Source organism: Bufo bufo, chromosome 5 (assembly GCF_905171765.1).
Source record: "Bufo bufo chromosome 5, aBufBuf1.1, whole genome shotgun sequence".
In the NCBI taxonomy this organism is placed as follows: Eukaryota; Metazoa; Chordata; class Amphibia; order Anura; family Bufonidae; genus Bufo; species Bufo bufo.
Genome location: NC_053393.1, coordinates 11,906,820 through 12,036,600, shown reverse-complemented (window position 1 = coordinate 12,036,600; position 129,781 = coordinate 11,906,820). Strand labels below are relative to the sequence as shown.

Genomic DNA, 129,781 nt, shown 5'->3' with positions numbered 1-129,781 from the left:
TTGGTCTGTACTGTATATACTACAGAGGACAGTATATATATATATATATATATATATATATATATATACACACAGTTGCAATAAAAAGTTTGTGAACCCTTTGGAATGATATGGATTTCTGCACAAATTGGTCATAAAATGTGATCTGATCTTCATCTAAATCACAACAATAGACAATCACAGTCTGCTTAAACTAATAACACACAAAGAGTTAAATGTTACCATGTTTTTATTGAACACACCATGTAAACATTCACAGTGCAGGTGGAAAAAGTATGTGAACCCCTAGACTAATGACATCTCCAAGAGCTAATTGGAGTGAGGTGTCAGCCAACTGGAGTCCAGTCAATGAGATGAGATTGGAGGTGTTGGTTACAGATGCCCTGCCCTATAAAAAACACACACCAGTTCTGGGTTTGCTTTTCACAAGAAGCATTGCCTGATGTGAATGATGCCTCGCACAAAAGAACTCTCAGAAGACCTACGATTAAGAATTGTTGACTTGCATAAAGCTGGAAAGGGTTATAAAAGTATCTCCAAAAGCCTTGCTGTTCATCAGTCCACGGTAAGACAAATCGTCTATAAATGGAGAAAGTTCAGCACTGCTGCTACTCTCCCTAGGAGTGGCCGTCCTGTAAAGATGACTGCAAGAGCACAGCGCAGACTGCTCAATGAGGTGAAGAAGAATCCTAGAGTGTCAGCTAAAGACTTACAGAAGTCCCTGGCATATGCTAACATCCCTGTTAGCGAATCTACGATATGTAAAACACTAAACAAGAATGGATTTCATGGGAGGATACCACAGAGGAAGCCACTGCTGTCCAAAAAAAAACATTGCTGCACGTTTACAGTTTGCACAAGAGCACCTGGGTGTTCCACAGCAGTATTGGCAAAATATTCTGTGGACAGATGAAACCAAAGTGGAGTTGTTTGGAAGAAACACACAACACTATGTGTGGAGAAAAAGAGGCACAGCACACCAACATCAAAACCTCATCCCAACTGTGAGGTATGGTGGTGGGGGCATCATGGTTTGGGGCTGCTTTGCTGCGTCAGGGCCTGGACGGATTGCTATCATCGAAGGAAAAATGAATTCCCAAGTTTATCAAGACATTTTGCAGGAGAACTTAAGACCATCTGTCCACCAGCTGAAGCTCAACAGAAGATGGGTGTTGCAACAGGACAACGATCCAAAGCATAGAAGTAAATCAACAACAGAATGGCCTAAACAGAAGAAAATCCGCCTTCTGGAGTGGCCCAGTCAGAGTCCTGACCTCAACCCGATGGAGATGCTGTGGCATGACCTCAAGAAAGCCATTCACACCAGACATCCCAAGAATATTGCTGAACTGAAAAAGTTCTGTAAAGAGGAATGGTGAAGAATTACTCCTGACCGTTGTGCACGTCTGATCTGCAACTACAGGAAACGTCTGGTGGAAGTTATTGCTGCCAAAGGAGGTTCAACCAGTTATTAAATCCAAGGGTTCACATACTTTTTCCACCTGCATTGTGAATGTTTACATGGTGTGTTCAATAGAAACATGGTAACATTTAATTCTTTGTGTGTTATTAGTTTAAGCAGACTGTGATTGTCTATTGTTGTGACTTAGATGAAGATCAGATCACATTTTATGACCAATTTGTACAGAAATCCAGATCATTCCAAAGGGTTCACATACTTTTTCTTGCAACTGTATATATATATATATATATACACACACACACATACACTACAGAGGACAGTATACTGTATATATATACACTAAAGAGGACAGTATACTGTATATATACACTACAGAGGACAGTATACTGTATATATATATATATTATAGAGGACAGTATACTGTATATACACTACAGAGGACAGTATACTGTATATATATATATATATTACAGAGGACAGTATACTGTATATGTACTACAGAGGACAGTATACAGCTACAAATGGATCTGGATAGATTGGAGGCTTGGGCAGAGAAGTGGCAGATGAGGTTTAACACTGATAAATGTAAGATTATGTACATGGGAAGGAATAATGCAAGTGTCACGAGTAATGTGGAGGGGATAACATCAAATGACACACAGAAGGAATAGACCAGAGTCTCATATACCGGAAACTAGGCCCTGAAGACCCTGGAAGGCCCTAGGAATGGTGGCATGGAATGAGACTACTGGTTCCTTCTCAGATGAAGGAACCAGCGTCTCCCTGAGGCCTAGACAACAACACACACAAGCGAACAACAAAATGCAAGACAAGATGCACTTAGCTTAAAGTAGAATGAAGAAGCAGGAGATCCAAAGGAACAACACACCAGCTCAACCAACTCCAGCAGGAAATATCAACCGCATGGTAAGCAGTGTGAGTCAGAACTAAATAGGGCCTCAGTAATGACTACAAGCTGCACCTGACAAGAGGTGTGGTCATTACCAAACACAACACTGAAAGGAGAAAACAGAGAGACTGCCAGATATCCTGACGTGCCGCCAGTCTCTCCGATCTTCTCACCTCTGTCATGGTTGGGACAGTGACAGTACCCCCCCCCCCTCTCTACGGGTGACCTCCGGACACCTAGGGCCGACTTTATCAGGATGCGCCCTGTGAAAGGCCTTCACAAGGCGACTGGCATTAACGTTGGTCGCAGGAACCAACATTCTTTCCTCTGGACCGTAACATTCCAGTGCACGAGATACTGAAGAGATCAGCTGAGAAATCGTGAGTTTACTATCCTGGCAATCTGAAATTCAAGATTACCGTCCACCAAGACCGGAGCCGGAGGTAAGGAAGACTGTTCAGCAGGTTCGACATATCTTTTCAGTAATGATTTGTGAAAAACATTATGAATTTTTAAAGCCTGCGGAAGTTCAAGACGAAAAGCAACCGGATTAATAATGGCAGTGATCTTATATGGCCCAATAAACCTTGGCCCCAACTTCCAAGAAGGTACCTTCAACTTAATGTTTCTTGTGTACAGCCACACAGAATCACCCACTCTCAGGTCCAGACCACTCATACGTCTCTTGTCAGCCATACGTTTAAACTTTTTGCCTATTTTTTTAAAATTGTTTAGTATTTTCTGCCAAATAGATGACAACGAAGACAACGGTATACCAGAAGTCTCAGTACCAGAAAATGTGCCAAACTGCGGATGGAAGCCATATGCTTCGAAAAACGTCGACTTATCAGTGGACTCCTGTCTACGGTTATTTATGGCAAACTTAGCCAACGACAAAAATGAAGACCACTACTCCTGATTCTGCGAGACAAAACATCTCAAATAAGTCTCCAGATTCTTGCATTACAAGCCTTTTCAGCTGTGAAGGAATGTTTTGTTTCTGCTCCGATACTGGTGCAACCTGATGTGTCACAGCCATTCAATGTGGAAGTTGATGCATCCGAGGTAGGGGTTGGAGCCGTCTTGTCGCAGGGTTCTTCTCCTAGTAAATGGCGCCCATGTGCTTTTTTCTCTAACAAAGCTCTCTACTGCTGAAAGAAATTATGATGTGGGTAATAGAGAGTTGCTGTCCATTAAGTTGGCTTTTGAGGAATGGTGTCATTGGTTGTAAGGAGAGATTCATCCCATTACGGTAATTACTGATCACAAAAATCTGGCCTATCTAGAGTCGGCTAAACGTCTAAACCCAAGGCAGGCCAGATGGTCGTTGTTTTTTACCAGATTTAATTTTGTTGTCACCTATCGTCCTGGGGTTAAGAACGTCAAAGCGGATAGTTTGTTACGTAGCTTTCCTGGGGGGCGGTGTGGGGGGGGGGGGGGAGTATGATTTGGAGGATCCTGGCCCAATATTAGCTGATAGGGTGGTTGTATTCGCCCTTTATCCTGTAGTAGTCTGTCCGTTCAACTGAGGATGAAAGGCCAAAGAGAAGGACAATTGTACCCCACAGGCGAGTACAGAACGCCTTCCAGAATCTGGAAACAAACTACACGGTATTCCCTCTGATGTGGTGTCTGATAGGGAGATCAGACACCACATCAGAGGGAATACCATGTAGTTTCACGATGTTATCGACAAACACTTGTGAGAAAGGTTTAGCATTAGGTAGACCTGATAATGCTATAAAGTGCGACATCTTGCTGAAGCGATCAACAACCACCAAAATCACAGTTTTCCCTGAGAAATTTGGCAAATCTGTGATAAAGTCCATGGACAAATGAGTCCATGGTCAGGATGGGATAGACAAGGAAAGTAAAGATCCTGAAGGCAGAGTATGTGTCACCTTGGCACGCGCACAAGTCTCACAAGCTGACACATAGCCCTCAACACATTTATGCAATCCTGGCCAGCAGAATCTCCGGGAAATTAGATCAACCATGGATCTGCTCCCAGGGTGTCCCGTAAGAACAGTACTGTGATGTTCTTGAAACACCTTGTGTCTGGAGGACAAGAATCAGGTGCATTTCCCTGGGCTTCCAACACCTCTGCCTCAAGTTCAGGATAAAGGGCGAATACAACCACCCTATCAGCTAATATTGGGCCAGGATCCTCCAAATCATACCCCCCCCCCCCACTCCCCCAAGGAAAGCTACGTGACAAACCATCCGCTTTGATGTTCTTAACCCCAGGACGATAGGTGACAACAAAATTAAATCTGGTAAAAAACAACGACCATCTGGCCTGCCTTGGGTTCAGACGTTTAGCCGACTCTAGATAGGCCAGATTTTTGTGATCAGTAATTACCGTAATGGGATGAATCTCTCCTTACAACCAATGACACCATTCCTCAAAAGCCAACTTAATGGACAGCAACTCTCTATTACCCACATCATAATTTCTTTCAGCAGTAGAGGGTTTTTTTTAGAGAAAAAAGCACATGGGCGCCATTTGCTAGGAGAAGAACCCCTACCTCGGATGCGTCAACTTCCACAATGAATGGCTGTGACACATCCAGTTGCACCAGTATCGGAGCAGAAGCAAAACATTCCTTCACAGCTGAAAAGACTTGTAATGCCTCATCAGACCAGACTGAGACATCTGCACCTTTCTTAGTCATATCTGTTAATGGTTTAACAACAGTCGAGTAATTCAAGATAAATTTACGGTAGTAGTTGGTGAACCCTAAAAATCGCATGAGCGCTTTCAGATTTTCAGGTCGATCCCTGTCCAACACAGCACTGACTTTTTCCGGATCCATACGAAAACCCGAAGATGAGAGTAGGTAACCCAGGAATTGCACTTCCGGAACCGCAAATACACACTTCTCCATCTTAGCATACAGTTTATTCTCTCTTAGGATCTGTAACACTTGTCTCACGTGATCCTGATGCTTCTTCATGTCGGGATAATAAATTAAAATATCATCCAGATAAACCACCACAAACCTGCCCACCAGATGATGAAAGATTCCACACACACACTACCAAGAGTGAGAAGAGGACTAAACACATTAGTTTTCTCTCTTTTTCACCTTGACGTTTAATAAAAGGACATACGTTAACAAAATGTCCCCCTTTACCACAGAAAATATTTGGCGAAATCTCTGCAGCTCTGGGACTAGCCGGTTTGACGCACATCCCTTGCCTGGCGCATGTGCTGAATTTGGTGGTGCAGAAGTTCATTCGCAACTACCCCGACATGTCTGAGCTGCTGCATAAAGTGCGGGCCGTCTGTGCGCGCTTCCGGCGTTCACACCCTGCCGCTGCTCGCCTGTCTGCGCTACAGCGTAACTTCGGCCTTCCCGCTCACCGCCTCATATGCGACGTGCCCACCAGGTGGAACTCCACCTTGCATATGCTGGACAGACTGTGCGAGCAGCAGCAGGCCATAGTGGAGTTTCAGCTGCAGCACGCACGGGTCAGTCGCACTGCGGATCAGACCCACTTCACCACCAATGACTGGGCCTCCATGCGAGACCTGTGTGCCCTGTTTCGAGTACTCCACCAACATGGCCAGTGGCGATGACGCCGTTATCAGCGTTACAATACCACTTCTATGTCTCCTTGAGAAAACACTTAGGGCGATGATGGAAGAGGATGTGGCCCAGGACGAGGAGGAAGAGGGGTCATCTCTAACACTTTCAGGCCAGTCTTTTAGAAGTGACTCAGAAAGAGGATTTTTGCAACAGCAGACGCCAGGTACAAACTTGGCCAGCCAGGGCCCACTACTGGAGTACGAGGAGGAGAGAGATGAAGCATGTTCACAGCGGGGTGGCATACAACACAGCTCGGGCCCATCACTGGTGCGTGGCTGGGGGGAAACGCAGGACGATGACGATACTCCTCTCACAGAGGACAGCTTGTCCTTACCTCTGGGCAGCCTGGCACACATGAGCGACTACATGCTGCAGTGCCTGCGCAACGACAGCAGAGTTGCCCACATTTTAACGTGTGCGGACTACTGGGTGGCCACCCTGCTGGATCCACGGTACAAAGACAATGTTCCATCCTTAATTCCCTCACTGGAGCGTGATCGGAAGATGCGCGCTGGTAGACACGCTCCTGAGAGCATTCCCGACTGACGCCGGGGACAAGTGGAAGCCCAAGGCGAAGGCAGAGGAAGAGGTTGCCAACGCAGCTGTGTCAGCGCCAGCACCTCAGAAGGCAGGATTAGCATGGCAGAGATGTGGAAAAGATGTCACCTCGCCGCAACAACCGGCCCCAACTGCTGATATGGAACGTGTTAGCAGGAGGCAGCATTTGAACAACATGGTGGGACAGTACCTGTGTACACGACTACACGTACTGACTGATGGTTCTGCCCTATTCAACTTCTGGGTCTCCAAATTGTCCACATGGCCAGAGCTTGCCCTGTATGCCTTGGAGGTGCTGGCCTGCCCTGCAGCCAGTGTACTCTCTGAACGTGTATTCGGCACGGCAGGAAACGTCATTACAGACAAACGCAGCCGCCTGTCCACAGCCAACGTGGACAAGCTCACGGTCATTAAAATGATCCAGGCCTGGATCCCACAAGACTTGTCTGTACCTTGTGCAGAATAGACATTTATACCACCATCAAACATACATTCTTGTACTCAAGTCAAGTGCAATGATCCTTTGTTTTCTTTTTTATTTTATTTGTCCCAATATTTTGGGGGCTACCTACCCCAATAATAAAAAAAATAAATAACATTGCTGCCTCCACCTACAACACCACATTTACCGCCTCCTCAACCTCCGACTCCATATCCACCTCCTTCTCTGAGTTGCAGGTTAATAATTTGTAATTTTTTTGTTATTTTATTTCATTTTAAGTCATTTCCCTATCCACATTTGTTTGCAGAGCAGTTGCCATGCTCTTAAGCACATTTTACATCCCTCTAGCCGTTTCAAGGACTATTTTAGAGCCATTTTAATTTAAAAAAGTGCCAATTTTAGTGCCCTAAATAGAAAAAAATCTTATTTTCAATTGTCGGGTGACATTTTACCATTTTTGCCGTGAATGAACCCCTGCTGTGCCTGGGTGACAGGGGCCTAAATCTCTCAAAATCCTCTGTTCTATTGCTGGGTGACATGAACCCCCTTTTGCCGTGAATGAACCCCTGATCTGCATTGCTGACAGGGAACTAAATTTAGTGAAAACATCTGTTACTGATCGGAAGATGCGCGACTACAAGCGCACACTGATGATAGCATTCCCACCTGACAGCGGGGGCACAGTGGAAGCACAAGGCGAAGGCAGAGGAGGAGGAAGAGGTCGCCAACGCAGCTGGGGCACCGCCAGCACCTGAAAAGGCAGGGTTAGCATGGCCCAAATGTGGAAAAGCTTTGTCAGCCTTGGAGGTGCTGACCTGCCCTGCAGCCAGTGTATAGTGTGAACGTGTGTTTAGCAGAGAGCATTATCACAGGCCGCAGCCAATGTGGACAAGCTTACGTTTATTATAATGAACCAGGCCTGGATCCCACAGGACTTGTCCGTACCTTGTGCAGAATAGACATTTATACCAGCCTCAACCATCCATTCTTGTACTCAAGTGCACTTATTCTTTGTTTTATTTTGTTATATGTCCCAATATTTTGGGGGATACCGCAATTTAAAAATAAAAAATAACACAAATCAGTGTTGGCCTACTATTCCTCCTTCACCGCCGCTTCTACCTACACCGCCACGTCAACCTACACCGCCACATCCACCGCCTCCTCAACCTCCTACTCCTAGATCCAGATTGTTATTTTAAAATTTTCTGTATTTTATGTTATTTTAAGTCATTTCCCTATCCACATTTGTTTGCAGAACAGTTGTCATGCTCTTAAGCACATTTTGATGCCTTTTGCAGCCCTCTAGCCCCTCCAGAGCCATTTTAGTGCCCAAAAGTTCGGGTCTCCATTGACTTCAATGGGGTTCAGGTTCGTGGTCAAGTTCGGGTCCCGAACCCGAACTTTTTTTTCAAGTTCGGCCGAACCCGAACATCCAGGTGTCCGCTCAACTCTAGTCATCAGTACTCTGTGTACAATACTGTATGTATGGAGCATTCATCAGTATTGTGTGTATGGAACATTCATCAGTACTGTGTGTACAATACTGTATATATATATGGAGCAGTCAGTACTGTATGTACAATACTATATGTATGGAGCAGTCATCAGTATTGTGTGTACAATACTGTATGTGTGGAGCAGTCATCAGCACTGTATGTATGGAGCAGTCATCAGTACTGTGTGTACAATACCGTATGTGTGGAGCAGTCATCAGTACTGTGTGTACAATACCGTATGTGTGGAGCAGTCATCAGTACTGTGCGTACAATACCGTATGTGTGGAGCAGTCATCAGTACTGTGTGTACAATACTGAATGTGTGGAGCAGTCATCAGTACTGTGTGTACAATACCGTATGTATGGAGCAGTCATCAGTACTGTTTGTACAATACTGTATGTATGGAGCAGTCATCAGTACTGTATGTGACCAAACGCCCGTCCGTGGGATCGGTTTCATTACTGATCCCTGTTTACACAAGGCAATGTGCTGCAGACACTGGATGAGTTTAAAGGGGGTGTCCCACGAAAATTATTCTGCGGTTTACAAACCAGCTCCTGGGTCTGAATACTTGCATGTAATTTTAAAATTTAGTATACTCACTGATTATTTAATTAAATCTGTATAGCGCCACCCGCTGTTTGCTCTTTTCCTTCTCTGTCCACCTCACTGAGGTGGACGCACAAGCTCAGTTCCATTCTTCAATTGCCTACTGAGCTGTTATAGCAGAAGAGCTGCAGCACGAAGGACTTACCTTCTGAACGGTGTTAAAAAAAAAAAAAAAAAAGAGTTGCAGCAGAAAGGACACCCTCCCTGAGCTGCAGTAAAAAGGACACTCCATCTCAGTTATTATAGGGCAAGAGCTGCAGCAGAAAGGAAATGTCCCCTGAGAAAGGACTCGCCCCCTAAGCGGTCAGCTTGATATAAATTTAGCAGAGTTACTAATGGCGAGCTGTCTGGATCCATGTGAGGTACGGGGCTGGTTCTAGCGTTGGCATAACCCCTTTAATGCCCGCATAAACTAAAGTTCATGTGAATATTTGGCAAATTATTGGCCAGTGTAAAAGGACCTTGAAGGGAAGCTGCAGCTTTTTAACACAGTTTGTCTCCCCTTCTAACTCTAGACCTGCTCCCCGCTGCTCGGTTCTGACTCCTTCAGTCCACAGCTCACTGCGCTGTGTAATCTGCTGGCTCCTGCATCCCTGCTGCAGCCAGTCATTAGCTGGAGCGCCCCGACATGTGACCCATATCCATGCCGGAATCTTACAAGCAGGGACTAGATAGAGGACACATTTGTGTATTTTGGTCACTATATATCTGGAAGATCAGCACATCCTCCAGGTTGTCTTAGTTGTGGCTTACAAATCTTGAAGCAAACGACACAAGTGTGAATGAGGCCAAATTGGCCGTGCAAGGTGTTCGAGCCCCTGAAGGAAATGGCAGATGTGGGGATTACTTTTAACAAATGATCGCAACTTTTACTTATTGTTTTTTGATTAATTCCAAATCTTGATCTCTTCACGTCTTAAAGAATCAGAAGTTTCTACGAGGCGCCCTTACATCACCACGAAGGTCATGAACGTAGGAATACAGTAATAAGACGCCAGGTACATGTGACAAGGCTTTTCCTCCACGGATCCCGGTCACCGCGGACCTCAGGTAAATATTATTAGGTCGGCAGGCAGATCCAACCCACAAATAAACTCTAATAACTGATGTGAAGAATATGAGGAAAAATCGTTTTGTTTTTAAAGCATTTCCCACATTAGAACAAGTTTATGTCTCTTCTCTGTGTGAATTCTCCGATGAGATTCAAAAAGTGATTGCCTCGTAAAACATTTTCCACATACACAACGTCAAAATGTCTTCTCCCCCGCATGACGTCGCTCGTGTTTAACAAGACTTGATCTATTCGTAAAGCATTTCCCGCACACTGAACATGAATACGGCTTCTCCCCTGTGTGAATTCTCTCGTGTTTGGCAAGGTCTGATTTATTAGTGCAGCGCTTCCCACACACTGAACACGATAACAGCTTCTCCCCCGTGTGAATTCTCAAGTGTTTAACAAGACTTGATTTACCCGTAAAGCACTTCCCGCAGAGTGAACATGAAAATGGCTTCTCTCCTGTGTGAGTTCTCTCATGTATAACCAGATTAGATTTACCCGTAAAGAATTTCCCACACACTGAACACGATAACAGCTTCTCCCCTGTGTGAATTCTCTCGTGTATGACGAGACTCGATTTATCTGTAAAGCACTTCCCGCAAAGTGAACATGAAAATGGCTTCTCTCCCGTGTGAGTTCTTTTGTGTATAACAAGATGTGATTTCTGGTTAAAACATTTCCCGCACTCTGAACATGCAAATGGCTTCACTCCTGTGTGAGTTCTCGCATGTGTCACAAGGTGTGCTTTCTGGTAAAAACACTTCCCACACTCTGAACATGAAAATGGCTTTTCTCCCGTGTGAATTCTCTGATGCTTCACAAGATTGGATTTTTTTGTGAAACACTTCCCGCACTGAGGACATGAAAATTGCTTCTCTCCCGTGTGACTTCCTTCGTGCGTTACAAGATTTGATTTATCTGTGAAACACTTCCCACATTCTGAACACGGAGGTGGCTTCTCCCCTGTGTGAATTCTCTGATGTTTAACAAGAACCGTTTCCCAATTAAAACACTTCCCACATCGAAAACAAGAATTCTGGTTCTCTCCCGTGTGGCTTCTCTCATGGTGATCGAGGCCTGATTTCTCAGTAAAGCATTTCCCACATTCAGAACAGGAGTATGGCTTCTCCCCTGTGTGAATTCTTGTGTGTGTACCATGATCGGAGCTTGTCTGAAACCTTTCATCTCCTTCCTGACCAATTTGCATGGAAAGAGTCTGTGATGGGTCGGGAGAAGGTTCCTCATGATTATGGGGAGTATATAAGGGATCGGAATGGTGGAGTGCTGGACGTACATTAAAGGGAGTGAGATTTTCTTCTGAAAGGTGTTCCATGATATCTTCTTCTTTACAATTCGGAGACAACAGGAAGTTTTCTGTTAGGATTAAAATGAATTTTGTGATTATTATTCCAACCCACAAAGTAAAAAAAAAAACATATAAAGGAACTTAGGTCGGCACGACGATCTTCACCATGACACACGGTGTACGACTGGAAATTGTGATATGCTACATTGCAGCATAGTGAAAGTGAACAGAGTCTTAAGTGCGACACTACAGTCACAAGAAATCCAACCGAAGAAGATAAATCATCCACGGCCCTCACCAAAAATCTTCACGGCAGCCTTTACTGGAAAGTGCTTATGTGCAGAAAGACGCAGGGATACAAACTCAGTGTTAAGTCCGCGGCCGTGTCCACGATGCATTCTCAAGGCCTGAAGTAGTGTCGCAACTCCATTCACCTCCACTATACTTCGAGGCACATGATGGGGGTTGCAACCAAGATCGCCCTGTAGGCCCAGCCTTAAAGGGAGTCTGTCATCAAAGTTTCACCTTTTTAACCCTTCCTATAGCTTTCTAGCAGCCTTACAGTTAATAAAAACGTTACCTTCATGAGCAATCCTGGACTTATAAAACCGGCAAAAAACAACTTCGGAGCCTATGCAAATGAGGTCTCGCAAGTGCCCAGGGGCGGCGTTACCGTCGTAGGTGCCCAGCTAGCTCAGCCTTATTGTCGCTTCCCCCCCCGCCCATTCTTTCCCTCTGACCGCCCATCTACTTACTTCTTGTTTCGCCGAGATCCCGCGCCTGCGCACTCAGTCCATCGGCCGGCGCATGCGCACTGCGATGCCCATTCCTTGTATGGCATCACAGTAATTAATGCGCATGAGCCGGCGCATGCGCATTAATTACTGTGATGCCGTACAAGGAATGGGCATCGCAGTGCGCATGCGCCGGCCGACGGACTGAGTGCGCAGGCGTGGGATCTCGGCGATACAAGTAGTAAGTAGATGGGCGGTCAGAGGGATAGGATTGGCGGGCAGAGGGAAAGAATGGGCGGTGGGAAGCGACGATAAGGCTGAGCTAGCTGGGCACCTACGAGGGTAACGCCGCCCCTGGGCACTTGCGAGACCTCATTTGCATATGCTACTAAGTTGTTTTTTGCCGGTTTTATAAGTCCAGGATTGCTCATAAAGGTAAAGTTTTTATTAACTGTAAGGCTGCTAGAAAGCTATGGGAAGGGTTAAAAAGGTGAAACTTTGACGACAGACTCCCTTTAAGCTTTAATCAGACAAGCAGTTTTTTTGAACCGAAGCCAGACTGGATCCAACGTGAGAATGCGGAAGTGTGGATTCTGGCCCGTGATCTGCCTCCCACGGTTATCAATAGGAAACCTGTGCAGAAGTTTATACACGTTATGGAAAAAAAAAAAGTGCTGTTTCACTTCTTGGTGTGAAAACCACATAAATTTTTGGTTTTACGTGGATTCACGAGAAATAGGATGTAATGTAACGCAAGGACCTACATTTCTCCTTCCAGCTGCATCCACTTATGGCTTTTGTTTAAAAACTGCATAAAAACTTGCACCTGTGATTCCAGCCTAAGGGTCCATTCACACGTCCGCAATTCCGTTCCGCATTTTGCGGAACGGAATTGCGGACCCATTCATTTCTATGGGGCAGCACGATGTGCTGCGCGGATCCGCAATTCCGATCCCGAAAATTATAGAACATGTCCTATTCTTGTCCGCAATTGCGGACAAGAAAAGGCATTTTCTATCAAGTGCCGGCGATGTGCGGACCGCAAAATGCGGACCGCACATCGCCGATGTCCGTGTTTTGCGGATCCACGGATCCGCAAAACACACACGGACGTGTGAATGCAGCCTTAAAGGGGTTCTCCAGGCTTTTACTATTGATGGCCTATCCTCATGTTTCGTGTGCATACTTCAATTTGTGTCATGCTGGTTTCATCTTCTATACCGCACCCCTCATCTCAGCTGAAGACGTTGCCTCATATTTCAAAGATACTTCAAACAAGCCCCACCACCCCCTACACAGCTGCCCAGTGGTCTTTCTAAATAACCCAGTTTACCACTGTCACAGAAGAAAAGCTCTGACTCACTTGCAATCTGGCTTTAGACCCAACCACTGCACTAAAATTGCCCTAACCTCCTAGACCCGTCCCCTGCCTTCTACATTACTCTGTGCTCCTCCATCTAGACCCGTCCCCTGCCTTCTACATTACTCTGTGCTCCTCCATCTAGACCCGTCCTCTTCCTTCTACATGACTCTGTGCTCCTCCTCCTAGACCCGTCCTCTTCCTTCTACATTACTCTGTGCTCCTCCTCCTAGACCCATCCCCTGCCTTCTACATGACTCTGTGCTCCTCCATGTAGACCCGTCCTCCACCTTCTACATTACTCTGTGCTCCTCCTCCTAGACCCGTCCTCTTCCTTCTACATGACTCTGTGCTCCTCCTCCTAGACCCGTCCTCCAACTTCTACATTACTCTGTGCTCCTCCTAGACCTGTCCCCTGCCTTCTACATGACTCTGTGCTCCTCCTCCTAGACCTGTCCTCTGCCTTCTACATTACTCTGTGCTCCTCCTCCTAGACCTGTCCTCTGCCTTCTACATTACTCTGTGCTCCTCCTCCTAGACCCGTCCTCCACCTTCTACATGACTCTGTGCTCCTCCTCCTAGACCTGTTCTTTGCCTTCTACATGACTCTGTGCTCCTCCATCTAGACCCGTCCCCTGCCTTCTACATTACTCTGTGCTCCTCCTCCTAGACCCGTCCTCCACCTTCTACATTACTCTGTGCTCCTCCTCCTAGACCCGTCCTCCACCTTCTACATGACTCTGTGCTCCTCCTCCTAGACCTGTCCTCTGCCTTCTACATTACTCTGTGCTCCTCCTCCTAGACCCGTCCTCCACCTTCTACATGACTCTGTGCTCCTCCTCCTAGACCCGTCCTCCACCTTCTACATGACTCTGTGCTCCTCCTCCTAGACCTGTTCTTTGCCTTCTACATGACTCTGAACTCCTCCTCCTAGACCTGTTCTTTGCCTTCTACATTACTCTGCCCCCCTACCTGTCCATTACAGTTAATAGCACAATGCTTTCTCCAGTCCCGCAAGCCCGCTGCCTGGGGTAACATTGGATTCTGCCCTGTCCTTTAAGCAACACATCCAAACCCTCACCTCCACCTGCCGATTTCAAATCAAAAACATCTTTTGTATTCGCTCCTTCCTCACCCAACTAAATGCTACAACATGTCCTTGTCATCTCCTGCCTGGACTACTACAACATCCTCCTCTGTGGCCTCCCATCTAGCACTCTCGCTCCCCTCCAATCTATTCTCATCTCCGCTGCACGGTTAATCCACCTCTCCCCTGTTTCTCCTCTGCCTATCTCTTCCCTGGCTCCCCATTGCCCAGCGAATTCAGTTTAAAATATTTACGACATAGAAGGCCGTCCACAACCTGTCCCCTCCTTATATCTGTGACCTGCTTTCTCGTGATCTCAGATCCTCACAGGACCTCCTCCTCAGTTCTCCTCTCATCTCTATGTGTAACCCCCTCTTGATGAACATGGAATTATTAATAGTAATAGTAATAATACAGGATTCAATGAGATTTCTAAGCTTTGGGGATCTCTGAATGATGTAGTCATTTACATTTTAGGTGTTTGGCACAGTGATTAGAAGATGGAGAACCCTGGACCCGGATCATGTGACTGGCTTTAGCCCGCTCCATTGGTTGCTTTTGATTGTAAAGTTCCTATTTTCCTGTTTTCTTTTTGTGTTAAACGCATCAGCAAAAGGACATCATGGAGCTTTAATCAATTTTCAGTAAAAGTTATGTTTTAAGTGGTGCTGGACCCAACAAATCTTCTTTAACCTGAGGTCTGAGCTGCCTCAAACTCTGCCACGGGACCTTGTATCACTGCTGGCTTTGGGGGAGATGTATCGTTTTGCTTTAAGATGGGACCTCACCTTAAAGGTGTCATCCCACGAAAATGATTTATCACCTGAACATCGAATAGGTGATGAATATCAGCTCATCGGGATCTGACCATTGACTGGGCCCCCAGCGATCCTGACACCATGGGGTCCCCTCGGTGAATAGAACAGTATTGTACATGTTGATCCACCGCTCCATCCACTTCTAGGGGACTGACACTGCTGCCTCATGTAGTGGGGACTCGGGACCCCTCATTCCAGTGATAACCTCCTTTAGAAGCCTCTGAATTCGCTCTGTGAGTCTATTGTTCCATACCTGTGGTCACATCTGCCGCCATGCTGCTCATACACGGGGAATCGCCCATCGCCCTCTCGTCTTCATCCTCCACTTTAATATTAGTCAGATCGCCCCCCTGTAAAAATTCAGTACAGATACGGCAGGCCAGGAGGAATCTAAGAGATCCACATAAGAGACCCCCACAATCTATGACACCTCTATGACCGCAGGACCCCCCTATATAGATGTGTATAGGGCTCAGCTCCATCTACCTGATGGTTCCCTGGGACCTTCTCCTCTGGACAGCCCTGGGAATACAGAGGACGGGGACATCTCTCGGGGGGATTCCTTTCTATCTGTCCACCTGTTGGAAACACATAGATTGTTAGGTGTGATGATCAGATGATGGGAGTAGTATCTGAGTGACCCTCAGAACAGGCCTTCAAGTTTCCTCCTTACACTGCTGATTGGCCATTAAATCCGTCTCCCCCTCTTCATCTATAACCACAACCTTAATATCCAGGAGATCTTCCTCCTAAACAGACAAGAAACCTGTAAAATGATCTTTGGTTTAATTCACTTAGGGTCAGATGTTGGAGTCACCTACCTGATGATTCTCTGGACAATGCTGGGAGGACAGAGGACGGGGACATCTCTCTGGTGGAGGTTTCCTACTGGATACATCTGTGGAGACACAAGCCCTGGTGACTACGTGACCTCATGCCTAGAGACCAGATGCTTCTCTCACTTCTAGGTTTAGTCAATGTTCTGCTCATACAGTAACCCCATAGAGAAACCTGCAGTAATGTCCATGAACGCTGCTTTCCCTCCTTTCTCAGGAGAAATCCATGGTTGGTGAGCAGGTGGAGAAGACTCAAACATTTACAGTTTTTCTGTAAGGTCCTGAAAACACCATGAGGGAGATGGCCTCCAGGAACCCTCATCATCAACAGCTTGGGGAAGACCCTTTTCTGTTCCTCCATGACTGGGCGCTGGTGCACAAAGCAAGCTCCATAATGGTGTGATTCGGGGGTGTCTGGTCTGGAAGAGAATGACCGTCCACACACAGCCCCGACCGGAAGCCCATCCAACACCAGAATGGAGACCGCGAGCCCGGCCCTCTCCTCCATCAGTACCTGACCTCACAAATGTTCTTTTGGATAAAAGGGGCAAACATTTCCACACTCTGCAAGATCTTGTTGAAAGCCTTCCCAGAAGATCAAGGGGGGGGGGGGGGGGGGGGGGGGGGGCAACTTCCTATTACTATCTATGGGTGTAGAATGGGAGGTGGGAGGTCATGAAAGCTCCTGGAGGTGGAATGTGGAGGGGTCAGAACTTCTCCATATGGTGTAACTTGCAGCAAGAGTTGCTTTTTCAGCATTTTTACTAAAATGAGAAATTCATCTATAAATAAAGACTGATGGCGGAACGTAACGTTCAGCTCCTCCTGTAACAAGCACGGCCTCGCATACAGTACCTACATCAAAGCATTCAAAAACTGTTACTCAAGGGGTTAAGCAGCTCAAGGCAGGAGCCAACACTGACCCCAGACAAGTAGTGTGGCTGCGGAGCCTTCACAGCCAGAAGTCTCACGTTCCCCGGACAGGGACGATGATCCGGTGATGCCACCTTCTCCTCCAGTCACATACAGAGAGTTTTATCTTTTCTGCTTGTGGAGTGACTAGAGAATCAGAGACATGAAGGGCAGGGGGAATGCTGGAGCGTCACCGTGCTGGACTCCCACCACCAGGATCTGCTCACATCGAGCCTGGACCGGTTTCCCATCGTACATACGTCAAGCCGACATTTACCACATAAAAAAAATGTGGGGGGTTCAGCCAGCATAACCCTGTATGCAGGTGCACATCGCTATGGCGAAATATAGATACAAACGCAAAAACACAAATGCAATCGCACTCTGCAACCAGCATTCTGCCCTGACTCCATGCTGGATGAGGCATTGGTGTACATTTTGGCCAAAGCGTAATAAGCCACTCACCACGTCAAGGTCGCCTACATGAGTGGTCCCTAACACTAGTTCCTACCTGTTATGGGCATGTTGGTACTTGCATCCCTGGATCCGATGAAAGCTGTCACGGCACCGGACGGGGTTAAAAGCAGAGTGTGCTTGGCTTGCATGCTGACCTGCATTCCCTGGACTTTGTGTGGCTGTCATGGCCCATAAACAGGTAGGAACTAGTGTTAGGGACCACTCCATAGAGGCGACCTTGACGTGGTGAGTGGCTTATTACGCTTTGGCCAAAATGTACACCAATGCCTCATCCAGCATAGAGGCAGGGCAGAGTGCTGGATGTAGTGTGCTATTGCATTTGTGTTTGTGTTTTTGCATTTACCACATAAAGTCACGGAGCGGCGCACACTGGCCGTACGATCCCGTAACATACGCTGTACAGGATACGTTTTTGTAGGAAGCCTCTGTATGGAATAGCGTCGCTCATCACACAGAAAACTCCATTGGGATCTATCGGCCCTAGGGGAAATGTAGGGCTGTAACGTGGTGTGGAGCACCGACATTATAAACCATCGCTCGTGGTAATAAGGGCGGAGAAGTGGTCGGGAAAAACTGCCCCCCTGCCGCTGCCCGCGCCACCTTCCTGTCCCATAGGAGAGGCCCGGGTAGTGACTGGCTGAGAGATGGGAGCAGAGACCACTGGGGACACAAAACAGGAACGGCAGGGGACCAGAGAGGTGACGGCTCTTTTATTTTTTAACCCACTCTGAGCCAGATGTCACCTGTTTTTCCCGGCTGTAAAACCCTGTTATAGAAATGTCCTCTTACCTGGTGATGTCAGAGGCCGGGGCGCCTCCATCATGGCCTCCTTGTACAGGTCCTTGTGTCCTTCTACATACTCCCACTCCTCCATGGAGAAATAGACAGTGACGTCCTGACACCTTATAGGAACCTGACAACACAATGACACCGTCATCACCCAGACCCCTCCAGTGCTGTTACTGGAGAATTTCCCAGCATTCCCAGCAGTGTCACCTCTCCAGTCAGCAGCTCCATCATCTTCCGGATCAGTTCTAGGATCTTCTGCTCGTGAGGCTCAGTGATGGGGGTCCTGCTCCGCCCTCCTGACTCCTGGAGGATTGGAGTCACACCGTCTGCTGAGGACTTCTTTACTATAGTGTAGTCCTGTGGAGGGAGGACATATCATCATAGAGACACGGAAAAAACGGACGAACGTTCATCCATTTCAGACTGATCCAGGGGAAGGCCAAAGACCCTCAGCAGGTAGAAGCCAATGTACCACATCTTATGGAAACAAAACCTGCCCCGACTCCAAATCTGGAAATCAGAATAACTCCCTGGATCAACTACCCCTGTAATATTATTACACTCCAGACAAGTGAATTCCTGATCACAACCTCCTCTGGCAGAGAGTAAAACAGTCTCCCATAATATGTTATCCATGCTGTGCCTCCTCCGGGATGGCGGAGCCCAGACGAAGGCTCGCCGAAACGCTCGTTGGGGTTGGCATATATTCTGCCTTGATGATTGATTATATTGATATAATTGCATTGGCACTTTACCTTTTCCTACCATCATGTGGAGCAGTATGACCCAGTGTGCCCTCCGCTGGAGAGGTCGCCTCGTCCCTGCACTTGTTTTATAATGTAATGTTCTTTGAATCACGTTCAATAAATTGGCATTGTATTTTCATGCGGTTCGGTAGCTTTCTAGTTATAGTCGATCTATGCCATAGGCATGCATTTAGGTAGACATAATTATGGGTTTTGTTGCGGTGTTAGGCCAAGCTTTATTGGTATAGTCAATGCTCTTACTGTAAAGAACCCATAGTCTCACTGCTCTTACAGTAAAGAACCCATAGTCTCACTGCTCTTACAGTATAGAGTCCATAGTCTCACTGCTCTTACAGTATAGAGTCCACAGTCTCACTGCTCTTATAGTATAGAGTCCATAGTCTCACTGCTCTTACAGTAAAGAGTCCATAGTCTCACTGCTCTTACAGTAAAGAGTCCATAGTCTCACTGCTCTTACAGTAAAGAGTCCATAGTCTCACTGCTCTTACAGTACAGAGTCCATAGTCTCACTGCTCTTACAGTAAAGAGTCCATAGTCTCACTGCTCTTACAGTAAAGAGTCCATAGTCTCACTGCTCTTACAGTATAGAGTCCATAGTCTCACTGCTCTTACAGTAAAGAGTCCATAGTCTCACTGCTCTTACAGTACAGAGTCCATAGTCTCACTGCTCTTACAGTACAGAGTCCATAGTCTCACTGCTCTTACAGTAAAGAGTCCATAGTCTCACTGCTCTTACAGTATAGAGTCCATAGTCTCACTGCTCTTACAGTAAAGAGTCCATAGTCTCACTGCTCTTACAGTAAAGAGTCCATAGTCTCACTGCTCTTACAGTAAAGAGTCCTATAGTCTCACTGCTCTTACAGTATAGAGTCCACAGACTCACTGCTCTTACAGTAAAGAGTCCATAGTCTCACTGCTCTTACAGTAAAGAGTCCATAGTCTCACTGCTCTTACAGTAAAGAGTCCTATAGTCTCACTGCTCTTACAGTATAGAGTCCACAGACTCACTGCTCTTACAGTATAGAGTCCATAGTCTCACTGCTCTTACAGTAAAGAGTCCATAGTCTCACTGCTCTTACAGTAAAGAGTCCTATAGTCTCACTGCTCTTACAGTAAAGAGTCCATAGTCTCACTGCTCTTACAGTAAAGAGTCCATAGTCTCACTTCTCTAACAGTAAAGAGTCCATAGTCTCACTGCTCTTACAGTATAGAGTCCATAGTCTCACTGCTCTTACAGTAAAGAGTCCATAGTCTCACTGCTCTTACAGTAAAGAGTCCATAGTCTCACTGCTCTTACAGTAAAGAGTCCATAGTCTCACTGCTCTTACAGTATAGTCCATAGTCTCACTGCTCTTACAGTAAAGAGTCCATAGTCTCACTGCTCTTACAGTAAAGAGTCCATAGTCTCACTGCTCTTACAGTAAAGAGTCCATAGTCTCACTGCTCTTACAGTAAAGAGTCCATAGTCTCACTGCTCTTACTGTAAAGAGCCCATAGTCTCACTGCTCTTACAGTATAGAGTCCATAGTCTCACTGCTCTTACAGTATAGAGTCCATAGTCTCACTGCTCTTACAGTAAATAGTCCATAGTCTCACTGCTCTTACAGTAAAGAGTCCATAGTCTCACTGCTCTTACAGTAAAGAGTCCATAGTCTCACTGCTCTTACAGTAAAGAGTCCATAGTCTCACTGCTCTTACAGTAAAGAGTCCATAGTCTCACCGCTCTTACAGTAAAGAGTCCATAGTCTCACTGCTCTTACAGTAAAGAGTCCATAGTCTCACTGCTCTTACAGTAAAGAGTCCATAGTCTCACCGCTCTTACAGTAAAGAATCCATAGTCTCACTGCTCTTACAGTACAGAGTCCATAGTCTCACTGCTCTTACAGTAAAGAATCCATAGTCTCACTGCTCTTACAGTATAGAGTCCATAGTCTCACTGCTCTTACAGTAAAGAGTCCATAGTCTCACTGCTCTTACAGTAAAGAGTCCATAGTCTCACCGCTCTTACAGTAAAGAATCCATAGTGTCACTGCTCTTACAGTAAAGAGTCTGCTTCTATTTTTTTTCTCAGATTTTTCTCTCTCCTGGAGTAGGATGGAATTAAATGTATATTTTCATTGTCTTTATCTCTTTGATTATTTATATTGTGAATATAGTAATAAAGATTTATAAATAAATAAAAAAGAATGAGCCTCTTCTATGTTGATGTAGAAACCTCCTCCTTATGACACGGTGTCATCTAGATGTCAGACCAGTGGTAGAAATCCTCCGTCCAGGCCACACTCCGGCCCTCTGCTCCGGGTACAACGTGCCTACTTACCTTCTCATGGCACCTACTACATGACTATTGGTCACTGGTCACATGACACATCACTCACCATACTGAGGGCTGATCTTCAGGTTCTCCATCACTTGGAAGGTCTGGAGGCCGTTCTCCAGGACCCTGGACTCTTCCTATGATGGATTCTCCTCCCCGATGTCTGACTTGTTACAGAATACAATAAAGAGGAGAGAAATCTAGAAAAGTTTACCTCTCCGCTCAGCAGGGAGATGATCTCCAAGGTGAGGTCTAATATTCTTCTGCTGATCCCCTTCCTGTCCATCCTTGGTGGTCATTCAGGAGAAGAGGAGAGAACTGGAGGAGCTGGAGGCTTCTAGTACTGCAGGCGCCTTTAGGAGAAGAGGAGAGGAAATCATCCAGGGGACAAGACCAGGTGTCACCTCCAGAACCGCACTTTGAGCCTGGAGGGGCCCCGCTTCTCAGAGCCCCCACCACATGGATTCTAGGGGCCCCAACATGGAGATTTATGGCACATGCTCAGGAGATATAAATGTCTATAGATCCAGGTGTAGGACCTGCAACTCCAAGGAGAACCGGGGTCTCCCTACCCGTATCCAGCAGGAGAATGAGGCGGCCGTGCAGGTTCAGGAGCTCCAGGTAGGTGGACACCTCATTCTCCATCTGGACGCTCTGGGGGCCCCGCCAGGGAGGTTGGAGGTCTCTGGGTTTCCCCATTCCTGTACGTTCCAGAGCACATATACATACAAAGAGGTTCTGCGGCAGCTGAGGTTTTCATTATATTTAAAGGGAACCTGTCATATACTCCCTGAAAAGTACAGCGCGGGGATGGTGCAGGCGGCCTGGCGATTGTGCCCCTGACTGCAGCGGACGCCGGAAGAAGAAGAGAGCGACCAGCGAGACTGGAGACCAGCGGGGCGGCCAGGTGCAGAAACGGAAGGAAGGCGGCGGATGTGGTGCTGAAGTTAGTGGATATTAGTATCGGGGGAGGGGACAGCGGTCATACGGACGACAACATTACGGCAGCTTCCGAATAAATCTGGTGCAACTGCAATGACCGGTCAGGAAATCTAATGGGCGCCATGTTCAGGCTTTCCTTCTAATAACCCGACCACAGCCGCGCCATTTCTATAAACTTGGTGAATTTTGGAATCCAGCGTCGCTCCTGTTTCATGGCGGATGAGATTTCTCTGCAGATTTCCCCTCAGGCCTCTTGCACACGACCGTATGGAATTTTCTGTATTTTGTGGTCCGCAAAAACGGATTCGCAAAAAATACAGATGACGTCCGTGTGCATTCAGTTTTTTGCGGCTGGCCGCTGATAGAACAGTCCTGTCCCTGTCCGTTATGCGGACAATAATAGGACATGTTCTATCTTTGAACGGAAAAACGGAAATACGGAAACGTAAGGCATACGGAGTACTTAAAAAAAAATAATTGGCGGATCGATTGAAATGAATAGTTCCGTATACGGAACGCAAAAAACGAAACGTAAACGGAAGAAAAAAACGTTCCACAGTAAATCCACCCATTACAGGTCTGAACCATTCATGGATTTCTGTGTCTCTTAGGCCTCCTGCACACGAATGCCGCAACGCACGAACACCGACCGTGGGGCAGCTGCAGCGGATCGCAGACCCATTCACTTCATGTTCTATCTTTTTGCGAAACGGAAGTACGGGACGAAACCCCACGGAAGCAGTCCATAGTGCTTCCGTAGTGTTCCGTTCCGCATCTCCGGATTTGCGGACCCACTGAAGTGAATGTAAAAACACCAAGTTGGAGCTCACCTCACCATACACCACCGAGGAGCACGGACACAGAACCGGAACCAAGGATGAGAAGTAGTGAAAAAAGTAGATTGTCCAGCTTCACCTCGCAGTGCGTGTTTTATTAGGAAACGTGCTTAATAACCAAACATCAGGCTCATAGGATCAACATATATTACAGATCCTTCCTCATGACACAGAGAATAAGACTGACAAATCTTATATACAGAGTAAAAGCAGTGATTCAGCTGTGGATTATTGATTGGCAATTGGACTGCTTTCACCCCACCCACAGCATATACCACTGAGACACAGGAACAGAACTGCATGAGAAGAAGAGAGAGGGAAAAAAAAATAAAAAACTTTTAATCTTCTCCCCTCTCTTCCTCCCAGGCAAGAACCGCCCCTAAAGGACAAGAGAAGAAGATACATCTAGTAATGCAATATTAAATCTTGTCTTTGATTAAGGCCCAAAGGCATACAGGACTGAAATCTAAAAATCCAATAGGCTTCTCTATTGAGAAGAGCTTTCCTATGGTCTCCGCCCCGTTTAGGAAAATTAACTCGTTCAATGCCCTGAACTTTCATGCCAGCAATATTGCCCTGGTGGCAGGAGGCAAAATGCTGGCTGACTGCTGACACATTTTTCACAAAAGCATGAGATATATCTGAGATATGTCTGCATATCCGAACTTTGAGGGCATTGGACGTGCATCCCACATATTGCAATTGACATGTAGAACAAGACACACAATACGCCACATGTGTGGTATTACAGTTGATGTATTGTTGTATCTTATCTCAAATGACTGCTGGGCTGCGACAGAGGCCACATTCCGTCCTGATTGTACGACACTGCGACACGTACAAATGCGGTGCCCGCATTTGAACATCCCTTTGGACCTAAGCCAACATTGTTGTGGTACCGTACCATCTGAAAACCGACTCGGACTGAGTTTTTGAGAAAGTGTTGGCGCCTTGCGGGCAACACATTTTATTCCCTTGTCCACAATCGGTTTCCAGGCGGCATCTGTGCGCAAAACTGTCAGATTCTTTCTGACAATCTTGCAGACATCCAGATATTCAAGACTATAGTTAGTTATAAAGAATGGCGTTGCAGTCCGGCCTCCTTGTTTAGAACCTTTGTATTTTTTATATTTAGGAAAAACCAGGTCTCGCCTGGGTAATGCAAGAGCTGTTTTTTAGCTGTGTCTATTAAAGACTGGCCGTGACCTCTGATCTGCAGCCGAGCAGTCAACTTTTCTGCCTCTCTGAGGAAGGTGGAATCATCTGAGCAGTTCCTCCTTAGGCCTATTGCACACGGACGTTTTTTTTTTCCCGTTTACTGGCCGTTTTTTGCGTTCCGTATACGGTCCGTATACGGAACCATTCATTTTAATGGGTCCGCAAAAAAAACGGAATGTACTCCGTATGCATTCCGTTTCCGTATTTCCGTTTTTCCGTTCCGTTTTAACATAGAACATGTCCTATTATTGCCCGCAAATCACAGTCCGTGGCTCCATTCAAGTCAATGGGTCCGCAAAAAAACGGAACACATACGGAAATGCATCCGTATGTCTTCCGTTTCCGTTCCGTTTTTTGCTGAACCATCTATTGAAAATGTTATGCCCAGCCCAATTTTATCTATGTAATTACTGTATACTGTATATGCCATACGGAAAAACGGAACGGAAAAACGGAACAGAAACGGAAACACAACGGAAACAAAAAACGGAACAACGGATCCGTGAAAAACGGATCGCAAAACACTGAAAAAGCCATACGGTCGTGTGCAATAGGCCTTAATCTGATAAATTCACCCCTAGGGATGTTTTTAACCACGTGTTTCGGATGACAGGACAGGGCTAGTAAAGTGGTATTGCCAGCTCTCTCTTTTCTATAAGTACAAGTGGTTATCTCAGATTTTTCCACATCACCATGGAGAGTAAGATCCAAAAATGAAATAGTGAAAATCAACCGTAAAGCTCAGATTCATTTGATTATCATTGAGATGTCTCTCAAACAGTGGTATGGCCGTCACATCCGAGGACCAGATGAACAGCAGGTCATCTATGTAACGGCCATACCACTGCAGGGAGGAAGACCACGGGTTATCACAGGAAAACAAAAAACGAGACTCCCACCAAGACATGTAGATGTTCGCCAGTGAGGGCGAAAATTTTGCGCCCATCGAAACTCCAGTACATTGTAAGTATAGCTTCTGGTCGAACATAAACACATTGGGCCAGATTTATCATTCCTCTGACAGCTCACTCCACTTTAACATATGGCTAAAGTCAGTTTTAGCCAAGTCAGATTTATGATCGGCCCTTTAAGACTATAATAAATGTGGTTTGACGGTAGCAGTTTATCCGTCAGTAAGCAGCTTTACAAAAGTCGCACATCTTGATGAAAAAGTCGCACGTTTTTATGAAAAAGTCGCATGTTCTATTAAAAAGTCTCATAAGATAAGCATGGTCCTCGCTGGAGTGAAATTGGGACTTTTTTGCGACTTTTTTGCGACTTTTTAAAAAAGTCGCAATAGTAAATTTGTCTTGCCAATCATTTGCATAAGGCAAAACGCCCATTTTCTCAAAACTGGAGTGCTTAGCGCTTGCCTTCAAAAAGTCGCAAAAAAGTCGCAAAATTTTGATTTGCGCATTTTTTTGCGACTTTTTGACTCCATAAAAGTGACTTAGCCTAATGATATATCTGGCCCATTGTGTTTGAGCAAGAACCGAATCACATCACAAATATAAGCAATGAATTCCAGGCTATAATCTGAGTATACATTTAAAAACCATTTGGTTGCAGCAATAGCCTGATCGTGCGGGATGACTGTATAAAGGGATGTGACATCGGCTGTTACCCAAACAAAATCTGGGTTCCATTTGAAGTCATAAAAGGATTGTAACACTGACCTAGTGTCCAGCAAGAAACCAGGCAAGGTTTGCACTAATGGTTGTAGCAGACTGTCTACCCATTCTGACATTTTTTCGGAGTATGAGCCTATGCCTGCAACAATTGGTCGCATCGAAGGAGGAAACGATGGCTCATGTATTTTCGGGAGTGAGTGAAATATCGGAGTGATAGGAAAAGGAAGATAAATATAGTCTGCTTGTCTCTGATTAATGAACCCTCCACTCACTCCAACACTTAACAACTCCAGAAGTTCCTCCTGAAAGCGGGGGGTGGGGTCACTGGATAGCTCAGTGTATGTGTCCGGAACCCCCAACATAAGGAGATTCTGGGACCTATACACGGAGCGATCCAAGACCACCACCGCACCCCCTTTATCTGCCTGTCTAATAGAAATATCTGGCATAGACTCCAATTTAGATAGAGCTAGTCCTCAACAGTTAAATTATTTCTGTGCCTGCCTTGTTGCTGACATTATCCTTTAACCGGAACAAATCGCGCTCCACCAACTCTTGGAAATTATCCAATGCAGGTGAGCGCGACTGAATCGGATAAAAGTCAGGATTATGTGTCAAAAAATCATCAGAACAATTAACAAGAGTATCAGTATCATTGCACCTTGAGCGACATTCTTGAAGTTGGGATGTGACACTGAGTTCCTGAAAACTGAACATGGTGTGGAGTGAAGTATTGTTTCCCCGTGAGGGACCTTCGGGTAATAAACCCCCCCTGGATGAGAGCTGATTATTCACAGTTACAGTGTCATCACATTCCAAATTCAAAAAATGTTTTTTGACTGTCAAATCTCTGGCAAATTTATTTACGTCAAGAATGGTTTTATAAATGTCAAAATGAACTGTGGGAGAAAATGACAGACCCCTGGAAAGTAAGTCCAATTGCTGCGGAGACAAAATTTTAGCAGAGATATTCACAACTTGCAAAGTTTCTACATCTTTTTGTGTCGCGACGGATACCGCATACTTTTTCAGGTGTTTGCGGCCAGCTCGCCGTTTTTTGTAGGTCTTGCTGTCGAATCATTCTGGGCGATCGATGTGAACCGAGCTGTGGCTGAATTATCACTTGTGGCACCCTCAGGTGCGGAATCAGACGAATCTGGTTCCGTTGAACTGAAGCCCACTTTCGGCGCTTTGAATTTTCTATTGCGCTGTGATTTCCTCATGATTGAACGCTGGCAATACCACTTTATTAGCCCTGTCCTGTCATCCGAAACACGTGGTCAAAAACATCCCTAGGGGTGAATTTATCAGATTAAGGAGGAACTACTCAGATGATTCCACCTTCCTCAGAGAGGCAGAAAAGTTGACTGCTCGGCTGCAGATCAGAGGTCACGGCTAAAAAACAGCTCTTGCATTACCCAGGCGAGACCTGGTTTTTCCTAAATATAAAAAATACAAAGGTTCTAAACAAGGAGGCCGGACTGCAACGCCATTCTTTATAACTAACTATAGTCTTGAGTATCTGGATGTCTGCAAGATTGTCAGAAAGAATCTGACAGTTTTGCGCACAGATGCCGCCTGGAAACCGATTGTGGACAAGGGAATAAAATGTGTTGCCCGCAAGGCGCCAACACTTTCTCAAAAACTCAGTCCGAGTCGGTTTTCAGATGGTACGGTACCACAACAATGTTGGCTTAGGTCCAAAGGGATGTTCAAATGCGGGCACCGCATTTGTACGTGTTGCAGTGTCGTACAAACAGGACGGAATGTGGCCTCTGTCGCAGCCCAGCAGTCATTTGAGATACAACAATACATCAACTATAATACCACACACGTGGCGTATTGTGTGTCTTGTTCTACATGTCAATTGCAATATGTGGGATGCACGTCCAATGCCCTCAAAGTTCGGATATGCAGACATATCTCAGATATATCTCATGCTTTTGTAAAAAATGTGTCAGCAGTCAGCCAGCATTTTGCCTCCTGCCACCAGGGCAATATTGCTGGCATGAAAGTTCAGGGCATTGAACGAGTTAATTTTCCTAAACGGGGCGGAGACCATAGGAAAGCTCTTCTCAATAGAGAAGCCTATTGGATTTTTAGATTTCAGTCCTGTATGCCTTTGGGCCTCAATCAAAGACAAGATTTAATATTGCATTATTAGATGTATCTTCTTCTCTTGTCCTTTAGGGGCGGTTCTTGCGTGGGAGGAAGAGAGGGGAGAAGATTAAAAGTTTTTTATTTTTTTTTCCCCCTCTCTTCTTCTCATGCAGTTCTGTTCCTGTGTCTCAGTGGTATATGCTGTGGGTGGGGTGAAAGCAGTCCAATTGCCAATCAATAATCCACAGCTGAATCACTGCTTTTACTCTGTATATAAGATTTGTCAGTCTTATTCTCTGTGTCATGAGGAAGGATCTGTAATATATGTTGATCCTATGAGCCTGATGTTTGGTTATTAAGCACGTTTCCTAATAAAACACGCACTGCGAGGTGAAGCTGGACAATCTACTTTTTTCACTGAAGTGAATGGGTCCGCATCCGTGACATAACGGCACCCGTGTATCGCAGGTCCGCAATACGGCAACGGGCAGCACACGTTCGTGGGCAGGAGGCCTTAGGTCTCTTGCACACAAACGTATTTTTGTTCCGTATCCGTTCCATTTTTTTTTTTGCAACCCGTATATGGAACCATTCATTTCAATGGGTCCGCAAAAAAAAACGGAAGTTACTCCGTGTGCATTCAGTTTCCGTTCCGCAAAAAATAGAACATGTCCTATTAGGCTTCATTCACAAGTCCGCAATTCTGTTCCGCATTTTGCGGAACGGAATTGCGGACCCATTCATTTCTATGGGGCCGCACGATGTGCAGCCCGGATCCAGAAATGCGGACCCGCACTTGCGGACAAGATTAGGCATTTTCTATTAAGTGCCGGCGATGTGCGGTCCACAAAATGCTGGTGTCCGTGGATGTGTGAATGGACCCTTATGGTCCACATTACGGACAAGGATAGTTCTGTTCTATTAGGGGCCGGCTGTTCCGCACACGGACGTCATCCGTACTTTTTGCGGATCCATTTTTTGCGGACCACATAATACATACGGTCGTGTTCATGAGGCCTGGGGGACGACGACCTGCAGTTTTGCCATCATGTCATCAACTGTGCAAAAAATGTGACAGAACTGCACAACACGCCTCCTGTAACCTCACCTCAAGCCGGGATTCACACCTGGCGGTTTGCTGCAGGTTCTGGAGATGTCCAGCAGTGACTGCCACACATACCGCACCTGAACCGCAGCGGATACATCTGAATGGTTAAAGGACCTGCGAGGATGTCACAGTCATGTGATCAGTACATGCGGGGGCGGAGCTTAGCAGTGGCGCGTGTGATAGGTTGTGGCCTAAGAACCTGGGCTGATCTAACGATCATGTGATCAGTCACATGAGGGGGCGGAGTCTCGTGAGCAGGCGCAGTGCGAGGTTTGTATGGAGAAGTGAAGGTGTCAGTGTGGGAGCCGCTGGGGGTCGTAGTTCTCCCTTCTGTAATGTCCTGTGATATCACATAATAACAGCCTGGACTTGATGGGAGTAGTAGTTCTATACCCCCTCTCTGAATATCCTATAACAACAGGCTGCACATGCTGGGACTGGGAGTTGTAGTTCTCCTATACGCCTCCCTGTAATGTCCTCTGCTATCACAAAATAAAAGGCTGCAGATGCTGGGAGTTGTAGTTCTCCTATACCCCTCCACTGTGTCCTGCCCATCAGTGCTTCTAACCACCACTGCTCCATTACCATCACTGCACCATTGCCTCCTCAGCCCTGCTGCACCATTGCCTCCTCAGCCCTGCTGCACCACTGCCTCCTCAGCTCTGCTGCACCACTGCCTCCTCAGCCCTGCTGCACCACTGCCTCCTGAGCTCTGCTGCACCACTGCCTCCTCAGCTCTGCTGCACCACTGCCTCCTCAGCTCTGCTGCACCACTGCCTCCTCAGCTCTGCTGCACCACTGCCTCCTCAGCTCTGCTGCACCACTGCCTCCTCAGCTCTGCTGCACCACTGCCTCCTCAGCTCTGCTGCACCACTGCCTCCTCAGCCCTGCTGCACCACTGCCTCCTCAGCTCTGCTGCACCACTGCCTCCTTAGCTCTGCTGCACCACTGCCTCCTCAGCCCTGCTGCACCATTGCCTCCTCAGCCCTGCTGCACCACAGCCTCCTCAGCCCTGCTGCACCACTGCCTCCTCAGCCCTGCTGCACCACTGCCTCCTCAGCCCTGCTGCACCATTGCCTCCTCAGCCCTGCTGCACCACAGCCTCCTCAGCTCTGCTGCACCACTGCCTCCTCAGCTCTGCTGCACCATAGCCTCCTCAGCTCTGCTGCACCATAGCCTCCTCAGCTCTGCTGCACCACTGCCTCCTCAGCTCTGCTGCACCACTGCCTCCTCAGCTCTGCTGCACCACTGCCTCCTCAGCTCTGCTGCACCACTGCCTCCTCAGCTCTGCTGCACCATTGCCTCCTCAGCCCTGCTGCACCATTGCCTCCTCAGCCCTGCTGCACCACTGCCTCCTCAGCCCTGCTGCACCACTGCCTCCTCAGCCCTGCTGCACCACTGCCTCCTCAGCCCTGCTGCACCACTGCCTCCTCAGCCCTGCTGCACCATTGCCTCCTCAGCCCTGCTGCACCATTGCCTCCTCAGCCCTGCTGCACCACAGCCTCCTCAGCTCTGCTGCACCACTGCCTCCTCAGCTCTGCTGCACCATAGCCTCCTCAGCTCTGCTGCACCATAGCCTCCTCAGCTCTGCTGCACCACTGCCTCCTCCGCTCTTCTGCACCACTGCCTCCTCGCAAAAAAAAAAAAAAATCGCAGCATAAGGATTTTAAGGAGACAAAAAATCTATATATGAGTTTAGTGGAGTGACAGAAGCCCTTTAAACACATCTTGAGACAGAACGTAGTATTATAGCCAAGCCAGTATCTCATCTGCAGACAGCTGTTTTTAGGGTGAAATAGCGCTAAGTTGCATACCTCCTTCCCCATGAGGTCTTTGCATTACCTCTGAAGCCTCATTCACATGTCAGGGCTCGGTCAGCGATTTCCATCAGTGATTGGAGCCAAAACCAGGACTGGAGCCTCCACAGACGTAATGTGTAAGGGAAAGATCTGCTCCTGTTCTGTGTTTAGAGCCGCATCTGGTTTTGGCTCGAAATCACTGACGTGTGAATGAGGCGCAAGACTCCTCATGTCTACTAGGCGCCCTCCACAAGATGCTGAAGGCCTCTGACCCAGCAGTGATGAGGGGCAATCAGATGAGGTGCTGGCTTAGCTATAATCCTACATTATGTCTCAAGGCCTGCGTGTACTTCCAACAGGTGGCGCTATAGGCACAGTTTTCTCTTTTAGAAAGCTGCAGAGTACGCCAGCAAAACGAATTGTATGTGAAACCAGCCGCCGGCAGATGACTCCGCGGTGTAGACGATGCTGGAGAGAAGCTGGTCTAATGGTGGGCGCTCCGATAGGTGACATTGTCCTGGTGCTCAGCCCGAGGGGAATGATTGACATACAATAGGTGAAATCACAAAGCACATTAGACTCCACAATGCCGCAGACAATAGCTAGCGGAAGACACGCTGTTATTACATGCACTGATGTCCTCCGTGGCATGGAGCAGAGCGATCGCTATGCCATCACTCATCCCTTGCAGGGCAGCGCTATGCCCGCGGCACCAGTATCATCAATTGCCTGATGAACGAGACCACGGCCAACGCGTCACTCCTCTCCCAGGACCTCGTAAAAATAAATGAATGCATGACAAATCAAAATGTGCAGTAGTAACAAAAGAATATGAAACCCATGTAGGATGATAGCGGTAATATCGGGATAGATATAATCATGGAAGAATAAGCAAAAATCACTGAAAAAAAGATAAAAAACTAAGATAAAAACATCCTGCACGATATGATAAATATGCGGATGTGCATTCCTATATAAAGCACTAAGACAATAGACGCCAACATTATATATGGACGAAGCGCTCACTCTGATATAATAAAACCAGAGACTCACAGACAATATATTTTGATTAAAACACATCTGTGCCCACCTCCCCATCTGTGCCCACCTACCCCATCTGTGCCCACCTCCCCATCTGTGCCCACCTCCCCATCTGTGCCCACCTACCCCATCTGTGCCCACCTACCCCATCTGTGCCCACCTCCCCATCTGTGCCCACCTCCCCATCTGTGCCCACCTACCCATGCCGGTCACCGAAGGCTCATGCACACGTCCCTGATAGAACAGTCCTATCCTTGTCTGTAATGCGGACAATATTAGGACATGTTCTATTTTTTTGCGGAACAGAAACACGGACATATGGAAACAGATTTTTTTTTTGTGTAGACCCATTGAAATGAATGGTTCCGCATGCGGTCCGCAAAAAAATGAAACGGACACAGAAAGAAAATAAGTTTGTGTGCATGAGCCCTAAGAGGTAAAAATTAGAACAGCAACATAGAGGGTGCGCAGGCGTAACCAAGCCGAGTGCACAGGACTGAAGATGATGAGCAGACTGGTAGTAGTACTAGAGCAGCATGTCACGTGGCATAGCGGTACAAATAGCGATCACAGGTCGGCACGTTATCACCTAAACATGTAGTACATCAATGTCAGCAAATCCAAATGCCATGATCAGGGGTTAGAGGGTGAGCGACACTTATATGCATAATGGAAACGCAGATTGTACGATGGAATTGGCCACCACGGGGTTTACACAGTTGCAAGAAAAAGTATGTGAACCCTTTGGAATGATATGGATTTCTGCACAAATTGGTCATAAAATGTGATCTGATCTTCATCTAAGTCACAACAATAGACAATCACAGTCTGCTTAAACTAATAACACACAAAGAGTTAAATGTTACCATGTTTTTATTGAACACACCATGTAAACATTCACAGTGCAGGTGGAGAAAGTATGTGAACCCCTAGACTAATGACATCTCCAAGAGCTAATTGGAGTGAGGTGTCAGCCAACTGGAGTCCAATCAATGAGATGAGATTGGAGGTGCTGGTTACAGGTGCCCTGCCCTATAAAAAACACACACCAGTTCTGGGTTTGCTTTTCACAAGAAGCATTGCCTGATGTGAATGATGCCTCGCACAAAAGAGCTCTCAGAAGACCTACGATTAAGAATTGTTGACTTGCATAAAGCTGGAAAGGGTTATAAAAGTATCTCCAAAAGCCTTGCTGTTCATCAGTCTACGGTAAGACAAATTGTCTATAAATGGAGAAAGTTCAGCACTGCTGCTACTCTCCCTAGGAGTGGCCGTCCTGTAAAGATGACTGCAAGAGCACAGCGCAGACTGCTCAATGAGGGGAAGAAGAATCCTAGAGAGTCAGCTAAAGACTTACAGAAGTCCCTGGCGTATGCTAACATCCCTGTTAGCGAATCTACGATACGTAAAACACTAAACAAGAATGGATTTCATGGGAGGATACCACAGAGGAAGCCACTGCTGTCCAAAAAACCATTGCTGCACGTTTACAGTTTGCACAAGAGCACCTGGATGTTCCACAGCAGTACTGGCAAAATATTCTGTGGACAGATGAAACCAAAGTTGAGTTGTTTGGAAGAAACACACAACACTATGGGCCAGATTTATCATTAGCTCAAGTCAGAATAATGGAGTGAAAAAGTCCCAAAAAAAGTCCCAAATGCTAAAACTGCGCACAAATTTGCGACTTTTTTCTGCTCTGCACTATGCTCGCCAGTTTTCTGAAAGTGGGCGTGTTTTCTTAGGTAAATTAATCTCTAGACAGATTTACTATTGGGACTATTTAAAAAGTCGCAAAAAAGTCCCAAAAAAGTCGCAATTTCACTCCAGTGAGGACCATGCTTATCTTATGAGACTTTTTAATAGAACATGCGACTTTTTCATTAAAACGTGCGACTTTTTCGTAAAGATGTGCGACTTTTGTAAAGCTGCTTACTGACGGATAAACCGCTACCGTCAAACCACATTTATTACAGTCTTAAAGGGCCGATCATAAATCTGACTTGGCTAAAACTGACTTTAGCCATATGTTAAAGTGGAGTGAGCTGTCAGAGTAATGATAAATCTGGCCCTATGTGTGGAGAAAAAGAGGCACAGCACACCAACATCAAAACCTCATCCCAACTGTGAAGTATGGTGGTGGGGGCATCATGGTTTGGGGCTGCTTTGCTGCGTCAGGGCCTGGACGGATTGCTATCATCGAAGGAAAAATGAATTCCCAAGTTTATCAAGACATTTTGCAGGAGAACTTAAGGCCATCTGTCCACCAGCTGAAGATCAACAGAAGATGGGTGTTGCAACAGGACAACGACCCAAAGCATAGAAGTAAATCAACAACAGAATGGCCTAAACAGAAGAAAATCCGCCTTCTGGAGTGGCCCAGTCAGAGTCCTGACCTCAACCCGATGGAGATGCTGTGGCATGACCTCAAGAAAGCGATTCACACCAGACATCCCAAGAATATTGCTGAACTGAAACAGTTCTGTAAAGAGGAATGGTGAAGAATTACTCCTGACCGTTGTGCACGTCTGATCTGCAACTACAGGAAACGTTTGGTTGAAGTTATTGCTGCCAAAGGAGGTTCAACCAGTTATTAAATCCAAGGGTTTTACATACTTTTCCCACCTGCACTGTGAATGTTTACATGGTGAGTTCAATAAAAACATGGTAACATTTAACTCTTTGTGTGTTATTAGTTTAAGCCGACTGTGATTGTCTATTGTTGTAACTTAGATGAAGATCAGATCACATTTTATGACCAATTTGTGCAGAAATCCATATCATTCCAAAGGGTTCACATACTTTTTCTTGCAACTGTATATGTTGTATCTGAAGCTGTAGAGAAAGGTGAGTACATAGTCACATACATACACACTGGTTATACAGGTGCCCAGAACCTCATGATTAAATTGGCAGCCAAGATGTTAAACGGATGTACAGTTCGCTCCGTCTACAGCTTTAGATCATACTACGTAGTGACAGCAGCGAGTAAAGACAGACAGACCGGAGGGGAAGTATGTAAGGACTGCTGCGCCGCTGGATGAAAAGTGTTCATTAAGACTTTGAATGCCGTGGTGATTTCAGCGAAGGCCCAGGAGACTCTGGCAACTGTGCCCCGCGCAGCAGCACGCTTCATGTCACAGGCATGTAAGGTCCACCTCACTGCAGGAGGGGCAGAGAGAAGGCAACAGCCTGACGGGAGAAAGGAAGGGGGGATCTGCTGCATACTGACACAGAGAGGACCTCCATATCTGACATTCTGCGGCAGGCTATGTGTATAACCATGTGCTGCCCATTACATCTATAGGCGTGCACTACAACATCCAGCATATCTCAAGCCATTAGAGAGCAACATAGGACGGCTGAAACATTGCTGCGCATGCGCCAGAGCCGTCCTGGACAGCTCAATAAGAAATTATTTATTGAAAACAGCCTTGGTCCTAAGAAGTTAAAAGCTCGTCCTCGTGGAGATAAGGTAGCAAAGCTTCCAATGTTGGAGAATGGAACCCACTTTTGAGGTCCGCACCATCAGACTCTTCCTCATTCCCCCTGCAACTGGCTGCCGTCTGTCATCCCCCACCAGTTCCTGGATCACTTTGCTGCCCCCATTTCTCACTTCTGAATCACCAGCTCTTATTATGGGTGCTTTAACATCCCCGATCTGATCTCCCCATCGGCCTCTCTATAACCTCCTCTCTCTCTCTTAACTCATCTTACTTAGCCACAGTATCAGCGAGGGAAGACTTGATGTATCGCAGAGGAATGTCGAGGCCGGGTCCAGGCAGACTTATGACGACTTGTCGGTGAGCATTGAGGTAGTGATGGGCGGTTCCTCCTGGTCCGCCCGCTGCTCGAGTTTAGGGCCTGAAGCTGCGGTGGTATAGTCCATCCTGGTGGAACTGGTACCGGCGGGATGTTCAGAAAGCGGAAAGCTTCAGGAAGATCCTCTGGAGTATGGATAGTCATAGAGAGTCCCCCTTGCTTGCATAAGATAATGTGGAAGGGATGGCCCCAACTGTATGAGGCCCCTGCTTCTTTTGCGGCTTCTAACAGAGGACGGACGAGCCTGCGCATATAGAGGGTCAGACGTGATACGTCCGGTAGTATGGTAACCAGTGGATCTTCATGGAGGATCTCGCTTTTCTCCCAAGCTCCGCAGAGTATGTCTTCTTTCACCTTGTAAAAATGTACTCTGCAGATTACATCACATGCTCTAGGTGGGTCGCGGTTCTTCGGGCCTGCCACCCTGTGTACTCTAATTCAATCGCGGTATCCAGTGGACTAATATTTTGTTAAAAATGGTTACCACTGTGTCATATAATAGGTCGCCAGGGACTGATTCCGGTATATTTTAAGATTATTGAGGCGTCCCCTATTTTCGACATCCTCTAGGTTGAGTGAAAAGTCCTTCATTTGAGTAGTATGAGTAGTATGAGTGTCCGTGATGGCAGAAAGCGAAGACATCACAGAAGCGGAGGTGGAGTATTGTTGTTCAAGAAAGGAAACTCTGTCAGAGACTGTATGTGTGCCCTGGCTGAGGAGTGGCGATTCAGACACCGCTATAGCGTTTGATGGTACCTGTGGTGCGGTTTGCCCTGCGGTTCATCTATTGGTCATCATCCCGCTGGGGTGACATTGAGGCCTGAGCCTGCTTGCTGCCTCCATGTGTGCCCTGGTGTTTTCCATCAACGTGCGAGGAAGGAGCTGGTTGTGCGGGAGGTCGTCTCCATCTCCTGTATGGAAGCGCCGTGGCGCGCGTGCCGGAGTAAAGGGTGCTGCTGAGGCCACCATTTTAAAGGCCTCTGGAAGCGCCGGCTCTGATGATCCGGAGCACAGATATCGGCCTATGGATTGCTCAGGAGGGACCACCGACTGACTCCTTGACCTCCTCCCCTTTGTCATGGCCCTGCAGGAGAGGTAAGAAAGGGTTTCCCAGCGCTTTAGGTGAAGGTGAACCTGGAGCCCTGTGTGCGGGCGTCTTCACTCAGCCATGCCCCTCCTCTCCCTTTCTATAACCTCCTCTCTCGGCCTCTCAGTCTCTTTCTATAACCTCCTCTCTTGGCCTCTCAGTCTCTTTCTATAACCTCCTCTCTTGGCCTCTCACAGCTGACCTCCTCTGCCATGCTCACAGATAATGGCAGTATGCTTGTCTTCTTCTGCACAGTCTCTGACTTTGCCAACTCATTCTTCCCGTTTTCTGACCACAATCTTCTTTCCTTTATTACAAGGCGACCCATGAAAAAGTAGTCGCCTCCAGTGACAGTATAAACGACCAGGGGGATTGTTTTTTTTAAAATTCCACACAAGTCACAAAAGATGCTGACAGTGGTCCCCGTTCAGGTCTCTGCACCTTTGGGCAGATCGGATTCTGTCGCTGATACGGCTTGTGATGCTGCCGATGCCTCCGCCCGGTGCCAGTCAATTCACTATACATACAGTTAAAGCTCCTCACCCTCACAGCTCTGCACCTCCATAATCTCCACCCTCCTCTCCGTCTACCACCCTACTCGGGCTCTCCTTTCGGTTAGTGACCTAAGATTAACATCCTCCATAATTTGTACTTCACACTTCCGTCTTCAAGACTTTTCTCGAGCTGCACCTACTCTCTGGAATGCTCTTCCCGGACAATCAGGGTAATTCCCAACTGCCTTAGCTTCAAATTTGCCTTAAAAACACATCTTTTCAGGCTCATCCTGTTCGGTAAACTTACTCTTCCTCTAGTAACAACCCCCCCAATCTGAACTAATCATCTTCAGACAGTGATCTCCACACCCAATGCACTCGCTCAGCTTAGATTGTAAGCTCTTGTGAGCTGGGCCCTCACTCCTTGTGCTTCAGTTGTTTATTACCTTATAATTTTGTGACGTCTTTTGATTGTACATGAATCATCAGAATTGCTGAAGGGGTTATCCAATATCTAAAATATCCCCCCCACCTGCTTACCAACACCCGCGCCGCTCCGGATCCCTGCACGGCCAATGCAGCATCCCTGTCTTTCGAATCAAAACATCCGGCGACGGGTGGGGTTGCCACGTGAACCAGGGGGGCTCGTCCCTGTCTGCTATTGGCTTCTCCCCCCACGGCGGCCGTGCAGAGATCCGGAGCGTCACGGGTGCAGGCAAGAATAATCCGTACAAGGGACCCGGGCATTGGGGGGGATATTTTAGATATCGGTGGCACTATATAAAGATTATTATTAATGGAAGAAGATATCCTAGAAAATCCCATAAAAGCAAAATCCTCGTTGGGAGATGCTCCTCATATTAATTTTCTTCATTGTGACGTTCTCAGGTATACAAGACACAGAACTGGTCAGGAACACCAGAGCGCGACACAGAACTGGTCAGGAACAACAGAGCGCAGCATCTAAAAGAACTGGTCAGGAACACCGGAGTGTGGCATCTAACAGGACACAGAACTGGCCAGGAACAACTAAGCGTGGCATCTAAAGGGACACAGAACTGGTCAGGAACAACTAAGCGCGGCATCTAACAGGTCACAGAACTGGTCAAGGACACCGGAGCACAGCATCTAACAGGACACAGAACTGGTCAGGAACAACTAAGCGCGGCATCTAACAGGACACAGAACTGGTCAGGGACACCGGAGCACAGCATCTAACAGGACCAAGGGATCAGATGTACAGGAATAGCCAAACGTTATTTTCGGTTCGGTGGGTTTTGTGTAAGACATTTACTTGCAATGTATGATTTTTGGATTTTTTTTCTGTTGATTTGGTTTTGGACCCAACATTCACACCTCAGATATTTAGAGAAAATCAGAAGCTGTGAAGATATTGACCAGTGTCAGGATATATATATACTGTACATGTTCAGGTGGTTTCTGCTTTATTGTTTTGCTCACATTTTGTGTTTTTTTTTCTCTGAAATCTTAAAGGTTTTTTTCCGGGATTTTGATACTGGTGACCTTTCCTCATAATAGGTCATCAATATCAGATCGGTGGGGGTGCTGGGTGTCCAACCCCCACCGATCAGCTGGTTGACGAGTAGGTCACGCTCCAGGAGAACGCTGCCTTCCCCTCACAGTTTACCTGCTGGTCGTTGATATCGCTGCAGTGATCGGTGTAATTATGGCGTCCTATACACTTCTATGGGCGGCTCTTTCCTATACACTTTAAGTGAACAGGACGCCATACTTGTAATTACACCGATCACCGCTGTGATGTCGACAGCGAGCAGGTAAACTGTGAAGGGAAGGCAGCGTTCGCCTGGAGTGTGACATACTCTTCAACCAGCTGATCGGTGGTGGTGCCGGGTGTCCAACCCCCACCCATCTGATATTGATGACCTATCCCAGTGCTGGCGAACATATGGCACGGGTGAAAAGGTGGCATAAAGAGCCCTCTCTGTGGGCACCCGCACCCTGGAAAATGTAGGGAGGTTATTAGAGCTAAATGATAAAGTACATGGAGGATATACGATACTGGACTGTAGTATTCAGGGTAAATTGGCATTTTGCAATAAATACTGTCTTTTTTGCTTTATAAGTCGCACCTAGGTTTATTGAGTAGGAAAATAAGAAAAAAAATATTTTGAACCAAAAGGTGCGCTTTTGGTGAAATTTGGAACTAATGGTGGTCTGGGGATGACATTGTTATGGGGGACCTGGGGATGACGCACTGTTATGGGGGATGTGTGCTGTGACACATAGGGCCATGAGGGGGACCAGCATAAGATGCTATACGTGTGGATGACATTGTTATAGGGGACCTGGGGATGACACACTGTTAGGGCTGTTTCACACGAGCGGATGCTGTGCATGACATCCGCTCCGTGAATGACAGCCAAGACCCGATGCCGACTGCAGAAGCACGGAGCAGTAACATGACTGATAATACTCCGTGCCTCTCTGTTATCTCTATACTACGAAGTCACAGTGACAACTTTATCTCACTGTGATTTCGTAGTATAGAGATAACAGAGAGGCACGGAGTATTATCAGTCATGTTACTGCTCCGTGCTTCTGCAGTCGGCATCGGGTCTTGGCTGTCATTCACGGAGCGGATGTCATGCACAGCATCCGCTCGTGTGAAACAGCCCTTACAGGGGACCTGGGGATGACGCACTGTTATAGGGCACCTGGGGATGACGCACTGTTACAGGGGACCTGGGGATGACGCACTGTTATAGGGGACCTGGGGATGACGCACTGTTACAGGGGACCTGGGGATGACGCACTGTTACAGGGCACCTGGGGATGACGCACTGTTACAGGGGACCTGGGGATGACGCACTGTTATAGGGGACCTGGGGATGACGCACTGTTATAGGGCACCTGCGGATGACGCACTGTTATAGGGCACCTGCGGATGACGCACTGTTATAGGGTACCTGCGGATGACGCACTGTTATAGGGGACCTGCGGATGACGCACATACAGCATCTTATGCTGGTCCCCCTCATGGCCCTATGTGTCACAGCATTACTTTATTAATATGTGTCCATTACACTCTGCGCACAGCAGTCTCTTTGTATGTAAAGTCTATTTCTTTAATGCTGAGGATAGGTCATCAATATTGAAATGCCAGAAATCCCCTCTAAGTATTTTGCACCCGTCTCTCTTGGGTGTGTGCGCCAGCGATCCAGTTCAGTGAGCAGTCCTCCTCCACTGCAGTCTGATCTTTGGGGCCCCAGCTTTCATACAGGTCTGGATAGCGAAGGACGCTGGATCTATGGCCAGTGTGCACAGGACACTAAACATCAGGGCAGCCGCACACTGTCGCCACCCTACAAAGAGAGGTTTATGAAAGCGATGCACCCTCTGTAATGGGGGCGAAGCCCAGTGGTCAGTGGCGTATCCCCCAACACAGTGCACCAAACATCTGCTTCCCTCTCCTTATCTGCCTCACAATGATAGAACTCCAATATCTCCCATATAAGTGGCGTATAATCACAGGGATGGCACCTTTCTAGCAACATTAGAAACTGTTTTTTATATCATTTATAACAAACATTTTTGACTTTAAGATCAAAAAATAAAAAGAGCTGAACTTTTTCCATGTGAGCGGTCGGCTTCCCTCCGGGCCCTGGTGTCTGCGGTCTTACTTGTAAGCTTGTGTAGAAGCTGCCTCAGGCCGACGAGTCGTCTCTCCCTTTCCTGCTCCCAATCTCTCTTCATCTCCTACGGCCGCCTTCACACAACGCACCGACAGGTTTTCACGGACATTTTTCAACTATTTGTGCATCCATTCTCGAGCCGTCTGTCCATTTTGCATCAGTTTTTTAATGGTTGTTAAAACCAACCATTAAAAACTGATTCAAATTTTTTTTATATCCCAACCCCTGCGGTGCCCTCAGTCGTCATAGGGCCCCTTGGACATCAAATTCCCCCTTTAATATTAATGCCCCAATTAGTGGCCCCTAGTGTTAGTAATGCCCCACTAGTGGCCATCCCAGAGAGAAACCCAAAAAAACAACCACTTCCACCGGCGGGGACACTCGCTCCTCACTGAATGTGGCAGGACCTGCTCCTCCAGCATGGTGATGTCATCACACTGGGAGCGCAGGTCCTGCCGCATTCAGTGAGGAGCGAGGGTCCCTGCCAGTGGAAGTGCTCAAGGTATTTTTATTTTAAACCCCTGAATGGCTTTTTAAACAGCCGTTAAAAACAGGCACATGGATTCCAATGGGTTCCAACTGGCTGTGAAATAGGACATGTCCACTATTCGCCGGGCATTAAAAACCCAGCTGTGTGAACAGCCCCTTAAATCGGTCCTAAAAATGGCCATGACAGCTGTTTGCCCATCTCCTTGCCACGGCCACAGGATCCAGCTGGATTTCGGGTGGTGTGGCCCCGTCTCCTGTCATACTCCACTACATTACTCTGAACACATTTGGCGCTGTCGGTGGCTTGAACTTTGGCGGTCATTTATAGGTGAGAATAATTGCACGTAGAAGAAGCCCGGGGTGATCGCTCCCCCCGTGGCTATAAGCTGAGATACTCGGGCGGGTGGCGAGTCACCATGTCCGCAGTCCACACCACGTCCGTCCTCTGCGCTCTCACCAGCGCCTCCTGCACTTCTGCCTTAAACTGAGCTTCTTTATCACAGTCTACGAATCCAATAACGGCAGGACCGGACTCATCGGCCGAACCCGGGTGACACTCCAGCGGGAGCGGGTAGATCACCAGCTGCAGGTCGGCCAGGTGCAGGGAGCTGTGCAGCAGAGTTCTGATGCCCTGACCAGATAACGGGTTATCAAGCAGCCCAAGGTAGCGCAGGCAGCGACAGCGGCAGAGCGCGGGTGTCAGCGCCGACAGGGTGGTGTCCCTCAGCTTGCAGTCCATCACATCCAGACACAGCAGGGAGGAGCAGGCCTGGTCCAGGAGCTGCAGGAAGGGCTGCAGGAGGACGCCACTCAGGTTGTTCCCACTCAAGTCCAATTTCCGGAGAGATGAGACATGGATGCTCCGGGAGAGATAGTGCAGGTCTGCGGGGAGGAGGCAGCAGAACGCCAGCTCCACGCTCTCCAGAGGGGTCCGCAATCCCCTGCGAGAAGGAGAAAAACAGAAAGGCTAAAAGATCTACCGAACACTGGTCAGAATGAGCCCTCCGACCCACACCGACAGACTGCAGAGAACGCGGCCGCACAGCTCCGAGGTGGACGGCATCAAAGCAAAGCACAGCCCAGTGCTGGGAAGACTGGACGCATATTGTGCTCTCCTCCATTATATGTCCCTCCCTGTCTACATGGATAAATATGCTGATAATACATGATGTAACTCAGAATCATACCCCAGAGCTGCACTCACTATTCTGCTGGTGCAGTCACTGTGTACATACATTACTTATCCTGTACTTATCCTGAGTTACATCCTGTATTATACTCCAGAGCTGCACTCACTATTCTGCTGGTGGAGTCACTGTATACATACATTACTTATCCTGTACTGATCCTGAGTTACATCCTGTATTATACTCCAGAGCTGCACTCACTATTCTGCTGGTGGAGTCACTGTGTACATACATTACTTATCCTGTACTTATCCTGAGTTACATCCTGTATTATACTCCAGAGCTGCACTCACTATTCTGCTGGTACAGTCACTGTGTACATACATTACTTATCCTGTACTGATCCTGAGCTACATCCTGTATTATCCTCCAGAGCTGCACTCACTATTCTGCTGGTGCAGTCACTGTGTACATACATTACTTATCCTGTACTGATCCTGAGCTACATCCTGTATTATCCTCCAGAGCTGCACTCACTATTCTGCTGGTGCAGTCACTGTGTACATACATTACTTATCCTGTACTGATCCTGAGTTACATCCTGTATTATAATCCAGAGCTGCACTCACTATTCCGCTGGTGCAGTCACTGTGTACATACATTACTTATCCTGTACTGATCCTGAGTTACATCCTGTATTATACTCCAGAGCTGCACTCACTATTCTGCTGGTGCAGTCACTGTGTACATACATTACTTATCCTGAGTTACATCCTGTATTATACTCCAGAGCTGCACTCACTATTCTGCTGGTGCAGTCACTGTGTACATACATTACTGATCCTGGGTTACATCCTGTATTATACTCCAGAGCTGCACTCACTATTCTGCTGGTGCAGTCACTGTGTACATACATTACTTATCCTGTACTGATCCTGAGTTACATCCTGTATTATACTCCAGAGCTGCACTCACTATTCTGCTGGTGCAGTCACTGTGTACATACATTACTTATCCTGAGTTACATCCTGTATTATACTCCAGAGCTGCACTCACTATTCTGCTGGTGCAGTCACTGTGTACATACATTACTTATCCTGAGTTACATCCTGTATTATACTGCAGAGCTGCACTCACTATTCTGCTGGTGCAGTCACTGTGTACATACATTACATATCCTGTACTGATCCTGAGTTACATCCTGTATTATACTCCAGAGCTGCACTCACTATTCTGCTGGTGGAGTCACTGTGTACATACATTACTTATCCTGTATTGATCCTGAGTTACATCCTGTATTATACTCCAGAGCTGCACTCACTATTCTACTGGTGCAGTCACTGTGTACATACATTACTTACCCTGTGCTGATCCTGAGTTACATCCTGTGTTATACTCCAGAGCTGCACTCACTATTCTGCTGGTGCAGTCACTATGTACATACATTACTTATCCTGTACTGATCCTGAGTTACATCCTGTATTATACTCCAGAGCTGCACTCACTATTCTGCTGGTGCAGTCATTGTGTACATACATTACTCATCCTGTACTGATCCTGAGTTACATCCTGCATTATACTCCAGAGCTGCACTCACTATTCTGCTGGTGCAGTCACTGTGTACATACATTACATTACATATCCTGTACTGATCCTGAGTTACATCCTGTATTATACTCCAGAGCTGCACTCACTATTCTGCTGGTGCAGTCACTGTGTACATACATTACTTATCCTGTACTGATCCTGAGTTACATCCTGTATTATACCCCAGAGCTGCACTCACTATTCTGCTGGTGCAGTCACTGTGTACACACATTACTTATCCTGTACTGATCCTGAGTTACATCCTGTATTATACTGCAGAGCTGCACTCACTATTCTGCTGGTGCAGTCACTGTGTACATACATTACTTATCCTGTACTGATCCTGAGTTACATCCTGTATTATACTCCAGAGCTGCACTCACTATTCTGCTGGTGCAGTCACTGTGTACATACATTACTTATCCTGTACTGATCCTCAGTTACATCCTGTATTATACTCCAGAGCTGCAATCACTATTCTGCTGGTGCAGTCACTGTGTACATACATTACTTATCCTGAGTTACATGCTGTATTATACTCCAGAGCTGCACTCACTATTCTGCTGGTGCAGTCACTGTGTACATACATTACTTATCCTGTACTGATCCTGAGTTACATCCTGTATTATACCCCAGAGCTGCACTCACTATTCTGCTGGTGCAGTCACTGTGTACATACATTACTTATCCTGTGCTGATCCCGAGTTACATCCTGTATTATACTGCAGAGCTGCACTCACTATTCTGCTGGTGCAGTCACTGTGTACATACATTACTTATCCTGTACTGATCCTGAGTTACATCCTGTATTATACTCCAGAGCTGCACTCACTATTCTGCTGGTGGAGTCACTGTGTACATACATTACTTATCCTGTACTGATCCTGAGTTACATCCTGTATTATACTCCAGAGCTGCACTCACTATTCTGCTGGTGGAGTCACTGTGTACATACATTACTTATCCTGTACTGATCCTGAGTTACATCCTGTATTATACCCCAGAGCTGCACTCACTATTCTGCTGGTGGAGTCACTGTGGACATACATTACTCATCCTGTACTGATCCTGAGTTACATCCTGTATTATACTCCAGAGCTGCACTCACTATTCTGCTGGTGCAGTCACTGTGTACATACATTACATTACATATCCTGTACTGATCCTGAGCTACATCCTGTATTATCCTCCAGAGCTGCACTCACTATTCTGCTGGTGCAGTCACTGTGTACATACATTACTTATCCTGTACTGATCCTGAGTTACATCCTGTATTATACTCCAGAGCTGCACTCACTATTCTACTGGTGCAGTCACTGTGCACATACATTACTTATCCTGTACTGATCCTGAGTTACATCCTGTATTATACTCCAGAGCTGCACTCACTATTCTGCTGGTGCAGTCACTGTATACATACATTACCTATCCTGTACTGATCCTGAGTTACATCCTGTATTATACTCCAGAGCTGCCCTCACTATTCTGCTGGTGCAGTCACTGTGTACAGACATTACTTATCCTGTACTGATCCTGAGTTACATCCTGTATTATACTCCAGAGCTGCACTCACTATTCTGCTGGTGCAGTCACTGTGTACATACATTACTCATCCTGTACTGATCCTGAGTTACATCCTGTATTATACTCCAGAGCTGCACTCACTATTCTGCTGGTGCAGTCACTGTGTACATACATTACATTACATATCCTGTACTGATCCTGAGTTACATCCTGTATTATACTCCAGAGCTGCACTCACTATTCTGCTGGTGCAGTCACTGTGTACATACATTACTTATCCTGTACTGATCCTGAGTTACATCCTGTATTATACCCCAGAGCTGCACTCACTATTCTGCTGGTGCAGTCACTGTGTACACACATTACTTATCCTGTACTGATCCTGAGTTACATCCTGTATTATACTCCAGAGCTGCACTCACTATTCTGCTGGTGCAGTCACTGTGCACATACATTACTTATCCTGTACTGATCCTGAGTTACATCCTGTATTATACTCCAGAGCTGCACTCCCTATTCTGCTGGTGCAGTCACTGTGTACATACATTACTTATCCTGTACTGATCCTGAGTTACATCCTGTATTATACTGCAGAGCTGCACTCACTATTCTGCTGGTGCAGTCACTGTGTACATACATTACTTATCCTGTACTGATCCTGAGTTACATCCTGTATTATACTCCAGAGCTGCACTCACTATTCTGCTGGTGCAGTCACTGTGTACATACATTACTTATCCTGTACTGATCCTCAGTTACATCCTGTATTATACTCCAGAGCTGCAATCACTATTCTGCTGGTGCAGTCACTGTGTACATACATTACTTATCCTGAGTTACATCCTGTATTATACTCCAGAGCTGCACTCACTATTCTGCTGGTGCAGTCACTGTGTACATACATTACTTATCCTGTACTGATCCTGAGTTACATCCTGTATTATACCCCAGAGCTGCACTCACTATTCTGCTGGTGCAGTCACTGTGTACATACATTACTTATCCTGTGCTGATCCTGAGTTGCATCCTGTATTATACTCCACAGCTGTACTCACTATTCTGCTGGTGCAGTCACTGTGTACATACATTACTTCTCCTGTACTGATCCTGAGTTACATCCTGTATTATACTGCAGAGCTGCACTCACTATTCTGCTGGTGCAGTCACTGTGTACATACATTACTTATCCTGTACTGATCCTGAGTTACATCCTGTATTATACTCCAGAGCTGCACTCACTATTCTGCTGGTGGAGTCACTGTGTACATACATTACTTATCCTGTACTGATCCTGAGTTACATCCTGTATTATACTCCAGAGCTGCACTCACTATTCTGCTGGTGGAGTCACTGTGTACATACATTACTGATCCTGTACTGATCCTGAGTTACATCCTGTATTATACCCCAGAGCTGCACTCACTATTCTGCTGATGGAGTCACTGTGGACATACATTACTTATCCTGTACTGATCCTGAGTTACATCTTGTATTATACTCCAGAGCTGCACTCACTATTCTGCTGGTGCAGTCACTGTGTACATACATTACTTATCCTGTGCTGATCCTAATTTGCATCCTGTATTATACTCCACAGCTGTACTCACTATTCTGCTGGTGCAGTCACTGTATACATACATTACTTATCCTGTACTGATCCTGAGTTACATCCTGTATTATACTGCAGAGCTGCACTCACTATTCTGCTGGTGGAGTCACTGTGTACATACATTACTTATCCTGTACTGATCCTGAGTTACATCCTGTATTATACCCCAGAGCTGCACTCACTATTCTGCTGGTGGAGTCACTGTGGACATACATTACTTATCCTGTACTGATCCTGAGTTACATCTTGTATTATACTCCAGAGCTGCACTCACTATTCTGCTGGTGCAGTCACTGTGTACATACATTACTTATCCTGTACTGATCCTGAGTTACATCCTGTATTATACCCCAGAGCTGCACTCACTATTCTGCTGGTGCAGTCACTGTGTACATACATTACTTATCCTGTACTGATCCTGAGTTACATCCTGTATTATAATGCAGAGCTGCACTCACTATTCTGCTGGTGCAGTCACTGTGTACATACATTACTTATCCTGTACTGATCCTGAGTTACATCCTGTATTATACTCCAGAGCTGCACTCACTATTCTGCTGGTGGAGTCACTGTGTACATACATTACTTATCCTGTACTGATCCTGAGTTACATCCTGTATTATACTCCAGAGCTGCACTCACTATTCTGCTGGTGCAGTCACTGTGTACATACATTACTTATCCTGTACTGATCCTGAGTTACATCCTGTATTATACTGCAGAGCTGCACTCACTATTCTGCTGGTGCAGTCACTGTGTACATACATTACTTATCCTGTACTGATCCTGAGTTACATCCTGTATTATACTCCAGAGCTGCACTCACTATTCTGCTGGTGGAGTCACTGTGTACATACATTACTTATCCTGTACTGATCCTGAGTTACATCCTGTATTATACTCCAGAGCTGCACTCACTATTCTGCTGGTGCAGTCACTGTGCACATACATTACTTATCCTGTACTGATCCTGAGTTACATCCTGTATTATACCCCAGAGCTGCACTCACTATTCTACTGGTGCAGTCACTGTGTACATACATTACTTATCCTGTACTGATCCTGAGTTACATCCTGTATTATACTCCAGAGCTGCACTCACTATTCTACTGGTGCAGTCACTGTTGAGTATAATACAGGAAGTAACTCAGGATCAGTACAGGATAAGTAATGTATGTACACAGTGACTGCACCAGCAGAATAGTGAGTGCAGCTCTGGAGTATAATACAGGATGTAACTCAGGATCAGTACAGGATAAGTAATGTATGTACACAGTGACTGCACCAGCAGAATAGTGAGTGCAGCTCTGGAGTATAATACAGGACGTAACTCAGGATCAGTACAGGATAAGTAATGTATGTACACAGTGACTGCACCAGCAGAATAGTGAGTGCAGCTCTGCAGTATAATACAGGATGTAACTCAGGATCAGTACAGGATAAGTAATGTATGTACACAGTGACAGCACCAGCAGAATAGTGAGTGCAGCTCTGGAGTATAGTACAGGATGTAACTCAGGATCAGTACAGGATAAGTAATGTATGTACACAGTGACTCCACCAGCAGAATAGTGAGTGCAGCTCTGGAGTATAATACAGGATGTAACTCAGGATCAGTACAGGATAAGTAATGTATGTACACAGTGACTGCACCAGCAGAATAGTGAGTGCAGCTCTGGAGTATAATACAGGATGTAACTCAGGATCAGTACAGGATAAGTAATGTAATGTATGTACACAGTGACTGCACCAGCAGAATAGTGAGTGCAGCTCTGGAGTATAACAGTCTGTAGATCAGTGTGTATATTCTACATGGCCCCCAGTGGTGAATCCTGCTCTGTTATCTGATTGGCAGGGACCACATCATGTGACCGCTATTACCCGAGCAGCTGTTGAATGCGTCCAGAGAGGCGCGAGGATCCGAGGTTGAGCTCCTTCAGCGCAGGCAGCTGGCAGATGTGGGATGCGAAGCTCTGCATGTCTTCCTCAGCAGCGGGTGAGAGTCGCCTCACGTCTATGTTGCTGTAGGGTAACTTCAGGCTCTGCAGGTGACTGAAACGCGTCATGTACGGGAGCAGAGCGTTCAGACCTGACAGACCCAAGTTATTATAGCGCAGGTCTATCTGCCGGAGGTCGGTGGGGTCCAGAAGCTCCAGCAGTCCCACAGTGCTCCGCAGAGACAGCTCCTCCGCCCAGATGTCCCTGCACTGCAAACACAGGGGACCGCCGGAGCCGACCAGCAGCGCCTCCCGCAGGACGCCATAGGAAGTGCTGTTCACAAACAGATCCGCCCGCACCGCCACGCACACGGAGCCGCCCGCTGAGGAGAGCGCTGCATCATTGGATCCTTTCATGCGCTTTGAGACTTGAGCCATTTCCCTTCTTCTGGCGATATCAACGCAGGCCTTTGCCAGGGTGACGGTGCGGGACCAGAGACTCATGGTGTCGGGGCGCTGCTCCAAGCCGCCGTCATGGGTACCAGTCATGTCCAGGAGCCGCAGTCTCTGCTTCCTGAAAGTAGAATGAATGGCGCATCACTACCAAGTGTGCAGCCCCCTACAGGGCCAGCTCTGCGGACCCCCACCCCTCTACACAGACCTATACCTCAGTGGTCGCCCTTCCCTCTGCCCAGCCAGCGCCTCCCTCAGGTACGCCATGACGCCCAGTATGACGCTCTGCACACACAGCTTGCTGGCCTTCGCGTAGAGCTGGTGGCGGCCATCCCCCTGCAGCAGCTTCTGGAGGCTCAGCACCGGGAACGGCCATCGCTGCACCAAATCCTGCAGCGCCAGCGTCTTCTGGTCCAGGAATGCGGCTCTGAAGAGCACGGGGTACAGCTCCTTGGGGATGAGGTGCAGAGCGCTGCGCAGGGAGCCGTGGTCCGACACCAACCTCCGGCTGCAGATAAACAGCAGGGACGACATGGCGGCCGCTACCGCGAGGACATCGCCTGGAGAGACAAGAGGCCGCAGGGTAATAACCGCCCAGATTGGGGGCGAGACCGGGATGTCTGGGGCATGGGGGTCACAGGAGGGGGTCTGCAAGGACCACAGCTGACAGGAGGGTGCTGGGGGCTACAGTGACTATTAGGGGTGACGGGTCGTATGTTTGGGGGCAATGAGTTTAGGATTGATAGGAGGATGCGGAGTCTCAGGGTGAGGAGGGGATGTCTGGGGTGACACCAGGCTGTGGGGGGATGTTTGGGGGGACACCAGGCTGTGGGGGGATGTTTGGGGGGACACCAGGCTGTGGGGTGGTGTTTGGGGGGACACCAGGCTGTGGGGTGGTGTTTGGGGTGACACCAGGCTGTGGGGTGGTGTTTGGGGTGACACCAGGCTGTGGGGTGGTGTTTGGGGTGACACCAGGCTGTGGGGTGGTGTTTGGGGTGACACCAGGCTGTGGGGTGGTGTTTGGGGTGACACCAGGCTGTGGGGTGATGTTTGGGGGGACACCAGGCTGTGGGGTGATGTTTGGGGTGACACCAGGCTGTGGGGTGGTGTTTGGGGTGACACCAGGCTGTGGGGGGATGTTTGGGGTGACACCAGGCTGTGGGGTGGTGTTTGGGGGGACACCAGGCTCTGGGGTGATGTTTGGGGGGACACCAGGCTCTGGGGTGATGTTTGGGGGGACACCAGGCTGTGGGGTGGTGTTTGGGGTGACACCAGGCTGTGGGGGGATGTTTGGGGTGACACCAGGCTGTGGGGTGGTGTTTGGGGTGACACCAGGCTGTGGGGTGGTGTTTGGGGTGACACCAGGCTGTGGGGGGATGTTTGGGGGGACACCAGGCTCTGGGGGGATGTTTGGGGGGACACCAGGCTCTGGGGGGATGTTTGGGGGGACACCAGGCTCTGGGGTGATGTTTGGGGTGACACCAGGCTCTGGGGGGATGTTTGGGGTGACACCAGGCTCTGGGGGGATGTTTGGGGTGACACCAGGCTCTGGGGGGATGTTTGGGGTGACACCAGGCTCTGGGGGGATGTTTGGGGGGACACCAGGCTCTGGGGGGATGTTTGGGGTGACACCAGGCTGTGGGGGGATGTTTGGGGTGACACCAGGCTCTGGGGGGATGTTTGGGGTGACACCAGGCTCTGGGGGGATGTTTGGGGTGACACCAGGCTCTGGGGGGATGTTTGGGGTGACACCAGGCTCTGGGGGGATGTTTGGGGTGACACCAGGCTCTGGGGGGATGTTTGGGGTGACACCAGGCTCTGGGGGGATGTTTGGGGTGACACCAGGCTCTGGGGGGATGTTTGGGGTGACACCAGGCTGTGGGGGGATGTTTGGGGTGACACCAGGCTCTGGGGGGATGTTTGGGGTGACACCAGGCTCTGGGGTGATGTTTGGGGTGACACCAGGCTCTGGGGGGATGTTTGGGGTGACACCAGGCTGTGGGGTGATGTTTGGGGTGACACCAGGCTCTGGGGGGATGTTTGGGGTGACACCAGGCTCTGGGGTGATGTTTGGGGGCCCCTCAGTCTCTCACCTTCTCCAGACCCGGATCCATCCAACCCCGAGCGCCGCCGCCGGATAATCACGCGCCCGACTATTAGTGGAACGTCCCTTCTTACGTCATCACGCTCTGCGCCTGCAAAACGCCATGTTTACTACTGGCAGGCGGCGTACGAGAGAGACGAAAGTGAAAGCACCTAATTTATGTATAGGCATGTCACATGAGATATACCACGGCATAGGAACTACAACTCCCAGCATGCCACGCCAGTCTGCAGACACTCTCCTTGAAGTTCAGCGTCAGATGACAGGCTGCAGTACCAGTCACAGCCACCAGGGGTAGTGTGATTCAATATCACGGCCGCTAGGATGACATGCTGCAGTACCAGTCACAGCCACCAGGGGGTAGTGAGATTCGATATCACGGCCGCTGGGATGACAGGCTGCAGTACCAGTCACAGCCACCAGGGGGTAGTGAGATTCAATATCACGGCCGCTGGGATGACAGGCTGCAGTACCATTCACAGCCACCAGGGGGTAGTGAGATTCAGTGTCACGGCCGCTAGGATGACAGGCTGCAGTACCAGTCACAGCCACCAGGGGGTAGTGAGATTCAGTGTCACGGCCACTAGGATGACAGGTTGCAGTACCAGTCACCGCCACCAGGGGGTGGTGAGATTCAGTGTCACGGCCGCTGGGATGACAGGCTGCAGTACCAGTCACAGCCACCAGGGGGTGGTGAGATTCAATATCACGGCCGCTGGGATGACAGGCTGCAGTACCAGTCACAGCCACCAGGGGTCGCGGATCACCAGGAAGTGAGAGCTGAGCTCCCCAGCCCGGGGAGACATGGCGTGCGGGGGTCTCGTCCCCTCACAGCCGCTGCTCACGGTGCTGGTGTCGGCCCGGGCCTGGCTGGAGGAAGCGGGGAGCGTCCGGGACACCGTGAATCTACAGCTGAGTGTGGATCCCGAGAGAGCCGGGGATTTCCGCCTGTCCGTGCGGAGGAGCCAGGCGGCGGCGGCGGCCCGGGGCCCGGCAGGACTGGTGAGGACCCCCCTCCATTCCCCGGGGTAGCTGTGACCCCTCAGTACAGCGATACTATCTGCCTGTGACGTAGGGACTGACCCCTGTCACGTGACGTTTCCTGTCACGTGACGATTGCCCCCTGTCACATGATAGCTAAAGGCCACAGAAATCCCCCTATAAATGGCCCCCTCTTCCTCCTCCTGGCAGAGCCCCCTCCCCTGCACCCACCTGTTGACCTGTGTGTTTTGGGTGTGGGGGGGGTACATAGTCCTTATTGGGGGGTGACAGGAAGCCGCTCCTGCTGTGTAACCGCTTAGATGTGGGGAGGTTTTAGGGGTTAAACCGCCAGGATCGGAGCTGCTCCCGCCGTGGTGTAGCTGTACAGCCAGGGGCAGGAAGGGGTTAAAGTGGATAAACGCAGCCTAGTACCGCACCTCCAGCGCGCTTCGATCCTACAGTTTCTCGCGGTGTACAATGCGCTAACTGCGCTGCTCGGCGTCTTGCCCGCGACCGCGTGTTCTGTCCACATCTGATCCGTTTTTTTTGTGTGACAGATCTGCACCCATTCAATGGGTCAGAAAAAGATGCGGACAGCGCGCTGACCGTTCTGCGGCCCTGCCAAAAATATAGAACGCGTCCTATTCTGGCCCGATCGGAGGATGCTGTGATCTGCGAAATGCGGAGCGCGCACGGCCAGGATCCGTGTTGTGCAGATCCACAATTTGTGGGGTGTAAAAAAAATGGACCGGTAGTGTGAACGCGCCCTTACTGCCGAAGCCGCGCCTGTTTCGGAGGCTTTTGCGCCTCGGTCGACCATTTGGAAGTTTTAGACTAATTCAGAAGGTTTCCGTTTACGTAGATTCGCTTTCTCCCGCGGATTATTCGCAGACACAGTCTGGCTCCTTTAAACAAAATGTCCGAGATGTTCCCAGTCCATGGACTGGAGCCCAAATACCAAGTGGTGATTGCGACAAAACGAGAGAAGCCGGCGCAGCGATCGGAACGCGTATGTTATATAGAACGTCTAGAAATGGCGCAGCGATCGGTACGCGTATGTTATATAGAACGTCTAGAAATGGCGCAGCGATCGGTACGCGTATGTTATATAGAACGTCTAGAAATGGAGCAGCGATCGGAACGCGTATGTTATATAGAACGTCTAGAAATGGCGCAGCGATCGGTACGCGTATGTTATATAGAACGTCTAGAAATGGAGCAGCGATCGGAACGCGTATGTTATATAGAACGTCTAGAAATGGCGCAGCGATCGGTACGTGTATGTTATATAGAACGTCTAGAAATGGCGCAGCGATCGGTACGTGTATGTTATATAGAACGTCTAGAAATGGCGCAGCGATCGGAACGCGTATGTTATATAGAACGTCTAGAAATGGCGCAGCGATCGGAACGCGTATGTTATATAGAACGTCTAGAAATGGCGCAGCGATCGGAACGCGTATGTTATATAGAACGTCTAGAAATGGCGCAGCGATCGGAACGCGTATGTTATATAGAACGTCTAGAAATGGCGCAGCGATCGGTACGCGTATGTTATATAGAACGTCTAGAAATGGCGCAGCGATCGGTACGCGTATGTTATATAGAACGTCTAGAAATGGCGCAGCGATCGGTACGCGTATGTTATATAGAACGTCTAGAAATGGCGCAGCGATCGGTACGCGTATGTTATATAGAACGTCTAGAAATGGCGCAGCGATCGGTACGCGTATGTTATATAGAACGTCTAGAAATGGCGCAGCGATCGGTACGCGTATGTTATATAGAACGTCTAGAAATGGCGCAGCGATCGGTACGCGTATGTTATATAGAACGTCTAGAAATGGCGCAGCGATCGGTACGCGTATGTTATATAGAACGTCTAGAAATGGCGCAGCGATCGGTACGTGTATGTTATATAGAACGTCTAGAAATGGCGCAGCGATCGGTACGCGTATGTTATATAGAACGTCTAGAAATGGCGCAGCGATCGGTACGCGTATGTTATATAGAACGTCTAGAAATGGCGCAGCGATCGGTACGCGTATGTTATATAGAACGTCTAGAAATGTCGTCAAACAATATCGCCGGTATTCAAAGAAAAATCATCAAAAAACGTATTTGCGGCCCCTTTAAGCGTTTAGGATGCGGAGCTCTCGCGTTAAACGTTATAGGTGACGTAGAAGATGCGGCCGTGTGATGCTCCTTGTATCTGATGTCAGGCTGGGACTTGTAGTGCACCCGTCTTGGTGCTGTTCGCGGTGCTCCGTCCAGCCCGACGGCGTCTTTAGAAGTGATCTTAACATATTAGATCGTCGTATTTGCTTCCATCGGTGGTGGTTTGAGGGATCAGTCCCGCGTCGTCGTATCGCAGTCGGCCGCCCCCTTGGATCTTCTCACGCGCCCAGCGCGGGGACGCCCGATGTGCGTGTCTTCAGCTTCTCACAGGCCGTATCCACCAGACGCGTTTCGGAACACGACGTTCCTTCCTCAGTGGTCGCCGAGAGATCTGGAGCGGAATGTGTTTGGCCGGTTCCGGTCCCTCGATCTGCATCATACATTGTCGCATTTCTATCTGTGCTGTTAACACATATATATTTACAGTATACATATCGGATAAATGGCGTCTCGAATATGATCGCGTCTTAGCGTCTACAATGTTAAGGCTCATGCACGCGAATGTATCTTCTTTCCATTTCCGTTCCGTTTTTTTTTTTGCAGACCGTATGCGGAACCATTCACTTCAATGGGTCTGGGGCATAACAGACAAGGATAGGACTGTTCTATCAGGGGCCGCCTGTTCCGTTCCGCAAAATACGGACTGCACACGGGCGTCATCCGACAGGAAGATACATACGGTCGTGTGCATGAGCCCTTCTCTAGATGTATGTACCAAACGGGGGATTACCTCACAGACGGCGAACGCCTCACACAAATGCCGCCTAAAGGATAAAAGTAATAGAAAGGTAGTAATAATCGGATGACGCTAAACTGTATGGGAGGGGATGTTCGGGGGAAGACGCCGGCGCTGTGTGTGAACTGACCCCCATCAAATATCTCCCGTTCTGCATTTAACCCCAAGGGTCCAAATTCCCATCTAGACATCTTGGAGATAGAATCCCGCTAATAACTACCTACCTCTGATTGCCTATACACCACGTGCGACTTACCGTCACTATACTAGGCCGGCGACTACTAAAACCGCTACAATAAAGTATTTATTACACAATACAACTATACGCTGTATCTCTCTATACTTCTAGATCAATGGATAGAAATGTATATACCTATCGCCGCGCACAATACAAACCTACCTACACAACACACGCACTATCTGTACAATACACTTACATACATTCCTACGTATATATCAGCAGCCCACCCGCCTGACTACTCGCTGTCCCTAACGGGATACAAGGGGTAAAACACAATTGTGGCACTGCAGGGGTTAATACTTGCAGGCCAGGGAACACAGGGTCAGGGTTCAACAGGTATAGTGCAGCAGTGAAGGGGTTACAGGGTCCACAGGGAGGGCTTCTGGGAATGCAGGGGTTAAAGGGATCAGGGCAGCAAGTAATGCAGGGGTTACTGCAGTACTAAAGGGGTTACAGGGGTCTGGGGCAGCGGGGAATTGCAGGGGCTAATGCTCTGCAGGGCAGGACTGGGGTATAGGGACTCTGCAGGACATCCAGAAAGGGGTTAACTGCAGGGTAAGGGTTAACCCAATGCAGGCCAGGGGTGAATAGGGGTAAATCAGGGCAGGGGTCTTAGGGGTACTGCAATGCTGGAGGGAAAGGGTTACTCAGCCATCTCCAGGGGCACGTGGGGCTCTGCCTCTCTTCAGGGAGCTGCTCCCATGTGTCTCTGTTTGAGGCCGTCCCAAGAGGCCTTTGTCCTGGCTTGGGCTAATGTAAGCCCACAAGCAGCCCACCTCCCCCCTCTTCAACAGGAGGGTGATGACATCATCGTGGGCGTGTGACGGAATGCTTGAACTGCCACCTGAGGCTCGGGATCTGTACAGACAAAGGAATCAAAGGAATTCCTGCCCAAGGTGTAAATGAGAGCATCCCCCCAAGATACACCATGGCATCACGCACGCCCACGTCATAGCAGAACTAGGCTGATATATATATATATATATTCAAATACCACCCTTCCCTCTACACTGCTACAGGTGACACTTAGTGTTGATCGAGCCCCGTAGTGCAGGGGGGTCGGGCCGAACACACCGACCACCCGAGTATAATGGAAGTCAATGGGAGAACCCGAGCAGTAAACCAGGCGCCGCCTGCTCTGAGGAGGGGAGGGCGGCCGGTTCACAGGAAAAGGTCAGAAATTGATGGAAACACCACAGAAATGGTTCGGGAACAGCATGGGGAGGACTACTGGAGGCATCTTGGACTCCCCGGTCACTGCTGGGAACCATGTTGTCCGAGTAGGACGCCAATATTATAGACTGACAATAATATGAACAAAACCGAAGATAAAAATTGATAGGAAACGTTCTTTCCTGTATATTTACTTGTATATAAAGTGCAAGTTCTGCTGGTGACCCTCAAAAACATTATGGGCGAGGGACTGCCACCGCTTTGGGGACTCTAGATAACCTGGGGACGATCGCACATCCCCGTGATGGCGACGATCCCTTCGGATATCTGCCATATCAACTTTCAATGTTATTGTGAGCGCAAACCATGTAGACCATGGGTAACGGGGGAATCGGGGTTCGATTCCGGAGAGGGAGCCTGAGAAACGGCCACCACATCCAAGCAAGGCAGCAGGGGGCGCGCAAATGACCTATTAGGTAGAATTAGGTGAGAGCCTGCAGGTGAGCTGACCCTGCAAAAGATTATATGTGAGGGCCTGCAGGTGAGCTGACCCTGTAAAAGATTGTATGTGAGGGCCTGCAGGTGAGCTGACCCTGTAAAAGATTATATGTGAGGGCCTGCAGGTGAGCTGACCCTGTAAAAGATTGTATGTGAGGGCCTGCAGGTGAGCTGACCCTGTAAAAGATTGTATGTGAGGGCCTGCAGGTGAGCTGACCCTGTAAAAGATTGTATGTGAGGGCCTGCAGGTGAGCTGACCCTTCAAAAGATTGTATGTGAGGGCCTGCAGGTGAGCTGACCCTGCAAAAGATTATATGTGAGGGCCTGCAGGTGAGCTGACCCTGCAAAAGATTGTATGTGAGGGCCTGCAGGTGAGCTGACCCTGTAAAAGATTGTATGTGAGGGCCTGCAGGTGAGCTGACCCTGTAAAAGATTGTATGTGAGGGCCTGCAGGTGAGCTGACCCTGTAAAAGATTGTATGTGAGGGCCTGCAGGTGAGCTGACCCTGTAAAAGATTATATGTGAGGGCCTGCAGGTGAGCTGACCCTGTAAAAGATTATATGTGAGGGCCTGCAGGTGAGCTGACCCTGTAAAAGATTATATGTGAGGGCCTGCAGGTGAGCTGACCCTGTAAAAGATTGTATGTGAGGGCATTATATGCGACGAATAAGCATGTTGATATGATGGGAGAGGAGGATGATTCGTCCATATACCCTGTTTGTGGTGGAAGAGGTGCAGGGAACACAGTGCATTCAGTACATTATAAACAACACATGTAAAGTGCCTTTATGTTCGGCCGCTTTCCTCTGGTGGAGTCGAGATGGTCATGGTCAATCCAGGCCTTGTTTATTTTTATATGCGTCAACCTGTCAGCATTTTCAGTTGACATACGGATACGCTTATCAGTTATGATGCCACCAGCAGCACTAAATACCCGCTCAGACAAAACACTGGCGGCAGGGCAGCACCTTCAAGGCGTAGAGCGCCAGTTCGTGCCACGTGTCCAGCTTGGACACCCAGTAGTTGTAAGGCACTGAGGGATCATTGAGGACACTGACACAGTCTGCTACGTACTCCTTCACCATCTTCCAAAACTTTTCCCTCCTTGTGACACTAGGCCGTGCATCAGGGTCAGGGTGCGGGCGGGGTGTAATGAAACTGTCCCCTCCTTGGTTGGCCAAGGAACTACGGACTCTGCCGCTAGCATTGTCAGATGGACAAACGGCATTGCACCGTTTTGCTCGTCCTCTCCACCACAGGAATGAGAGATGAGAAGTTCTGTTTGTAGCGGGGGTCGAGAAGGGTGAACAACCAGTAATCCGTGTTATCTAAAATGCGTATAACGCACAGGAAAGGCAGCCTAACATGAAGTCAGCCATGTGTGCCAGAGTACGAACAGGCGAGACTTCGCTGTCGTCATCAGGGGGATCACTCCCAATCTCCTCATCCTCTTCCTCCTCTTCTGCACACCCACGCTGAACAGATGGAATGAAACTTCCATGACTACTACCTCTGTAGCGGAGGCAACCGTCTCCTGCTCCTCTTCTTCAGCCTCCAATTTGCGCTGAGAAGACAAACTGAGGGTGGTCTGGCTATCACCCTGTGTAATGTCTTCCCCCATTTCCTCCTCTTCCACATGCAAAGCGTCGTCCTTAATTGTGAGCAGCGATTGTTTCAGTAGACACAGAAGTGGGCTGGTTACGCTGATAATAGCGTTATCGCCGATCACCATCTGTGTTGATTCCTCAAAGTTTCTTCAAACCTCACAGAGGTCAGACATCCATGCCCACTCCTCGCTTGTGAATAGGGTTGTTTCGATACCAAAATTTTGATTCGGTTTCGATACCATAAAAAAGTATTTCGATACCATATGATACCACTCGAAAAAAATAAAACGCCCAAAAAAGCTGCGTGCATTCCGCATTTTATGGAACGTCCAGCCCATAATCGAACAGTTGCAATAGAGCTGGATTGGGGTATGCACTCTGACACTAATAATATGCAATGGCTGGGTCAGGTGTAAGTGATAGTCTATAGTTTTGTTCGTGATGCCAATTGCAGCGTGCGCAGGGTACTAACGCAGGGTCCTTTTAAGGTGTTTTAACTCACGCACCAGGTTAGGAATGCCAGAGTGGTGTAATGTCTCTGTGTGGTAGTAGTAATGGTGTCAACTGTGTCTCCTACCTGGGTACGGCTGGACTCCTGGATCCTGGCTCACTTGCAATGAAATGAGTGTGGTGCTAGTAGGAGTAATAGAGGAATTTGCAGCAGTAATTGAGATCCAGACCTTTGATAAAGTTCAAACTTGTCTTTACTAGTTGTAACTTTCATCCATGCAAGATACAGCTTTAGTCTTAGGTCCCAGCAGGTATTGCCAATGTGTGGCAGGAAATTATCTTCTGCTCTATCATGTACCCGGAGCTTTTGCAGGAAAGGGACGTCTGCTTAGTAGCTCTGTAATGTGGCAGGAATATATCTTCTGCACTATCTATCATCTGCTGTCTGGGGACTGACTTGCTGAGGATGAATTTGGCTTCTCCTGGGGTCTCCGGACGGTACTCACAGTTATTGTCTCAGGGTATGCTTCTTCCTGTAACTGGAGGTGGCTGCTTGCTTCTACCAGCTGAGACTGCAGGGCTCAGGCTGGGGATGATGATCAATTGTCTCAGCCGAGACAAGATCCTGGCTTTGGATCCCTATATCTGGGAGCTCCTACTCGCAGAGCCTTCCCCTAGCCGGGGCGGCTGGCACACTAACTGTAACTTCCTTCTCTCCCCATGAGGCAGGATATGGGATAATCCACTCTGCCCACAGAGGGGGGAGCTAAACTGGAATGTACTATTCCAGTCTAGAAACACTAAACTGAAACTAAGTCCCTGCTAACACATTGCTGCCACCTGCTGGTGAACATGGAAATTACAGCAATATATATGTAACAAGGATTTGAATGCACCTTTGAGAGAATATTATGTGAAATTACATTAGATGAGAAAGTTAATGCCCTTAACAGGTTGTAGCGGGGTAAAAGAGTTTCGTAACACAACTCTGGGGTCTTACACAGTCCTATCCTATTTTTTGGGGGGACAACGTGACAAAAAAAATAGGGAATTGTGCAGTTTTTATTTTTCTGTTACGGCGCTCACCGCAAAAGACTTTTAAAAAATATTTAAATAATTTGGACTTTTCAGACGTGGCGATATGTGATCTGTTTATTTATTGTTTATATATTTTATATGTACAATTGGGAAAGGGGGTGATTTTAACTTAATATTTTGATGTTTTTTTTTTTTTTATAACTTTCTTTATTTGGATGTAAATCTCATTTAATACACATTTATTGGCAAGCATGTCAAAAATCCGTCACATAAAGTACATCCTTTTAAATAGCAATGTTTGCGATACATGAAGCACATTTGCATACAAAGACAATTATTGTTCTCCTTTTCATTCCAATATTAATAATTAAAAAACTTCATAACTCCCCTCCCTCCCAAACATCCCCTCCCAACACCTGTCACTCATGTTAAATTACTGTTAGTAAAAGTAGCACATTTAACCATCTTACTACTCGCTCACTATGTTCCATCGTTTCTATATCTCCAGTTTACCCAGCGTGCCCCTAACCTTTGCCTCTAGGTACCATTTTGTCTGAATAAAGGGATTCATCAGTTCCTCTATTTCCTCCCCTGTTAGAGCATGTTCCACAAACCTTCTCCACTTTTTAATGAGCTTTGCCACCGCTTTCTCCTTATATCTGCCTGCTTCAAGTCTCTCCATATATAATATCTTCTTCACCGAGCCTATAACTTCATCTCTGGTAGGGAATGTATTTAGCAGCCAATGACGTAGGAGGCATTTTTTGACCGCCATAAGTACTATATGAACACCAGGTTCTGCTATGCCTCTCCCTTGGGATTCATCTTGTCCCACTGGGATATATTGGAATATACATTGTTGGGGCTCTGCCTTCACTTCTATATCCCATACCTCTTTGACGAAGGAGATCGCCTCTTCCCACAGTGGCTTGATCTGTCTACAACCCCACAGCCCATGCAACAGATCTGCTTTCGGTTGCGCACACTTCGGGCACTCTCTCAAGTAATGTGCTGGGGCATTAGTGTATGAAAGATTAAAAGCATAAGTGGCCTTATGTAAAATGCGCAGCTGCGACTCTCGCCATTGTTCACTCTGGATTGCCTTCCTAATGTATTCCATACCCTCTCTCATTTTGAAGGAGAGGTCTGCAACTTTTATATCTTTTTCCCAATGAGCAAATACATCTTTTGCCAAGCCAATATAGTTCGTGCTATGAATACGTCTATAAAGCTCTGACAGCGATGTCGATACATCCTTTCCCCCTAGGAGAGCTGCAAACCATGTCAGTCTGTCAGATTCTCCCAATGATTTCGACTGAGCCTTGCAGTACGCCGAAAGCTGAAAATATGACAGTGAAAGAGAGTCAGATAGTTGGTATTTACCTACCACTTGTTCCCAAGTCATCAACATATTATCAGACATTCCCTTTATATCGCTGAGAGTATGGATGCCTTTCTCCCTCCATTTTTTAAACATCCCATTGTCCCTCCCTTGTGGAAAAGCCGGAAGAGACCATAGGGGCATCTGGGGTGACACATATATCGGCAGCTTATACAGTTTCCTAACTGCTTTCCACGACATAATGGTGTCCCTAAGCAGTACTGAATGCTTAATATTTGCTGGGAGATCTTTTAGTCTGGTATGTAACAGGGCCGCTAAGTTCCATGGTTGCGCCAATTCCCTTTCTATCCTACCTGCTGAGAAGTAGTCGGTACCCCACACCCAATCTCTCACATGGCAAAATAAAGCTGCCAAATTGTAAATTCTAATGTCAGGCATTTTCAATCCTCCTTCCCACTTTAGCAAACATAATTTTTTGTACGCTATGCGGGGCCTTTTCTTTTTCCACAGGAAAGCCACAAAAGCCGCTTGTAATTTCCTTATGTCTACATGCTTTAGTAGCATTGGGATCATCTGCAGCGGATATAGCATCTTGGGGAAACTAACCATTTTTATTAGACACGCCCTCCCTGTCATGGACAATGGTAATTCCTTCCAGTTATCAAGCTCCTTGATAATCTTACTAATTAAAGGTGGATAATTCAATGTATAGATTGAAGAAGCAGTTTTACCTATTTTGATCCCCAGGTACGTGAGATATTCCTTCCTCAGCTCCACTCCAGTCTGAGACATCTTTAGTCTGTTTTGGTCCCCCAGAAGCAAAAGTTGACTCTTGGATATATTTATTTTATATCCCGTTACTCCACTATATTTTTGGAATGTCTCAAGTATTGGCTGTAAATGTAGGTCTGGGGCGGCCATATAAATTAAAAGGTCATCCGCAAAGCATGTAAGTTTCAGCACTTCTTTTCCCACATTAATTCCCTCATATATGTTTGATCGAATGAGATATAAAGCCAAAGGTTCCAGAGCTAGATCGAACAATAAGGGCGATAATGGGCATCCCTGTCTCGTTCCCTTATTAAGTTGTATTGCTTCTGACAGAAAACCCGGAACGTGCACCCTCGCCTGCGGGGCCGCATATAACGCTGAAATATAATTCCTAAAGTTACCTTTCAAGGCTATTGCATCCAGAACCTCATTTAGCCATTTCCAGCTGACATTGTCAAATGCCTTCGTGGCATCTACTGCCAGGAGGGCGTGTGAGCTATTCAAAGACTTTCCCTTCAAACTATCTTGCACTGCCAGAACCTTCCTTATATTTGTTACCGCCGATCGTCCCTTAATGAAACCCACCTGATGGTCCCCGATTATATCTGGCATAAGTAGTGCCAATCTGTTGGCCAATAGTTTAGAAGCTATCTCTAGATCCTGATTAATCAGGGAAATGGGTCTGAAAGATTCCGGATTAGTTAAATCCTTTCCTTCTTTAGGGATAAGTTTAATGTATGCCGTATTACCGGATGGCGGTATTCTACCCCCCTGAATCACCCCATTAAATAAAGCAGCCAGCACTGATACAATCTCAGGCCCCAGGGTTTTATAGAATTCCGCTGGAAATCCGTCAGGGCCTGGCGATTTTCCGTTCTGTAGGGATTTGATCGTTTGTGTTATTTCAGCCTCCGTGATTTCCGCATTAATACTAGCCAACGCCTCGTTTGACAATGACAGAAGTCGTACCTTCTCCAGAAGTTCCCTTGCTAACCCTTCATCATAAGAGTCTTTAGAATACATAACTGTGAAATAATCTTTCATAATGTCTACCATCTTTCTAGGGTGGGTGTGCAGAACACCATTTTTATCTTTCAGAGGAAAAACTTCCTTCCGAGTATATGGGCGTGTCAAGTTCGCCAAAAGTTTACCTGCTTTGTTTCCATGCTTAAACAGGGTGGCTTGAGTACAATCTGTGAACCATTTGACCTTGCCTTCTTGCAAATAATCATAGTTATGCTTTGCTGTGATCCACTGTATTCTATTGATGTCTGATGGTTCATCTATATATTTTGTATATGCTAACCGAACTAGCTGGATTGCTTGTTCATATTTTCTCTGTATATCTCTTTTCTGCCCTATTGTAAAAGACATTATGCGCCCTCTCAACACTGCCTTGGCCGTTTCCCAAAAAAGCTCCGGATTCTGTCTGTGAGATTCATTATCTTGGGAGTACTCCCACCACCACCCTCTTAGTCTATCATTAAAATCCTCGTCCGACAGTAAGTGACTAGGCATTCTCCAAACATGATCCGACCCTCTGGGAAGAGACTCAGTAACCTCAACCCACAACGGAGCGTGATCCGATATCAGCAGATCAGCTATTTCAGTTTTATGCGTTCTCGGAACCATTGCCGGAGACACTAACAGATAATCTATCCTAGACCAGGACCTTTGGGAATGAGAGTAGTGAGAATACCCCCTATCTATCGGGTGGTGATGTCTCCAGATGTCAATCAGGCCAGTCGCCTCCAGCAGCGGAGTTAATGTATGGGCTCCTTCCGGGTTCTGCGGGGGCCGACTACGATTCTCCTGCTTTCTGTCTTCTACAGTATTACGCACTCTATTAAAATCACCTCCCACTATCATTTGGGAATTCTTATTTTGCAGGATTAAAGTCTCCAGTGCTTGATAAAACCCAGATTGGGCCATATTTGGGGAATATATGTTATATAGAGTCAGACTACTCCCCTTCAGCTCTAACTCCACTCTCATGGTTCTACCTTCCTCGTCTGTTTCACATTTGTTCACAGTGTATTGTAAATGCTTATGGAATAGCATCATTGTACCAGCTTTCCTACCCACCGATGGAGATCCCAATACCTGACCAACCCACTGCTTGCGCATCCTCCAGAAGTCAAGCTCCTCCAGGTGCGTCTCCTGCAACAGGGCCACATCCGCCTTTAGCTTCCTGAGATGTCTTAATACCATGCTACGTTTAGTCTGGGAACGCAAACCTTTAACATTCCATGTAACTATTCTCATGAAGGTATTCGATTTAGAGCTATTGTTAGAGACGCACCTGGAGGAGGAACAAACCTCCCCTCCATGACCAATGAGTTAACGTACATAACAGTGATGAGCAGCATTATAAGTGACAGTTCCCCATTCAGAACTCCCCCCTCCCTCCCTTCCCCACCCCAACCTTGAACATAAAATACTTTCAACAACGACATCATGAACATAGCCTTGACTTCTCTTTTTTCGCGCAACCACCGGAGCTGTCGTTACTCCGTTTCTCTCTTCAAATCTATAGAATTCACTCCCACCCACAGCCCTAAGCAATTCTTCAGTATGGGTTCACTACAGTGAACCGCGTAAAACCCCTCTTTACCGCATTAACAAATCATATATATGATAGATTTTATAAATCCCCCTTATTCCAAGCATACGTTCAAATATACATTCACCTTCTTCTTCCCCTTTTTTTTTTTTTTCTTTTTTTTTTATAGATCCCCCATTTAATTAACCAGATGAATCCCAGCCCCATTCCTCTCCCCTTTATCGATCAACATACTGGTTCATCTGATGGTCGCCTTCTCGGCAGACCAGAGACATACATGTCCTCTAAGCCTCCTTCTTCTCAGTCCTGAGAATCCATCAGAACCTCTTCGTTCCTTGACGATCCCTGCCGACCTTGTGAGTCCGATATTTTCTCCCATCTACGGTTTGGTATAGGACCCGACTGCTTCCTGCTCTTCACTGGTCTCGGCTCCCCGTCCGTATCGATGTCCATCGCTTCCCACGCTTCTCTTGGGGTAAGGTATGTATCAATACAGCCATCTTGATGAAATACTCAGCGTGGCAGGGAACAGCAGCGCAAATTTTACTTTCCGCTTGACTAAAGTAGTGCAGATTTGCGAAAAAGCTCTCCGCCGTTTTGTTACTTCTATGGAATAGTCACTGAAGAGGAACACTTTCGCACCTCTTAACATTAGAGGGTTTTTGGCTCTCTTATATTTCTTTAGAATCTCTTCTTTGGCTGCGTAATTTAAATATTTTGCTATGGCCGGTCTCGGCCTGGAACGGCCCCCTTCCTCCTCAGCGGGACGAGCCGGCCCCAATCTATGGGCCCTCTCCACTATGTATTTGCCCTGCAGTCCCAAAGCTTGAGGGAGTTCCGTGGCGAAAATCTGTGGCAGCTGTGATGGCGGGATATCTTCCGGCAGCCCCACTATCCGAAGATTACTTCTCGATCGATTCTCCAGGTCCTCCATCTTGTCTTTAAGTGCCCGATTACTAGACAGCACCTCACGGACCTGCACCTGTGTTTTCTCCATCTCCTCTTCCATCATAGACATTCTCTGCTCCAGCTCTGCTATCTGGGAGGCATGCTGGGAAACATCCTTTTGGATTTGGAGGAGCGCTGCCGAAACTGTGGCTTCCAGGGTGGATTTAATGTCAGGTGCCAATAATTTCGCCACTTCTATTGCCATATTACGGCAGGAGATGGTGATATCCTGCTCAGGGGTTAAACTAACCTCTGCATCCTCAATCCCTGGCTCCGTATGCTTGGCTGGTGGCTGCGCTGCTGACCGGGTAAATCGCTGTGCTTTCTCCACAGCCGCCATCTTGCCTCGCGGCTGTTTCTCATCAGCTTGTAAAGGACGCGCTGGCGTACTCGCTGTGCCGTCCTTTCTTAGGAACTTCTCCATCCACTATCTCTGGCAGCTGTTCGGGGGGTCAGTGTGGAAGAAAATTCGCTTTTTTGAGGGGTATCTAGCTCAGTTTGCGGGCATCAGGCACCGGAGCTTTCTTCTTCTTCAGCCTCTCATTTTTTTTTACTTTTTATTTAATAACTATTTCCCCCTTTAGGGGCCAGAACCTGGGATCTTTCATCCCTTGTCCTATTCAGCCTGATAGAGCTCTATTACGGTGACTAGGACCTCGCACTGTCCCTGCTGCCCTGGGCATAGTGCACACAGCAGCAGGGAGCTGACTATGGCAGCCAGAGCTTCAGTAGCATCCTGGCTGCCATGGTAACCGATCGGAGCCCCAGGATTACACTGCTGGGGCTCTGATCGGAACTGCCACCAATGATGAGGAGGGGAGGGGACCCTGTGGCCACTGCCACCAATGATTTTAATACTGGGGAAGAGGGGGGAGGGCGCACTGCACCTCCAATGATAATATAATTAATTTTTAATAAAGGAGGCGGGTGCGGCAACTGAGGGGATTTGTATTAAACACTTACTTTCATTGGTGGCGCAGTGCGCTCGCCCCTCTCTCCTCATTGGTGGCAGCAGCGGCACAGGGGGGAGGGGGAGACTGCTTCCTTCTCCCCTGTGGTGCTGAGGAGAACTGCACAATAGCGAAGCCTAGTATCGAAAAAAGGCAAATCCTGGTATCGAGGGCGATACCAGGCAAACGTATCGAAAATTCGATACCCGAAACAACCCTACTTGTGAATAGCGGAAGCTGACTGGAAAGGCGACCACCATGTTGCAGCTGGTATTCCACTACTGCCCTCTGCTGCTCACAAAGCCTGGCCAACATGTGGAACGTGGAGTTCCAGCGCGTGCTCACGTCGCGCAACAGTCGGTGAGCTGGCAATTTCAAGCGCTGCTGCAGCGGAAGCGGTCTGTGACTTGCGGAAATGGGCACACACGCGGCGCACCTTCACCAGTAGCTCAGGCAAATTGGGGTAGGTTTTGAGAAACCGCTGAACCACTAAGTTAAGACGTGGGCTAGGCATGGGATGTGTGTGAGCTTGCTGAGCCACCAAGTTACGGCCATTATCAGACACAACCATGCCTGGCTCTAGGTTGAGTGGCGAGAGCCACAGCTCAGTCTGGTCCCTTATCCCCTACCACAGCTCAGTCTGGTCTCTTATCCCCTACCACAGCTCAGTCTGGTCCCTTATCCCCTACCACAGCTCAGTCTGGTCCCTTATCCCCTACCACAGCTCAGTCTGGTCCCTTATCCCCTACCACAGCTCAGTCTGGTCCCTTATCCCCTGCCACAGCTCAGTCTGGTCTCTTATCCCCTACCACAGCTCAGTCTGGTCTCTTATCCCCTACCACAGCTCAGTCTGGTCCCTTATCCCCTACCACAGCTCAGTCTGGTCCCTTATCCCCTACCACAGCTCAGTCTGGTCTCTTATCCCCTACCACAGCTCAGTCTGGTCTCTTATCCCCTACCACAGCTCAGTCTGGTCTCTTATCCCCTACCACAGCTCAGTCTGGTCTCTTATCCCCTACCACAGCTCAGTCTGGTCTCTTATCCCCTACCACAGCTCAGTCTGGTCTCTTATCCCCTACCACAGCTCAGTCTGGTCTCTTATCCCCTACCACAGCTCAGTCTGGTCCCTTATCCCCTGCCACAGCTCAGTCTGGTCCCTTATCCCCTACCACAGCTCAGTCTGGTCCCTTATCCCCTACCACAGCTCAGTCTGGTCCCTTATCCCCTACCACAGCTCAGTCTGGTCCCTTATCCCCTACCACAGCTCAGTCTGGTCCCTTATCCCCTACCACAGCTCAGTCTGGTCCCTTATCCCCTACCACAGCTCAGTCTGGTCTCTTATCCCCTACCACAGCTCAGTCTGGTCCCTTATCCCCTACCACAGCTCAGTCTGGTCTCTTATCCCCTACCACAGCTCAGTCTGGTCCCTTATCCCCTACCACAGCTCAGTCTGGTCCCTTATCCCCTACCACAGCTCAGTCTGGTCCCTTATCCCCTACCACAGCTCAGTCTGGTCCCTTATCCCCTACCACAGCTCAGTCTGGTCCCTTATCCCCTGCCACAGCTCAGTCTGGTCCCTTATCCCCTACCACAGCTCAGTCTGGTCCCTTATCCCCTACCACAGCTCAGTCTGGTCTCTTATCCCCTACCACAGCTCAGTCTGGTCTCTTATCCCCTACCACAGCTCAGTCTGGTCTCTTATCCCCTACCACAGCTCAGTCTGGTCTCTTATCCCCTACCACAGCTCAGTCTGGTCTCTTATCCCCTACCACAGCTCAGTCTGGTCTCTTATCCCCTACCACAGCTCAGTCTGGTCTCTTATCCCCTACCACAGCTCAGTCTGGTCCCTTATCCCCTGCCACAGCTCAGTCTGGTCCCTTATCCCCTACCACAGCTCAGTCTGGTCCCTTATCCCCTACCACAGCTGTCTGGTCCCTTATCCCCTACCACAGCTCAGTCTGGTCCCTTATCCCCTACCACAGCTCAGTCTGGTCCCTTATCCCCTACCACAGCTCAGTCTGGTCCCTTATCCCCTACCACAGCTCAGTCTGGTCCCTTATCCCCTACCACAGCTCAGTCTGGTCTCTTATCCCCTACCACAGCTCAGTCTGGTCCCTTATCCCCTACCACAGCTCAGTCTGGTCTCTTATCCCCTACCACAGCTCAGTCTGGTCCCTTATCCCCTACCACAGCTCAGTCTGGTCCCTTATCCCCTACCACAGCTCAGTCTGGTCCCTTATCCCCTACCACAGCTCAGTCTGGTCCCTTATCCCCTACCACAGCTCAGTCTGGTCCCTTATCCCCTACCACAGCTCAGTCTGGTCTCTCATCCCCTACCACAGCTCAGTCTGGTCCCTTATCCCCTACCACAGCTCAGTCTGGTCTCTTATCCCCTACCACAGCTCAGTCTGGTCTCTTATCCCCTACCACAGCTCAGTCTGGTCTCTTATCCCCTACCACAGCTCAGTCTGGTCTCTTATACCCTACCACAGCTCAGTCTGGTCTCTTATACCCTACCACAGCTCAGTCTGGTCCCTTATCCCCTGCCACAGCTCAGTCTGGTCTCTTGTCCCCTACCACAGCTCAGTCTGGTCCCTTATCCCCTACCACAGCTCAGTCTGGTCCCTTATCCCCTACCACAGCTCAGTCTGGTCCCTTATCCCCTACCACAGCTCAGTCTGGTCTCTTATCCCCTACCACAGCTCAGTCTGGTCTCTTATCCCCTGCCACAGCTCAGTCTGGTCCCTTATCCCCTACCACAGCTCAGTCTGGTCCCTTATCCCCTGCCACAGCTCAGTCTGGTCCCTTATCCCCTGCCACAGCTCAGTCTGGTCTCTTATCCCCTGCCACAGCTCAGTCTGGTCTCTCATCCCCTACCACAGCTCAGTCTGGTCTCTTATCCCCTACCACAGCTCAGTCTGGTCCCTTATCCCCTACCACAGCTCAGTCTGGTCCCTTATCCCCTACCACAGCTCAGTCTGGTCTCTTATCCCCTGCCACAGCTCAGTCTGGTCTCTTATCCCCTACCACAGCTCAGTCTGGTCTCTTATCCCCTGCCACAGCTCAGTCTGGTCTCTTATCCCCTGCCACAGCTCTGCGGCGGTGTGCTGTTTTCTCCTAAGCAGATCAGCTTCTGCACGGCCTGTTGCCGCTTCCCGACTGCAGCGCTACACGGCTTCCAGCTACCGGCTGATGGCTGACTGGTGCTGCACGCGGATAATTCAGAGGTGGAAGTGGAGGAGGAGGCAGAGAAGTTGGGGTTGGAGCCAGTAAGGGTACTTTCACACTTGCGGCAGAGGATTCCGGCATGCAGTTCTGTCGCCAGAACTGCCTGCTGGATGCGGCAATCCGGACGCAAACTGATGGCATTTGTCAGACAAATGCATTGAAATACCGGATCCGTCTTTACGGTGTCATCCGGAACAACAGTTCCGGTATTCATTTTTATTTCATTTTAAAATGTCTGCACATTCGCAGACCGGAAAGACGGATCCGTTTTGCCGTAACACTTAATGCCGGATTCGGCACTAATACGCTTCAATGTAAATTAATGCCGTATCCGGCCAAGTGATCAGTATTTTTGGCCGGAGAGAAAACTACTGCACCCTGCGATATTTTCTCCATCCAAAAAATGTAAGAGGGACTGATCTGATGCGTCCTGAACGGTTTGCTCTCCTCCATTCAGAATGCATTAGGAGAAAACTGATCCGTTTTTTTCCGTTATTGAGCTCTTAGGACGGAACTCAATACCGGAAAACAAAAACGCTAGTGTGAAAGTACCCTTACGTAGGTGCTGGCAGAAACCCTGATCGATGTAGGGCCCGCAATCCTTGGCGTTGGTTGCACCTGTGCCATCCCAGGGTACGACTCGCTCCCGGCCTCCATAACATTCACCCAGTGTGCCGTCAGGGAAATGTAGCGTCCCTGGCCGAATGCACTTATCCTTGTGTCCGTGGTTAAGTGGAGCTTCCCAGTAACTGCGTTGGTCAGGGCACGGGTGATGTTACTGGACACATGCTGGTGTTAGGCGGGCACGGCACACCGTGAAAATAGTGGCGGCTGGGCACTGCGTAACGAGGGACGGCCACCGACATCAGGCTGCAGAAGGCCTCAGTGTCCACAAGCCTAAATGGCAACATTTCCAGGGCCAGCAATTTGGAAAGCTGCCCATTTAGTGCTATGGCCTGTGGCTGGGTATTTGCGCTTGCGTTCAGATGCCTGGGGTAAGGACATTCGGACGCTGCGCTGGGACAGGGAAGTGGATGTGGTCGCTGATGGTGCTTGCGAAGGTCCAGGTGCCGGGCAGGAGGCATTCTCGCCTGCGCCTTCGACAGGGGATTGGCCAGCACGTACCATAGGGGAGGAGGAGGCAGTGGTGTGACCCACAGACACAGATTGTGGACCCAGGCGTTTGTCCCACTTAGTACGGTGCTTGGATGCCATGTGGCGGATAATGCTGGTGGTGGTGAGGTTGCTAGTGTTCACGCCTCGGCTCATTTTCGTACGGCACAGGTTGAAAACTACTATTCTTTTGTCGTCCACACTGTTCTGAAAAAAGCGCCATACTGCGAAACATCTACTCCTTGGCAAGGGAGATTTCGGCAAGGGGGTGCTCCGTGGAACAGTTGCAGGCCTGTTCGGTGGTGCCCGCCTTCTCACTTTTGCCACCCCACGGCCTCTTCCAGCCTGTTGCGGTGCTGCAGATCCCTCCCCCTCTGTACTGCTCTCCTCGCTCGGCTTGCCACATTCTGTGTGCTGTCCGCATTTTTTGCGGACCCATTGAAATTAATGGGTCCGCATCCTATCCGCAAAAAACCCCGAACGGGCACAGAAACAAACAAACAAAAACATAGAACATGTCCTATTCTTGTCCGTTTTAGACATTGTTACAATGGATCCGCAAAAAAAAAAAAAACAGATGGCATATGGATGTCATCCGTTTTTTTTGTGCGGATCTGCAATTTGCGGACCACAAAACACACTCTGTTGTGTGCATGTAGCCCAAGACCAGTTCTTTGTAATAAGGTTCCACGGGCTCATTTTCCAGTTGGATATATGTTTTCCCATCGGCCAATTGTCTTCTGCATTCATCCTCATATCGATTAGTATCCTAACTCGCGATCGCCCCTCGCTTGTCCGCGGGGCGCATCGTGATTTCCAGATTTTGTTGGAACATTCAATATACAGGATAATGAGATGCGCCGTCTGTTTCCGCCTTTTTTTATTTTTCATCTTTCTGTGTTGTGGACGTTTTACAGAAGACGCAGTTTACCTGTAAGCCGCTGTTCACACTGCACCTGCAAGCAAAACTGGGAACAGCTTCTTAGTTCTGCATAATCTTTATGTCATGAATTATGCAAATGAGGAGCGGGGATTGCTCCGCCTCCCTGCAGTGCGGTCAGTTGTCTGCATTGTGGGGGAGTAGCTGCACGGTACCGTGTGATTTTATCCGGGTGCTGGATCGGTGCTATGTTGGTTACAGTGGAGATCGGGATCTGGCATCATGTGGTGGAACCAGTGGGGCCCGACGTCTCCTCTCAGCATGGTGGCCCCTGGGCTAGCCTGAACCTCGATAAGGGCCCCGGCGAAGGAGCCCTTTACGTTGTATCGGCAGCAAGTCCCAGAAAGCTAAGGGAGCCCCTCTGAAAATGACACCCCCAGTGCCTGTACTCCAGTCACATCCCAAGCTGCATTCACGGTGCCTATACTCCAGAGCTGCATTCACAGGACCTATCCTCCAGTGACATCCAGAGCTGCATTCACAATTTATTTTTTCTATATATATTTTTTTGCCCTTAGATTGCTGGACCACTCAAACCTGAGGGGCCCCTCCGTCATTTCTGTGTCTAATTTGCCCTTCAGATAATTGGGGACTTCCAGCTGCGGGACGTCCTGTACGACATGCAGACCCCCCGATGCCACCAGCTCACCGTCCTGGGGCGGCCCCCCCGCATCATGACGTTTCAATTCGACGATGAACAGGAAGCGCAGAAATGGTGGACGGTGGTGAGCAGCTCCGTGCGGGAAGCCAGGAGAGGTGAGCACGGGGGAGGGGCCAGTGAGTCAGAAAGCAGCTGTGATTCGCCAGAATCTTGTGATGCTCCGCCCCCTATGCCATCAGTTCCGGTAATGGGGAGGCGGCTTCATCCTCACTGTCGTTTGCTTTTAGTTGCGCAGCCTCACGTGGATGTTCTGGGATCGAAGCCCCCGCTCGCGAACAAGCCCCGCCTCCTACCAGACGTCATTGGGTTTAAATCCCCAACTACAGAAGACGAACCACTAAAAGGGCCGACAGATCTGTGCACAAAAGGTGAGAGCAGCAGCATACACCCAGTGATAACTACAGACAGTGTAGAGAATGTCACCTGCAGTCCTATGTAACACCACAGATAACAGTGATAGCTCTCTGAGTACAGATATTGTAGTAGATGTCACCTGCAGTCCTATGTAACACCACAGATAACACAGTGATAACTCTCTGAGTACAGATAATGTAGTAGATGTCACCTGCAGTCCTATGTAACACCACAGATAACACAGTGATAACTCTCTGAGTACAGATAATGTAGTAGATGTCACCTGCAGTCCTATGTAACACCACAGATAACACAGTGATAACTCTCTGAGTACAGATAATGTAGGAGATGTCACCTGCAGTCCTATGTAACACCACAGATAACACAGTGATAACTCTCCGAGTACAGATAATGTAGTAGATGTCACCTGCAGTCCTATGTAACACCACAGATAACACAATGATAACTTTCTGAGTACAGATAATGTAGTAGATATTACCTGCAGTCCTATGTAACACCACAGATAACACCGTAATAACTCTCTGAGTACAGATAATGTAGTAGATGTCACCTGCAGTCCTATGTAACACCACAGATAACACCGTAATAACTCTCCTAGTACAGATAATGTAGTAGATGTCACCTGCAGTCCTATGTAACACCGCAGGTAACACAGTGATAACTCTCTGTGTATAGATAATGTAGTAGATGTCACCTGCAGTCCTATGTAACACCACAGATAATAACTCTCCTAGTACAGATAATGTAGTAGATGTCACCTGCAGTCCTATGTAACACCACAGATAACACCGTGATAACTCTCCTAGTACAGATAATGTAGTAGATGTCACCTGCAGTCCTATGTAACACCATAGATAACACAGTGATAACTCTCCTAGTACAGATAATGTAGTAGATGTCACCTGCAGTCCTATGTAACACCATAGATAACACAGTGATAACTCTCCTAGTACAGATAATGTAGTAGATGTCACCTGCAGTCCTATGTAACACCATAGATAGCACAGTGATAACTCTCCTAGTACAGATAATGTAGTAGATGTCACCTGCAGTCCTATGTAACACCACAGATACCACAGTGATAACTCTCCTAGTACAGATAATGTAGTAGATGTCACCTGCAGTCCTATGTAACACCGCAGATAACAGTGATAACTCTCTGTGTATAGATAGTGTAGTAGATGTCACCTGCAGTCCTATGTAACACCACAGATAACAGTGATATCTCTCTGAGTACAGATAATGTAGTAGATGTCACCTGCAGTCCTATGTAACACCACAGATAATAACTCTCCTAGTACAGATAATGTAGTAGATGTTACCTGCAGTCCTATGTAACACCACAGATAACACAGTGATAACTCTCTGAGTACAGATAATGTAGTAGATGTCACCTGCAGTCCTATGTAACACCACAAATAACACAGTGATAACTTTCCTAGTACAGATAATGTAGTAGATGTCACCTGCAGTCCTATGTAACACCACAGATAACATGGTGATAACTCTCCTAGTACAGATAATGTAGTAGATGTCACCTGCAGTCCTATGTAACACCACAGATAACACAGTGATAACTCTCTGAGTACAGATAATGTAGGAGATGTCACCTGCAGTCCTATGTAACACCACAGATAACACAGTGATAACTCTCCGAGTACAGATAATGTAGTAGATGTCACCTGCAGTCCTATGTAACACCACAGATAACACAATGATAACTTTCTGAGTACAGATAATGTAGTAGATATTACCTGCAGTCCTATGTAACACCACAGATAACACCGTAATAACTCTCTGAGTACAGATAATGTAGTAGATGTCACCTGCAGTCCTATGTAACACCACAGATAACACCGTAATAACTCTCCTAGTACAGATAATGTAGTAGATGTCACCTGCAGTCCTATGTAACACCGCAGGTAACACAGTGATAACTCTCTGTGTATAGATAATGTAGTAGATGTCACCTGCAGTCCTATGTAACACCACAGATAATAACTCTCCTAGTACAGATAATGTAGTAGATGTCACCTGCAGTCCTATGTAACACCATAGATAACACAGTGATAACTCTCCTAGTACAGATAATGTAGTAGATGTCACCTGCAGTCCTATGTAACACCATAGATAACACAGTGATAACTCTCCTAGTACAGATAATGTAGTAGATGTCACCTGCAGTCCTATGTAACACCATAGATAGCACAGTGATAACTCTCCTAGTACAGATAATGTAGTAGATGTCACCTGCAGTCCTATGTAACACCACAGATACCACAGTGATAACTCTCCTAGTACAGATAATGTAGTAGATGTCACCTGCAGTCCTATGTAACACCGCAGATAACAGTGATAACTCTCTGTGTATAGATAGTGTAGTAGATGTCACCTGCAGTCCTATGTAACACCACAGATAACAGTGATATCTCTCTGAGTACAGATAATGTAGTAGATGTCACCTGCAGTCCTATGTAACACCACAGATAATAACTCTCCTAGTACAGATAATGTAGTAGATGTTACCTGCAGTCCTATGTAACACCACAGATAACACAGTGATAACTCTCTGAGTACAGATAATGTAGTAGATGTCACCTGCAGTCCTATGTAACACCACAAATAACACAGTGATAACTTTCCTAGTACAGATAATGTAGTAGATGTCACCTGCAGTCCTATGTAACACCACAGATAACATGGTGATAACTCTCCTAGTACAGATAATGTAGTAGATGTCACCTGCAGTCCTATGTAACACCACAGATAACACAGTGATAGCTCTCCTAGTACAGATACTGTAGTAGATGTCACCTGCAGTCCTATGTAAAGTGGGCGTCTATTTCTCTCATTGCAGAGGATTTGGCGGTGCGGCTCGGCAGGTGTATTGAAGCCGGGGATCAGGTGTTGGCGGCACAGTACGCCTCGGAGCTTGCTAAGCAGAAGGTTCCGGTTCAGCTCCAGCTTAAGCCTCTCTGCTACCCAAAGAATGAGATCTGGTGAGTCATGTGACGGTCGGTGACTGCTGCAGTGTGTGATGTCGGGGGGAGCACTGACCCCTTCCCTCTCTCGGCAGCATGAAGGTCGGGGTGGAGGACGCCTCGGCGTCTGTTAACATCTCCACGTACGTGAACGCTCACACTACAATCGCCCTTCTGAAGCAGCAGGTAAGTGGAGAAGCCCCGCCCCCTCTCTGAAACGGCGCAGCTTGTTCGCGTGGCAGAATATACGAATGTCTGATGGAACCAGACATGGGCGGTACCGCGCTGTTTGGGTGCGAAAGCTTCTTATTGCAGGTTCTTTGCAGTCAGGTCATATGCTTTAGTCACATCCAGAGCTGCAGTGGTAATTCTATTTCTTTCCTGAGGCTGAAGGACCTTACAGGCTCTGCTGTTCTGCATTGTAGAAGATCCTGCATTCCTGCCACAGATGAATCGCCGCTGCAGCTCTGGATGGGACTGGAGTATAAAAAGATGCAGAGAAGCAGAAGTGAATGTTTCCATGGATGTTTCTGCAGATTCTTCGTGAGTACCAGTTCCATCCCAGCATCCAGCGCTGGATTATCGGCCAGTGTCTCTGCTCCGACGACCGCACAGTTGGCTCTTACGGCATTAGGAAAGACGGAGATACCGCGTTCCTTTACCTGCTGGGGGCTAAGCAGGCGAAACTGACTCCGCAAGATCAGTGTGCCAGCAGCATCTTCCAGCCCTTCCCCCTGCTGCCCGCCTCCGCCTGGGACGAGCGCGCCAAGTGTAACACTGTGCCTGCTAGGCCGAGTGTGAAGAATGGCGGTGAGTTACTAGCTGGGTCTGAGTGTAATATACTGCCGAGAAGGCAGCCCAAAATAGCTGCTGCCACCAAACTGGGTGTGAGACCATAAGTACCCCCAAATATCACACAGTAATGACCCTCTCACCAGTCCAAAGGGAATTTCCTGAGGTTGAGACAAAACCCTTCTGGGCCAGACCTTTAGAGTGGGCAGTTATGTCTCAGTCTAATACATTTATAGGATGTAGATGAGGTGAAGGCTGTGCTCCGTCTGATACATGTATAGGATGTAGATGAGGTGAAGGCTGTGCTCTGTCTGATACATGTATAGGATGTAGATGAGGTGAAGGCTGTGCTCCGTCTGATACATGTATAGGATGTAGATGAGGTGAAGGCTGTGCTCCGTCTGATACATGTACAGGATGTGGATGAGGTGAAGGCTGTGCTCCGTCTGATACATGTATAGGATGTAAATGAGGTGAAGGCTGTGCTCTGTCTTATACATGTATAGGATGTAGATGAGGTGAAGGCTGTGCTCCGTCTGATACATGTATAGGATGTAGATGAGGTGAAGGCTGTGCTCCGTCTGATACATGTATAGGATGTAGATGAGGTGAAGGCTGTGCTCCGTCTGATACATTTATAGGATGTAGATGAGGTGAAGGCTGTGCTCTGTCTGATACATGTATAGGATGTAGATGAGGTGAAGGCTGTGCTCCGTCTTATACATGTATAGGATGTAGATGAGGTGAAGGCTGTGCTCCGTCTGATACATGCACAGGATGTAGATGAGGTGAAGGCTGTGCTCTGTCTGATACATGTATAGGATGTAGATGAGGTGAAGGCTGTGCTCTGTCTGATACATGTATAGGATGTAGGTGAGGTGAAGGCTGTGCTCTGTCTGATACATGTATAGGATGTAGATGAGGTGAAGGCTGTGCTCCGTCTTATACATGTATAGGATGTAGATGAGGTGAAGGCTGTGCTCCGTCTGATACATGTATAGGATGTAGATGAGGTGAAGGCTGTGCTCCGTCTGATACATGTATAGGATGTAGATGAGGTGAAGGCTGTGCTCCGTCTGATACATGTATAGGATGTAGATGAGGTGAAGGCTGTGCTCTGTCTGATACATTTATAGGATGTAGATGAGGTGAAGGCTGTGCTCCGTCTGATACATGTATAGGATGTAGATGAGGTGAAGGCTGTGCTCTGTCTGATACATTTATAGGATGTAGGTGAGGTGAAGGCTGTGCTCTGTCTGATACATGTATAGGATGTAGATGAGGTGAAGGCTGTGCTCCGTCTGATACATGTATAGGATGTAGGTGAGGTGAAGGCTGTGCTCCGTCTGATACATGTATAGGATGTAGATGAGGTGAAGGCTGTGCTCCGTCTGATACATGTATAGGATGTAGATGAGGTGAAGGCTGTGCTCCGTCTGATACATGTATAGGATGTAGATGAGGTGAAGGCTGTGCTCCGTCTGATACATGTATAGGATGTAGATGAGGTGAAGGCTGTGCTCTGTCTGATACATTTATAGGATGTAGAAGAGGTGAAGGCTGTGCTCCGTCTTATACATGTACAGGATGTGGATGAGGTGAAGGCTGTGCTCCGTCTGATACATGTATAGGATGTAGATGAGGTGAAGGCTGTGCTCCGTCTTATACATGTATAGGATGTAGATGAGGTGAAGGCTGTGCTCTGTCTGATACATGTATAGGATGTAGATGAGGTGAAGGCTGTAAGGCTGTGCTCCGTCTTATACATGTATAGGATGTAGATGAGGTGAAGGCTGTGCTCCGTCTTATACATGTATAGGATGTAGATGAGGTGAAGGCTGTGCTCCGTCTGATACATGTATAGGATGTAGATGAGGTGAAGGCTGTGCTCCGTCTGATACATGTATAGGATGTAGATGAGGTGAAGGCTGTGCTCCGTCTGATACATGTATAGGATGTAGATGAGGTGAAGGCTGTTCTCCGTCTGATACATGTATAGGATGTAGATGAGGTGAAGGCTGTGCTCCGTCTTATACATGTATAGGATGTAGATGAGGTGAAGGCTGTGCTCCGTCTGATACATGTATAGGATGTAGATGAGGTGAAGGCTGTGCTCCGTCTTATACATGTATAGGATGTAGATGAGGTGAAGGCTGTAAGGCTGTGCTCCGTCTTATACATGTATAGGATGTAGATGAGGTGAAGGCTGTGCTCTGTCTGATACATGTATAGGATGTAGATGAGGTGAAGGCTGTGCTCCGTCTGATACATGTATAGGATGTAGATGAGGTGAAGGCTGTAAGGCTGTGCTCCGTCTTATACATGTATAGGATGTAGTAGGGGTGGGCGATATGGCCTAAAATCTATATTGCGATATAATTTTAAGCATGTGCGATATGCGATATATATTGCGATATATTGTTTTCTATATTTGGGGGGGCGTGTTTAAACTTTTTTTTACTTTTTATTTAATAACTATTAGTCTCCTTAAGGGCTAGAACGTAGAACCCTTGTCATATTCACCCTAACAGAGCTCTATTAGGGTGAATAGGACTTTACACTCTCCCTGCTGCCCTGTGCTTTGTGCACACAACAGCAGGGAGCTGATCCCCCTCCCCAGATCCCCCCCCTCCCCTAAACGGTGCCATCCACAGATCCCCCCTCCCCTAAACGGTGCCATCCCCAGATCCCCCCCTCCCCTAAACGGTGCCATCCACAGATCCACCCCCCCTCCCCTAAACGGTGCCATCCACAGATCCACCCCCCCTCCCCTAAACGGTGCCATCCACAGATCCACCCCCCCTCCCCTAAACGGTGCCATCCACAGATCCACCCCCCCTCCTCTAAACGGTGCCATCCACAGATCCACCCCCCCTCCTCTAAACGGTGCCATCCACAGATCCCCCCCCCTCCCCTAAACGGTGCCATCCACAGATCCCCCCCCCCTCCCCTAAACGGTGCCATCCACAGATCCCCCCCCCTCCCCTAAACGGTGCCATCCACAGATCCCCCCCCTCCCCTAAACGGTGCCATCCACAGATCCCCCCCCTCCCCTAAACGGTGCCATCCACAGATCCCACCCCTCCCCTAAACGGTGCCATCCACAGATCCCCCCCCCCTCCCCTAAACGGTGCCATCCACAGATCCCCCCCCCCCTCCCCTAAACGGTGCCATCCACAGATCCCCCTCCCCTAAACGGTGCCATCCACAGATTCCCCCCCCCCCCCTAAACGGTGCCATCCACAGATTCCCCCCCCCCCTAAACGGTGCCATCCCCAGATTCCCCCCCCCCCCCCTAAACGGTGCCATCCACAGATTCCCCCCCCCCCCCCCTAAACGGTGCCATCCACAGATCCCCCCCCCTCCCCTAAACGGTGCCATCCACAGATCCCACAAATCAAATTGGCTTCTCAGGAGATATATATGTTAAAGGCATCTCATTCAGTAGTACTGCCTATATATGCCTTTAACATATATATCTCCTGAGAAGCCAATTTGATTCTAAAGGGTTAATTTAATTCATCCTGTAATCTAAACTCTGTGTCATCTGTCCCTTCTCTTATCTCTCTGCTCCTTATCACTGCTGCAACAAGATCCACAGCCTCAGTGTGACCTGTTCTAGTGACTCCCGGCTCTTTTAACTCAATGAATGGAATGAGTCACTGACTGAGTCGGATCTTTAGATTCTTGTGACTCATTCGATTCATTTAGACTCCCTGACCCTGCACTACTCCGAGGACTCGAGTCAGAGCTGCAGTGTGCTGTGCTGGCCTCGCCCCCTCAGCTCTGGTCGGTGATTGGTTGGTGGGCGGGGAGGGGTGGGGCTGGCAGAAGCATCTCTTCCACTCTAAGATCATATTACTGACTCCTCCCCAGTCCCTCCCTCAGGCTCCTGCTGCCAGCGTGAGGTGAGCTGTATTGTCTGTGTGCTGTGATGAGCCGATTCAAACGGATCGGATCAATCGACTCCTCCGGTTCACTGAACTGAATCGATTCAAATGAACGATTCGTTCATGAACCGGACATCACTAGTTACCGGAGCTAAGACCTAGTAAGGTATACAGTAAAGAGATCACCAATTAATAAAGTTAAAGTTACTGATTAGTTTTTAAATGTTCTACTGTCAGCGGCGTGGCCCTGTATGTTCTAACCCCCAGGCAAGCGTCCCTGTCACCATGGGAACGCCTGGGGGTTAGAATATACCATCGGATTTGAGTTTTCACGCGCTCACTGAGATCGTGAAAACTCAATGATTTACTGTCAGTCCCTCCCCTCCTCCTCTTGTCATTGGTGGTCAGCGGCAGCCGCGCACAGAGGGGAGGGAGGGACTCTCTCCTTCTCCACTGTGCCGGCTAAGGATCATATCGCGGTCCGGCGATATAGGCGATATGCTCAAAATCCATATCGTGGCACAAATTTATATCGCATATCGCCTATATCGTCTATATCGCCCACCCCTAGGATGTAGATGAGGTGAAGGCTGTGCTCTGTCTGATACATGTATAGGATGTAGATGAGGTGAAGGCTGTGCTCTGTCTGATACATGTATAGGATGTAGATGAGGTGAAGGCTGTGCTCTGTCTGATACATGTATAGGATGTAGATGAGGTGAAGGCTGTGCTCTGTCTGATACATGTATAGGATGTAGATGAGGTGAAGGCTGTGCTCCGTCTGATACATGTATAGGATGTAGATGAGGTGTAGGCTGTGCTCCGTCTGATACATGTATAGGATGTAGATGAGGTGAAGGCTGTGCTCCGTCTGATACATGTATAGGATGTAGATGAGGTGAAGGCTGTGCTCCGTCTGATACATGTATAGGATGTAGATGAGGTGAAGGCTGTGCTCTGTCTGATACATGCACAGGATGTAAATGAGGTGAAGGCTGTGCTCCGTCTGATACATGTATAGGATGTAGATGAGGTGAAGGCTGTGCTCCGTCTGATACATGTATAGGATGTAGATGAGGTGAAGGCTGTGCTCCGTCTGATACATGTATAGGATGTAGATGAGGTGTAGGCTGTGCTCCGTCTGATACATGTACAGGATGTAGATGAGGTGAAGGCTGTGCTCCGTCTGATACATGTATAGGATGTAGATGAGGTGAAGGCTGTGCTCTGTCTTATACATGTATAGGATGTAGATGAGGTGAAGGCTGTGCTCCGTCTGATACATGTATAGGATGTAGATGAGGTGAAGGCTGTGCTCTGTCTGATACATGTATAGGATGTAGATGAGGTGAAGGCTGTGCTGTGTCTGATACATGTATAGGATGTAGATGAGGTGAAGGCTGTGCTCCGTCTGATACATGTACAGGATGTAGATGAGGTGAAGGCTGTTCTCCGTCTGATACATGTATAGGATGTAGATGAGGTGAAGGCTGTGCTCCGTCTGATACATGTATAGGATGTAGATGAGGTGAAGGCTGTGCTCCGTCTGATACATGTATAGGATGTAGATGAGGTGAAGGCTGTGCTTCGTCTGATACATGTATAGGATGTAGATGAGGTGAAGGCTGTGCTCTGTCTGATACATGTATAGGATGTAGATGAGGTGAAGGCTGTGCTCCGTCTGATAATGTATAGGATGTAGATGAGGTGAAGGCTGTGCTTAGTCTGATACATTTATAGGATGTAGATGAGGTGAAGGCTGTGCTGTGTCTGATACATGTATAGGATGTAGATGAGGTGAAGGCTGTGCTCCGTCTGATACATGTATAGGATGTAGATGAGGTGAAGGCTGTGCTCCGTCTGATACATGTATAGGATGTAGATGAGGTGAAGGCTGTGCTCTGTCTGATACATGTATAGGATGTAGATGAGGTGAAGGCTGTGCTCCGTCTGATAATGTATAGGATGTAGATGAGGTGAAGGCTGTGCTCCGTCTGATACATGTATAGGATGTAGATGAGGTGAAGGCTGTGCTCCGTCTGATACATGTATAGGATGTAGATGAGGTGAAGGCTGTGCTCCGTCTGATACATGTATAGGATGTAGATGAGGTGAAGGCTGTGCTCCGTCTGATACATGTATAGGATGTAGATGAGGTGAAGGCTGTGCTTCGTCTGATACATGTATAGGATGTAGATGAGGTGAAGGCTGTGCTTCGTCTGATACATGTATAGGATGTAGATGAGGTGAAGGCTGTGCTCTGTCTGATACATGTATAGGATGTAGATGAGGTGAAGGCTGTGCTCCGTCTGATACATGTATAGGATGTAGATGAGGTGAAGGCTGTGCTCTGTCTGATACATGTATAGGATGTAAATGAGGTGAAGGCTGTGCTTAGTCTGATACATTTATAGGATGTAGATGAGGTGAAGGCTGTGCTCTGTCTGATACATGTATAGGATGTAGATGAGGTGAAGGCTGTGCTCTGTCTGATACATGTATAGGATGTAGATGAGGTGAAGGCTGTGCTCCGTCTGATACATGTATAGGATGTAGATGAGGTGAAGGCTGTGCTATGTCTGATACATGCACAGGATGTAAATGAGGTGAAGGCTGTGCTCCGTCTGATACATGTATAGGATGTAGATGAGGTGAAGGTTGTGCTCTGTCTGATACATGTATAGGATGTAGATGAGGTGAAGGCTGTGCTCCGTCTGATACATGTATAGGATGTAGATGAGGTGAAGGCTGTGCTCCGTCTGATACATTTATAGGATGTAGATGAGGTGAAGGCTGTGCTCTGTCTGATACATGTATAGGATGTAGATGAGGTGAAGGCTGTGCTCCGTCTGATACATGTATAGGATGTAGATGAGGTGAAGGCTGTGCTCCGTCTGATACATGTATAGGATGTAGATGAGGTGAAGGCTGTGCTCCGTCTGATACATGTATAGGATGTAGATGAGGTGAAGGCTGTGCTCTGTCTGATACATGTATAGGATGTAGATGAGGTGAAGGCTGTGCTCGGCTGTGCTCCGTCTGATACATGTATAGGATGTAGATGAGGTGAAGGCTGTGCTGTGTCTGATACATGTATAGGATGTAGATGAGGTGAAGGCTGTGCTCCGTCTGATACATGTATAGGATGTAGATGAGGTGAAGGCTGTGCTCCGTCTGATACATGTATAGGATGTAGATGAGGTGAAGGCTGTGCTGTGTCTGATACATGTATAGGATGTAGATGAGGTGAAGGCTGTGCTCCGTCTGATACATGTATAGGATGTAGATGAGGTGAAGGCTGTGCTGTGTCTGATACATGTATAGGATGTAGATGAGGTGAAGGCTGTGTTCCGTCTGATACATGTATAGGATGTAGACGAGGTGAAGGCTGTGCTCTGTCTGATACATGTACAGGATGTAGATGAGGTGAAGGCTGTGCTCCGTCTGATACATGTATAGGATGTAGATGAGGTGAAGGCTGTGCTCCGTCTGATACATGTACAGGATGTAGATGAGGTGAAGGCTGTGCTCCGTCTGATACATGTATAGGATGTAGATGAGGTGAAGGCTGTGCTCCGTCTGATACATGTACAGGATGTAGATGAGGTGAAGGCTGTGCTCCGTCTGATACATGTATAGGATGTAGATGAGGTGAAGGCTGTGCTCCGTCTGATACATGTACAGGATGTAGATGAGGTGAAGGCTGTGCTCCGTCTGATACATTTATAGGATGTAGATGAGGTGAAGGCTGTGCTCCGTCTTATACATGTATAGGATGTAGATGAGGTGAAGGCTGTGCTCCGTCTGATACATGTATAGGATGTAGATGAGGTGAAGGCTGTGCTCCGTCTGATACATGTATAGGATGTAGATGAGGTGAAGGCTGTGCTCTGTCTGATACATGTATAGGATGTAGATGAGGTGAAGGCTGTGCTCCGTCTGATACATGTATAGGATGTAGATGAGGTGAAGGCTGTGCTCCGTCTGATACATGTATAGGATGTAGATGAGGTGAAGGCTGTGCTCTGTCTGATACATGCACAGGATGTAAATGAGGTGAAGGCTGTGCTCCGTCTTATACATGTATAGGATGTAGATGAGGTGAAGGCTGTGCTCCGTCTGATACATGTATAGGATGTAGATGAGGTGAAGGCTGTGCTCCGTCTGATACATGTATAGGATGTAGATGAGGTGAAGGCTGTGCTCCGTCTGATACATGTATAGGATGTAGATGAGGTGAAGGCTGTGCTCTGTCTGATACATGTATAGGATGTAGATGAGGTGAAGGCTGTGCTCTGTCTGATACATGTATAGGATGTAGATGAGGTGAAGGCTGTGCTCCGTCTTATACATGTATAGGATGTAGATGAGGTGAAGGCTGTGCTCCGTCTGATACATGTATAGGATGTAGATGAGGTGAAGGCTGTGCTCCGTCTGATACATGTATAGGATGTAGATGAGGTGAAGGCTGTGCTCCGTCTGATACATGTATAGGATGTAGATGAGGTGAAGGCTGTGCTTAGTCTGATACATGTATAGGATGTAGATGAGGTGAAGGCTGTGCTCCGTCTGATACATGTATAGGATGTAGATGAGGTGAAGGCTGTGCTCTGTCTGATACATGCACAGGATGTAAATGAGGTGAAGGCTGTGCTCCGTCTGATAAAATTATAGGCAGTAGATGAGTTGGAGGCTGTGCTTGGTCTAATTAGTTTTATAAGCTGTAAATTAGGTGAAGGCTGTGTTCTGCTGATACGTCCTGTTGGTCATTGATTAAAGCTTATGTGTCCGCACTGTGAGGATGATTGGGAGCGGAGGCTGCCAGGGAGAGCTAAGAGAGAAAGGACCGCTCAGGAGAAGCTATGTCTAATAGAATACCCTTTTCCTCATTTTTGAGGCAGGGTCGGAGTTATCCGATTGCCTGCAGTTGGAGATCATGTGGTGATTTTTTCCCCCCTAGTTTCACAAGTTTTCCAGCCAGAGAAGATGGAGCAGCCACCTAACAACTTGGGCCTGGCATTACAGTTTTTAAACCAAAAGCACCAGATTCCACCGGTGCCCCCTTCTCCCGCACAGGTAGGTACTGTTTTCAGGTAGATGTCTGAGGGCATGCTTAATGATACGGGGGTGTTCAAAGTGGTGACAGCTCTTCCTTCAGAGCTCCCCTTTCTGTGCTGCCCCCCCCTCATGTAATGTTTTTGCCTCCTGCAGCCCGGTTGGTCATGTCCCCAGTGCACCTTCATAAATAAACCCACCCGCCCCGGCTGTGAGATGTGCAGCGCTGACCGCCCGACGGACTACGTGGTGCCAGAGGAGTATAAGCCAGATGAGATTGAGCGCCGCAGGCTGCAGCTGGAGAAGGACAGCTTTCAGCAGTACAACAAAGTAAGCTATTTGCCTCTGTTATCAGCCATCCTGCACAGTAAGATGAGGCCTCCGCCAGGTTATATGCCTTTCCTGACAGCTCCCATGATGCACTGCACGGGTTTGCATATTATTACTACATTAGATTGCTGTAGAGAACTACACAATGTGTTGCAGACCCTGAAGCAGCAGGGTATGAGGAAATCTGCATAACTGTGAATGCAGCTCTGGGTGTGAGCAGTGTATTAAAATTGTAAATGCAGCTTTTGATGTGACTGGAGTATAAAATGATGACTGCAGTTCTTGGTGTAACTCAGGATCGGTACAAGAAGGTCTTACTCCCTCCATCTCCACCGTATACACGCATGCCCAGCACAGCTGACAGCCTACCCCTCCCTCCATCTCCACCATACACACGCATGCTCAGCACAGCTGACAGCTATTCCTTCCTACTCCGCCATACACACGCATGCTCAGCACAGCTGACAGCTATTCCTTCCTACTCCGCCCTACACACGCATGCTCAGCACAGCTGACAGCTATTCCTTCCTACTCCGCCATTCACACGCATGCTCAGCACAGCTGACAGCTATTCCTTCCTGCTCCGCCATACACACGCATGCTCAGCACAGCTGACAGCTATTCCTTCCTGCTCCGCCATACACACGCATGCTCAGCACAGCTGACAGCTATTCCTTCCTACTCCGCCATACACACGCATGCTCAGCACAGCTGACAGCTATTCCTTCCTACTCCACCATACACACGCATGCTCAGCGCAGCTGACAGCGATTCCTTCCTACTCCGCCATACACACGCATGCTCAGCACAGCTGACAGCTATTCCTTCCTGCTCCGCCATACACATGCATGCTCAGCACAGCTGACAGCTATTCCTTCCTGCCCCGCCATACACACGCATGCTCAGCACAGCTGACAGCTATTCCTTCCTGCTCCGCCATACACATGCATGCTCAGCACAGCTGACAGCTATTCCTTCCTGCTCCGCCATACACATGCATGCTCAGCTGAAATCTATGCATAAAGTGTTGGGAATGCATGGCTCCTGATCTTATTCCTCCCCCTCCCACATTTAATAGGTCTACACCAAAGGTCAGCAATAGGGACAGAAAGCATAACCGAAACGGGACGGATCCGTTATTCAGCCCATAGACTTCTATTATGACGGAGGAATAACGGAACGCCTCTAAAGGCATTCTGTCATGGAATTGCGTTATGGTCCGTGGTAACGGAATCCAGAACACAATTCAGTAAATACCACAACACGAACTCGAACTTCAGAATTTGAAGTTCGCTCATCTCAAGTTAGCAACTTCCGACACTCCAGTTGTTTAGTAACTACAACTCCCAGCATGCACAATCGCTTGATTATTCTAAGACCTCCCATAGAAGTCAAAGGAGCGTTGTAGATTCACGACCTCTGGCGCGCCGTAGTTTGCTGCCACTTTGCCTTGATTTGTCCAGTTTCCATTGCTTAAGGAAAATTGATCACACTTTTCAAGATCTCTGCTTTCTGTCATTTCATAGAAATCTAGCAGTGAATAGAAATCTGTTCTGGTCGCCCTGGTGCACGGCTCGTTACAGTAAAGTTATCACATGTCCAGGGATAATTTCTATGCACTGGTAGATTCTTATGAAATGACAGCAAGCAGAGATCTTGAAAACTGCCAGGATTTGTTACAGAACTTGTGGAACTCCTCATTATAACATGTATTCACTGCTGGCAGAGTCCTCCTTTAGCAGCTGGGAAGTGACCCATTTTTATGACGGAAACCTTCTCTTCTTTCTTTCTCCAGGAAAAAGGAAGAAGAGAAGCGGCGCCCCCTACCCAGCTCCCGACAAGCGGCGACTCTTTGGAAGATTTTATTCTATTACAGTAACGACACCTGGGGGGCAGGGATGTGCCGGGATCAGCCTCTCCTGCCCCTGGTGCGGTCGCCATGATCAAACAGACTTTGTGGGACTGAGAGGATGAGGAGCACGCGGAGGGAGCGCAGTAGTCACCGGCTGTCCCAGGGGAACTCCGCCTGGAAGGAAAATGCGTTTAGGGGGAGTTCCCCCGATGCCGACGTGACAAAAACGGATGTGGATCATCAGGAAACATTATTGTTCAATTGTGGACAGCGCGGGGCGTCCCACCATTGCTAGTATTCAGTTTTAGGGCGTTCCCCCAGGAAGCAGGGGATCCATGTGAATCGTCAGTGCCTTGGACTCTCGGGTGTCGGTGTACTGCGCAGAACAATGGCGCAGTCACGCAACGGCCGCTTACCACTTATTTGTCACATTGTCCATATACAACTGACTGCGCCAAAGTTATAACGTAGTAGAAAAAGTTTCATCCCCCCCCCCCCTCCATATCAGACGTACACATAGGGCAGGTGTCAAGTATATAACATGCCGCCATATTGCGGCACCGCCGGTACCGTACATACATGATGGGCAGTGGGCTCCAGCATTGGCGGATACGAGACCACGTCATAACGCTGGAAATAATGGCGCAGTCACCTGATAAATCCGGAGCACGTGTCGTACAGCGGCGCGATCTGACGCTTTCTGTTCAGAACGTTTCCAGTTTCTTTCGTGTTTGGTACAAGATTTGGAGGAACTTTTTTTTATTTTTTATTTTTTAGATTGAATATTTTTATTTTATCTTTTTAGATATTGTGATTGCAGATGAGTTTTTGGCGTTTATTTGCGCAGGGGCGGAGCTGAGGGCGGGGTTATAGACGAGATAATATGAATGGATGGTTCTGTGTATCCTCTTGCTGCTAGCCCCGAGTCCCGTATAAAGCTCCACCGCCGAGCGCCATTTTTCTGCTCCAGTCTCCGTACAGAACGCTGAGTGAGGCCTCATGCATACGGTCCGTGCATGGGGGACCGCAATGCACGGGCGGCGGCCGGGACGGATTGAGACCCATTCAACTTAAATCGGTTTGTGATCCGTCCGCACCGCAAAAAATGTTCTATTTTTTTTTTTGCGGTGCGGAGGCGCGGACAGAAACACCACGGAAGCGCTCCATGCCTCCGTTCCGCAAAGCAGCTCCGGATTGCGAACCCATTCAAGTGAAGCGGGGAGCACACGGCCGGTGCCCGCATAGTGCGGACCCTCTGTTTGCGGGCCACGGCCGCGCGCATGAGGCCTAACTCTGTAAATATTTGGCTTTACTTGATCTTGCAATTCATCAAGTCTTGTACTCCAGTCACAGCCGGAGCTGCCTTTACACTTCTGCTGTAACCAGAGCGGCAGTCGCAGATCACGTCTTGATCTCCAGTCACAACCAGTTTATATGATTAGCCCTCTAAGAGATGGTAGAATTTTGAGTGCAGCTCTGGATGTGACTGGAGCATAGGACAGGGTGTAACACAAGTACTTACAAGGCTTCTCAGCTCTGCGGAGTGTTAAAGCTGAGGTACATTTTAAAGGTTCTCTAGCGGCGCGGTCGGGACTGGCGCAGGAGCGCTGAGCTGGCTCGTCACGTAGTCCACGCCTCAGGCCTCAGTATTAGGCCTCCTTCACACAACCGTATGGCTTTTATAGAATTTTGCGGTCCGCTAAAAATACGGATGACATCTGTGTGCATTCCGTTTTTTGCAGAACGGAACAGCCGGCCCCTAATAGAACAGGAATGTGGACAATAATAGAACATGTTCTATCTGTTAACGGAAACGGAAGGCATACGGAGTACCTTCCGTTTTTTTTTTGCGGATCCATTTAAAATGAATGGTTCTGTATACGGAACGCAAAAAAACGGAACGTTTGTGTGCAGGAGGCCTTAATCAGAGTTTTCTTGGGGGCGGAATCGCGCTCTTACCATTTAGTCACACCTGTCGTCATCGCGATTAAAGTGTAACCCCAAATTTACCAACATTTCTCAGGGTTCGTTTACTCCGTAAATCTTTGTAATTAATTTGCAGCATTTACATTGTAGTCATTTTAAATGATGCTCTAGTCTAGACTCTAGTCACATCCAGAGCTGCAGATCTTCTGGTCTCCCTTGGATACGGACGACAGTTCAGCGCTCACCCAGCGGTCATGTGACAGAGCCGCTCAGTCTGGACTGTGGAAGCGCCATCTGAGCTAACAGGAAATCCGCTTTGGATGTGACAGGAGTGTAAGACATGCGTGATGAGACTGCAGCTCTGGATGTGAGTACAGTAGAAGACATGCATGATGTAACAGCAGAATTGTGACTGCAGCTCTGGGAGTGACTGGGGTATGTTCAGTTCAGTCCCAGAGGAGTACGGCACTCGTGTGGGGATTTGGCCTGTGAAATGCTGTAACGTGTAGTGTACAGGTGGAGTTTCCCTTTAAACTTCATGCACTTTATAGGCGATGGTCGGATGTGCGGTGACCACGTCTCTGCCGCGTAGGGGTCGGCGGTGATGACGACTCCTAGGTATTTGCCTCCTCAGGTTTTTCTGTTCATTAACCTGTAACTTCTGCCATAGGGAATAAAGCAGTTTCTACTGACACGCAGTGTTATATTCATTGACTCCATTACTGCCAGGCACATGGGCTCCAGCATTTGGCCATATCACTTCCATAGACAATCAGCGGGTGGGCGCCCGGTCATTCTGCTGAAGCCGCCCCAGTCACCGGGACACAGAACAGGAACCCGGCACTGAAACGCGTAGGGTGGCAGTATTATCCGTCCTTGATTACAACCCCCATGGCCTATCGCCTGCACCAGGACTGTTCATCCAGGGCCTCACAGTCTCTATGACTTAGCAGATGCTCACAGCCTGAGATCATAATGGACAATGCCAAGCGTCAGCTGGAGAGGGGTAAAGCCACCCGCGCTGGACTCCAGCTCTAGAGGGAGGAATCCGAGCTTGGTGATGATACCTGACATGTGTACGGTACATGATATGTGGAGCTACGAGTGTATGGTACATGATATGTGGAGCTACATGTGTACGGTACATGATATGTGGAGGTACGTGTGTACGGTACATGATATGTGGAGGTACGTGTGTACGGTACATGGTATTATGTGGAGGTACGTGTGTACGGTACATGATATGTGGAGCTACATGTGTACGGTACATGATATGTGGAGCTACGAGTGTATGGTACATGGTATTATGTGGAGGTACATGTGTACGGTACATGGTATTATGTGGAGGTATGTGTGTGCGGTACATGGTATTATGTGGAGGTACGTGTGTACGGTACATGGTATGTGGAGCTACGAGTGTACGGTACATGATATTATGTGGAGGTACGTGTGTACGGTACATGGTATTATGTGGAGGTACGTGTGTACGGTACATGGTATGTGGAGCTACATGTGTACGGTACATGATATGTGGAGCTACAAGTGTACGGTACATGGTATGTGGAGCTACAAGTGTACGGTACATGATATGTGGAGCTACGAGTGTACGGTACATGGTATTATGTGGAGGTACGTGTGTACGGTACATGATATTATGTGGAGCTACAAGTGTACGGTACATGGTATGTGGAGCTACATGTGTACGGTACATGGTATTATGTGGAGGTACGTGTGTACGGTACATGGTATTATGTGGAGGTACGTGTGTACGGTACATGATATTATGTGGAGCTACAAGTGTACGGTACATGGTATTATGTGGAGCTACAAGTGTACGGTACATGGTATTATGTGGAGGTACGTGTGTACGGTACATGGTATTATGTGGAGGTACGTGTGTACGGTACATGATATGTGGAGCTACGAGTGTATGGTACATGGTATTATGTGGAGCTACAAGTGTACGGTACATGATATGTGGAGCTACAAGTGTACGGTACATGGTATTATGTGGAGCTACAAGTGTACGGTACATGATATGTGGAGCTACATGTGTACGGTACATGGTATTATGTGGAGCTACAAGTGTACGGTACATGATATGTGGAGCTACAAGTGTACGGTACATGTATTATGTGGAGCTACAAGTGTACGGTACATGGTATGTGGAGCTACAAGTGTACGGTACATGATATGTGGAGCTACAAGTGTACGGTACATGATGTGTGGAGCTACATGTGTACATGATGTGTGGAGCTACATGTGTACGGTACATGGTATTATGTGGAGCTACAAGTGTACGGTACATGATATGTGGAGCTACAAGTGTACGGTACATGATGTGTGGAGCTACATGTGTACGGTACATGATGTGTGGAGCTACATGTGTACGGTACATGATGTGTGGAGCTACATGTGTACGGTACATGATGTGTGGAGCTACATGTGTACGGTACATGATATGTGGAGCTACAAATGTACGGTACATGGTATGTGGAGCTACAAGTGTACGGTACATGGTATGTGGAGCTACGAGTGTATGGTACATGGTATTATGTGGAGCTACAAGTGTACGGTACATGGTATTATGTGGAGCTACAAGTGTACGGTACATGGTATGTGGAGCTACATGTGTACGGTACATGATATGTGGAGCTACAAGTGTACGGTACATGATATGTGGAGCTACATGTGCACAGTAGATCGTCTTATATGGAGCTACATGTGTGCGGTACATGGTATTATGTGGAGGTATGTGTGTGCGGTACATGGTATTATGTGGAGGTACGTGTGTGTGGTACATGGTATTATGTGGAGGTACGTGTGTGCGGTACATGGTATCATGTGGAGGTACGTGTGTGCGGTACATGGTATCATGTGAAGGTACGTGTGTGCGGTACATGGTATTATGTGGAGGTATGTGTGTGCGGTACATGGTATCATGTGGAGGTACGTGTGTGCGGTACATGGTATCATGTGGAAGTACGTGTGTGCGGTACATGGTATTATGTGGAGGTACGTGTGTGCGGTACATGGTATTATGTGTATGTTCATCATACTTTGCTCCGGGTTGTAGTACCATTATGCCCCCAGTTGTGTAGATTTATGAGGTCTCTGGAAGGCTGTGCCGCCATATTGTGGTGGTGACATCACCTGCAGCTACTGCCCCGATTCTGTGTCTTTCTCTCATTTCTCAGTCGTCTTCGTCTTGTGTTTCTGAGAAGTGACCACAGGACACAGACTGTCAGCAGCAGGATGTCGTCTGTGCCTCAGCTCTCAATTCATCCCTCCTCTGTCACCGACCAGACTCCACCAGTTTACAGGGCCCGCACCAGACTCCACCAGTTTACAGGGCCCGCACCAGACTCCACCAGTTTACAGGGCCCGCACCAGACTCCACCAGTTTACAGAGCCCGCACCAGACTCCACCAGTTTACAGGGCCCGCACCAGACTCCACCAGTTTACAGGGCCCGCACCAGACTCCACCAGTTTACAGGGCCCGCACCAGACTCCACCAGTTTACAGAGCCCGCACCAGACTCCTCCAGTTTACAGGGCCCGCACCAGACTCCACCAGTTTACAGAGCCCGCACCAGACTCCACCAGTTTACAGAGCCCGCACCAGACTCCTCCAGTTTACAGAGCCCGCACCAGACTCCACCAGTTTACAGAGCCCGCACCAGACTCCTCCAGTTTACAGAGCCCGCACCAGACTCCACCAGTTTACAGAGCCCGCACCAGACTCCACCAGTTTACAGAGCCCGCACCAGACTCCACCAGTTTACAGAGCCCGCACCAGACTCCTCCAGTTTACAGAGCCCGCACCAGACTCCACCAGTTTACAGAGCCCGCACCAGACTCCACCAGTTTACAGAGCCCGCACCAGACTCCACCAGTTTACAGAGCCCGCACCAGACTCCACCAGTTTACAGAGCCCGCACCAGACTCCACCAGTTTACAGGGCCCGCACCAGACTCCACCAGTTTACAGGGCCCGCACCAGACTCCACCAGTTTACAGAGCCCGCACCAGACTCCTCCAGTTTACAGAGCCCGCACCAGACTCCTCCAGTTTACAGAGCCCGCACCAGACTCCACCAGTTTACAGGGCCCGCACCAGACTCCTCCAGTTTACAGAGCCCGCACCAGACTCCACCAGTTTACAGAGCCCGCACCAGACTCCACCAGTTTACAGAGCCCGCACCAGACTCCACCAGTTTACAGGGCCCGCACCAGACTCCACCAGTTTACAGGGCCCGCACCAGACTCCACCAGGGCCCGCACCAGACTCCTCCAGTTTACAGAGCCCGCACCAGACTCCACCAGTTTACAGGGCCCGCACCAGACTCCACCAGTTTACAGGGCCCGCACCAGACTCCACCAGTTTACAGGGCCCGCACCAGACTCCACCAGTTTACAGGGCCCGCACCAGACTCCACCAGTTTACAGGGCCCGCACCAGACTCCACCAGTTTACAGAGCCCGCACCAGACTCCTCCAGTTTACAGGGCCCGCACCAGACTCCACCAGTTTACAGAGCCCGCACCAGACTCCACCAGTTTACAGAGCCCGCACCAGACTCCTCCAGTTTACAGAGCCCGCACCAGACTCCACCAGTTTACAGAGCCCGCACCAGACTCCACCAGTTTACAGAGCCCGCACCAGACTCCACCAGTTTACAGAGCCCGCACCAGACTCCACCAGTTTACAGAGCCCGCACCAGACTCCACCAGTTTACAGAGCCCGCACCAGACTCCACCAGTTTACAGGGCCCGCACCAGACTCCACCAGTTTACAGGGCCCGCACCAGACTCCACCAGTTTACAGAGCCCGCACCAGACTCCTCCAGTTTACAGAGCCCGCACCAGACTCCACCAGTTTACAGAGCCCGCACCAGACTCCTCCAGTTTACAGAGCCCGCACCAGACTCCACCAGTTTACAGGGCCCGCACCAGACTCCTCCAGTTTACAGAGCCCGCACCAGACTCCACCAGTTTACAGAGCCCGCACCAGACTCCTCCAGGTTTACAGAGCCCGCACCAGACTCCACCAGTTTACAGAGCCGGCACCAGACTCCACCAGTTTACAGGGCCCGCACCAGACTCCACCAGTTTACAGAGCCGGCACCAGACTCCACCAGTTTACAGGGCCCGCACCAGACTCCACCAGTTTACAGAGCCGGCACCAGACTCCGCTAAGCTAAGAGAACTGCATGTCGGCTATGCCAAGAGTCGGCAATCATCCAGGGAGCACGGGTAGGAGTAGAAATATGCACTTCTGCCTGTACTGACAGCGCCGCTGGGGCCCAGTCATAAAACGTCACAGTCCGTGCTCCGTACACCGCCGAGCTGTCAGCTGTGTACACGGAACTGAGTTTTAAGTGCACCGTGAATGGTGCGCTTTAGGGCTCATGCATACGAACGTATGTATTTTGCGTTCCACAAAAAAGGAATCGGTAAAAATTACGGATGGCATCTGTGTGCATTCCATATTTTGCAGAACAGAACAGCTGGCCCCTAATAGAACAGTAATGTGGACAATAATAGGACATGTTCTATTTCTTTTGCGGAACGGACATACGAAAACGGAGTGCACACGGAGTAACTTCCATTTTTTTGGCGGACCCATTGAAATTAATGGTTCCACACGGTCTGCAAAAAAACCGGAACGGACACGGAAAGAAAATACATTCATGTGACTGACGCCTTAGGCAGAGAAAGTGTAGTAAAAATAGAAGATGTATAAAGTATATTAGAGAGAGTTTCACTAGGGCATTAGGGAGATCATAGTAAATGTTTATATAAAAGTTGTATTGGTGCCCAGTTGTGTGCCATCCCTGCATACTTCCACTGGAAATACTCCGAGTACTTGAGGGGCTGCTGAATTTTATGCTTTTGAAATAGAGAGTATTGTGGGAGGGAAAAGTTGATTAAAAATGAGCCAAAGGGAAGCTTCCAGGATCTGTCGACATCGGTGGGATGAAATGTAGGTTTTGAATAAAGTGCGATTTGAGATCAATTATTTGTATATAAGACTGTAAGGAATCTCATGTAACAGGTTATTACACATTATTATAGGCGGTTATATATTCAGGGTGTGAATTCACCAGCAATTTAGATGTAAAATCATATAGAAGGCATAATAATCTAGTACATGCAGCGCAGAGAACTCTTATGGGAATAGAGGAGCTGGAGTCCTCTCGTCTGGCGTCTGAAAACGGCTGGAGTCCTCTCGTCTGGCATCTGAAAACGGCTGGAGTCCTCTCGTCTGGCGTCTGAAAACAGCTGGAGTCCTCTCGTCTGGCATCTGAAAACAGCTGGAGTCCTCTCGTCTGGCATCTGAAAACAGCTGGAGTCCTCTCGTCTGGCATCTGAAAACAGCTGGAGTCCTGCGGTCTGGGGTCTGTAAACAGGTGGAGTCGTCCAGGGTCTGTTAACAGATGGAGTCCTCTGGCCCAACGCATGTAAACAGCCAGGGTCTGTATACAGATGGAGTCCTCCAGTCCAGCGTCTGTAAACAGATGGAATCCTCCGGTCCAGCGTCTGTAAACAGATGGAATCCTCCGGTCCGGCGTCTGTAAACAGATGGAATCCTCCGGTCCAGCGTCTGTAAACAGATGGAATCCTCCGGTCTGGAGTCTGTAAACTGCTGGAGTCCTCCGGTCTGGAGTCTGTAAACTGCTGGAGTCCTCCTGTCCGGGGTCTGTAAACTGCTGGAGTCCTCCGGTCTGGGGTCTGTAAGCAGCTGGAGTCCTCCGGTCCGGCGTCTGTAAACAGATGGAATCCTCCGGTCCGGCGTCTGTAAACAGGTGGAGTCCTCCGGTCCGGGGTCTGTAAACTGCTGGAGTCCTCCGGTCCGGGGTCTGTAAACTGCTGGAGTCCTCCGGTCCGGGGTCTGTAAACTGCTGGAGTCCTCCGGTCTGGGGTCTGTAAACTGCTGGAGTCCTCCGGTCTAGAATCTGTAAACTGCTGGAGTCCTCCGGTCTGGAGTCTGTAAACTGCTGGAGTCCTCCGGTCCGGGGTCTGTAAACTGCTGGAGTCCTCCGGTCTGGAATCTGTAAACTGCTGGAGTCCTCCGGTCTGGAGTCTGTAAACTGCTGGAGTCCTCCTGTCCGGGGTCTGTAAACTGCTGGAGTCCTCCGGTCCGGGGTCTGTAAACTGCTGGAGTCCTCCGGTCCGGGGTCTGTAAACTGCTGGAGTCCTCGGATCCAGCGTCTGGGGTCTGTAAGCAGCTGGAGTCCTCCGATCCAGGGTCTGTTAACAGATGGAGTCCTCCGGTCCAGCGTCTGGGGTCTGTAAACAGCTGGACTTTTATTCTACTGTCAGTTACATCATGCTCCAGTCCCATCTAGAGCGGCTTCTTTTTACTGATCCTGTGTTTTACATCATGCTATGCTTTACACTCTAGTCACATACAGAGCTGCATTCACAGCGTCCAGAGCCCCACTATGAGTTGGTAAATTGCATGACCGGTTTCCGTACAAGAAGCGGTACAGCTTGTGACATCTCCCCCAGCCGTTCTGTACGGATCTCTGCTTCTTGGTAACACGTGTTTAGGAGGTTAGAAAGAAGGGGAATAATAAAAGAAAGTAACATATGACTGCAGGATCAGACTACACAAGGACTGTTTGTAGTCTGTAACTATGGTGACACAGAGGTCTGCAGAGGGGCTGAAGACACAAAACGGTAGGCGATGTGTAAGTAAAACCATTGGCAAAGTCTCTTCATTTTGTTTGGATTAACATTGTCTCCAATGGGGGGGGATGTGATGTAGCAGAGCTGGTGTTGCAATGTCCTGACACCTGTGATGTTCTGTCCGTCTGGTTACAGGCTCTGGAGGAGGAGCGGCAGCAGAATTTCCTGCATATCCTACAACTGGACAATGAGGTTCTCATCCCCAACCAGGAGCCCATAGAATGCCGAATCTGCTACTCCGATGTCCCAGCGGGAGGTGGGGTTCTCCTGAGGGAGTGTCTCCATAGTTTCTGTAGGTAGGTGTGGGCTCACCTATCACATCTCAAATATCAAAACCACCTTCATAGTATTCTGAAGTTCCCCTCTCTGACTTGCTGAGGTACAGACTCCACAAGACCTCCGAGGTGTCCTGTGGTATATGGAAGGTTAGCAGGAGTTTGTGTAATCCCGATGCCATCTCTTCCCCAGGTAAGTGACACACACACACCTGGCCGTCCACACAATGTAACCTGATTCCTCAGACCAGGCCGTCTTCTTCCCATAGTGCACCTGGTGCTCTCTCTTGGTCAGGTAAGTGAACCTCACACATCCAGCTATCCACACAATGTAACCTGATTCCTCAGACCCGGTCGTCTTCTTCCCATAGAGCACCTGGTGCCACCTCCCCCTTTAGGTAAGTGATGCACACCCACCCCACCACATGATGTAACGTGATTCCTCAGACCTGGTCGTCTTCTTCCCATAGTGCACCTGGTGCCACCTCCCCCTTTAGGTAAGTGATGCACACCCACCCCACCACATGATGTAACGTGATTCCTCAGACCAGGCCGCCTTCTTTCCATAGTGCACCTGGTGCTCTCTCTTGGTCAGGTAAGTGACGCACACACCCGGCCGTCCACATGATGTAACCTGATTCCTCAGACCAGGCCACCTTCTTCCCATAGTGCACCTGGTGCTCTCTCTTGGTCAGGTAAGTGAACCTCACACATCCAGCTATCCACACAATGTAACCTGATTCCTCAGACCCGGTCGTCTTCTTCCTATAGAGCACCTGGTGCCACCTCCCCCTTTAGGTAAGTGATGCACACCCACCCCACCACACAATGTAACATGATTCCTCAGACCAGGCCGTCTTCTTCCCATAGTGCACCTGGTGCCACCTCCCCCTTTAGGTAAGTGATGCACACCCACCCCACCACATGATGTAACGTGATTCCTCAGACCAGGCCGTCTTCTTCCCATAGTGCACCTGGTGCCACCTCCCCCTTTAGGTAAGTGATGCACACCCACCCCACCACATGATGTAACGTGATTCCTCAGACCAGGCCGCCTTCTTCCCATAGAGCACCTGGTGCCACCTCCCCCTTTAGGTAAGTGATGCACACCCACCCCACCACATGATGTAACGTGATTCCTCAGACCAGGCCGTCTTCTTCCCATAGTGCACCTGGTGCCACCTCCCCCTTTAGGTAAGTGATGCACACCCACCCCACCACATGATGTAACGTGATTCCTCAGACCAGGCCGCCTTCTTCCCATAGAGCACCTGGTGCCACCTCCCCCTTTAGGTAAGTGATGCACACCCACCCCACCACATGATGTAACGTGATTCCTCAGACCAGGCCGTCTTCTTCCCATAGTGCACCTGGTGCCACCTCCCCCTTTAGGTAAGTGATGCACACCCACCCCACCACATGATGTTATGTGATTCCTCAGACCAGGCCGCCTTCTTTCCATAGTGCACCTGGTGCTCTCTCTTGGTCAGGTAAGTGACGCACACACCCGGCCGTCCACATGATGTTATGTGATTCCTCAGACCAGGCCGCCTTCTTTCCATAGTGCACCTGGTGCTCTCTCTTGGTCAGGTAAGTGACGCACACTCGGCTGTCCACACAATGTAACGTGATTCCTCAGACCAGGCCGCCTTCTTCCCATAGTGCACCTGGTGCCACCTCCCCCTTTAGGTAAGTGATGCACACCCACCCCACCACATGATGTTATGTGATTCCTCAGACCAGGCCGCCTTCTTTCCATAGTGCACCTGGTGCTCTCTCTTGGTCAGGTAAGTGACGCACACACCCGGCCGTCCACATGATGTTATGTGATTCCTCAGACCAGGCCGCCTTCTTTCCATAGTGCACCTGGTGCTCTCTCTTGGTCAGGTAAGTGACGCACACTCGGCTGTCCACACAATGTAACGTGATTCCTCAGACCAGGCCGCCTTCTTCCCATAGTGCACCTGGTGCCACCTCCCCCTTTAGGTAAGTGATGCACACCCACCCCACCACATGATGTTATGTGATTCCTCAGACCAGGCCGCCTTCTTTCCATAGAGCACCTGGTGCCACCTCCCCCTTTAGGTAAGTGACGCACACCCACCCCACCACACAATGTAACATGATTCCTCAGACCAGGCTGCCTTCTTCCCATAGTGCACCCGGTGCCATGTCCTCCCCAGGTAAGTGACGCACACACCTGGCCGTCCACATGATGTGACCTGATTCCTCAGACCAGGCCGTCTTCTTCCCATAGTGCACCCGGTGCCATGTCCTCCCCAGGTAAGTGACGCACACACCCGGCCGTCCACATGATGTGACCTGATTCCTCAGACCAGGCCGTCTTCCATTGCACCAGTTCTGATGCTCATGGGCACATTCTACACACTTTCGATGGTGGACAGAGGTGAGCAGGGGCTCTTACTGGTCTGTAGGTACACATCTCCCTTACACAGCAAGCTGCAATGCCCTGTCCTGCCAATGTCCTGACACCTTTCCATCACCACCAAAAGTTGTCAGATGTTTGCACTATAGCTCCCTGTGGGATTGGAGCAGGCGGGCTTCACCCCTTCAATGGGAGATTCTTGGCAAATACATTTTGGACACAGTGCTGCTGCTGCTGCGTTGTGCTTGTTTTTGCTGTTACAAAATGTTTTATACTCCAATTAGAACCAAAGCTGCAATCACAATACACCATGTGTTATATTCCAGTCCCATCCAAAGCTGCAGCAACCATAGTGCTTTATTCTTCGATCACCTCCACAGTTCCACTGCCTGCTCCTAGTATTTCACCAGCACTGACCGCTCCCGTAATGTGATGCTATCTGGTGCAGTGCATTGTGGGAAATCCCAAACAGCAAGGAATCCTGGCCTGTGGTATGCAGGGTGTGCAGAAGTGTTACTGCAGCTCTGGCTGTGATTGGAGTATAACATGATGTCTTCTTCGCCTCCTCAGAGAATGTCTCAGACAAGTGGTGAACTGCTGTGAGGATCCTGAGGTGTCCTGCCCTTTCCGGGATGAGACATACGCCTGTGACCGAAAGCTGCAGGAGAGAGAGGTCCGAGCGGTGAGTGACATTCTCGTCTCCCCCAACCTGGAGCGTGAGGGCCGCCGTACCTCTGCTGGCGCTGCTACCCCCACGTCTGCAGCATTATGGGTGATGGGTAACATGGGGGAAGGGACACCACCGCTGTCCCTTCTCTGCTTCCTCCTATGCATTTTTCTTTCCTTATCCTCCATTCTTTATCCTTTCCTTCTCATCTCCTCTCTTTTTTTTTTTCTTTACCTGTTTCGCCCTTCCTTATTTTTCCTTCTAATTTCCTATTATCTTGTCATCTCTTCCTTCTCTCTTTTTCCGTTTCTTCTCTTCTTATCCTCCACCTCCTTCCTTCCCTTATCTACTTTTCTCACTTCTATGTTTCTTTTCTTTCTCATGTGCTCTCCTCTGCTTTCCTCTCTCTCTTCATCTATTCCTCTTGTCCTCTCTTCTCCCTCTGTTCTCTCCTAAGTTTCACCACTTCCTTCTACCCCCCCCCCCCCCCCCCGTGCCCTTCTCCCATCTTCCTCCTCTGCTCTTCCCCCGTCTTCCTCCTCTGCTCTTCCCCCGTCTTCCTCCTCTGCTCTTCCCCCGTCTTCCTCCTCTGCTCTTCCCCCGTCTTCCTCCTCTGCTCTTCCCCGTCTTCCTCCTCTGCTCTTCCCCGTCTTCCTCCTCTGCTCTTCCCCCGTCTTCCTCCTCTGCTCTTCCCCCGTCTTCCTCCTCTGCTCTTCCCCCGTCTTCCTCCTCTGCTCTTCCCCCGTCTTCCTCCTCTGCTCTTCCCCCGTCTTCCTCCTCTGCTCTTCCCCCGTCTTCCTCCTCTGCTCTTCCCCCGTCTTCCTCCTCTGCTCTTCCCCGTCTTCCTCCTCTGCTCTTCCTCTCCTTTCCGCTCTTCCTCCTCCTTTCCTCTCTTCTCCCTCTGCTTTCTCCATTTCTTCTCCTCTGCTCTTCTCTTTCTCTCCTTCTGCTTTTCACCAGTCTGCCTCCTCTGCTTTTCTTCCTCTGTTCTGTCCCTCTCTTCTACCTCTGCTCTTCCTTTGCCTTCTTTGTTCTTCTCTTCTTATCCCATCTCCTTCCTCTGCTCTTCCTTTCTCTGCCCTTCTCTTTTCTTCCTCAGCTCTCTCCCTGTCTTCCTCCTCTGCTCTTCATCCATTTCCTCCTCTGCTGTTCCTCTCTCCTTCTGTTTTTCACCAATCCTTTTTCTGCTCTTCCCTGCTTTTCTTCCTCTGTTCTGTCCCTCTCTTCTACCTCTGCACTTCCTTTGCTTTCTCTGTTCTTCTCTTCTTCCTGTTTTCTCCCTCTCTTCCTGCTCTGCTCATCCCGTCTCACTTCTCTGCTGTTCTCCTCTCTACCCCCGTGCCCTTCTCTTCTCCTTGTGTCCCCTCTCCATGTACCCCTCTGCTCAGGGGGGGGGCCACAGACATCTGCCCCATTCTGTATGTGCGCTGTGTCTCTGTGCTTGCAGTTGGTGTCAGCGGGCGAGTACACCCGCTTCCTGGAGCGCGGCCTGGTGGTGGCGGAGAGCAGAAGCCAGAACAGTTACCATTGCCGGTCTGCGGACTGTAAAGGATGGTGCATCTACGAAGACTCGGTCAATGAGTTCATCTGTCCTATTTGTGACGCTCAGAATTGCCTGATCTGCAAGGTACAGTCTGCAGCGATGCCGGGGGCGGCCTGGAGGGGGCAGCACTGGGTGTACGGGGAATAGTAAGTAATAGTGCAGGCAGCAGGAATTAAGGTCATAATATCATAATGGGGTCCAGAATGGAGCAGGTCCGGTGCTGGTGGGTTTTGCTCTGTGCCGGCAGTGTGACCCATCATGGCTGCACCCCTGGCATGTGGTTGGGGTCCCAGGGTAGGGGCACCATTTTAAATTTATTAGGAATTACACCTCTTGACTTCCCCCCCACCCTAGGCCATACACGATGGGATGAACTGCAAAGAATACCAGGATGATCTGCGCATCCGCGCTCAAAATGACACAGCCGCTAAACAGACCAGCGACATGCTGAAGGTGAGGACCCTGCCACTCTGATACCACCTGGATGTGGGGGGTCTGGACCCACAGTCTCCAGAACAGTGACCTCCAACCTGTGGATCTCCAACTTCCATCATGTCCTGATAGTCACAACAGCTGGAGCGCACAGGCTGGAGATCTCCGCTCTAGAACGTGCACATTATATAGTGTATGAGTGTGCAGCTGTAAGTGTGTGTGCAGGTAAGTGACTGTGTGTGTGTGTGCAGGTGAGTATAGATGTGTGTGCAGGTAAGTGACTGTGTGTGTGCAGGTGAGTATAGATGTCTCCTGCTGTGTCTGTGCAGCTGTAAGTGTGTGTGCAGGTAAGTGACTGTGTGTGTGCAGGTGAGTATAGATGTCTCCTGCTGTGTCTGTGCAGCTGTAAGTGTGTGTGCAGGTAAGTGACTGTGTGTGTGCAGGTGAGTATAGATGTCTCCTGCTGTGTCTGTGCAGCTGTAAGTGTGTGTGCAGGTAAGTGACTGTGTGTGTGTGCAGGTGAGTATACAGGGAGTGCAGAATTATTAGGCAAGTTGTATTTTTGAGGATTAATTTTATTATTGAACAACAACCATGTTCTCAATGAACCCAAAAAACTCATTAATATCAAAGCTGAATATTTTTGGAAGTAGTTTTTAGTTTGTTTTTAGTTTTAGCTATTTTAGGGGGATATCTGTGTGTGCAGGTGACTATTACTGGGCATAATTATTAGGCAACTTAACAAAAAACAAATATATACCCATTTCAATTATTTATTTTTACCAGTGAAACCAATATAACATCTCAACATTCACAAATATACATTTCTGACATTCAAAAACAAAACAAAAACAAATCAGTGACCAATATAGCCACCTTTCTTGGCAAGGACACTCAAAAGCCTGCCATCCATGGATTCTGTCAGTGTTTTGATCTGTTCACCATCAACATTGCGTGCAGCAGCAACCACAGCCTCCCAGACACTGTTCAGAGAGGTGTACTGTTTTCCCTCCTTGTAAATCTCACATTTGATGATGGACCACAGGTTCTCAATGGGGTTCAGATCAGGTGAACGAGGAGGCCATGTCATTAGATTTTCTCCTTTTATACCCTTTCTTGCCAGCCACGCTGTGGAGTACTTGGACGCGTGTGATGGAGCATTGTCCTGCATGAAAATCATGTTTTTCTTGAAGGATGCAGACTTCTTCCTGTACCACTGCTTGAAGAAGGTGTCTTCCAGAAACTGGCAGTAGGACTGGGAGTTGAGCTTGACTCCATCCTCAACCCGAAAAGGCCCCACAAGCTCATCTTTGATGATACCAGCCCAAACCAGTACTCCACCTCCACCTTGCTGGCGTCTGAGTCGGACTGGAGCTCTCTGCCCTTTACCAATCCAGCCACGGGCCCATCCATCTGGCCCATCAAGACTCACTCTCATTTCATCAGTCCATAAAACCTTAGAAAAATCAGTCTTGAGATATTTCTTGGCCCAGTCTTGACGTTTCAGCTTGTGTGTCTTGTTCAGTGGTGGTCGTCTTTCAGCCTTTCTTACCTTGGCCATGTCTCTGAGTATTGCACACCTTGTGCTTTTGGGCACTCCAGTGATGTTGCAGCTCTGAAATATGGCCAAACTGGTGGCAAGTGGCATCTTGGCAGCTGCACGCTTGACTTTTCTCAGTTCATGGGCAGTTATTTTGCGCCTTGGTTTTTCCACACGCTTCTTGCGACCCTGTTGACTATTTTGAATGAAACGCTTGATTGTTCGATGATCACGCTTCAGATGCTTTGCAATTTTAAGAGTGCTGCATCTCTCTGCAAGATATCTCACTATTTTTGACTTTTCTGAGCCTGTCAAGTCCTTCTTTTGACCCATTTTGCCAAAGGAAAGGAAGTTGCCTAATAATTATGCACACCTAATATAGGGTGTTGATGTCATTAGACCACACCCCTTCTCATTACAGAGATGCACATCACCTAATATGCTTAATTGGTAGTAGGCTTTCGAGCCTATACAGCTTGGAGTAAGACAACATGCATAAAGAGGATGATGTGGTCAAAATACTCATTTGCCTAATAATTCTGCACGCAGTGTAGATGTGTGTGCAGGTAAGTGACTGTGTGTGTGCAGGTGAGTATAGATGTGTGTGCAGGTAAGTGACTGTGTGTGTGCAGGTGAGTATAGATGTGTGTGCAGGTAAGTGACTGTGTGTGTGCAGGTGAGTATAGATGTCTCCTGCTGTGTCTGTGCAGCTGTAAGTGTGTGTGCAGGTAAGTGACTGTGTGTGTGTGCAGGTGAGTATAGATGTCTCCTGCTGTGTCTCTGTGTGCATGTATTTATCTGTGTGTGTGCAGGTGAGTGTCTGTGTGTGTGTGTGTGCAGGTGAGTGCCTGTCTGTGTGTGTGTGCAGGTGAGTGTGTGTGTGTGCAGGTGAGTGCCTGTCTGTGTGTGTGTGCAGGTGAGTGTCTGTCTGTGTGTGTGTGCAGGTGAGTGTCTGTGTGTGTGCAGGTGAGTGTCTGTGTGTGTGCAGGTGAGTGTCTGTGTGTGTGCAGGTGAGTGTCTGTGTGTGTGTGCGCAGGTGAGTGTCTGTCTGTGTGTGTGTGTGTGCAGGTGAGTGTCTGTGTGTGTGTGTGTGCAGGTGAGTGTCTGTGTGTGTGTGTGCAGGTGAGTGTCTGTCTGTGTGTGCGTGCAGGTGAGTGTCTGTGTGTGTGCGTGCAGGTGAGTGTCTGTGTGTGTGTGTGTGTGCAGGTGAGTGTCTGTCTGTGTGTGCGCAGGTGAGTGCCTGTCTGTGTGTGTGCGCAGGTGAGTGTGTGTGTGTGCAGGTGAGTGCCTGTCTGTGTGTGTGTGCAGGTGAGTGTCTGTGTGTGTGTGTGTGCAGGTGAGTGTCTGTGTGTGTGCAGGTGAGTGCCTGTGTGTGTGTGTGTGCAGGTGAGTGCCTGTCTGTGTGTGTGTGCAGGTGAGTGTCTGTCTGTCTGTGTGTGTGTGCAGGTGAGTGTCTGTGTGTGTGTGCGCAGGTGAGTGTCTGTGTGTGTGCGCAGGTGAGTGTGTGTGTGTGCGCAGGTGAGTGTCTGTGTGTGCGCAGGTGAGTGCCTGTCTGTGTGTGTGCGCAGGTGAGTGTGTGTGTGTGCAGGTGAGTGCCTGTGTGTGTGTGTGTGTGCAGGTGAGTGCCTGTGTGTGCAGGTGAGTGTCTGTGTGTGTGTGCGCAGGTGAGTGTCTGTGTGTGTGCGCAGGTGAGTGTCTGTGTGTGTGTGCGCGCAGGTGAGTGCCTGTGTGTGTGTGTGCGCGCAGGTGAGTGTCTGTCTGTGTGTGTGCGCAGGTGAGTGTCTGTCTGTGTGTGTGCGCGCAGGTGAGTGCCTGTGTGTGTGCAGGTGAGTGTCTGTGCGCAGGTGAGTGTCTGTGCGCAGATGAGTGCCTGTGTGTGTGTGTGCAGGTGCATAACATGTAACACTCGTGCTCCGTCCTTGCAGTGAGTGTGAGGGGCCTGTAGGGGGAGATGTGTCATGGACTCTCCTCTGTCTTCTCAGACCCTGGTGCAGATGGGGGAGGCCATGTACTGTCCAGCGTGTAGGATTATTGTCCAGAAGAAGGACGGCTGCGACTGGATCCGCTGTACCATGTGTCAGACCGAGATATGCTGGGTCACCAAGGGCCCTCGCTGGGGGCCACAGGTAAAGTGGAGTCTGGTGCAGACGGCAGGGTTTGTAGTGACTGAATCACCCAGGTGACAGCGCCTCCTGCAGGGGAGTATCACGGCTGTCACGTGTCCTGCTCACAGAGCTGATGGTAGCACCTATAGGTGGTCAGCCGGGAGCCCAGCACAGAGGACTGACTACACTGACACACTGTAACAAACCATCAGTGTAATCAGTCCTCTGTCCTGGACGTCAACAAGAGAACTCCTAATCAGTGGCAGCAAGCAGAGATCTTGAAAATGATGCTATGAAACACAGTGTGAATGCTGACAAGGTGGCAGCCTGCATCTAGGGCGCACCTCAAGGCGCGTGTCCCGCGGACATGGCATGATGCAAGCCGCCATCTTGTAGCGGATCCTGTGCTCTCTGATGATATTGAGGCGCCTCTTCTTGTGTGCGCAGGGCCCCGGGGACACGTCTGGGGGATGTCAGTGCAACATGAACGGAAGGAAATGTGATCCAAGATGTCAGAATTGTCACTGATCATTAGCAAGGCGACAGAGACGCTGCTCATCCGTTATATCCAAGGATCTGCCTCATCGCCGCCTCTGTGCCTCGCGCCTCGTTGATGTAACGCCAATGGTAATCCTGGATGGAAAGAAGCGACTGCTGACGAGGTGCTCTCCGTAACCGAAAGATGCAATGACGCCTCCTCACGACAGGAGGCGCCACTCGCTCCTACATTTCACAGACCCTGATACGCACTGCGCGCAGGGGGCGGAGACGCCCGTGGTTTTTGTACAGAAGATCTGATTTTTTTTTTTTGTCTACTTTTTTATTTCACATTTAAAGGGAAACTCCACTTATAGTTGTTATCACAGAAGGTCACGTGACAGCGGGTCCTTGAGCCGGGGACTCTATAAATGAAGACGCCCTGCCGCTCCCTTGATTTCTACCGTTTTCCTCTTCAGTAGATTCAGGCGACTTTGTGTGACAGTACGGTCGATCCGATCTGAAAATATAAAATCCACCCCGACCCCCATGTATGTAAGGCCAGCAGAACCGGCCAGTTCACTCCTTCCTCTTCCTCAAGGCTCCTGCATCTAAAGGGAAAGCATAGGGGCAATCTGCCTAACAGCCAGCAGAATTGTGACTGCAGCTTTGGGTGTGACTGCAGTAGAAGACATGATTTGATCACGGCTCTGGATGTGACTAGAGCAGAAGACATGATTTCACCGCAGCTCTGGATGTGATTGGAGCAGAAGACATAATTTAACTGCGGCTCTGGATGTGACTGGAGTAGAAGACATAATTTAACTGCAGCTCTGGATGTGACTGGAGTAGAAGACATGATTTCACCGCAGCCCTGGATGTGGTTGGATAAGACTTGTGGTTCAGAATGTGTAAGGCTTCATTCAGATGACCATAATGTGGGCGCACTTTTCTACAGCCTCAAACCTGCCCGACCGCGGGTCTAGTGACCCAAACAAACAGCATAACAGGGACGGACGCTGCTGTAAGTGCATTAGACCTGCGGTCCCAGCGGTGAGACATTATGTCCAGTCTGAACGAGGCCTCAGATGATCAGAAGTGCGGCCGTCCTTAATGAATCCCATTAGTGTGTCACATATTCCAGCCGTGTAGAGGAAGTCTGTAAATACAAAGGATCTGCCTCATCAGGGCCTCCCGGTCTAATTCTCCTCTCTGCAGCATCTCTCTTCCTCCTCTCACTTCCTGCCCCTCTCCGCTCTCGACGGCATCTCTTCCTCCTCTCACTTCCTGCCCCTCTCCGCTCTCGACGGCATCTCTTCCTCCTCTCACTTCCTGCCCCTCTCCTCTCTCGGCGGCGTCTCTTCCTCCTCTCACTTCCTGCACCTCTCCTCTCTGGGCAGCGTCTCTTCCTCCTCTCACTTCCTGCACCTCTCCTCTCTCGGCGGCGTCTCTTCCTCCTCTCACTTCCTGCACCTCTCCTCTCTCGGCGGCGTCTCTTCCTCCTCTCACTTCCTGCCCCTCTCCTCTCTCGGCGGCGTCTCTTCCTCCTCTCACTTCCTGCCCCTCTCCTCTCTCGGCGGCGTCTCTTCCTCCTCTCACTTCCTGCCCCTCTCCTCTCTCGGCGGCGTCTCTTCCTCCTCTCACTTCCTGCACCTCTCCTCTCTCGGCGGCATCTCTTCCTCCTCTGACTTCCTGCCCCTCTCCTCTCTCGGCAGCGTCTCTTCCTCCTCTCACTTCCTGCACCTCTCCTCTCTCGGCCGCGTCTCTTCCTCCTCTCACTTCCTGCCCCTCTCCTCTCTCGGCCGCGTCTCTTCCTCCTCTCACTTCCTGCACCTCTCCTCTCTCGGCGGCGTCTCTTCCTCCTCTCACTTCCTGCCCCTCTCCTCTCTCGGCGGCGTCTCTTCCTCCTCTCACTTCCTGCCCCTCTCCGCTCTCGGCAGCGTCTCTTACTCCTCTCACTTCGTGCACCTCTCCTCTCTTGACTGCGTCTCTTCCTCCTCTCACTTCCTGCCCCTCTCCTCTCTCGGTGGCGTCTCTTCCTCCTCTCACTTCCTGCACCTCTCCTCTCTCGGCCGCGTCTCTTCCTCCTCTCACTTCCTGCACCTCTCCTCTCTCGGCGGCGTCTCTTCCTCCTCTCACTTCCTGCCCCTCTCCTCTCTCGGCCGCGTCTCTTCCTCCTCTCACTTCCTGCACCTCTCCTCTCTCGGCGGCGTCTCTTCCTCCTCTCACTTCCTGCCCCTCTCCGCTCTCGGCAGCGTCTCTTACTCCTCTCACTTCGTGCACCTCTCCTCTCTTGACTGCGTCTCTTCCTCCTCTCACTTCCTGCCCCTCTCCTCTCTCGGCGGCGTCTCTTCCTCCTCTCACTTCCTGCACCTCTCCTCTCTCGGCGGCGTCTCTTCCTCCTCTGATTTCCTGCACCTCTCCTCTCTCGACGGTGTCTCTTCCTCCTCTCACTTCCTGCACCTCTCCTCTCTCGGCGGTGTCTCTTCCTCCTCTCACTTCCTGCACCTCTCCTCTCTCGGCGGTGTCTCTTCCTCCTCTCACTTCCTGCACCTCTCCTCTCTCGGCGGTGTCTCTTCCTCCTCTCACTTCCTGCACCTCTCCTCTCTCGGCGGTGTCTCTTCCTCCTCTGATTTCCTGCACCTCTCCTCTCTCGGCGGTGTCTCTTCCTCCTCTCACTTCCTGCACCTCTCCTCTCTCGGCGGTGTCTCTTCCTCCTCTCACTTCTTGCACCTCTCCTCTCTCGGCGGTGTCTCTTCCTCCTCTGATTTCCTGCACCTCTCCTCTCTCGGCGGTGTCTCTTCCTCCTCTGATTTCCTGCACCTCTCCTCTCTCGGCGGTGTCTCTTCCTCCTCTCACTTCCTGCACCTCTCCTCTCTCGGCGGTGTCTCTTCCTCCTCTCACTTCCTGCACCTCTCCTCTCTCGGCGGTGTCTCTTCCTCCTCTCACTTCCTGCACCTCTCCTCTCTCGGCGGTGTCTCTTCCTCCTCTCACTTCCTGCACCTCTCCTCTCTCGGCGGTGTCTCTTCCTCCTCTCACTTCCTGCACCTCTCCTCTCTCGGCGGTGTCTCTTCCTCCTCTGATTTCCTGCACCTCTCCTCTCTCGGCGGTGTCTCTTCCTCCTCTGATTTCCTGCACCTCTCCTCTCTCGGCGGCGTCTCTTCCTCCTCTGACTTCCTGCCCCTCTCCGCTCTCTACGGTGTCTCTTCCTGCACCTCTCCTCTCTCGGCGGTGTCTCTTCCTCCTCTGATTTCCTGCACCTCTCCTCTCTCGGCGGTGTCTCTTCCTCCTCTGATTTCCTGCACCTCTCCTCTCTCGGCGGCGTCTCTGTTGCTTTCTTTTCTTAAGGCCAATTAAATATATTTTGAAATGTATAAATGTAATTTATATTCTGATTCATTTGCATTAAAGTGACTGCTGCAGATCGGCCCCTGAGTCGTCCCTCCTGTGATCGCAGCCGGGAAGTGTCACCTGCTGAGCTGTATCCTGGTTCACCTTAAAGGGGTTTTCCAGCTAAGTTATTCACTGGACCCCACCCGTCCCAAGAACTAGGGTGAAGTACAGCGCTCACCCATGGAGAATGGACCCCTGATAAGAATGGACTTATCAGTTATCGGGGAAGGGGGGGGGGGGGGTGTAATATAAGTTTCTTGCCAAATAAAATGGAGAAACCGTCAGGGGAACATTTCAGACAATATATAAGCAGGTGAGGAGAATCCGAGGCATCGTACGGCGTCACGCCGAGCGTCTGAGAACATATGGAGGTGTTCAAGGCAGGAATCTGTAACATCCGTTCCAGTCATCTGATGGGGTTGCTTCTGAAGCAGTTTCATGGATTCCTGCAAGACCTATTCAGATGTACAGAACAGCTCCAGGCGTTTCTGCAACAAATATACTGCCATAGGCCTGAGATCTGCACCTCTCAGCCAGAACATTAAAACTGTATATTCCCCTCAGCTCCGACCTGTCGAGGCATGGACGTCGCAAGATCTCTGAAGGTGTCCCATGGTTTCTGGCTGCAGACCCTTTAAGTCACCACTTTACGTCTTAGGCTACTTTCACACCTGCGTTAGGTGCGGATCCGTCTGGTATCTGCACAGACGGATCCGCACCTATAATGCAAACGCTTGTATCCGCTCAGAACCGATCCGTTTGCATTACCATGAACATGATAATGCAAACGGATCCGTTTTGACTTACACTGAAAGTCAATGGGAGGCGGATCCGTTTTCAATTGCACCATATTGTGTCAGTGAAAACGGATCCATCCCCATTGACTTTCATTGTAAGTCAGGACGGATCCGTTTGCCTCCGCGTCGTCAGGCGGACATCGAAACGCTGCACATGAAGCGGACATCAAACGGTGCCATCTGATCCCCAGGTAAGTGACTCACACGAAACCTGGCCGTCCACATCCTCCCATAGTGCACCTGGTGCCATCTCTTATCCAGGTAAATAACTCACACACCCCCGGCCGTCCACATGATGTAACATAATTCCTCTGACAAGGCCGGTTTCTTCCCGTAGTGCACCTGGCGCCATCTCTTTTCCAGGTAAGTGACGCACGCGCTCCCGCGTCCACATGATGTAACTTGATTCCTCAGACCAGGCTGTCTTCTTCCCGTAGTGCACCTGGTGCCATCTCTTCCCAAGGTAAGTGACTCACACACCCCCGGCCGTCCACATGATGTAACATAATTCCTCTGACAAGGCCGGTTTCTTCCAGTAGTGCACCTGGTGCCATCTCTTCCCAAGGTAAGTGACTCACACACTCCCGCGTCCACATGATGTAACATGATTCCTCAGACCAGGCTGTCTTCTTCCCGTAGTGCACCTGGTGCCATCTCTTCCCAAGGTAAGTGACTCACACACCCCCGCGTCCACATGATGTAACTTGATTCCTCAGACCAGGCTGTCTTCTTCCCGTAGTGCACCTGGTGCCATCTCTTCCCAAGGTAAGTGACTCACACACTCCCGCGTCCACATGATGTAACGTGATTCCTCAGACCAGGCTGTCTTCTTCCCGTAGTGCACCTGGTGCCATCTCTTCCCAAGGTAAGTGACTCACACACTCCCGCGTCCACATGATGTAACGTGATTCCTCAGACCAGGCTGTCTTCTTCCCATAGTGCACCTAGTGCCATCTCTTCCCAAGGTAAGTGACTCACACACCCCTGGCTGTCCACATGATGTAACGTGATTCCTCAGACCAGGCTGTCTTCTTCCCGTAGTGCACCTGGTGCCATCTCTTCCCAAGGTAAGTGACTCACACACCCCCGGCCGTCCACATGATGTAACTTGATTCCTCAGACCAGGCTGTCTTCTGCCCATAGTACACCTGGTGCCATCTCTTCCCAAGGTAAGTGACGCACACACACAAGGCCGTCCAGATGATGCAACATGATTCATCAGACAAGGCCACCATCTTCCCATAGAGCACCTGGTACTTTCAGCAGTAGACAGGAGTCATCATGGGCTCTGACTGGTCGGTGGATACACTGCCCCATACATAGCGAGCTGCCATGTCCTGTGTGTCCTGACACCTTTCTATCATCACCAGGCCTAACGTCATTACTTTGGACTCATCCAAAGGGCTAGCCTTCACACCCCACATCAGTGAGCCTTGAGCGCCCATAACCCTGTCAAGTTAACCAGTTCTCCTTTCTTGGATAACTTTTGGTAGGTACTAACCAATACATACTGGGAACACCCTTTCTGGAGATGCTCTGACCCATCTGTCTACACATTTTGGTCCTTGTCGCTCAGATCCTTAGAATTGCCCATTTTTCCTGCTTCCAACAAACTGGCTGTTCACTTGCTGCCTAACATATGCCGCCCCCTTGACCGACGCCATTGTCATGAGGTTATCCACATCACCGGTAAACTGTGCTGGGGTATATTTGTACACTAGCGGTATAGCGTCTCCTGAAGCGGAAACCACCATCCCATGCATGTGAATGGGGTCGTTAAGGCTGCAGGGAGGAGGCACAATGCACTCCGTCTGCTGCCTTAGCGTCACTAGAAGCTAGAGATGAAGTTGGGAGCTGTATCGGGCACTTGAAGAATGAAGATGAGCTTACCCTATTTCCGCTGCAGGATCCCCCTACAGACACTTTAGACAGTTGTTTTCTTAGTCATAGATTATGCCATGGTTCTCCGCAGTCCTTACCAGAAGATTGCCCGGTGATGACCACGAGGCCTGTTCTTCACTCCAGGATGAAAATTCATTACTAGGAGAAACCAGGGATTTTTTTTGATTGGATGAAAACCCAAATAATTGAAATCTTCCAATCGGACAAAGTGACTTCAAACATCAGAGCTAGTAGGAGACCCTATAGACTATCTTCATCTGAATCACTGAATCATCACCAGACTTACAAGGCCTAGGTGAAGGTGAAAAACCAGTGGTACCAGAAGACAGGACCTGTCACCAAAAAAATGCAATGCAATCGGAAAGCACCATATTACAGTGCAGGAGAAGCTGAGCAGGTTGATATATTTTTGTGGAAAAAGATTTAGTAAAACTTGTAATTTTTACATTTACATCTGCAGCCCTGTGAAAGGCTATCTGTACAGGAGGGATGAATATAAATGTATAAACTACAAGTTTTACTGAATCTTTTCCCACAAATATATACATCACTCCGCTCAGCTTCTCCTGCTCTGCAACATGGTGCTTGCATTGTTTGGTGACATGTCCTCTCTAAAAAGATAATGGTGTCAAAGGAAGATGAGTTTCCTCTAAGAGACAGGGACCAAGTCTTGCCCAGCCATTCTGTTCTCACTGCCATTTTTGACAGAGATTGGAAGAAAATAGAAATAAAAAAGAATTGACCTGGGATCCAGATTCGAGTTAATAAACTTGACCAGATAAGATCAATGTAGTCATGGCTAAGTTGTACAAGTGATCTTTCATCCATGCAGATGATACCTCCTTACTGAATGACTCCATGGACATAAGAGCATACACTATGATAAAGAGAATCCACCGTCCTGCAGCTGTTTATAAATTAGAATCAATAGACTGTGGCTTAGTCAGCTGGGCAGGGACATTTGCAATGAACCCACTGGCCGCGCCTGGGAGATCCCTTACCCCTCTAGAGGTTTTTACGATTATATGTCCCTCTGTTAGAGTAAGTAGTCGTGACGCCAGCTGCGATGAAGTAGGGGAAGCACAAGGCTCCCTTTGTAGTGATGTTATGGTACCCAGATGTAGGAAGGCCAGAGTGGTGGTAAATAGGCCACAATATCCCTGGAGATGTTGTGTTGCACTTTGTCACGGTGCTCCTACCTTTGGATACGGTTGGATCCCAGACGTGGGTGGTCCGAAGCAGTGCAAAAAGAGGTAGTTAACTTGGATGGGGTAGAACAAAGTTCAGTCCAGACTTGAGTAAACGTTGAACAGTTGGTTTTACTTGTGTTGTGGCAGGCCAAGGGTCAGCCACGTGATAATCGTTGCCTCGTGTTCAGGTAAATGACGTCGACGGAGGAAAATGACAGAAGTCTGAGTATAGTTCAAAACCTTGTCAGGAACCCAACATGAAAGTGTCCTGGACCCTTTATTTATACACAGTTCAAAGGGTGTAACCCCTCAAAGTAAAACATGATTGGTTTACAAACATTTCCATAATGGCTTTTGAATCCATCTATTGATTGGTTAGTATTTTACAAGTTTCACTTTTCCAAAAATGTGTTAACTAATGAGTTTAGGTTTTTTAGCAAGAGATGCAATTTTTGTTAGTAGTACGTACAAATCTTATCTTATCTTAACACACACGGCTCACTTCTATAGGTTTTTGTTATATGCTTGTTTTTTTCAAATGTCACCACATTATATCACGTACACAAAAAAGGGAAAAAGATCTTATGAATTTTATATCCACTTTCAGAAAAGCTGGATAATTTCCTTAACACTTGTAATTAACGATGATGCAAACAGTCTCCAGACTTGATCTTGGTTACCAGCAGGTTTCAGTATACTTTGGCAGGCAAACTCTTACTGCAAACAAACTCCTCTCTGCTGTGTAGTAGCTTTCTTGCTGATTTTTCCAAGTGCTGATTTTTATAAGTGCATTGGAGATATTCAGGAGACTAACTTAGACTAACTCAGAGCTTTTCCACTGTAGCAGAACTTCAGCGGTGTTTCTGGTGGATACTCAGACACTGTGTTTCAAAACAGGTGAGGCATTTGTTAGACAGGTTATCACTATTGTCTGATTGTAAATGAGCATAGGTGATTAAGGTGTTAAATTTGTTGTTGGGGAGGAGCTTTTGTGGGAGTGTGTATTAGCTTGCCTAATTATAGTTTGCTGCTTTTTCCAAGTGCTGATTTTTATAAGTGCATTGGAGATACTCAGGAGGTAATCTGGAGGTGGATACAATCTAAACAAGTAAGATTTGTTTGTTTATAATCTTTCCCCTCTTTACAATGGCAGACCTGGTTCTGTGCAGGAATTGTTGTGCTTTTATTTCAGGTTCCACTCTTCGGAGGTTTGGATGCTGTCTGATCTGTAGACATCTCTCCATAATGCAGCAGGAAATAACATGTTTGAAATCTGAGATTTGTAAATTAACCGTTAAACAAACTCAGGCTGAGAACGTTGCAATGCCACTGCCACAGAGGCCCCCTAGAAATGGAAGATGGGTTACTGCAGGTTCTGGTAGACTGAGAGTTGTGGATAGAAGGCATGTCCCACAGTCTGTGGCTCTCCATAATTCATTTGCAGCACTTTCAGAGCGCAAGAGCAACATGGCGGATGGCTCAAGCACAGTGGGTGAGAAACAATCATCTCCCATGCCTAAAGTATGTAAGACTGCAGCCAAAGACAAAAAGGAGAAGGTGAGGACTGATAGTAAGCAGCTGTTGGTGGGCGATTCCATCAAAGGAGGTGTGAAGTTTGAGGAAAATGGTGTTGTGAGATGTCTCCCTGGTGCTACCGCTAGCAGGGATAGACGACGGATCCTTAATATTGTTAGGCAAGCAAAGCAGGAAAGGGAGGTGGATTATTGTCCATCTTGGGACAAATGATCTGGCTTGCAATGAGGTTTCAAAGGTGAAGGAAGCTTTTCACACACTTGGAAATGATATACGGGAGGTTGCATCAACTGTTTCATTCTCTGCAGTTTTGCCTGTGCATAACCTTCAGCATGACAGGAAGATGCGCATTAAGGAATTCAATGTATGGCTTGGTGAATGGTGTCTGAACCAAGGGTTTGGCTTTGTGTCTCATGTTAGCTCTCTTTGGAATGGAAAAGAACTGTACAAGAAAGATGGTTTGCATCTTTCTCTCAAGGGAACGAATGTCCTCAGTGAACAGTTCCAAGTATTTGCTAAGGAGCATTTAAACTAGGACAGGGGGGCAAAATAGTGATAATCCAGCAGTCCGACTGCCCCCCGGAACAATGCCAGAAGATGCCGGTAGCACAAAGGTTAAGAAATGACAAGCTCAGAGTCTTGTCTACAAATGCTCGCAGTTTAGGGAATAAGATCAATGAACTTGAGGCTATAATGGCATCTGAGAATATAGATGTAGTGGCTGTTACTGAGACGTGGTTCAAGGGGAGTAATGACTGGGATATATTAATACCAGGGTTCTCTCTATACAGGAAAGACAGAGAAGGCAAGAAGGGGGAGGGGTGGCCCTGTATGTGAAAGACAGCATAAAATCTAATTTGATACAAGTTAGTGAGACCAATTTAGAATCAGTTTGGGTTACCTTGCAGCTTGATTTTGGTTCGATTCTTCAATACCCATGGTCGATTTTACCGCTTTTAATAAACTGTCAATATCTTCTACTGGAAAAAAGGGCCTCTCTACTTCCTTCTCAAGAATAAGACGAGACGTCAGAACATTGGTTCTCAAAGGAAGGAAAATCCTGCTCCTGTTCTGTTCAGACCCAACCAAAGACTGAAGGTTCTTATAGAAAGATGGTGATTCTTCTACTACTGTCCTGTCAATGCAGGTCTGACACAGCTTTCTCACATATTCAGAAGATAAAGGGCATCTGCATAGCGCACCCTCTTATTCTTCCTCTTAGTGATTTTTTTATGCTTTCCCTGCAACATATACATAGTGGATATAAAAAGTCTACACGCTCCTGTTACAATGTCAGGTTTCTGTGATGTAAAAAATGAGATAAAGATAAATAATTTCAGAACTTTTTCCACCTTTAATGTGACCTATAAACATCTCCATTGAAAAACAAACTGAAATCTTTTAGGTGGAGGGAAGAAAAAATATAAAAAAATATGGTTGCATAAGTGTGCACACCCTTAAACTAATACTTTGTTGAAGCACCTTTTGATTTTATTACAGCACTCAGTCTTTTTGGGTATGAGTCTATCAGCATGACACATTTTGACTTGACAAGATTTGCCCACTCTTCTGTGCAAAAACACTCCAAATCTATCAGACTGCGAGGGCATCTCCTGGGCACAGCCCTCTTCAGATCACCCCACAGATTTTCAATCGGATTCAGGTCTGGGCTCTGGCTGAGTTTGTTTTTTTTCCCTCCACCTAAAAGACTTCAGTTTGTTTTTCAATTGAGTTGTACAGTTTATAAGTCACATTAAAAGGTGGAAAAAGTTCAGAAATTATTTATCTTGGTCTCATTTTTTTACATGACAAAAGATATGTTTGGCGCAAAAACAACACTGCACATCACCAAAAGAACACTATACCCACAGTGAAGCATGGTGGTGGCAGCATCGTGCCAAGGGGCCTTAGTTAAGCTAGAGGGAATTCTGAACAGTTCTAAATATCAGTCAATATTGGCCCAAAACCTTCAGGCTTCTGCTGGAAAGCTGAACATGAAGAGGAACTTCATCTTTCAGCATGACAACGACCCAAAGCATACATCCAAATCACCAAGGAATGGCTTCACCAGAAGAAGAGGAAAGGTTTGCAATGGCCCAGCCAGGACCCCAGACCTAAATCCGAGTGAAAATCTGTGGGGTGATCTGAAGAGGGCCGTGCCCAGGAGATGCCCTCGCAATCTGACAGATTTGGAGTGTTTTTACAAAGAAGAGTGGGCAAATCTTGCCAAGTCAAATGTGCCAAGCTGGTAGACTCATACCCAAAAAGACTGAGTGCTGTAATAACATCAAAAGGGGCTTTAACAAAGTATTAGTGTAAGGGTGTGCACACTTATGCAACCATATTATTTTATTTTCATAATTTTTCTTCCCTCCACCTAAAGATTTCAGTTTGTTTTTCAATTGAGTTGTACAGTTTATAGGTCACATTAAAGGTGGAAAAAGTTCTGAAATGATTTGTCTCCTTTATTTTTTTTACATCACAGAAACCTGACATCTTAACAGGGGGGTGTGTAGACTTTTTATATCCACTGTGTATATATGTGTGTGTGTATATATACACATACCATTAACACAGGCTTTATGAAAGAAAAAATGGCCCTTTTTCAGGTACCAGATCTGGAGTGGAGGGAGGACAATCAAGCATATCCTTCTAGTCTTTCTCCATTGTGGCTTGCCAGAGGGTCTCAAACCTCCTAATCCAGGTTGTATGGCTGCAAAAAACCCGCCAGGAGCCTTTTTACATGCAGTGCTTTAATTCCCATTCAACCCGCCGGCAGCCACATTCGGGTTACGTACTCCTTTTATGCACCTTCCATGACTGCATTACGCTGCGCCTTCACATCCGGCACCTGCGTTCCAGGCCTCGATTTCCGACTTCCTCACTGATAGCTTCCAGAAGCACCCGCTCCTCCCCTGGGCCGCTCTTCAGTTTGCCTAAGGTGCGCAACCAAGCAAACATGCCCCAAGCGCTTCAGAGCCCTGCAGCCAACTACAGTGCCTCTGCCAGTCCATCGGCGCATAATGCATGCTGCCAAACTAGAGTACCGGGACCACAGGTAAAAGAGGGAGGGGGGCACCTAAGGAAGAAACCACACGTGACTTCAGGCTTTCCTCCAGAGACAGGAAACCATACCAAGTGGGAGGAGAGCCTCCACCTTTTTGTACTTCAGGTTTCCTGTCTGTGGGGGCAGAGCCGCTCTCTCGTGGTGAGGGGAAAGGGGTCTTTTAGGGAGTCATAAGTAGCCTCTTCTTTTAGAAGAGATTCCAACGGTGATAACCATCTTTTTAGGGATCTAGAAACGGATGTAGCGGCTAGATTTGGTTTGAATAAAGCTGCGGCGGCCTCCCAGGTCTTCTTCAGACTTGAATCTGCTTTCTTATCCATGGGGTCTTTTAGGGACCCCATGTCCTCAAATGGAAGGGCATTTGCCCCCTGACTAATTTTGATAGGGATACTTTAGGACAGGACGTAAAAGATGCTTTGTCTTCATCACTAAATGGAAGACGCCGTCTCACCGTTTTTGAAATAAATAACTTCCTATCCGGAGACTTCCATTCCCTTTTTTATTAATTCCTGCATATTTTTGTGTTCTGGAAAAACTTTTTCCTTTCTTCTAGTCCACTAAACATCTGATCTTGGATGGACCTCTTCATCCGAGAGATCCATAGTAGCCCTGACAGCTTTGATTAACTCCTTTGTATCCTCAGAGAAGAGAAAACTTTTAAATTCTGAATCAGATCCAGAAGAGACAAGGCCTTTGAATCTGAGTCTTGTTCTGACTCTGAGGATGATAAACTAGAGTAACCTAATTTAGGTTCCCTATGTTTTGACGCAGATGTACTAGGGGTAGGCATAGGATTTTCAGAAAGAGCTGCTCGCATTTCTTCCCTGATTACGTCACTTAATTTCTCTCTAATGGAGGGAACCAGATCCTTTGCCATATTTGTAGTACATTTTAGGTAAATTTACTGAACATATAACCCATTTCTTAGTTTTTGGACTAGGTTTAGCTCTCTGAGCGCATCCTTATCACTCTGCACGCATACAGGAAGAGAGGTACAAGGGTGTTAGCATAAGTAAAATAGACAGCATTTCCCCAAAGAGACTTTTAGTAACTTACAATAGTCCGGCCCCTGGGAGGTCTCCATTTGGACTGTACCAGGCTCAGACATGTTTGGCCACTTTACCTCTGACCCCTTTAAATACTCTTATCTGCAGACCTCAGATCAGCGGGCGACATCCGCCTTGATCCTGCGTGCCAATTCTAGTCCGCTCCACAGACCGGAAGTACCTCCTGGAACGCACGACTTCCGGTGACGTCAGCGCAAGCACCGAAAGGTATAGGGCTGCGATGAAAAGCTTGAACACAACCGGGGGGGACTCCCGAGTGTCCGGTCCGCACATGGACCTCCACGTCAGACGCGCAGAGCGGGAGGTAAGGAGCAGGGATCCCAATTCTTACCAGCACCCTCAAATACTCAACTAGGGCACGGGTGCTGCCTGCTTCCCTCATGTGGAAGGCATTCCATCATCTTAGCTCGCCTCTGCCTGCCTTACACAGAAGCAGCCGCACAGCAAGTGCCATGAGGATAATCTATCTCCACCTGGAGGGACAGGAAGACACTGAGGAGGAGCGTCAAATTTATTCTTCCTGTGAAACCACACCCCACCCCCCCAACCCCCCCCCCCCCCCGCTTTCCGGTGACGAGCCTGTGAGATCCAGCCCTCTGGATCTCACAGGCCAGAAGCTGTATTACTCATACAGCCAATGCATTCCAATACAGAAGTATTGGAATGCATTGTAAAGGGATTAGACCCCCAAAAGTTGAAGTCCCAAAGTGGGACAAAAGAGAAAGTGAATTTTAAAAAAAAAAATAAAGTTTTCCCCCCCAAAAATTAAGTTTCAAGTAAAAATAAACAAAAACGTCATTTTCCCCAAATAAAAAAAAATACATATTAGGTATCGCCGCGTCCATATCGACCGGCTCTATAAACATATCACATGACCTAACCCCTCAGATGAACACCGTAAAAAATAAAAACGGTGCTAAATAAACCATTTTTTTGTCACCTTACATCACAAAAAGTACAACAGCAAGCGATCAAAAAGGCGTTTGCCCACCAAAATAGTGCCAGTCATCTCATCCCGCAAAACATCATACCCTACCTAAGATAATCGCCCAAAAACTGAAAAAATTATGGCTCAGACTATGGAGACACTAAAACATGATTTTTTTTTTGGTTTCAAAAATGTAATCATTGTTTAAAACTTACCTAAATAAAAATAAAAGCATACATATTAGGTATTGCAGCATCCGTAATAACTTGCTCTATAAAAAATATCACATGACCTAACACCTCAGGTGAATACCGTAAAAAAAATAAAATAAAAAAACGGTGCCAAAAAAGTTATTTATTGTTACCTTGCCTCACAAAAAGTGTAATATAGAACAACCAAAAATCATGTGTACCCTAAACTAGTACCAACAAAACTTCCACCCTATCCGTAGTTTCTAAAATGGGGTCACTTTTTTGGAGTTTCTACTCTAGGGGTGCATCAGGGGGGCTTCAAATGGGACATGATGTAAAAAAAAAAAAAAAAAAAAACAGTCCAGCAAAATCTGCCTTTGAAAAACCGTATGGCATTCCTTTCCTTCTGCACCCTGCCGTGTGCCCGTACAGCGGTTTACGACCACATATGGCAGACATGGCCAACCTGCGGCTCTCCAGCTGTTGTAAAACTACAACTCCCACCATGCCCTGCTGTAGGCTGCTAGCTGTAGGCAGTCTGGGCATGGTGGGAGTTGTAGTTTTGCAACAGCTGGAGAGCCTCAGGTTGGCCATCCCAGACATATGTGGTGTTTCTGTAAACTACAGAATCAGGGCCATAAATATTGAGTTTTGTTTTGCTGTTAACCCTTGCTTTGAAACTGGAAAAAAAAAATATTAAAATGGAAAATCTGCAAAAAAGTGAAATTTTGAAATTAGATATCTCCATTTTCCATTAATTCCTGTGGAACACCTAAAGGGTTAACGACGTTTGTAAAATCAGTTTTGAATACCTTGAGGGGTGTAGTTTATAGAATAGGGTCATGTTTGGGTTGGTTTCTATTATGTAAGCCTCGCAAAGTGACTTCAGACCTGAACTGGTCCCTAAAAATGGGGTTTTGAAAATTTCAGAAAAATTTCAAGATTTGCTTCTAAACTTCCAAGCCTTATAACATCCCCAAAAAATAAAATGTCATTCCCAAAATGATCCAAAACATGAAGTAGAAATATGGGGAATGTAAAGTAATATTTTTGGAGGTATTACTATCTATTATAGAAGTAGAGAACTTGAAACTTGGAAATTTGGAATAAAACAAAAAAAAAATTGGAAAATTTGGCAATTTTTTTTTTTTTACTTCATTTTACCAGTGTCATGAAGTACAATATGTGACGAAAAAACTCTCAGAATGGCCTGGATAAGTCAAAGCGTTTTAAAGTTATCACCACTTAAAGTGACGCTGGTCAGATTTACAAAAAATGTCCTTGTCCTTAAGGTGAAATAAGGCTGTGTCCTTAAAGTATAAACTGTCGTATTATTTTTTGGAGTATTGGATTGTGGCGATTAATATCTCCTTGGTGGCCCTATTTCAACTTTTCACTGTGTATTCAATTACCCCTTAATTACACATTTTTGTTCCCTGTACTGCCTACTTTTACCTGTGCTTAAAATAGGGTTGCTAGGCATGGTCCGTCTATCTGTTGCTAGGCATGGTCCGTCTATCTGTTGCTAGGCATGGTCCGTCTATCTGTTGCTAGGCATGGTCCGTCTATCTGTTGCTAGGCATGGTCCGTCTATCTGTTGCTAGGCATGGTCCGTCTATCTGTTGCTAGGCATGGTCCGTCTATCTGTTTGCTAGGCATGGTCCGTCTATCTGTTGCTAGGCATGGTCCGTCTATCTGTTGAAGGACGGAGGACGCAGAAGCACGCTGCGTGCAAGGTCAGATTACAGACAGCCAGGGACGGTAAGTAAATGATTAAAGCCAGGTCCGCCCCAGCAGCTGATAACAGTGCCTGAGCTGTGTGCACCTCTCCCTGTGCTTGGCAGACGCTCCCTCACTCAGCAGAGCTGGAGAATGCAGAGCAGAAGCAGCGCAGACCAGGGAAGGGAGATCTGCCGTCTGCTCAGTGTATAAATGAAAGCAACATGTGGTAAGAGGACCCCTTTGTGCTGCAGGAGGATTAACCCTTTAGTGGGGGAGGGCTCTGGTTACTGACACTTTTGTGAGGCTATTGTTACTGGCTAGTGAGGGCAGGCTGGATTAGCCTCAGGGTGAGGGCAGTGGCGGCCATCTTAACTGAATAGTGAAATTGCAGTTTTCTGCAGACTGGTTGCTAAGAGCTGAATCTTATTAAATATGGGGTAAGTCAGTCAAATAGTAACGGATTCTGGAATATCATGTTATTAATAACTACATATACGAAAATTGAAATTAAGGTCTAAATGTGACAGTTATCCTTTAACCCCTTAAGGACCGGGCTCATTTTCACCTTCAGGACCAGGCCATTTTTTGCAAATCTGACCAGTGTCACTTTATGTGGTGATAACTTTAAAACGCTTTGACTTATCCAGGCCATCCGGAGATTATTTTTTCGTCACATATTGTACTTCATGACACTGGTAAAATGGAGTAAAAAAATAATTTATTTATAAAAGAAATACCAAATTTACCAAAAATTTGTAAAAAATTGCAAATTTCCAAGTTTCAATTTCTCTACTTGTATAAACATATTAATACCTACAAATAATAGTTATTAGTTTACATTTCCCATATGTCTTCTTCATGTTAGGATCATTTCGGGAATGACATTTTATTTTTGGGGGACGTTACAAGGCTTAGAAGTTTAGAAGTAAATCTTGAAATTTCTCTGAAATTTTTAAAAACCAACTTTTTAAAAAGGACCAGTTCAGGTCTGAAGTCACTTTGTGTATCTTACATAATAGAACCACCCAAAAATGACCCCATTCTAGAAACTACACCCCTCAAGGTATTCAAAACTGATTTTACAAACGTTGTTAACGCTTTAGGTGTTCCACAAGAATTTATGGAAAATAGATACAATTTCAAAATTTAAGTTTTTGGCAGATTTTCCATTTTAATTATTTTTTTCCAGTTACAAAGCAAGGGTTAACAGCCAAACCAATCTCAATATTTATGGCCCTGATTCTGTAGTTTACAGAAACCCCCCCATATGTGGTTGTAAACTGCTGTACGGGCACACGGCAGGGCGCAGAAGGGAAGGTATGCCATACCGTTTTTAGGAAGGCAGGTTTTGCTGGACTGTTTTTTTTGACACCATGTCCCATTTGAAGCCCCCCTGATGCACCCCTAGAGTAGAAACTCCAAAAAAGTGACCCCATTTTAAAAACTACGGGATAGGGTGGAAGTTTTGTTGGTACTAGTTTAGGGTACATATGATTTTTGGTTGCTCTATATTACACTTTGTGAGGCAAGGTAAGAAAGCTTTTTTGGCAAAGTTTTTTTTTTGTTATTTACAACATTCATCTGACAGGTTAGATCATGTGGTATTTTTATAGACCAGGTTGTCACGGACGCGGGCAATACCCAATATGTACACAATTTGTTTATTTGTTGTAAGTTTTACACAATGATTTCATTTTTGAAACAAAAAAAATCATGTTTTAGTGTTTCCATAGTCTAAGAACCATAGTTTTTTCAGTTTTTGGGCGATTATCTTAGGTAGGGTCTCATTTTTTGTGGGATGAGATGACGGTTTGATTGGTACTATTTTGACGTACATGCGACTTTTTTGATCACTTTTATTACCTTTTTTGGGAAGTAAGGTGAGCAAAATTTCAATTTCCTCAGTTTTTTTTATGGCGTTCACCGTGCGGGGAAAGTAACATGACCGTTTTATAGATCAGGTCATTACGGACGCGGCAATACCCAATATGTGTAGTGTATTTTATTTTATTTTTATTCAGTGATAAGTGTTTTTTTTTGACCCAGACCCACTTGGTTCTTGAAGAATCCAGTGGGTCTGATGTCTGTATATTACAGTACACTATATAGTGTATTGTACTGTATTTTACTTACACTTGGTCTGAACAGATCTATGCCTTTAGCACAGATCTGTTCAGCACCATGGACAGTGTGCCACAACTGAGCAGACTGGGAAGGGGAAGCCCCCATCCTGTCTGGGGGCTGCAAAGGCACAGCAGCCCCCGATGGGAGAGGGAGGGAGCTCCCTGGCTGTTAACCTTTTCCATACAGCGGTCCGTACGGACCGCAGTATGGAAAGGGTTAAACGGCTGACATCACAGCACAGATGTCAGCCGTTTATACCAGAGTGTCAGCAATGTGCTGACACTCTGGTATAACCCACTGGACGCCAATGAATATTCAAGAGGAGGCGGGCATTTTAAAGTTTCTGATCCGCTGGGATCAGAAACTGCAGAAAGCGCTGCAAACCGCAGGTCTGAATTGACCTGCGGCTTGCTGCGATCGCCGATATGAGGAGGGGGGGGGGGGGGGGGTCACATGACCCCCCCCCGGCGTTGTGACAGGATGCCCGCTGAAATCATTCAGCGGGCATCCTGTTCCGATTAACCCCTGCCGCGCCGCAATCTTGTTTTAAACCCATGATGTACCGGTACGTCATGTGTCCTTAATTGGTTAAGGAGTTAACTGGTCTCACAAAAACCAAGGCAGCTCCTCTAACCCCAGCAAACAGCTGCAAAATAAAACCTCATCACAGTGGATCCAAAAACCCAGCAAAACCTGCATTCCTTGCAGGAGACAATCCTCACGAGACTCAGCAGCCAATCACAGCACAGATTGTGAGGACATGAATGACCCTTCACCCTCCATGGGTTTTAAAAGATTTCTTTTTTAATTTAATTTATCAGCCTCCCCAGGTAGGGATTGTAATGGACATCGAGAACTTTGTGTGGATTCCCCCTGTAGTCCCTTATCCTCTCAGGTGGACGATACTGATCGACAGGCAAAAATAACAAAAAGAAAAATGTAAAGGAGCGAACCCTGTGGAGACAGGAGCCCGGAAATAATATTACAACGGAGTTTTCTGTCCAAGTGCAGCTTCAGAGGCAGGAAAGGGACTGATGCCATGATCCGGATCTCACCGTCGAGGCCGCTAACGCAGATGAGGAGGGTTCGAAAGAAGTACAATCATTGCGTTACTTTGGAGGTTTATAGACCATCTTCCTGGACTTCAGCACAGACCACCGGTGTCGCTTCATGTAGTAGAGGACAGCGGAAATCACAGTCGACATCAAGATGATCTGGAGACAGAAAGGAGCCAGTGAGGAGGAAGCAACTGCAGCCAAGCACTGGAGCAACACCACAGGGTAGGGGTGGACTAAAAGTCCCAAGAGGGTACACCAGCAGATTAAAAAACATTCCCCTCCGGTGCTGATCGATGGTTGCCCGGGTCCCCACTGTGCTACACTTCCTGATGGTGATAAACACGGCAGGAAATTTGCCAGTGAATGATTGGCTGAGGAGAGTCAGCGTTGGATGAGCCGCATTCACAGCCACTTCCTGCCGTGTCAGGACAGAAGCAGGAAGTGGCAGCAGCGGTACACAGAAATCACAACTGCAGCCAAACAATACGAGTCTGGGGAAGAGGACAATGATGTGGGGCAGGAAGGAAAGGGGAGGGTTTTTAAACATTTTTTTTTTTAACATGCACTGGACATTATAGGAAAAAATTAACTTTTATTGATATTCTACACCCGCTCTACATGGAAAACTCACTTTAAGGCCCATGCGCTTGCGGTCATCGTGTTCCGGCTCAGAGGCCCATCGCAGGAACGTGCAGACATCTTTAGCCCCTGAGTCATTGTTGCTGGTGTCCCTAAAGAAGAAAATGCAACTCAGGATCAGTACAGGATAAGTAATGTAATGTAATGTATGTACACAGTGACTGCACCAGCAGAATAGTGAGTGCAGCTCTGGAGTATAATACAGGATGTAACTCAGGATCAGTACAGGATAAGTAATGTATGTACACAGTGACTGCACCAGCAGAATAGTGAGTGCAGCTCTGGAGTATAATACAGGATGTAACTCAGGATCAGTACAGGATAAGTAATGTATGTACACAGTGACTGCACCAGCAGAATAGGGAGTGCAGCTCTGGAGTATAAAACAGGATGTGTCGGTCCTTTTTTCCGCACCGGTAGAATGCAGACGGGTTATTGAATTAGAAGTGGGGAGGTGTCTGATCTTGGATGTCCTCATGAAGGGACAAGAACTTCGTCCAATTAACATCTATGGTCCCCAGTTCAAATGTGACCGGAAGTGTCTCTTTAGGAGGATCAAGCCCCTATCTTTTTACAAGTCAGCAGGTGGTCTTTGGAGGGGACTTTAATACTGTCACGAGGCCCCGGGATAGGGGAGGTTCCAGGGACAAGCTGAATTTATAACAGCGTTGCACTCAATAGTATAGCTAGTGAGGCTCGCCTGATGAATGTCCACATCTGGCACACTCCAGGCCACCTGGGGTTCACCTATCATAGGGATAGTTGTAGGTCTAGAATAGATTGGTTTTAGGTGGAGTTCTATGACCACTGTTTGATTTTGTTTTCTCTGAATGTTACAGACCCCCCCCGGATGGAAGAGGCTACTGGAGGCTCAATCATCTCTTTTGGAAGAAGCGGCGATAAGACGGTCCTTTGAGGATTTCGTTCAGAGCGAGGTACCATTGCTGGATCAGTAAGTCTGAGTGGTGGGAGATGTTCAAGGAAAGGGTGGGGAGATTCTTCACCAGCTCTTGAGCCTCAGGAATCTGAGTAGGTACCACTTGTATCAGGGCCTGAGGAGGAAACTCGAACATCTTGTCTCGACTGGGGGGGTAGCCATGAGGAGATCTCCAGAGTGAAGTCTTTGCTTATGAAGTGTCAGTACGATAGACAAGCATCTTTGGTTTTTGAGAAGGATTACGGGACATACCGCTCACCCGACCCTTACAGAAACTGCAGGATGTTAGCGAGTAGTAAGATTGTGCCAGGACTGATTGATAGTACAGGATTCCTGAGAAGGTCCAGATCAGGATCTTGGAGGTCGTCAGATCCTTTTACTCATATCTTATGGTTGAAGAGGGATCTTCTTGATCGTGATAAGATAATCAGCTTTCCTGGCTGAAACTGTTCCTGAACCAGGAGTGGACCTCTCGACATTTTGACCGAAAATGATCCAGAAAGAGGAAGTCAGTCTGGTGATTAAGGGGCTTGCTCCCAAAGTCACCAGGTCCGGATGGCTTAACACCTGAGTTATAAGACCTTTAAGGACCTTAGTCCTTCTGACTAGTCCCCTTCTTATCTAATGAGTGTCTCCCCTCGGGCACTCTACCAAAGTCAATGAGGAGGTCGGCCCTGATCATTCTGTGAAAGGGTAAGATCCATTCCACATTGAGAACTGGCATCCCATAGCGCTCCTCGGTGTGGACAGAAAGATTCTGGCGAAGGTGGTATTTAATCGGTTAGTGAAGTTTGCGCCCCAGCTCCTTTCTGGGGCCCAGCATTGCTCTGTTCCAGGCCACAGTACTTTTAGTGCTGTGCTCAGTGTTCGGGAGGCTGTGGAGCAGGGCAGGTCACTGGAAGGTGTACATGCTGTCCTTGGATCAGGCAAAAGCGTTTGATTGCATTGACCACAAGTACCTCTGGTCTGTCCTTCTGAGATATGGCTGCCGGGGGGGGGGGGGGGGGGGGGGGGGGGGGGGGGGGGGGGTTTGTTAGACCTTGTATGCAGCAGGAGAGAGTTTCCACTTGTGAATGGTTGGATTGGCCGCCCTTTTGAGGTGGGATCTGGGGTTCGCCATGGTTGTCCTTTGAGCCCGCTATTGTACGTGTTTGCAATTGATCCCTTCCTTAGAAGGGTTGATCGTGGTCCGCTGGCAGGTGTCGGGATGGACCGGGCAGCTCCGGAGACCACACTGAGGGTGGTGGCATATGCTGAAGATATAACTATCTTTGTGTCTTCGAGAGGGGAGGCAGAGTGGGTGCTGTCGGAGGTAGAACGCTATTCGGAGTCATTCTGGGTCCAAGATCAAGCGGGATAAGTGTGAGAGTCTCTGGCTGGAAGGTGGAGATCCTGGTTTTGATCTCCCAGACACCCTTCCA

At 48.2% G+C, this 129,781-nt stretch overlaps 5 protein-coding genes and 1 long non-coding RNA gene across 6 annotated transcripts in view; 1 reads left to right on the top strand and 5 right to left on the bottom strand.

Moving 5' to 3' along the window:
* Positions 1–9,349: 9,349 nt before the first annotated feature.
* LOC121001676 (gastrula zinc finger protein XlCGF26.1-like) lies at positions 9,350–36,136 on the bottom strand. Its single transcript, XM_040432855.1, has 8 exons — positions 36,077–36,136; positions 18,619–18,768; positions 18,412–18,535; positions 16,219–16,295; positions 16,071–16,146; positions 15,884–15,975; positions 15,651–15,747; positions 9,350–11,466 (listed from the first exon to the last, which is right to left on the bottom strand). Exons 1-8 carry the CDS (start codon positions 36,134–36,136, stop codon positions 10,283–10,285), a joined length of 1,860 nt encoding a protein of 619 aa, XP_040288789.1. The 3' UTR covers positions 9,350–10,282.
* A 5,794-nt stretch (positions 36,137–41,930) lies between these two features.
* On the bottom strand, positions 41,931–52,145 carry LRRC14 (leucine rich repeat containing 14). The gene is made up of 4 exons (XM_040433319.1): positions 52,067–52,145; positions 50,188–50,533; positions 49,465–50,094; positions 41,931–42,677 (listed from the first exon to the last, which is right to left on the bottom strand). Exons 2-4 carry the CDS (start codon positions 50,505–50,507, stop codon positions 42,116–42,118), a joined length of 1,512 nt encoding a protein of 503 aa, XP_040289253.1. The 5' UTR covers positions 50,508–50,533; positions 52,067–52,145; the 3' UTR covers positions 41,931–42,115.
* A 677-nt stretch (positions 52,146–52,822) lies between these two features.
* Positions 52,823–108,512, top strand: LOC121002019 (ranBP-type and C3HC4-type zinc finger-containing protein 1-like). Its single transcript, XM_040433318.1, has 14 exons — positions 52,823–53,079; positions 73,416–73,590; positions 73,723–73,863; positions 76,728–76,869; positions 76,947–77,037; positions 77,388–77,661; positions 86,494–86,609; positions 86,745–86,918; positions 98,523–98,683; positions 101,619–101,730; positions 103,163–103,342; positions 103,613–103,711; positions 107,213–107,356; positions 107,783–108,512. The coding sequence occupies exons 1-14, from the start codon at positions 52,882–52,884 to the stop codon at positions 107,861–107,863; spliced, it is 2,088 nt and encodes a 695-aa protein (XP_040289252.1). The 5' UTR covers positions 52,823–52,881; the 3' UTR covers positions 107,864–108,512.
* On the bottom strand, positions 67,296–77,379 carry LOC121002021. Its single transcript, XR_005779196.1, has 3 exons — positions 77,117–77,379; positions 67,430–67,439; positions 67,296–67,307 (listed from the first exon to the last, which is right to left on the bottom strand). It is a non-coding gene; the product is annotated as an uncharacterized LOC121002021 (long non-coding RNA).
* A 391-nt stretch (positions 108,513–108,903) lies between the features above and the next one.
* Positions 108,904–111,165, bottom strand: LOC121001673 (apical junction molecule-like; the record flags this gene model as incomplete). The annotated part of the gene is made up of 2 exons (XM_040432852.1): positions 108,904–111,001; positions 111,081–111,165. Coding segments are annotated over 2 exons (2,151 nt in total), but the record flags the coding sequence as incomplete, so codon positions are not given.
* A 15,326-nt stretch (positions 111,166–126,491) lies between these two features.
* The window catches only part of LOC121001723 (cytochrome c1, heme protein, mitochondrial), a 19,713-nt gene continuing 16,423 nt past the window's right edge, over positions 126,492–129,781 (bottom strand). Inside the window, 3 exon segments of the mRNA XM_040432910.1 lie at positions 126,492–126,940; positions 127,416–127,492; positions 127,495–127,515. Of these exon segments, the coding sequence (XP_040288844.1) occupies positions 126,836–126,940; positions 127,416–127,492; positions 127,495–127,515 (203 nt within the window). The 3' untranslated portion in view covers positions 126,492–126,835.

Coding starts and splice junctions, on each gene's coding strand:
- LOC121001676 (XM_040432855.1), bottom strand. CDS start 36,136: ATGACTATCCATACTCCAGAGGATCTTCCTGAAGCTTTCCGCTTTCTG. Junction 16,296..18,411: donor CCGGCCTCTGACATCACCAG/GTAAGAGGACAT, acceptor GTGTCTCCACAG/ATGTATCCAGTAGGAAACCT. Junction 16,147..16,218: donor ATTGTCCAGAGAATCATCAG/GTAGGTGACTCC, acceptor TTGTCTGTTTAG/GAGGAAGATCTCCTGGATAT.
- LRRC14 (XM_040433319.1), bottom strand. CDS start 50,507: ATGTCGTCCCTGCTGTTTATCTGCAGCCGGAGGTTGGTGTCGGACCAC. Junction 50,095..50,187: donor AGGGAAGGGCGACCACTGAG/GTATAGGTCTGT, acceptor TTCTACTTTCAG/GAAGCAGAGACTGCGGCTCC. Junction 42,678..49,464: donor CGCATTCAACAGCTGCTCGG/GTAATAGCGGTC, acceptor TCCTTCTCGCAG/GGGATTGCGGACCCCTCTGG.
- LOC121002019 (XM_040433318.1), top strand. CDS start 52,882: ATGGCGTGCGGGGGTCTCGTCCCCTCACAGCCGCTGCTCACGGTGCTG. Junction 98,684..101,618: donor TGTCTCCATAGTTTCTGTAG/GTAGGTGTGGGC, acceptor TCGCCTCCTCAG/AGAATGTCTCAGACAAGTGG. Junction 103,712..107,212: donor AGACCAGCGACATGCTGAAG/GTGAGGACCCTG, acceptor CTGTCTTCTCAG/ACCCTGGTGCAGATGGGGGA.